General features: G+C 38.6%; 4 protein-coding genes across 12 annotated transcripts in view; 2 read left to right on the top strand and 2 right to left on the bottom strand.

The window, feature by feature from the left end:
- Positions 1-43,475, top strand: part of plppr1 (phospholipid phosphatase related 1) — a 72,218-nt gene extending 28,743 nt beyond the window's left edge. For 4 of the 6 annotated variants that reach the window (XM_086300338.1, XM_086300337.1, XM_086300340.1 and 1 more), the window contains exons 3-8: positions 16,080-16,268; positions 28,924-29,056; positions 31,941-32,191; positions 35,991-36,167; positions 41,357-41,488; positions 42,057-43,475. In XM_086300338.1, coding sequence (XP_086156464.1) covers positions 16,080-16,268; positions 28,924-29,056; positions 31,941-32,191; positions 35,991-36,167; positions 41,357-41,488; positions 42,057-42,089 — 915 coding nt within the window. In that variant the 3' untranslated portion in view covers positions 42,090-43,475. The other 2 variants (XM_086300336.1, XM_086300341.1) reach the window with 2 other exon arrangements.
- A 2,682-nt stretch (positions 43,476-46,157) lies between these two features.
- On the bottom strand, positions 46,158-107,761 carry grin3a (glutamate receptor, ionotropic, N-methyl-D-aspartate 3A). The gene is made up of 10 exons (XM_086300330.1): positions 106,285-107,761; positions 88,889-89,595; positions 70,124-70,793; positions 68,952-69,335; positions 68,255-68,400; positions 63,432-63,547; positions 62,551-62,702; positions 57,315-57,476; positions 56,981-57,051; positions 46,158-48,077 (listed from the first exon to the last, which is right to left on the bottom strand). The coding sequence occupies exons 1-10, from the start codon at positions 107,038-107,040 to the stop codon at positions 47,519-47,521; spliced, it is 3,723 nt and encodes a 1,240-aa protein (XP_086156456.1). The 5' UTR covers positions 107,041-107,761; the 3' UTR covers positions 46,158-47,518.
- Positions 97,375-99,452, top strand: LOC147325706 (uncharacterized). Its single transcript, XM_086302358.1, has 3 exons — positions 97,375-97,404; positions 97,825-97,932; positions 98,496-99,452. Exons 1-3 carry the CDS (start codon positions 97,375-97,377, stop codon positions 98,931-98,933), a joined length of 576 nt encoding a protein of 191 aa, XP_086158484.1. The 3' UTR covers positions 98,934-99,452.
- On the bottom strand, positions 97,405-104,342 carry LOC147325705 (uncharacterized). 4 transcript variants are annotated; one of them, XM_086300331.1, is made up of 13 exons: positions 104,107-104,342; positions 103,229-103,743; positions 102,844-102,928; positions 102,654-102,744; positions 102,425-102,513; positions 102,217-102,344; positions 102,071-102,122; positions 101,134-101,231; positions 100,896-101,032; positions 100,747-100,812; positions 100,513-100,559; positions 100,199-100,347; positions 98,011-99,480 (listed from the first exon to the last, which is right to left on the bottom strand). In XM_086300331.1, the coding sequence occupies exons 2-13, from the start codon at positions 103,395-103,397 to the stop codon at positions 99,158-99,160; spliced, it is 1,434 nt and encodes a 477-aa protein (XP_086156457.1). In that variant the 5' UTR covers positions 103,398-103,743; positions 104,107-104,342; the 3' UTR covers positions 98,011-99,157. The 4 variants fall into 4 exon arrangements, with proteins under 4 accessions (XP_086156461.1, XP_086156457.1, XP_086156459.1 ...); XM_086300334.1 differs by having other exon boundaries at positions 98,015-99,480; positions 103,229-103,266; positions 103,636-104,340; XM_086300335.1 differs by having other exon boundaries at positions 97,405-99,480; positions 102,844-103,266; positions 104,107-104,338.
- Positions 107,762-144,179: the final 36,418 nt, after the last annotated feature.

Here is a 144,179-nt window from a genome sequence, read left to right as displayed (position 1 = left end):
TGTAGTTCACTGCCAGAGGCAGTCTGACAGGGAGGATGTTTATTTGTGGTGATTTGTTTATTTATTCGTGTAACTTGTTGCCTTTATTTCATCTGTTACTTGACGTCAGGATGTTCATTTGTTGCTGCCATTTGTCTCTCTGAGTGTGCGGAGGAAAAATGGGAGATGAAAGGGGTTGCAAAAAAAAAAAAAGATGGGGCATGAGGGAGGAGGAAATGGATAAGATGAAACAAGCAAAAAAGGGGGAAGGAAGTAGAAGGAAAAAGTGAAAAGTTATGAGAAATTAATTAAAGGCTGAGCTGTGGAGACAAGCTGGGAAGAGCGAAGAGAGGACCGATATATCCTGTACCTGCATGGGATTATGTAATGTATAGAGCTGTGGGCTCTCATTAATCTAGCTACAGCTATCTAGCTTTTTCAGGTTTTGCATGGTTGAAGAAAAAGCTGGATGCACTTACTGTTAGCAGCCTGCTAAAGCAGCACAGGTTGCCAGACTATTTGGAAGTAAACCAATCTCTTGAGAAAATGTCTTTCTTTTATCTTCTTTGTTTTCCTTATCTCCTAGAAGCTTTAATTAAAGCTTCTAGTTAGGTATACACAATTTAGACAGCAAACTTCCCAACGTGCAGTCATTACTGCAGGGAGCGGCTTTGTTATTTAGCTCAGAAGAAGTCAGATATTGTGTGAACTAAATTCCAGTGTTTGACGTAATTTGTACTGGAAAATGAAGCTAATGTGAATATGTGTGTGCTGTTATGTCTCACGAGCAGTGAAGGCAAACAGCTGTCTGTCTGAAATGTTCATTAAAATAAGTGGCTCTAATGGTTTTAGGTTTAGAGTATGAATATTATTAGTTGTTTCTAAAAACTGTTAAACTAACAAAACAACTGAAAATGGCCCAGGTGTACTCAATGTGCCCGAGGTGATATTTTTTTTTTGTACAAAAACAGCTGAAATGCACTTCATACTCTAAACCCAGTTCAGCTGTAAAGTTGCTGTAAAATGAAGAGTGAATTCTAATGAGTTTAAAAAGCATTATGTGGTTTGACCGTCTTTATTCTCTAACACAGCCTGGACTCTCTTAGGCTAGCTTTCTTCTTGAAGGACCTTCAAAGCTGTTCTTTGGATGTCCGCTGCCTCTTTGTTCCTTTCTCTGTCAAGCTCATTGCACAATGCTTCAATTTTTAGTTTTAACATTCTTAATAACATCTTGAAAAGTTCCTGAGCACCACTGGCTGAAATTAGACCTAATCATCGCACTATATGACCTGATGCCTTTGATTTTAAGTCTAATTCTTATATATTTCGTCATACCTCAGTCTTTTTCTCCTCTTTTGCTTTCTTAAGAATAGCTGACAGCAACCCTTCAACTGAGACCATTTATGGTGAGGCTTTAGTAAACAGTAGATGAATCAACTGAAGAACCACAAGCATTTCTGTCTGTGAAGGTTCTCAGTCATCCAGGTCATCATAGTTTAAGGAGCTTGCAAAGAAAAGCGTCTGGACTTCTTTAAGTTGCTTGAAGACGTTTCACCTCTCATCCGAGAAGCTTCTTCAGTTCTAAGGGTCAAATGGTGGAGAGTCCCAGATATAAACCCAGTGGGAGTTTCCCCCCAAAGAGGGACAAAGGACCCCCTGATGATCCTCTACCTAATTACATGAGCCAAGGTGTGAAAGCGGGTGTGGGTCCTAATCAGCTAGGGTTTCGGGTGAGCTCATGGTGAAACCTGGCCCCACCTTATCATTAGATTTCCTGAGGTCAGATGGCCCAGGGTGTAAATGGGCGTTAAGGCGTCTGGGAAGGGATCTCAAAACTGGATTATAGATGGCAGACAGTTGGTGTCGTAAACCCCCGCCTCTGTTCAAAGATGGTTACGCACAGTGGACATAGATGGCTTCTTTCACTCCTCTTTTAAACCATCTGTCCTCTCTTTCCAAAATGTGAACATTGGCATCCTCGAAAGAGTGACCTTTGTCCTTTAGATGCAGATGGACTGCTGAGTCTTGTCCTGTGGAGGTGGCTCTTCTATGTTGTGCCATGCGCTTGTGAAGTGGCTGTTTGGTCTCTCTGATATAGAGGTCTGGGCATTCCTCGCTACACTGTACAGCATACACCACATTGTTCAGTTTGTGTTTAGGTCCACTGTGCGTAACCATCTTTGAACAGAGGCGGGGGTTTACGACACCAACTGTCTGCCATCTATAATCCAGTTTTGAGATCCCTTCCCAGACGCCTTAATGCTCATTTACATCCTGGGCCATCTGATCTCAGGAAGTCACATGATAGGGTGGGGCCAGGTTTCACAATGAGCTCACCTGAAACCCTGGCTGATTGTGACCCACACCTGCTTTCACACCTTGGCTCATGTAATTAGGTAGAGGATCATCAGGGGGTCCTTTGTCCCTCTTTGGGGGGAAACTCCCACTGGGTTTAAATCTGGGACTCTCCACCAAATGGACCCTTAGAACTGAAGAAGCTTCTCGGATGAGAGGTGAAACGTCTTCAAACAACTCAAAGAAGTCCAGACACTTTTCTTTCCAAGCTCCTTAGACCAGAAGCATTTCTATTTCTTGGATTTTTTTGCCTGAAGGATATGACTTTTTAAACATTTTTAATCCATTGTATATAATTTTTGGCCTGTCAATTCTTTTTTCCTCTGCTTGTCCAATTTCCTCAGATTCTTTGAAGACACACGGCATATTTAAGTATGATATGCAAAGTTTTCAGCTAATAGCACTTTGGGAATCCCCTTGTTGGTGCAAAAATACAATTTCATGCCTGTCAAATTGTGTTATCTTTAGCATTTTTCACAGAGTCAACTAAAGAAAGAAATGGTGTGTTTTTGCGACAGACTGCTAGTGCCTAAAGATACAATTTAAAATTCCTTCTTTGCTAAGTTCTCACTGTAGTGCAGATAAAACACTGGTTCATCCATTGAGTCAGGTGGCTTGGAATGATTCATAAAATTCAGGAAAATTCATAGGTTAGTATTAAGTGGGTTAATACACAAAAACACTTCTCTGAAAATGGTTGTGTATAAGGTCTGAAGTGAAAAAATCTGACTCCTTTGAAGAAAAATAGAAAGAAGTGAGAGTTGGATCAAGACTTTAGCGCAGTACTGTTTGCTGAAATTGAGCAGGAGCAATTGTTACACCCCCTGCACAAAGATTTAATCATATGTCTTGAAACTCCACGTGGCAAAGACACTCTGCCTAACACATGAATGGACCTGAATCAAAATTTGACTCTGTTATGACTGATCTTTTTTTTAGTTTTTAAAGTTATATAACGCAGACGTTTGGCAGAGCGTTTCTCAGCCAATGAGGTTAATTAGTAACATGATGAGGTATAAAACAGGTGCCCCAGAGAGCCTAAGGCTTTCAGTTAAGATGGGGATGAAATGTGAGAAATAGATCAAACACTTATGGACTGTTGGGAAATAAGTTAATGAAACACAGTCGTAAACATGCTGCTGACTCAACTTTTTTGAAAGGTGTTGCTGACCAAAGTACAGTAGATGAACCTGCATTTTTCCAAAAATCACCGATATGTCTTTGCACTATTAAGAATTAAATAAAGGCATAAAACCATTTGAAAATAACTGCATGCCCATTTTCATTTATACTTTAAGTAGCCAACTTGGAAGCCTGTTTGTAGAAAAAACAAAACAACCAGAAAACAGTAGCTGTCTTCTATGTAACTTACAGACAAGTCTGACAACAGAAGTGTAATATCACGGTCTAAAGCCTGGCAAGTCGGGCTTAGATGCCCATTTCTGTCAGTCTTTTTTTCCAGTCTACTAACACAACATGACAGTGAAATGAAAATCTAGGACTTTGTGTTGGATTTATATAACATTTTCCTGGTTGTTTTCATGATGTGAGGGAGAAGATGAGCAGTGGTACTGACAGTAAAAAGATTTTGGAGTGAAGGGAGAGCAGATAAAAAAAATCCTTTGGGAGGAAAGATTTAATTAATTTTGGATGGCTATTATGATCAAACTGACTTTGTAGGATGTAATTAAAAATACATAACAAAGAGAGACTGAATCAAAACGGTAAAGTGAAGGTGATGGCACTGTTTGTGTTTATCACAATGCCCTGTCCCTTTCACATTAGATGTAGATACTAGACTCATATGAAAATATCGATTAAAGAGGTTATGATGTTTATAAAGCAGATTTACATATTTTATGGGCAAGTTATTTCGACCAAGAGCCAAACGCTTTGAGAAACACCACATTAAGAATAGAGCTTCACCAAAAAACATAAATAAAAAGCCTTCCCTGACACCTCAGTGCTAAAATAGGTGAATTTTACACTCCAGTGGAGAAGGATAATAGAAAGCTGCCGTTAACTTTGTATAACCATTTTATTACAGCCAGACTTCTGTCAGTGTCTCCTCCACATAGCTAATGCAGTATGACGCTGGCTCTGGAGTGAATATAATGCAGCCACAAGTTAATGCTTTATGCAGAGAGATGGACTTTTGACCAGGTGGGAAAGTGTCACAGAAAAACCAGCTTATGAAAGTCACAAAAGTGGAGAGCGGCCTCCAGGAACTAGACTGCACCACAATTTTCTTTTCAGGTGAGTGAGATTTGGTACACTTAAACATCAAAAGGTAATTATAGGTGTGACTCACAACCGTGCAGGCTCTACTATACAGGGAGTGCAGAATTATTAGGCAAATGAGTATTTTGTCCACATCATCCTCTTCATGCATGTTGTCTTACTCCAAGCTGTATAGGCTCGAAAGCCTACTACCAATTAAGCATATTAGGTGATGTGCATCTCTGTAATGAGAAGGGGTGTGGTCTAATGACATCAACACCCTATATCAGGTGTGCATAATTATTAGGCAACGTCCTTTCCTTTGGCAAAATGGGTCAAAAGAAGGACTTGACAGGCTCAGAAAAGTCAAAAATAGTGAGATATCTTGCAGAGGGATGCAGCAGTCTCAAAATTGCAAAGCTTCTGAAGCGTGATCATCGAACAATCAAGCGTTTCATTCAAAATAGTCAACAAGAAGCGTGTGGAAAAACCAAGGTGCAAAATAACTGCCCATGAACTGAGAAAAGTCAAGCGTGCAGCTGCCAAGATGCCACTTGCCACCAGTTTGGCCATATTTCAGAGCTGCAACATCACTGGAGTGCCCAAAAGCACAAGGTGTGCAATACTCAGAGACATGGCCAAGGTAAGAAAGGCTGAAAGACGACCACCACTGAACAAGACACACAAGCTGAAACGTCAAGACTGGGCCAAGAAATATCTCAAGACTGGTTTTTCTAAGGTTTTATGGACTGATGAAATGAGAGTGAGTCTTGATGGGCCAGATGGATGGGCCCGTGGCTGGATTGGTAAAGGGCAGAGAGCTCCGGTCCGACTCAGACGCCAGCAAGGTGGAGGTGGAGTACTGGTTTGGGCTGGTATCATCAAAGATGAGCTTGTTGGGCCTTTTCGGGTTGAGGATGGAGTCAAGCTCAACTCCCAGTCCTACTGCCTGTCACAGGCTGGGTCTCCGACCCAGCACTCGGAGTTCTCTTTGTATTTTTCTCATTTTTTGATATGTTATTAGTTTTTGTGTTATTTCCTATTTTGCCTTTAGTTTGGGCAGTTATTGTGTGGATGCTTTAAGCATCCACACTATTGAGTTCCTGTTTCTCTTTATTCTTTATACTTTATTCTAGTTGCTTCCGTACACTTTTTGGCACTTAACTACTTCCACAATTTTCAGCCGATTTTCACCATTCAAATTTTAAACTATTCTGCTATTTTTGCTAATGCCGGCTATATCTTTTGGTATTTTTAACTATTATACTTTTTAAAATATTCCACTTTTTTCCTTTAATTTGTCCCATTGAAATTAATGGGAAACTTCAGCAATTCTGCTAAATTTTGCTTGTTTTTGAAACTTAACTACTTCCTCAAATTTTCACCTAGAACAACCATTCAAACTTTAAAATGTTCACAAATTATTGGGCTATTCATGTATGATTCAGCTTTTTCAAATCTTTTACCATTTTACTTTTATGCCTCTTAAAGTTTTGAGTTGCACAATTGTGATTTTTCACAAAATACATGCGTTGTTATGGTTGCTATGCTCTTGGCTTCCAGTGTGTCACTGAAGGTTTTGCAATTTTCACTTCATGTCCGAACAACTTCTTGCTACTTGCTCAATTTTCACTCAACTTCCACAAATTATACATCAAAACGTAGGTATTTTTGCTGGCTTTCAGAAAATGTCACTATCATTGTTGTGGGATTTATAGAATTTTGGCAAATCTCCTCAGACCAACACAAGGTCAGAAAACTCTCCATACAAAGTCAATGGAGAGCTTGTTCAAAATCATCGCTGGCTTTCTGTAATGAGAGGCATATTCGAATCGTCATATCTCCTTAACGAAGCAAAGTTAAGACATGAGGCTTGTCCCCGAATATCTTCAGACACCCCTGACGCTCACAATTCAAGAATTTCTTTCTCACCTATTACCGTTCTGAAATGAGTTGGACTTGTTTGAGGGTAGGAAATTCGTCCTTCGCTCAGATTTCTTCAGATTTCAAACTGTGGAAATGAACCACTTTTTTCTCTCGTCATAACTTTTTGTTGGATTTCCACAGAGACCTGAAAATTTCCATGATTGTTCACCAAAGCCTGCTGTCTCTTACGGTGAAAGAATGATATCGATACTCCAAATAGATTTCAAGTCACAAAGCGTTGTTTGAGGGCAAGTCAAGGCAGTTTTTGCTTCGCTCTACTCAGTTATGGTGCATTAGAAGTCAAATATCTTTAATAATTCATATTTTAATGATAAATTGTAAACACTGGAAGATTCCCCCATCTCTTCTGAACAAAACGGTGTAAGAATGACCGCTCTAGCCCCTACGGTTTGGAAATTATGGTCATTTGTTTGAGGGGAGTCCTCACTATGAGAAATAGGCTGCAATAATCCTGTGCCTCTCTGTGCTGCGTGTGTAAAAAGAGGCACATGTTTTGGCGGGAAAAAGTACACAGGCTCTCTGATTGGTGGATTCAAATTCAGCAGCTCCCAGGCTGACCTACAAACTTACTTCTCTCTCCCTGTGCATTTTTTTGCTGATTTTTTCATTTAACAAGTATATTTGAGGGACCCTCAGCATGTTCAGCATTTTTTCAGCTGTCCATTTTGCTTTTCTAATTTTTCTGTTTAACTTATTACTATTGTGCTAAATCATACTGTTTCTGCTATTTTATAAGATTTGTGCTTAATATAGTATTTCTGCTTTTTATAGGATTTGTGCTTAATATAGTATTTCTGCTTTTTATAGAATTTGTGCTTAATATAGTATTTCTGCTTTTTATAGGATTTTTGCTCAAACATAGTATTTCTACTAAATGTAGTGTTTATGCTTAATCATCCTATTTCTGCTTTTTATAGGATTTGTGCTTAATATAGTATTTCTGCTAAATTATAGTATTTCTGCTTTTTATAGTATTTGTGCTAAAACATAGTATTTCTACTAAATGTAGTATTTATGCTTAATCATAGTATTTCTATATATTTCTGCCAGGTCCCCAGGCAGCCAATCCTCTGTGAGGACTGAGAAATTCAAATTTTCAAATCAGGGCCTGCACGGCTTCCCAGCCAATCATATATGTGTCCTGAGGCATTCAAATTTGCATATTGGGGCCTTCATGGCTTCTAAGCCAGCCAATCATATCTGAGGGCTGAGGAATTCAAATCCACAAATCAGGGCCTGCACAGCTTCCCAGCCAGCCAATCATGTATGTGGGCTCCAGGTATTCAAATTTGCATATTGGGGAATTCGTGGCTTCTAAGTCAACAAGTCATCCATGTCATATATCTCTAAAAATTCATATTTTAATGATAAATTGTCAACACTTGAAGATTCCCCCATCTCTTCTGAACAAAACGGTGTAAGAATGACCGCTCTAGCCCCTATGGTTAGGAAATTATGATCATTTGTTTGAGGGGAATCCTCACTATGTGAAATAAACTGAAAGAAGCAGGTCTATGTCTCTGTGCTGCGTGTGTAAAACAGATGCACCTGTTTTGGCGGGAAAACGTAAACAGCCTCTCTGATTGGTGGATTCAAATTCAGCAGCTCCCAGGCTGACCTAGAAACTTAGTCCTCTCTCCCTGTGTGTGTGTGTGTGTGTGTGTGTGTGTGTGTGTGTGTGTGTGTGTGTGTGTGTGTGTGTTTAGTGGGAGAGAGAGGACCCTGCCCTTATTTGACAGCATGTCATTGTAGGATTTAAATTGAACATAGTTAGACTGGTTGACTGGATTAGAGCCTGTGTTTGTGTGTCCCTCTGTGCATTTGTGTTTCAATAAGTTATTACTATTCTGCTAAATCATAGTGTTTCTGGTACTTTTCGGTACTTGTGCTAAATACAGTATTTCTGCTAAATCATAGTATTTCTGGTACTTTTCGGTACTTGTGCTAAATACAGTATTTCTGCTTTTCATAGGATTTATGCCTAATATAGTATTTCTGCTAAATTATAGTATTTCTGCTTTTTATAGGATTTGTGCCTAACATAGTATTTCTGCTAAATTATAGTATTTCTGCTTTTTATACTATTTGTTCTAAATTATAGTATTTCTGCTTTTTATAGGATTTGTGCTTAATATAGTATTTCTGCTAAATTATAGTTTTTCTTCTTTTTATAGTATTTGTGCTAAAACATAGTATTTCTACTAAATGTAGTATTTATGCTTAATAATAGTATTTCTATATATTTCTGCCAGGTCCCCAGGCAGCCAATCCTCTGTGAGGACTGAGACATTCAAATTTTCAAATCAGGTCCTGCACAGTTTCCCAGCCAATCAAATAAGTGTCCTGAGGCATTCAAATTTGCATATTGGGGCCTTCGTGGCTTCTAAGCCAGCCAATCATATCTGAGGGCTGAGGAATTCAAATCCACAAATCAGGGCCTGCACGGCTTCCCAGCCAGCCAATCACATATGTGGTCTCAGGCATTCAAATTTGCATATTGGGGAATTCGTGGCTTCTAAGTCAACAAGTCATCCATGTCATATATCTCTAAAAATTCATATTTTAATATTAAATTGTCAACACTTGAAGATTCCCCCATCTCTTCTGAACAAAACGGTGTAAGAATGACCGTTCTAGCCCCTACGGTTAGGAAATTACGGTCATTTGTTTGAGGGGAGTCGTCACTATGAGAAATAGACTGCAAAAATCCTGTGTCTCTCTGTGCTGCTGCGTGTGTAAACAGATGCACCTGTTTTGGTGGGGAAAAGTGCACAGCCTCTCTGATTGGTGGATTCAAATTCACCAGCTCCCAGGCTGACCTAGAAACTTACTTCTCTCTCCCTGTGTGTGTGTGTGTGTGTGTGTGTGTGTGTGTGTGTGTGTGTGTGTGTGTGTGTGTGTGTGTGTGACAGAGAGAGAGAGAGAGAGAGAGAGAGAGAGAGAGAGAGAAAGGCTTTTAATGGGATGATCTCATTCTAAGATTTAAATTCAATATATTTAGACTGGTTGACTGAATTGGATCTTGTGTGTGGGTCTCTCTGTGCATGTGTGTTTCCTCATGTGTACATATTTGTGATTGTGTGGCTGTAATAAATTTTTTTGCAGATTTTTGTCATTTAACAAGTATATTTGAGGGACCCTCAGCATGTTCAGCATTTTTTCAGCTGTCCATTTTGCTTTTCCAATTTTTCTGTTTAACTTATTACTATTGTGCTAAATCATACTGTTTCTGCTATTTTATAAGATTTGTGCTTAATATACTATTTCTGCTTTTATAGGATTTGTGCTTAATATAGTATTTCTGCTAAATGTAGTATTTATGCTTAATCATACTATTTCTGCTTTTCATAGTATTTGTGCTTAATATAGTATTTCTGCTAAATTTAGTATTTCTGATTAATTATAGTTTTTCTACTAAATCATAGTACAGTATTTCTGCTTTTTATGGGATTTGTGCTAAAACAAAGTATTTCTACTAAATGTAGTATTTGTGCTTAATCATACCATTTCTGCTTTTTATAGGATTTGTGCTTAATATAGTATTTCTGCTAAATTATAGTATTTCTGCCAAATTATAATATTTGTGCTAAAACATAGTCTCAATTTAAAATTACAATATTCATAGTTCATCACAGTGTCTCTGGTAAATCACAATATTTCTGCTCTGTTGTACTATTTTTCTAAATCATAGTGTTTCTGTAATGTTTAAGTATTTTTGGCTAAATATATTCTTTCTGTTATCTTATACTATTTCTCCTAAATTCTTGTATTTTTGAGAAGTTATCATGTTTCTGGTAAGTTACAATATTTCTGCTAAATTCTGCTATGCTATTGTATTTCTGCCAAGTATTATGTTTCCTCTAAGATATTGCAGTTCTGCTAAGTTATTCCATTTTAGCAAACTTCTTTTGCTTCTGCAAAGTTTTTACAATTTCTGCAACTTTTCAGCTTTTTCAGCTACTTTTTGCATACAGCTTCAGCTTTAAGCATCCACACTGCATTTTCGCAGGAAATGCAAATTTTTCTAGTTGGTTATTGTTCTTGGGTTTTTTATGTTTGGGGTTTTGTATTCATTCATCACGTATTAGGTCTGTCTTATTGTGTTGTCATGTTTAGTTTTCAGTGTTTCCTGTTTTATTTTGACAGTGTCGTGTGTTCTTTGGTCATTGTATTTAGTTTCATTCTCTCTTGGTCCTGTCATTAGGGTTATGTTTGTCAGCTGTTTCCCCCCATGTGTCGCCATTTCCCCTGATCACCTCATGTCTGTATTTAAGCCTTTTGTTTTCTGCTTGCCTTTATCGGTTCGTCTGTTTATTTGACCTTAGTCTTAGTTACGGTTTTCGTCTGTTATGTATTATTAGTCTTAGTCATGGTCTTTGCTTGTTATTTTCCACCACAGTCATAGCTTAGGTTTTGGTCTCAGTACCGTTTAGTATTTTGTTTTTTAGTGTCTTGTCAGTTTACTTTGGTTTCCTGGTTTACTCCTGCCGTCATCTAATAAAGGATCACTTTTCTGTTCAAACTTACACTACTCGTCATCATCTGCTTTTGGGTCCTGTTTCCATTCACATCGGCGCACCCCGCCGTGACACTGCCAGTTTCTGGAAGACACCTTCTTCGAGCAGTGGTACAGGAAGAAGTCTGCATCATTCAAGAAAAACATGATTTTCATGCAGGACAATGCTCCATCACACGCGTCCAAGTACTCCACAGCGTGGCTGGTAAGAAAGGGTATAAAAGAAGAAAAACTAATGACATGGCCTCCTTGTTCACCTGATCTGAACCCCATTGAGAACCTGTGGTCCATCATCAAATGTGAGATTTACAAGGAGGGAAAACAGTACACCTCTCTGAACAGTGTCTGGGAGGCTGTGGTTGCTGCTGCACGCAATGTTGATGGTGAACAGATCAAAACACTGACAGAATCCATGGATGGCAGGCTTTTGAGTGTCCTTGCAAAGAAAGGTGGCTATATTGGTCGCTGATTTGTTTTTGTTTTGTTTTTGAATGTCAGAAATGTATATTTGTGAATGTGGAGATGTTATATTGGTTTCACTGGTAAAAATAAATAATTGAAATGGGTATATATTTGTTTTTTGTTAAGTTGCCTAATAATTATGCACAGTAATAGTCACCTGCACACACAGATATCCCCCTAAAATAGCTAAAACTAAAAACAAACTAAAAACTACTTCCAAAAACGTTCAGCTTTGATATTAATGAGTTTTTTGGGTTCATTGAGAACATGGTTGTTGTTCAATAATAAAATTATTCCTCAAAAATACAACTTGCCTAACAATTCTGCACTCCCTGTAGATTGCTGAGAGAGTGGAGTCAGACTGAAGAAGCTGAAATTACATGTTTCTTTTGGACAGTTTTAAAGATTTGAAACAACGTGATGACTCTTGACGTTTGTAATGGCTTATTGATTGTTTATGACCCTCTATGATTTATAGTTTGGAGCGATAGAAGAATAATGTGGGGTAAAGAGGAAATAGGTGTGCTTTGTAAAGATGTAAAATGCTGCTTAATTATTTGTTCCAACAACTGTAATTCTTTTTTTTTTTTTTATGGCGAGCAAATACAAATGTGGTTGTGACTAAGCTTCAAGCAAACTTAAGCCTGTTTTAAATAAATGCAAATAAGTAGAAGGTCACACTGAATGAAATCATGGTAACAGTAATAAATAAATAGCATCCCTCCAATTAATGTGTCCAAGCCCGTTTATATGCAGTGTCCCGTATACCTGAGATTCTTCGGTACGTGATCCCACAGGGTATTACATGGCATTTCTGCGAGCTGAGGAATTTACATATTTTCAGAGGAGACCTGAATAATGTTTTAGCCGATTACCCTGCTGGAGCTTGTTTGCTGAACATCATAAAATCATGAAATGGATCCAGTATCCGTGTCTGTAATTTGGATGCTCTCGAGCAGCTTTAAGATGGAGGATTTCTGCTTCTGATGTGAGCGGCTCTGTTTTGCTTGTTATTGTTAGTTATGAGGTATGACCTGTGACAAGGCTACATATGGTGCGCATCAGAGTGTTATGGTTCACCGTAGCAGTAGATGAGATTGTGTGTGAGCTGCACAAAAATGTTCTCCACAGCAGGGTATCCTGGTAACAACAGCAGAGGGCAAAAAAATAATATAAACTAGCTTGGTGTTATTCAGAGAGTAGGCTTAAAACAGACAAAGTGCACATAAACGCACAGGTGCGCTCACCTGGACGTCTTCACAGAGCCATCTGTCACATGACTGCCCGTGCCAACATTGTCGACACAGCGGCTTTCTTGCCTTCGCTGTCTGGATCCTGCAGGCAAGATTGTCCAGTCTGGTTCACACACTAATGTATTATAGTTCATATAATACATATATATGTCATGTGCTTTCTATTGGAAAAATGATCACTTTTGATGAAATTATTTAATTGAAAAGGACATACTGTTGAATTTCTGTAAAGCAGCAGTTGTATATAGTAATTTATTTTTAAACTCAGGACACAGAAAAGGTGTGCAAACATTGCAATCTCTCACTTTACTCCAGTACTGGGTACCTACCATTCTTCATGGAATAGATTCCATAAGGTGCTGGAAACATGCCTCACAGGTTTCGGTCCTCATTGACGTGATAACATCACACAGTTGCTGCAGATTTGAGGGCTGCACGTTTGTCAGTCTCCCGTTCCACAACATCTGAAAGGTGCTTTATCAGATTGGGATCTGAAGACTATGGAGGTCATTTGAGTACACTGCTATGTAGGGCTGCACGATTTTGCATAAAATGAGAATCACGATTTTTTGGCTTAGAATTGAGATCACGATTCTCTCACGATTTTCTTTTCCAGTATAAATATTTATTGCACTTATTAACTGCACATCAACTTCGTAACAGTTGAGACTGAACATAAAAACAATAAATGTCTCACGTTTTGTTGTTGCCGCAAAATGTTGTACTGCTTGAAATTCCGTCTCCACCGTTGCTCGACACTGCGTGTATAGAGCAGGTAGTGCAACAATAGAAAAATAGTTGCGGGACGGCACTGTGTAGCCTCCGTAATTTCTTTGTGCCTGCGGGAGTTCGATGGGTATAGGGAAGCGCTGTATAAGGTTCACGTTATTGATGTTTGGGTGGTTGACCGGGACAGATTTTCTCCTGTCACTTTCTTGTCATCCCTGACGTGCTCTCCGTTGTTTTTTTCCCTGCTAATTTTAGCATCACACGGCACAGCTTCTGTATCACGTGGTATAAGGCTCCGCCCTTGTCATATGTTGAGCAGGAAGAGTGAGCGCTTGTTTTCATGCAGATTACGTCCCGGATCAAAATGCGGTACAGTCGTCGTCGTCTTTTTTTTTTTTTTTTTTTTTTTTAAATCGTTGTCATTTGGAAATGAGATCGCACATAAGTATGAATCGAGATCGCGATTTTCTGACGATTAATCGTGCAGCCCTACTGCTATGTTCACTAAACTAACCTGAGATGATTTGAGCTTTGGCTCATCAGTCCAGACAACAGTGGTCCAGTCTCCTGTTGTCCATTTTTCCAGAGCCCGTGTGACTTGTAGCCTTGGTCTCCTGTTTTTAGGAAAAATTGAGTGGCAACTGTGTAAGTCTGCTGCTGCTGTAGCATTCAGCCATGCTCTTCTACATATGTTCTAACAATATACACTAACAAGTGTATATTTAACTTACTGTTGCCTTCTTATCAGCTTAAAGCACTCTGACCTCTGACCTCTGGCGCCAACAATTTCCAAAATACTCAAACCAGCCCACTTAGCACCAACACCCATGCCATGTTCAAAGTCACTTAAGTCACCTTTCTTCGCCATTGTGGTGCTCAGTTTGAGCTTCAGCAGATCATCTTGAGAGTTAGATTAATTTTATGCCATGTGGTTGGCTGAGTAAAGACTTGTTAACCAGCGGTTAAACAGGTGATTGGCTGTTGAACTGCTTAACAGATATTTATGGGAAATGTAGCCTTTAGCACAAACAAAAGGATGACTCTATAATGAGGCAGCCAGCTTTCATAGAAACTTTTCTCTTTCTTAAGCTGTCAGTGTCAGTGATGCTGTATTGTCTCATCAACGAGATAATAAACCCTAACACCAAGCTGAACATTGTTGCAACGTTTTGGAGAGATGATTGATAATTAAAGGAACTGTTCAACCCCAAATCAAATATAAATGTTTTTGTCTTGCCTATTTTCAAGATATCTGCTATAGAAATGTCTGTCTTCCCTTGAATGTAGTGAAACAACATGCCATTCGCCTGGTACTCAAATTGCATATGAAAAACTGTTTCACAGAAGTCGGGACCACCTAGTTCCATTATCTGTAAGAGAAGGCAGACATTTCTACCAGAGGTGACTAAATATATGTTTAACTTTGGGTCAGACTGACCTTTTTAATGATAACTATGCCTTCTAAAATGTCCTGCAAACATAAAGACTGTGATTACTGTGACGCTATAGTGTAGAATTGCAGAACTGTGTGAAGGATTACTGACTCTGTGGTCACTTAGCGACACCAAGTGTTGGATGGCAGAATTACAAGCATTTGCCTGTTTTATATGAACCAATCATAATACCAATACTTAAAATAAAAAAAACCCACAAAACTTTCTCTGCGTAACTTTAAACATTTGGAAGGTTTTGAACCAACACAAAGTTTTTGCCAGTCTGTGTAATGTTCTGTTACTTTATCAGTTCTTCTTCTGATCAATAAAACATCTTCTTACTTGCTTATTTGTAGTCATAGGTGAGGCGCAGACCAGTGCCACTGATTTACCGATTTACTAAACAACTCTTTTCATTTAGTATAGTATTTTGTCATTGTTCGACTGATTTTGATGCACTATTCCTTCCGCTTCCCGTGACGTTGTTGTTCATTTTTGATCGCGTCAAAGAATGAAAATGTGTCATCGCTTTCCTTTGATATTTAACCCCAGACGATTTTCTAAATTGACAGTGTTATTGGGACATTAGTGGGTGAGTGACACAAATGCGGCTGCTTTTTCGTAAACAGCTTTAAAAAGCCTTGCGGTGCAGCTTGGTGCAATTTCTATTTCTGTGTTGGTTCATTATCACTGACGAAAGATTCTATATTTATATATATTTATATGTATGAAAAAAAAATTGCCTGCAGAGAAAGACGGTGAAAGGAGGCCAGAGACAAAAGATGATAGTGGGATAAAAGGATGTGGGGGTGAGGGAGGAAGGGAGGTGGTAAGTGATGGTGGTGCCAGTAGTGGTGGTGGTGGAGGGGGCTGTATGTACACGACCAGAGTTAGCATGAGACAGAGGAAAAACAGAGAGAGAGAGAGATGGGATTTTAGAGGATTTAGGTGGTGGTTTTGTATTAAAACCTGTTAGACACATCGTAACCAAGTACAGCGACGTTCAGGAATCAACTCAGATACAATTCGTTGGATGAAATCTACTTTTTTTTAACACCTGGGATCTGAATCAGGACAGCCTTCGGTGAACTGGATACACAACTAACATCTCCCTTCTTTCCCTCTTCCTTCTCTTTTTTTTCTCTTCTTCCTCTCCAACTCCCTCCGAACATGTTCTTCTTCCAGCTCGTCATCATGTCCGGCACGGTCCTGTTGGCCTACTACATGGAGTGCACGGACCTGTTCAGCGTCCACGTGCAGGGTTTCTTCTGTAATGATGCTGACCTGATGAAGCCGTACCCTGGCACGGAGGAGTCCAGCTTCGTCCCTCCTCTCATCCTGTACTGTGTGGTGGCCGCTGCTCCGACGGCTATAGTAAGTAAACAGCAGTGTTTAAAACCAGGTCTTCTCTGTGGATTGCTCGAATTGTTTTACGATTTTCTCGTAAACAGCCGTCGTTAAATCCAGCTTGGGTTCATTTATTCAGGGTCTCCTCATCTTTGACTTTGCTTCGAATCCTTCGCATCCATTTATTTTGAGGAGTGAATAATTTAAAAATGCAATTATCATTACTCTGCTAGGTGTCCTAGTATATGCAGGCTAATTTAAAGTTGTAATTTTGCGTGACATGACCCAGTTTTGTGGCAGCATTTTTAAGTAAAACTGACTTGCAAATAATATACCTATCATTAGATATCATCCATTCAGCCTTCTGTCTGTACGCTACAGCAGCTGCATACCTATCTTTGGTAAAATATGGAAAAATATGCAAGAAAGATTTCACGGCAAGCAGTTTATGCCTGCAGGCCGTACTCTTTCAATATCTTTTTATGGGTCAGCTAATAATATGTATGTCCCTGATTTCCTGTCTGTAGAATCTCTTTGACTTGTTTATCATACTCTACAAAACATCCTGCTAAAGTGAAATGTGAGGCTGTGCTATACAGGGAGAAGTACATGTTGAAATACAACTTCATATCATATCTCATGGAAGGCAAGAATTACATTCACTGACATGACTTTTATTTGTTTGCAGACATTTTAACAAGGACATGTTATGCAAAATCCATTGCCTAGTAATGGCATTATTAGCATATTAGGCTAATTTGTCACAGGATGTAAAGCACACACGTGTAATCAATACCATGAGTCATATTTGGCCATATCTGTTGAGGGTGGCACAGTCCTGATGCACCAAAGCCATGTGTTACTACTCTGGTGTTTAAAAAATTCCAGCTGCAAAGATAAGAAATCATTCTCTGAAAACAGTCATTTCCAAGCTGACTTGTACGCTCATACCGTGCATGCACTGCTGATTTAAATGCCTCAAACAGGAGTTGCGAGTTTCAGCCACCAGGTGTCAGTTTTGCTCCATGCTTATTAATTTCAGCCCGTTCACAACAGGCACCATCTGTCTCTGAGCCCTTGGGTCAGCTCATTATTAAACCCATGTCAAATATTTTATGAACACTACCTGAAGCGTGTTTGCATTTGCTTGTTTGATATTAAAATGTATTTTTTCTCTCCAATGGGTCATATGTGAAGGGAAAAAAAAGCTAGTCTGAGAATACAGAGAACGTTTGGTTTTTGAGTAGCTGCTGTCTGAAGGTCAAATGGCCACGTATATATGTATTTGAAGATGTACTATGGATACACTGATAGCAGCTATTTTACCAGCATTTGTTTGTTGTCAAAATCAAAATATCTCACCAGTGCTGGAGATTGTACAGAACTGAGATTAGGATCAGTGGGTTTGACTGGTTGATGTGCTGCTGTGATTCTGAAGTGTAGTGTAATCACTTATTCTTTCTGTAGGACAATTAATTTTCATTTATCTTTTTTTTTTTTTGTGCCCTGGTTTTCTTGTTCAAAAAGACAGACTTGTTGTAAAGACCATAAACAAGATCGTGGATCATCAGCTTTAATGTCCAATCAGCATCAACTTCCCAGCTTTTTTGCACTTACTTGGTATTATTTTATCTACTGTTCTAATCGAGTTATTGAGTGGTTGAAAAGCTGGCTCACATGCTACATGTTCCATTGATTGTAATCTAAATTTTGCTCCCTAAATGAATATAGAAAACCCTTTTCAGTAGTGTCACATGTCCATTTCCCTCATAACCTTGTTTTTATTTTAACAGGCATCTAATCATGGATGTGATCGTTACACCAGTCGGTTAACACATGCACTACCACCCATTTATTTATGATCAGCTGCCTCCTTTGGTCCCTTGTTTTTATGCGCTTCTACTTTAGGTGTTTGCATAGAGGCTTTGAACACCGACTGTTGTCACAAGCGTGTTTCCTGAAGTAAAATCTGAATTATTGTCACTTTTATTGAGGAAATAAAAGACATCCCATAGCTTGCATTTACCTCCATGTAGGTGTTTGGTCTCTTGATGTGTCAGCAGAACGGAGAGAAACACACCTCTCTGCATTCACACACATATGTGCACATGCAGATTTGACATGCTTTATACAATAACACAAGCTGGTTTAAAATCTGGAAGGGTGCTCTGATTGGCCAGGAAATGTGACAGATGTTATTATTTACACTTCATGGGGTAAGAGTGCATCTGTGTGCAATTTTGACTCACCTTTCTGCAGTGATTACTTCAGTAAGTGGGTGTGCTCACTGACCACTTCATTAGGTACACCTTACTAGTACTGGGTTGGACCTTCTTTTTCCTTTAGGGCTCCCTTAGTTCTTCATGGGATCAATTCAATAGAGTGCTGGAAACACTCACCTGGGATTTTGGTCCATATTGACATGATAGCAGCAGCTGGTTGAAGATTCTCAAGAATCTCAAGTTCCATCACATCCAAAAGGTGCTCTATTGGATTGAGATCGTGTGATAATGGAGCCTTTTTGAGTATAATGAACTCATTGTTGTCTTTAAGAAACCAGTTTGGAATGATCTGGGCTTTGTGAAATGACACAATAACTTGCTGGAAGCAGCCATCAGAAGATGGGTACAGTGTGGTCGTAAAGGGTTAGACATGGTCAGAAATAATATTGAGGTAGCCTATATCATTTAAAGAATGCTCAAAGTGTGCCTAGAAAATATCCCCAAACAATTATTAAGGCCACCAGCAGCCTGAACATTTGGTACAAGGCAGGATACATCCATGTGTTCATGTTGTTTATGCCACATTCAGACCCAACCATCTGAATGTTGCAGCAGAAAGCGAGACTCGTCAAACCATGCAAGGTTTTTTTAACCTTTTATTTTACTGTATTGTACTGTAGCTTCAGCTCTCTGTTCTTAGCTGACAGAAATGACACTCATGCTGGTCTTATGCTGCTGTGGCACAACTGCTTCAAGGTTCTGCGTTTTGTCTGTTTAGAGATGTTCTTTTGCATACATGAATTGTAAAAAGTGCATACTTAAGTTACAATTGCCTCAAGTATGATAGCAGTCTGGTCATTCCCCTTTGGCTTCTGACATCACTGAGGCATTTCCTCCCAGAGAGCTGCCACTCACTGGATATTTTTGTTGTTTGGACCATTCTCTGTAGACACTAGAGATGGCTTGGTGAGGAAATCCCAGTAGATTGGCTGGTCCAAGTACTTCAGAAACCGCTTACAACCAACAACCATGTTCAAAGTCACTTAAATGACCTTTCTTCCCCATTCTGTTGCAAGTCATCTCGACTATGTCTGCATGCCCAAATGCTTTGGCTGCTGTCATGTGATTGGTTAATTAGAATCTTCGATAAGGAGCCACTGAAGAGGTGTACCTTATGAATAGGTCAGTGAGTGCATGTGTGTATACTTGGTCATGGTATGCAGTCAGTAGATAAGTATAATTATTTATTTTGTTGTTATCCTTTGTTTATAAACACCACTCTGTCACTGGAACATTTGTTAGTGGATGATTTTCACATCATACCTGCAGATTAAATCTTTCTTCCTTTCTCCAAGTGTCACTTATTCATTCAACCTTTATCTTGACTTGTAAATTGCACTGAACCCACTTGCAAGCGTTATTTACTATATACAGTAGCTGACTAAAAGGCCAGCAGTTGTTTAACGCATTGTTTGCGTAATTTAATACTCAGTCTTAGTCCCATCCCCTCCTCAGAGAGTGCCGTGTCAGCTGTTAAAGCTTTTTTGTAATCCTGCCACTTCTTTCCACTGTTTTTTTTTTTTTATTCTGCCCCCTTTTTTTGTGACTTTCTCTTTGGAATATGCTCTATATGGCCTTTCTTTTACAAATTGCCTTTAGCCATTGGTACGCCATCCCATACCTTATAATTGTGCCCTTTGAGTGTGCTTTGTCAGGTGCTTGACACTGTGTGTCATTCCATCTCCACGTGTCATAAAACAGAGGGGCATTCAGTCAGAATTAATGATGGCAGGGCTGGGACGTGGGCCAATTAGTACAGAGTCAGTAAATTATGCAGTTTTCCACATGGCCGGACCAATGGGATGCTGTGAAGGTTAGATGGGCTGTGTTCATGCAACAGCCTATAAACCCGTTCAACCATGGCATAAGGCAAAATAGAGCCCGTTTTATCATTTTCAGTGCCAAGATGATAAAATATTGCTTTTGCCAGGTGTACATCCCACAGAAACAAAAGATAATGTTTCCCAAAATGGGCAACATCTGTGCATTTTATCACACACCATTTTAGCTCCTTGTGGCTTATTCCACTTCCTGAATTGTGTGTCTTGGTAGCAATACTGAAAATGATGGGCTCATTAAGAAGAGATTTAAAGCTTAAAGCAGCATTGATTGTTGTTGTTTTTTTTGTTCTGTTTTTCCCTTTTTCCCCTCTTGGCAGAGTAGCAAGACTTAAGCTCGACATCTTTACATATTATCACCCTCTGAAATGAATATGCAAACTGTATCCTATTCACACATCCTCAAAGACACAAAGCAGTATCAGCGTTCATTTGGTGTTTCAGGAGTCATATTCTGTTTTAGTTTTGTTTATTTTCTGCATTGAATCATGAGAGAAGTATTTGTTTCATTAGCTGCTAATTGGTCTAACAGCTCCTCAAAGCTCCTGTAAACAAAGCTGATGAGCTTAAAGACGTGAGTATCTTCTAAAGAGTTGAAGGGAAGTGCACAGTTGGGAAAAGTTATGTCACTGTATCGTTACACAGTTAAGTCAAAACAAGCTCTATTTTGACTTAACAAAGTGTTTATTTTACACTTTGTTCCATTATTACACAAAACTATGTGTCTGGTTTTTTTTTTTGGTTTTTTTTTCTTTCTTTTTCTGCAACCAAACCCGGCAAACTCAGGCCCCTGGAGGTTCTGATCAGTATTCGATATTATGGCATTGCCATATTGCCAAGCATCCACCAGCATTGGTTTAAAATGATGCATTTTGATTCAATTGCATTAATATCTAAGATCTTTAGATTCACAAAAATTCAATCGTATTTTATGATGCTGCCATGTTCCTCCTACTGACAGGCTAAAATGACCCATTTTTAGCATTTAAATACCAATCATCACCCTGATATTTGTATTTTTTTTTTATTTTCTCAATGTTATTTGGTCATCAGTTTGCCAACAATATGAACAGGCCAAATAATACTTTATACAGTTAACAGTCTTTATTGTTCCAGTAGTTGCTAATGAACAATCTCATTAGTTATAGCCGTTGCCCCGTTTTCATTTTCTGTCCTTATTAACTAAAGGAACATGTTTTTCATGTTTCTACCATCGACTCATTGGTTTCAGTTGTAATAAAATTGCTCTTTAATGCATAACCCAAAGACATTTCTATTTCTCAGTAAATACTACACTCGTATTACTAAGTTTTTTTTCTTCTTATGAAAAATGTTGTAATTTAGGTTCAGAGAAAGGCTAGTACTCACATTATAATGTGGAAGCTGGAAAAGGAAAAACTAAGATGCAGATGCATAAAGAAGGATGGTCCTAACACTAAACTTTTAGGAGTGTCATTTATTATGTGTCCCTTTTTTTTCAAACATTTGAGCAGCTTGATATAATTTTTAATGTCACAGATATTTCAGAGACTTCAGATTTTACAAGTTTTGATGTCTCAAAGCTATTGGGATACACAAACTGGAAGTCTGTTCTTTTCTCTCATGTCAGGTCACTTACTGAAAAAAAAAGCCCCCTCAGAAAGGTTTGCATGTTCTTTTTAATGTCTCTTGTTTAACCTTTTCATTTTCTGCTCCAACATCATTGTGTCAGTTGAATGCCAAGTTGTTTCTCAGTTTTCTGGCATGTTACATAGAGATGGCTATTTTCAGTCAGTTTTTACTGACATTTGTATAAAGGAAAGTGGGGGGTTGCATGAGTTGAAATAACACAATCAGTCAGTAGTACCTAACCTTTTCAGCGATGAAACAGACTCTAGTGAGACAAATGCTTCAAGGCAAGTGCTAGCTGCTAGAAAATGTAAATGCCATCATTTAGAAAAAAAACAAAACAGAAACAAAATAAAATTAACTAATCATTTAAAAAACCTGCATGGAAACACACTGATCCTATACTAGTTAAAAAAAGTTATTTGAACCAGTGTTCACCTGTGTGGCAATGGTTAAAGTCACTGTAATAAGTGTAAGTTAATAGGTTATGAGGTCCTTAGAAATCCTTATAAAATACACATAAATGATCTGTTAATAAAACTTTTGTCAGTAATATTTAATTTATCAATTTATCAAATGTCTAATACAGTTCACTGATAGTAGGACCAATAGTCTGTAATAAATACAGGGGTTCAAACCTGCCTGGCCCTACATGAAAAAATAATTGCACACCTAAACACAATAAGTGGATGCCAACCTTGGCAGAAAGAACTGTAATCAAGCGTTTGTGATAACTGGCAATAAGTCTTGATTTGTTTTGCAGAATTCTTTTCATTAAGCCTCATTGGATGGTTTTTGATCATAAAACACTTTGGGAACACCACACTGCACGTAAAACTGTATTATTGGAAAATTGTACATAAACTCATAAATCTCACCAGTGTTATATGGTTCAGCTCATTATAAATACTTTGTTTTATTTAATCTCCAGCAATTCGTCATGTACCTCATTTTAGATATGTGGACTTCACAGTGTCATATATCTCTAAAAAGTTACTTACAGTAATAACATTTTCAGCTGAATTAAACAAAACTATGCGACGCGTTAACATTTAGTCTCTACAGAGGGTTATAAAAACATTAATGAGAAATTAAAGTGGTCTAGTCTAAAAACAGCTGTTGGCCAAGGTGGTTTATAAGAGGAAATGTATCTGTTATGATAATAAGAGAAGTGTGCTTTTTTGCTAATGCAAGCTCTGTTTCCACACAAAGCACATGCTAACAAATCTCACAGTGGTGAAAGCAGGGCCATCAGTCGCACGACTGATGTATTCTGTCAAATCAGAGCGTTGCCTACAACCTGAAAAAAGCTACTGGCCTATAATCTCAAGTCTTTGTTAATGGGACACTAATGCTTTCAAAATACTTGCTCCTTACAGATAACGTGCTCCGTAGACAAGCACAGTTAAGGCTGTTTACGAAGACCCAACTACAGCCACCCAATTCATTTAAAGGATGGGTGCAAGCAGACAGGAACTTGATGGGACACCAGCAGTGTTGGTCAAGTTACTTGAAAAAAGTAATCAGTAACTAATTACTGAATACTTCCCCAAAAAAGTAATCCCGTTACTTTACTGATTACTTATTTTCCAAAGTAATTAATTACTTAGTTACTTAGTTACTTTTTAAAAACACGATTTACAACCTGAATAGGTGATAAAGCGATAGATCTTTCAGCCCAATTCTACTTTTTCTGCATAATCCATCATACAAAATGTAATCAAATGGAAAAGTCTCTTTTTTTAACTTGTTTTATCAGTTTTAATTTTTTAACTTTATGCATCAAGTAAAAATTTAATTATATGCAACATTCTCTGAGTTGAATAAATTAGTTTAACATTTAAACCTATTTTCTGCACATTCCAGCACATAAAATAAAATATTTTTTGTGTTTACACTCAGTCTTTCAAATAGATGCAAGTAAAACACAGCAGAAAATAAATAAAGTCAAAGACTCAGCGGTCCTGTTGCTCTATTTTCACCTGTAAAGCAGGACTACGGTAGGCGGAGGTTTACCCTGGTGCAGGTGTGCCGCGGTCAGTTGAAGAATCCGCGAGTTTCTCTGTGAATTTCCCATTACGTGGTAGCTACTCCGTGCTTGCTCGGAAGTTTAGGGGGTTTTTTTTCGCTGTAAAAAGAAGTTTTCTTCCCACGCACAATGGACACTAATGTTTTTGTCACTTTTTATGGAATCAAACTCAAAGTAAGGTCAGTACTTCCACGCTTTAAACGCTGCATGCTCATACTCTCTCCCGCACTCGATATGTGATCCATTGTTGATCTGCACACAGCTGTTGTCACTAACGGCACACTCGCTTACGTCACTGTCCTCGCAAAAAATCACGGTTTTAGTAACGCAGTAATGCAGCGTTCCTACGGGAAACTAACGGTAATCGAATTACTGTTTTTGCGATAGTAATCCCTTACTTTACTCGTTACTTGAAAAAAGTAATCAGATTACAGTAACGTGTAACGCGTTACTGCCCATCTCTGGACACCAGTGCCTCTAACATTAACATCAACATATACAAAGAGACACTCAGGTGTACAGGAAACCTGGTGCTCAGGATGAACATGTAACTAGAACCTACCTAGAAACAGTGAACGAACAGCAATGCTGCATCACCCTAAAATGCTGTATTTGCCTTTGAAAACAAGGAGAATTCAAAAGTTCCCGATATGACCTATGTTGCACTATGAGGGCAGCCAAGCGGAATTAGAGAGACAAGGTACAGACACGGCTCAGCAGTAACAACTCTGAGAGCATGTGGAAGGAGCACTTTACACTTTGTAGGTAAGCCCAGGTGCACAGCCAATGTCACCGTCTTGCTCCACGATGAGGTACATAAGTTTTCTGCCCATTTTGAGAGTCAGAACGCCACTCTCCCTAAGAGGCCTTCCAAAAACGTTAAGGCTGGCACTCTGATCATTAAAGAGGATGACGCACAAAGTTTTTTCCAGCATGTCAACACCTGTAAAGCAGCCAGACCCAGCAGTATCCCCATCAGAGGATGCAGCTCACAGGAGTCTTTTCTTTCTCTCCCTGCCTGTTGTCCCCTCCTGTTTTAAATCATCAGTCATTGTGTGTGTTCCAAGAAAGAGTAAGGTAATATGCTTAAATGACTGCCACCCTGTTCTCCATCTATCATAGGAAAATCAATTTGAGATGCAGATGAAGTATTTTATTCCTGACATTTTGTCACCCAATCTGGACCTGATACATTTGCCAAGAGGTATAGCTTCACTGATGATGCTTCACCCACAACACGTCATAACACTCTCAGTGATGTGCCAATAAATCGTATATATTTGAGCACAGCATGCATTACCATAATTCCCTAAAGAATCAACACTTAAAGGCCTTGGACTTAACCTCTGCAGGAGGATTGTGAACTTGCTCTCAAACCAACACAAAGTGGTGAGGATTGCCCCTGTGACTATGTCCTGATCTTCCTCCTATCCTCCCAATATTCACATTATCACACAGATCCAGATTAGAAGTTACGATTGCAGATGACACATCAGTGATTGGCTTAATTATCAGCAGCTTCTCAAGCTAAATGTCAAAACAAAGGACTTTAAGAAGAAAGAACATTATCAGCTGCATGTATGTCCTTTGAAGCTTATATACCCATTGACATCACATGGGACCTACTTGCTAAAGGAAAAATACCCATAAAACATAAAATCCTGTAATGTGATTGTAATTTAATTGCTATACCGGTAATTATCTGTGTTTGTTCTGACTGTAATTTCTTTTTGACTGGGGACAAACACATTGACTTTACCTTTAAAACTGCTTTTTTTTTTCTTTTTGAGTCTCAGACAGGTCAAAGAAATTGGTCTGCACCTTTCTTTTGTTATAAATCTTCTGTCTGGGTCTGGAGAAGGTGGTGGTAATAACCCAGCAGATTAGTCACTTTAAGCTTTCATCAGGTCATTCTGTCTTTTGCTGCTACATAATGACATGAGGCATTTCACCTTGTTGGCTGATGGATCATTTCTTTCACTTGGCCATTACAGTTTGACTCTCTCATATGCACACACACACTCACATGCATACTGCTCAAAAAATTAAAGGAACACTTGGGTCAATGTCACTACTGGTAGCATGTGGTAGAGGTTGTCTAGAGACAGTACAGAGGTTGCACAGGTTGTCCAACTCCTCTAGGATGGCACATCAATACAAGCCATTACAAGGTTTACTGTGTCTCTCAACACTCTCAAGAGCATAGAGGAGATTCCAGGAGACGGGCAGTTACTCTAGGAAACCTAGAGCCTTAGAAGGTGCTTAACTCCTGGGCAGGACTGGTATCTACTCCCTTGTGCAATGAGGAACAGGATAAAGATACCAGCTACAAAATGAAATCCAGCAGTCCACTGGTGTGAAAATCTCTGGCCAAACAATCAGAAACAGACTTCACAAGGGTGACTTGAGGGCATAATATCCTTAAGTTGGCCCTGTGCTCACTGCCCAGCACTGTGGAGTCCAATTGGCATTTGCCATAGAATACCAGGTCAACCACCGATGCCCTGTGCTTTCCACAGATGAGAACAGGGGCGACATTATGAAGGCAGTTCCATACCACTGACTGGCCGTCATGCTCGCCTGACCTAAATCCAGCAGAACACCTCGGGGACGTTATGTTTCAGAACATCCCAGTGCTGCCACGTTGCACCTTAGACTCTCCAGGAGCTCAGTCCAGGAGCCCGGTCCAGATCTGGGAGGAGATCCACAAGGACATCATCCATTGTCTCATTGGGAGCATGCCCCAATTAATCAGTTAGCATTGCATTAAAAAGTGCATTAAAAATATATTTAGAAATTTTTTGTAAAACATTGCAATAACAGAATATAAAATAGTATAAAAACATGTAGGCCTAATTGAATTTAACAATGTCTTAATAATACATTGCATCCTTATAATAAGAACCTTATTAAAAAGCATTGCTGCTTTTATTGCTACTTTCCAATTGTAGCATAGGTTTTGGCTCTATTTTTGTTGACTATATATACAAACTTCAGTCATAAATTTTAAACATTGGTTGACTTTTAATTTGTATTATTGGTACTTTAAAAAAGGAGGCTCTTTAAAAATAAATTCAAATTAAGCCAGTTAGGCTTAATAATTAATTATGCCAGCTACCTTTTATTTAATGCAAAATGTATTTTGGTTCACTGCAACTGCTGCTAGTCTGACTGTTACAAGTTGTCTTCCTTTTACAGTTTTTAAAGCTTGCAAAAGCTTGTTTTGGTCACTCTGTCTGCAAAGATAGACATTTTTGGATCATTAGACATCAGGAGATTGATTTTTCTGCCATGATGCATTTGATCCTTGTTTCGCTATGCACTATGCCTCCCATCCTGTGACACAAATGGTTATTTGAAAATATGAATCCACCTTTAGTCATGCTGGCAGTTGCAGACAGGACTGAATCAAGTGCATAGATTTAGAAGGTTCATACTGATTTTTATGTGAGTGCTTTCAGTGCTCATTTATTCCTTTTAAAAAAAATTTTACTTTGTATTTCCTGACATCAAAACACGAGCTGCTCTCGCTGCTAACTGCCACACAGAAAGAGATGGACTGGAGTTGCGTTTACAAGAACATGATGATGAGAAAGCATTCATGAGGGATGGAGGAAAATTCACCTGTCCTAAGGCCCCAAACAAACACACATCAAAGGCCAAAACCACATGGGTGCACACATATGCACTAAGTGTATGCACACACTGTCTCTGATAAACACACACATTTATTTGAAGCAGTCTTTATCACCCAAGGCGACTGGCAACGAGATCCATTTTGTGTGTCCAGCAGCAGTTTTTCCATTAGACCTGATGAAATGTCCAAACTATAATGGACCTGAAGAAAGGCTGCATTAAGGCACAGTGGTTTATGTACACAGGCCAGACTGGATAAAAATGTTTCTCTGCTCCATAACAGGATGCCAAAAGTTAATGTTTCCCCATTTCCTTCTGTGTGTTCGCTGGGTGTGAGTTTTGTTAAAACGTTAAGTGCGGGTTCTGGAGGGTTCTACTTTTTTGATAGTCAGACATTTAATTTCCTGCATTTTAATGCGTCAGTTTTCTGCATTTATTTATAGAGTAAAGGTATTTATTTATGGGTTAAAACACAAATTTTAAGCCCCAGTATAACAGAATATTATGCAGTACAACTTTCAGGCAATCTGTATTGCTTTCAAATATTTATTCTTGTGTAAACAAACCTTTCTCATTTAATATTATCCCTGCTGAGCCAATACAACACATACAGGCATGGTGCACTGCTCTGCTGTATTTTGTGTCTTTTGTTTTGGAAAATGATTCATGTTTGCACATGGCACCCTGTGATGCGTGTTCTATTAAAAAAAAGTTGCACTGGGTTTTTAATAGCTCATATTCATATACTTTATTAAAAAAAAGTTTTTTAAAAAGTAAACGTAATCTAGACTTCCTTGGTTCTCAAATCTTTTTGGGAGGGAAAAATTCCTCCTCTTGCCTTCTGGCTTCTCCATGATTATTAACCTGGCAGCATGTGCACAGCACCAGAGGTGAGGAGTAGATGCTGCATGTTGCTGACTGAGATCACAACACTGTGTTTCTGTGTGTCTGTCTGTGGTTTAATTGTGTTTGCCACAGCATTTGTATTTTTTATTTATTTTTCTAAAATATTAATATTTTTGGAGTGAAAATAGACTGTGCAGAGAAGAAAACATCCAACCCTGTCGGGCAGATATTTGATGTAACATTTTAGCAGGTTTTTCAGAATAAAAGTTTATTTATTTAGGTTGACAAATACAAGTTTAAATATTTAAGGAGGAGACGTCACGTCTGCCCTCTTTGAAATCTCTGCCTTTGTTCTGTGCGCTCCTTTTTGCTTCTTCTGTGTGCATATTCACCTATTCATATTCTCTTTTATTTTTTGTGCCTGTGTGTGTTTGTGTATGTAGATTTTTATCGGAGAGGTGTCCATGTACATGATGAAATCAACGAGGGAAGCTCTGTTGGCCCAGGAGAAAACAATAGTGACAGGAGACTGTTGTTACCTCAACCCCCTCACCCGCCGCATCATACGCTTCATAGGTAAGAACCTTGTATTGCAATGTACTCTAAACTGCCCTAAGGTCACTTGTGCTAATGGTACCAGACAGTGACTGAAAACTCTGAATACACATGAAAAGTACTTTGGGCTTCAGCATGTGTAAGGTCCCACCAGTATTTGCCTGGCGCATCACCTCAGTGCAGCTGCGATGAACTGAAAGACCGGAAAATTATGGATCACTGATCTGATTGAAATAATTTCATTCAGTTCTCCACAAAGACTGTGTGTAGAATAAGGGATCAGATTAGTATTCAAAAGCGCATTAGCATGCAATTCTGTGATCCATCACAATAAGACGCTGCTTGTGACTTCAGCCTTGTTTTGTTTAATTTAATACAAAACTATATGAGCAATGTTTATTAATGTCATAGCTCAATAAAAGTTGCATCTGCAACATCAGCCAAGCCTTAACCACGACACAGCATGCTGTACATTCACAACTAAACTCAATGTCGGTGCTGTCAGTCACCTGTGAGGGGAGCTCCAATGCAGACAGCCATGGATTTAGCAACCCTGATGATTTACACCTTACACCTTGAAAAAACAAACTTTTTTAACAGTTCTGATTTATCCGGTACTTCAGTAAAGAAAGGGGCTCTCAACAAACATGGCCATCAAGGAGCAAAACAACTGTGACATGTGTGTCTGGTACTGACTTTGTTGCTGTAATGTTGTCGAGTCACAGTGATGTAGTGTGTTGAACAGCTGTAGATAAAATGGAAAAACTTTTTTTAAAAATGACATGGTAGCTGAATGATGACTTTTCTTTTTTTACAGTGAAGTTGGATAATGTTTTTGGCTCAAGTATCAAGTAAATATAATTTGAACCAATGCGTTTAAATGATGTTGACTGCTTAAGCATCAGATGTCACATTTTAATTAAATTGAAATATGCTGCTAAATAGGGCTGGGCTATATCATACTGTTCACGGTAATACCGGTGTAATTTTGGGCAACGATAGGAAAATGAAATATCGTGATAGAATATGGGTAAAACGCACATGCGCAGTGCCTATGTTTACATACGCACATGGCGGCGACGCAGAATGAGAAGGGTGAAAGTGGATCGTTAAATGAAACGGATGAACCACAATTGGTTTGTAAAAATGCTGCAACTTCAGTGGTGTGGAACTGGTTTGGCTTTCGTCCGTCAGATACACAACAAAGCACTATTTTTAGTAGAGCATGCTAGCGGGCCGTCGTTATTACCGTGTTGTTTGGAAAATGCGGCACACTTAAAATCAATCCTTTGATTTTTCTGAAAATCGACAGTGCCCCTTATAATCCTGTGTGCCTTATGTATGAGTTCTGGTTGTGTTTACTGACCTCGAAACAATTTTATGTCGTACACGGCGCTGAAAAATCTGTCACATGTTTCAGTAGACTTTGCTAAGCTACGAAGCCGCACCGCTTGATGGATTGTCGGAGCATTACGGCTATGGTAGGCAGGAGGCTCGCGGAGTGATACGTACTGCGCTTCAACATAATATTACCGTATTGTGTGTATAACCTCTTTTTAAGTTTTGTGGATATCATACATGGTTATGCTGAGGATATGTCGGCCAATTTCCACTGGAAATGCCTTTTGCTTAAACTGTCAGCAAGGAATTTGCACTGTTACATTTTTATATAACTTTAAATGCACATAAAAAACAGCTGCTTGTTTAAGTGAAAATACATTGATGGGGTTTTTTGCACTAATAAAGTTGTGGAGTTGTGGAATTTTTAAATGTATATTGTGATAAATATTTTTGGTCATATTGCCCTGCTCTACTGCTAAACTCAGTGAGGCTCAACTGTTATGGGCAAAGATATGTGATATTAGATTTTTTCACCAGAACGCTGCCCAATGCAGACCAGTGACCAAAGGCCAGGCAAACACTGGGATAGAGAAACCTCTCATGTAAAATAATGTTTGTGGAGAAGCCTTTGCTTTTACTGATGTATTTCAAATATTGCTTACATGTTTTTGTATGGTAAGCTAACAGGTGTTATCATGGAAAAGAAAGGAAATTAAATATATTTTAAAAACAAGGACAAGTCCGTGTGTCAATTTTCTATAAAAGCTCTATAAAACCTTTGAATTTTGATTATTTTATAACAACGCTTTACCAGAATTGGGCAGACAGACTCTGTTCCAGTAGAGAGAGTCTGCTGGACTTTCCTGTCATAGTTGAAGAAAAAAAACTTTACAAAACACATTAGAAATGCAATCAGCAATTCACCTGATTTATGTTTTGAGACCTGTTAAATTTGTGAAATTGTCAAGGCATTTCCTGCTCACTTGTTCCCTCCCCTCTCTTCTCTCACTCTAACCCCCTCCTCCCCCCAGTTCCCTCATTGCCCTTCACACAATCATGTCCCCGTGCCCCTCAAAACCTCCCTCTGCGACTCCCTCACCCCACCCGCCTGGATGACAACACAAAGCACATTAATTTCATGGCCAAGCAAGCTAGATAATCAGCAGTCATATTTCACAGCAAAAGGAATGCAGACGTAGACACTGGTCAGTGTTAGTGGGCTGAAAGTGTCAGCGCCATCATTTATATTAAACGCTATCTTATTTTTATGGTCTGTATTTGGCTTGCTGTTGTCCATTTTTCCTCACCTTCCATTTCAACATTAGTTAACTTGCACTTTGTTTTGATTCAGACCACACTGTGACATCTTCAGTGATGTCTGCACACACACACAATAGTCACGATTTAATGTGGTGGAACTGGGAGCTAGATAAACACCCACACTGGAGGGTGATAACTTATATAAACCCTTCTGTGTTTATTTGTGATTGTTTCATTGCTCTGTGTTTGTGGCTTTTCACGTGCTCTTCTCTCCTCTCCCGTCTGTGTGTCTGTGGTGCCGCAGGTGTGTTTGCATTCGGTCTGTTTGCTACAGACATCTTCGTCAATGCAGGCCAGGTGGTGACTGGAGGTCTCTCGCCCTACTTCCTGTCTGTTTGCAAGCCCAACTACACTGGCACCGAGTGTCGCTTTAATCACCAGTTTATCGTCAACGGCAACATCTGCACCGGGAACCACGTGGTGGTGGAGAAGGCTCGGCGGTCGTTCCCATCTAAGGACGCTTCGCTGAGCGTTTACTCTGCCGTTTACCTGACGGTGAGAGGACCGCACCTTATCCTTTATTTCAGAGACAAAAAAAGGCTTGAAAAAACATTTTATAAAACGTATATCTAATGTAATGACACAGTATATGTTTAATTAAACAGCATGCGATATATTTTAAGGCATGAATGTGTGTAACGATATTTGCATTTAGGTGTATATTTCATTTCCTTTCATTCTCCCTTTGTAGCACGTGAACACTCACGTTTGTGTTTGTTTATCCCATTTTAAATTAGAAACCAACCAATAATGTGTAGACAAAAAAAATTCTCCAGGGATTCAACCTGAGCATAGTTAATTAAAAGCAATGTCATGTTCTAGTTTAGAATAGAAGGTAATTGGTTTACTCGTCTGTGGGGAAAAAACCAGACAGAAAATATATAATTTGAGCCGGGCTGCTTAAAGTTGTACTGCACATACCTGTACCGTATGTGGAGTTAAAAACTACTGAGTAAGAAGGAGTATTTGTTATAAACACAGCACCTTCGGTTCTTTGATGGAGGAATTGGCAAGGAGGGACTTCATGCTATTTGAAATTGAGGTGAGGAATATTTCACACTAGCACAGCGACAGTTTAGGCGTTTTTAGAAAATTGGCTGGAGGTCGCATGGAAAATTACTTTTTGAAGCGATAATTGAAGAGCAGCTGTTTGACATCTGAGTGACAGGGTGAGGGCCTCATCTTTGGAAAAAAGAGAGTGGAAGTGCAAATTTTATCAACAGGAGCAGGAGGAATACAAGAACAGATTGTTGTTGATGAAAATTAATTCGATACCTTCGCTACTTGATTGGAATTAGGGCTGCACGATTAATCGTTAGAAAATCGCGATCTCGATTCATACTTATGTGCGATCTCATTTCCAAATGACAACGATTAAAATAAAATTAAATTAAAAAAAGACGACGACGACGACTGTACCGCATTTTGATCCGGGACGTAATCTGCATGAAAACAAGCGCTCACTCTTCCTGCTCAACAAATGACAAGGGCGGAGCCTTATACCACGTAATACAGAAGCTGTGCCGTGTGATGCTAAAATTAGCAGGGAAAAAACAACGGAGAGCACGTCAGGGATGACGAGAAAGTGACAGGAGAAAATCTGTCCCGGTCAACCACCCAAACATCAATAACGTGAACCTTATACAGCGCTTCCCTATACACGTCGAACTCTCGCAGGCACAAAGAAATTACGGAGGCTATCACTTATCACCTGACCAAAGATATGGCTCCCATCAACACTGTGCAATTAGGAAAATGATCAACACCCTAGACAAACGCTACACAGTGCCGTCCCGCAACTATTTTTCTATTGTTGCACTACCTGCTCTATACACGCAGCGTCGAGCAACAGTGGAGACAGAATTTCAAGCAGTACAACATTTTGCGGCAACAACAAAACGTGAGACATTTGTTGTTTTTATGTTTATTTATTGTTTTTATGTTCAGTCTCAACTGTTACGAAGTTGAAGTGCAGTTAATAAGTGCAATAAATATTTATACTGGAAAAGAAAACCGTGAGAGAATCGTGATCTCAATTCTAAGCCAAAAAATCGTGATTCTCATTTTATGCAAAATCGTGCAGCCCTAATTGGAATAGAGGTAGGTGAAAGTTCAAGAGGTGAAAATATATGCAGGTAGACCTTTTTGTTTTTAAATGCTGACAGTCCTCCCGCTTATTAATGGGTTCTCTTGTTAGGTTCAATTTTTTATTCTCTGTGGGGGAAAAAACGATGTCTCTGTTTTGCAGAATCTTGCGCTACTATGATGTAACTTTTTCACAGCCTTCCCTGACTGATTTGCTATACCATGGGGGCTTTGCACTATTTTGAAATGGTAAAATATTTGTCACCAGGATGCAGAGGAGGCTACCCCCCCCCCCCCCCCCCCCCCCTCTGTCCCCTTCTGGCTGCCTCTGCCCCAATTTTATCCCACAACTTAGACATTCACATTACTCACACCCTCATAACACATACATATAGGATCTTGGGGGTGGGCACGATACACGGAGTCCAAGTTACCATCAGGGTGTACGCCTCACCCCTGGCGTCATTGCCCACCTCTCAATTTTAAATACATGTAGACATTGAGGGCTAGCAGGAGGGACCATGCGCTTACCTGCTGCTCTCTGGCAGGTAGCTCCATGCCCTCCTGGGTTTTAATTGCACCTTAGAACACACATGCATCAACACTACAATGAGCGGGTGGAGGGAGGTTTGGAGTCTTCTCTCACCCCCATTCTCTGCGGCCTACTGGAGCGGGGGGGCTAGGAGGAGTGGGCCGTCCGACTGCGGTCTGGGGCCTCCCTGCTGCTGCGGAGTCGGGGCGGTCTGCCTCTCCCCACCACAGGGAAAAGGGTAACACCACCTGGGTCTGGGTGCAGTTCCCCCCTCCAGGGGCAAGGGTACCTAGACCCGGTTAGTAGAGTACGCTTGGGGAGTGTGATCGTGTATACAGCGTCCCTTTATGTCTGTCTCCACGTCGGTTGAGTGTGAAGTACATATGAGAGCATGAGGGTGGGAATGGATGTTTGTGTCTGTGTGTGCCTGTATGTCTGTGTCTATATGTCAGGTTGGGTATCAGACGCCACCTCTCTGGGGACATCTCGGGCCCTCCAAGGTTTGGAGGCCTATCTCCACCCACCACCACTTCCCCTGCCGGTGGCGGACTCCCTCAGGTATCGGTGCGTTGGTGGTTCTTTGTATCTGGGGGTGGGCGTCCGGGTACACACCGGCTCACTCCTTGGCGGCCGCTTATTGGGGCTCGCTCGGGCCACTTTGGAGGTGGGGTGCCCCCGGCCTCTCGGCCTGGGGCTCGGTCACTCAGGCACAGCTGGCTGCCGGCGGAGCTCACGGGCGCGTCACTGCAACTCCCCCTGGCTTCTGCTCCGCGGCTGCTGAATGAGCTGTCATCTGGGACTCTCCTTAGCTCTTACTGGGACAGTGGCGCGGCTGCCCCTCTGTGGGTCTTCCTTGGTCTCTTGTGTTCTGGGGGCCTCTGGATGTCTGGAGTTTTGATCTCCTCCATACCTGCTTGATACCATAGAGGACAGGGCTGTGGCTCCCCACACTCTCTAGCAGATCATTACATGGAGAAACCTTTGGAATGCAAGCATGCTGATCCACACAGGTATGCACACAGGTGCACACATGGGTATTCACAGATGCGGACTACAGCTTTCTTGGCTGCTGCCTCAAAGCACACTGTGCGCTGTCTATCTTGCGTGCTGCACAATATCGTTTATTATTTAGTAACTATTGATATCTATGACTAGCTAGTTTATTGTGATGGTGCTTTTTTTTTTTATTATTATTATGTTGCTCTTTGTTGTTTGCTGTCTCCCCTGTTTTTTTTGTTTTTCTTTCTCTCCATACAGGTGACCCAGGAGTTTTTTTTTTTTTTTTTTTCTCTCTTCCCCCCCTTCTCACCGTCTCTTCTCCCCTTTGGTTTTCTTTCTTCCTCTCCCCCTCTTTCTTTTATTCTTTCCCCCTGTCCTATTAAAAAAAAAAAAAAAAAAAAAAAGGATGACAAAGGATGAACTGAAGCTCCGCCATCACGTGATGTCACATGCTGCTGTTTCTGATGTCACTTCCAAAAAAAAAAAAAAAAAAAAAAAAAAAGAAATGGTAAAATATTTGACTTTATTTTAGTGGGAAAACCTCCAGTTGTTCTGCATGGGATCTCTGTTCCTAATCCACCTAAACAGAAGAGCAGGAGCCTGTTTTTTTTGGTTTTGTTTTCGTTAAAGACATTTGGGACAAAGAACAGTCTAATCTTTCCACCTTTCTCCTTCTAGATGTACATCACCAGTACAATCAAGACCAAGTCCAGCCGCTTGGCCAAACCAGTGCTCTGTTTGGGCACACTCTGCTCCGCCTTCCTCACCGGCCTCAACAGAGTTTCAGAGTATCGAAACCACTGTTCAGATGTAGTGGCTGGATTTATACTGGGATCAGCTATTGCATTGTTTCTGGTGAGGACTACTAAAACTTGCATTAGGTTTGGGAAGGTGGTGGAGAAGGGGTTGGAGAAGAAGAGAGAAAAGAGAAGGTGGATTCTGGTCATGAGCTACTTTCAAATTATAATATTCATTTTGAGCTTCATTTTGGAACAAACCCAAACTGGTAATTGGATGATTAATTCAAGCTGCAGCTTCCCAGAGCCTTTAACGTGGGTTTGTTTTCATTTCAAAGTCAACCATGTGAAAATTTATGCCTTAAAATTCTTATATACAGCAAATATTTTTATGTATATCTTTGATGAAATTCATTTTAGTGACAGTACAAGTGTTGGAGAGGGCACCAAGTATATAAAAAGGTGAAAAAAGAATGAGGTGTGATTTATGTTATGCTCAATAAAGGTTTAGATAAAGGTAATTTAAGCTACATTGATCAAGTTAAGAATACACTGGCTGATTGTGGGGTATTGGAGAAGATGAAAAGAAGAAGGAAGTGAACAACCCAAGATTCAACCTGAAATCTGTAAGCGCAAGGACAAAAAGAGAGAAGAAAAATGAGGTAAACACTACTTTTAATTAATTTTTAGATCGTGGAGGTAACCAGTGATGTGATTAATTCAGATTCCGTACTCCAGAGGTTAGGCATCCTGTTATTTACCTTCGTAAAATAACTGCCGTAGCAGTTGCCGAGGATAAGATGTGCAAAGTGGGCTCATCTTTCCAAGCAAGACAGCAGTTTCACTGGGCTGCTGTCCATAATGTAAAATCAACATCAGTTGTCCTGCGAGATTTAGTCAAACTGCTTGGCTTCTGCTGCAAGTTAATGTGCTTTTTTCAGACTATTCATCATATTTTATGCTGTGATTAAATTCAGGGTAATAGCTGCAACTTAAACTGATCACGTTGTTTTGTGCTGAATGGGAAAGCTCACTCAGGAGAAAGGAAGGTGAAGGGGACCCCCACCCCCTGCCCCCACTATCCAAAAAGATTTATTTAATAACCTCAGAGGCTTCATTACTTCTAATTGCCGCTGAGTTCTGAGTGCCAATGCGGGAGACACATGGAGGAGAGACTCAGATAAGAAGAAGAAGCTAGAGGTTTGTTATTTGTACATTGGTTGATATGAAGGGAAAATCAGTCCTTTTACAGCTGTCATCTGTCTACAGTGATGGTATTAAAGTGCTAATGTTTAATATATGTAATGTTTTAGTAGAGTGTATGCTAAACTAATTAGAACTAAATACCAAGGACAGCAGAGATTAGTGAAAATGCCAGAATCTCGATTTGGTCACGACTCAAAAAGTGAAAAAAAAAAAAAGGTCACAAATTAAGAGTCTGACTCAATATTGCACCAAAGAAAGTTAGTGGCATTGGAATAGTGTGATTTACATGTGCAGGTCAAGCTTGGTCTTGGTTATTCTTTAAATAATTCCTGCTGTGGTGCAAAACAGTCAGGTTCAGTGTGGTCACATCTTTTTCTTGCTGCATAATAATAATAATAAAAATAATGTATACTTTATTGATCCCCGTGGGGAAATTACTCTTGCTGCATTTGACCCATTCACCCAGTGAAGCAGTGGGTAGCCACTCAGCAGGTGCACCGGGGAGCAGTGTGTAGGGACTATAGCCTTGCTCAGGGGTATCTCAGGGTAGCCGTTCAGTGGATTCAAACCCCTGATCTTCCGATCATGGGACCACCACTCTACCTACTGAGCTATCCCCGCCCCTGCCCATGAGGAGGTGGATCCACTGCACCTGTTTCTTTGATAATTGATAGTAGCTTTCAGTGATTAAACTGTTAAAAGTGATATACATTATGCCATTGATCTTCAGGAAAAGATAAAAGGAAATGGGGTTGTCTGTGCAGGTTCTCACCCATCCAGGTCATGGTAGTCTTAAGGGCCTTGAAGTGTAAGTCTAGTTGCCTTTAACTCAAGTGCTTAAAGAAAAGGAAATCTGTCATTACGTCATTGAACATTATTTTCAGTTTATTATCAGCATACCATGAATGAAGGTTGACCATATTCCCCTGTATTTGCCTTATATTTACAATGAAGCTTATCAAACTCGTTTCACATGAGAACTGAGCCAAGTTGATGGACTGCTATCTTGCAGGAAATGAATTGATAAAGAGAAAGCTGAAAGCAGGTATAGTCTAAATCCTGCTGCTATCAGTGCTCACAGAGAGGAGATCTGAATGGACTCACCAAACAGCAAATGCCTTTGGTCTTTCAAGAGATTTGTCCGCTGCCAGCAGATTGAGGGATCATTGTTAAGAACTTGGTTTTAGAATTGGCTCCGGGATGATGTTGGTAACATAAGATATAAAGCTGTCCACTTGATTCAAGGGAAGGCGCATGCTGACTTGCTGAGTCTAATAGAAGCTAAATCCCCTGAAATTTGAAAGTGGTTCCAAACGAATTCACAGCATGTAGAAATGACACCTAAAAGGCATGCATGACTCATATAAGTCGCAACCACTGTAAGAGGTAATATTACAATTCATCTGCTATCAAAGATGAATTGATAAAATAGGGTCTTGAATTATCTGCATAATGGGCAATGTGAAGATAGAAAATAACTTTGTAAGGGTGGAGATGCAAACCGTATCACTTTGCTGCTTCGAAGTACAAGAGTGTGACTGGATTGGGATGGAGATTTATGCTGATACATGAAATTATGTAAAGCATAAGATCATATGGTTACATTCAGTTCAATTCAGTTTTATTTATCTAGATCCCAACAGCAGTCACCTGGAGGCGATTTATATTGTAAGGTAAAGACCTGACAATAATACAGAGAAACCTGAAACAATCAAACAACCCCCTTTGAACGAGCACTTGGCAGCAGTGGGAAGGAAAAACTTCCTTTTAACAGGAAGAAAAGTCCTGCCACAACCGGTTGACGGTGAGGGGACAAAAAACACAATTAAATAACCGTTACTGAACAGTGCATCTCAGGTGATGGTGCAAAGTAATCCAAAGTCATTTCATAACCACCTCAACAAACTACTTTCCACTGGGAGGAAAATAAAATAAATAATACATTGCATTGAGTGCTGAACCACCAACACAGTTTCAAGTTTCTTTTAATCACAAGTCTGGGGAAAAAGCAGCATTTTTCTGTTGCAAAAATCTGAGACCAGGAAAGTTTCTAAATGATTTTTCAATTCAGCGTTTCAGTGGCAATCTTCAGATTCACTTTGTCTTCATCTGAAACAGTAGGCGGCAGTTCACACACGTCTGTTTTTGCATGAATGACAGGACACACAATGGGGAGTGAAAAAGCAGGAGGTGGTTCAGTTTAATAGAAATGTGTTTACAACAGCCACATCAATATGCAATTTAAACTTGTGATAAAAATGTAAAGAATTGTCAAACAGGATAGTTATTTGTAAATTCTGCCCTAGGAGCTATAATTCACTCATTTACTTGGTCTGGGAGCTCTAGAAATTCAATGCCCATGAACAGCCACAAACAAGAAAACCTTGAGCTTCCTCCTGCTTCATTTTCTCCTTTGCTGCTGCCTGAGGGCACGGTTGGTGTCTGGTGGGGTGGGATCTCCCTTAGGCTGCCTTCTTTGAACTAGTCGGAGGAGTTAACAAAGACTGCAACCTTACTGGTGTCTCTACCATTAAAAATTCTGACTAGTGGACAAAATGGAAAAAATACAATTACCTCTAATTTATAAACATATAAATGAAGAAACAGCATCTGTTTTCTGCACCTGTTAGCCCACAAAGATTAGCACCCTGAAGCATTTCTGCTGGCTAGATGAAATGATATCCAGCTTTAAGGGACTCACGCAATGTTTGATTGCTCTTTTATACCCATATAAACGTTATATCACTGCAGTAAAAGTTCTGATGTGGAAAATGTAGCCACGTCACACCAAAAAAAAAAAGAAAAGAAAAGCCCACCAGAGAATTTTTTAAGGTAGCAAAAAACCCTATAACAGCTGGCTCTTGCTGCGGCGTTTAAAGCTGAAAGGGAACAGGATGTTAGTTTTCTGCAACGTTTGTAGGTACATGACACTGTATGGGGGAGGGCACTGTAAGATCAAACCAGCAATCCTGAAAATGAAAATAACAACCAAAAGGGAGACAGCCTGCTCCAGAATGCCCTTTGATCAGCAGACTCACACTGGGCTTCAGACCTCCATTAGCTCTTTTATTTTTAAAAAATCCACCAGATGTGGCCCTGGATTTCTTTTAAAATTTAAAAAAACAAATACTAATTGTCAGATCGGTGGCTAGAGGAACCTGTACCTTAAAACAACATCACAGCTCATGCCTCCAAACAAAATGACCGAGGTCATCCAAGCTCCTTGCGACTGGTCTGTATGAAGCAAGACTGTAACATGAAGATGCATCAAAATTGACTGCATAATATCCCCTTGAACAAAACTAATTTTTTGGGCGCTCATCCAGTAGTTCAGTCCAGCCCTTAAGGATTATAATGACATTCATAAATAGAGAGACGTGTTTTCCTTTCCCTCAAATTCACATGCATTTTTGGGAACAAATGTTATTTGGGAGAGGGGATCGCTCTCTTTTACTTTCTCTCTCTCTCTCTAACACACACACACACACACACACACACACACACACACACACACACACACACACACACACTGCGTAGAGTTTAGTATGGGGGGAACAGTTAATGATGAATAACGGATTTTCAGAAACCTACTATAGAGACTGTCATTCTCCTATCCTCACCTGTACCTTTCCAAATGAGCCATATCAATTCATACAATGACCAAAATCAGCTGAGCTGCCCTTTCCTTGAAATTTGTGAATTAGTGAAATCTCAACAGCTGTTGTTGTGGATTATCATACTATTTATTACATATATTCATAACCCTTTGGATGAATTGTAGACACTTGATCTTCAAGTCAACGTTTCGGTTTGCCCATTTATTTGCAAAACGTATCAGTGATCAACCTCGGCTATACCTCCTTAAATCACCGTAGCAACTTTACTGATGATAGCATTAACCTCAAAGCACCACTGTGCAGCCTCACCAAGATGTGAACACTTCTGTAACATCAAGTTACGCTACAAAGTCTCTTCACTCGTTTTATAGAGTTTAAACAACTTTTTCGGACTTTTTGTGTTTGAGTTTCTAATGTTCGTGTGATTTGCTGTGTCTTTCTGCCTGTCTCACTATTAATGTTAAACTGTCCTCATACCTTACAGGGTATATGTGTGGTGAATAACTTCAAAGGTGTCCACAGTGCAGCGGCAAAACAGAAGACTGAGGAGTACCGCGGTCTGCCTCTGATGACTTTCCCCCGTGTGGAGAGCCCACTGGAGACCCTGAGTGCACAGGTAGCTAAAAACACTTAACCTGGAATCCCATAAACTTTAATCTCTATGATGCACATTATCTTTCTTCATTAATTGGCAGAATTCCCTCAAGGCCTGCAGCTTAAAGCAAATTCCTCCCCTCAGATAAGGAATTCTGTAATTCTGGAACTTGGTGTCACTGTAATTTATTGCCATGTACTTTTTTTTCTACTTTTTCATGGCCTTTTTAGAAGGTCCAAGTGAGGGTGGTGCATAAATCCAAAGATAATTTTCTGTTATCAATAAGTTATTTGGTTAAAAATGTACTCTCCTTCTTTCTCCTTCTTTCTATATCCTTTCTTTCTTTCTTTCTTTCTTTGTTCACTAAGCAATGACACGTGGCAGGCTTGACGTTTGCACTTCACCCCTTTCCTCCTAACCAAATGCACAGAAACTTAACACAGAGCACTCTTGGCACCAGCTGACACGTGATTTCCTCTTCCTTTTCATTTCCACGCTTTCTGTTTCCATCCACTTCATTTCTTTCTTTGTCTTTCTCTACCCCTGTCCCTTTCCCCCCCCCCATACTCCCTCCAACATCCATTTTCAGAACCACTCGGCATCGATGACAGAGGTCACATGACTAAGGGGGCAGCACCGGGTCACGTTTGCGTCTCCACAGCACTTCCAGACACAATGACGAGGACACATGTCACGTGGCTCCGAATGCTTACAAAAACCACTCCTGATATATCTGTTTAAATCACCTGGGGGACAAAATACACCATGTTTGCAGTGGTTTTCATTTAGTTGGGCTATGCTCAGTTCAACCTCCCAAGGCACACAGATCAGGCAACAATATCACAAATCGCAACATAAGCACAGATTGTTTTTCCAGGTTATTTGAGATCATTGAAACATGGGACATTTTTTTCCTCCAAGGTGTGCTGTTTGTAGTTAGAGGACGGTGTTTTGTACATTTTGTATGAGCGAGTGCCGTAGCCTATCCTGACGATGTTAAAACCTGCACACTTCCTGTCAGCTGACTCACTCTGTTTTACATCACATCCTGCCGGGTGAAATGCCTTGTCAATCACCACATGTACCCCACTCGGTTAGAAAAATCTGCTATGGAAAAAAAAATATTGATGTTGTTGTTCTGTGGTGTTTGTCATTTGTACAGAAAAAAGACAGAATCCTTCTTTTTATTATCTCTGTACATTAACTGACCATGTCAGGTCATATTTTTTATGGATTTTTGTTAATATGTATGACTATTATGATCCATTTGGACCTGTTTGCCTGCTGTAAACCTGGATATGTTTTGGTATCAGTTGTTTGGGGAACAACTCCTCTCCCCTTAGGAGGAAATGGCAAGGATGAGTCACTGAAATGCTCAGAAAATGTGTTTTTGCACCTGTAGTGACATGTCATCAGGCTAAATATACAAAAATCTGATTGGCTTAAATGCATGGTATCAGTGTGCTTCACCCCAATTTGCAGATTTACTTTGATGTTAACAGGAAGCTCTCTATGGAGAGATCCAGAGGAGCTAGCCCGTGCCAGATCCGTGTATAGATTATGCTGGTATGGTTTTCCAATTATATTTACTGAAATTCCAATGGAAGACATCCCTAATAAGTACATGGCGAAAAATATAAGAGATTCTTTTCAAGTGAAACTGAGTAATTTACTTGAGGCCTGGTTAGTCCTCCTCACTGAAAACCAGGCTAATGACTCCTGCTTCACTTTTCCTCCTCGAGGTACCCCTCCCTCTCCCCAACCCACCAGTGGATTGTGATGCAATGTTGTGATTCCATTTCCTATTGGAAGATATGCCCAGCATGAAGAGAGAAGTCAAGATGTTTTATAGATATTACTCATTATCATTGTGATTACAATTGTCTTTTACTTTGAGAACAAAAAAAGGCATTTCAGCTGAAATGCTACATATATTTTCTTTCTTCGTTTGTCCAAAAAAATTAAATAGTCAGTAGCAACAGTGTGTCCTCTTGTGTTTCTTTTTATGTACCCAAACGCTTCAATGAGAATGGTAACTTTTCATTTACTTAGAAAATATGTGACCAACGACAAGGACAATCCATCTTGACAGTCAGTACTTGTAAGTTACGTGTGAAACGTGTCTGTCCTTGTGTTTGTCTGAATATCCAGAGATTTGTTTTCATTACTTACCATTTTTCCCCTGATTTGAGCCTTGCAGTGTCACTTCAGCTGCATACAAATCCTACCTCCTTTGCTGTGTCATCTGCATGCTAAAAATGCAGTCACATTATCCTTCCAGTCAACAAGTTTCTGATTATAGGCCAATGGATAAATGTTGATCTGAGCGATCACAGACTGTTGGACCATTCGCTGTGATGTAACGTAATATAATGTATGAAACTGGATGGGTACCCATTAGATTAATTAATTCTCCAATACCTAAACACTGTGCATCATCATTTCTATGAGTGTGTTACATACTCCTGAATGTTAAAAGTTGAGCCAGTGTTAACTCTTGATTTCATTTGAATAGTAAATAGATGGATTTTTATTTGCAAGATGGAAGTGTAATGCAGTTGGTCCTTAATCACTAAATGTCACTGGATTATTACAGGAACAGCCCAAGGACATATTGCATTCCTAGGTTGAAGAAAACCAAAACAGGTTTGTTATTCAAGATGTTTGAGTTACAGGACAATTTCACTGAACAAACCTTCAGTTCAACCAAAATATTGCAACCATATGCAAGAGACTTGCAATCTCATTGCCTTTGAAATGGTTGCTTTCTAGTTAAGCACTAGATCTGCAGCCACTTGCAGTCATTTGCCATCTTCAAGGTGACTTTGGTATGTTAGGATGGCAATAAAACGACAATAAGACAGTCGGTCTACTATCGAAGCTGTCTGTGTTAATACAGTTAATAAACTGTGATAAATTGATGTAAATTGCAAATCTTTTGGTTTCTACATGCACAGAAATTCACATTAACAACTTAAAACCATAGACTTGAAATGTAGAAAATCACACAGGCCTGTAACCAAAATATAACCTGTTGGCAACCCTGTGAGTCAAATAGTCTACTGGAGAGGAGTTGTGCTCATAGACATAGACAGACTGACTAAGATTGATTGATTGATAGGTTGATAAGATTCTGATGAGAAAAAGCCACATATTTCCAGACATATTGAAATATGCTAATATTCACATGTTCACTCAAAGCCTAACATGTTAAACATAAAAGCAGTCAGTTATTCTAAAACAGAGTTGTAAGATTACTGCTTTTAGAGGATATGCATCCCTGGAAACTGAACTGTGAGCTGTTGCAATGATTTGTTTTAGACCATCTGTTTTAACAGAGTGCGGCTACACCAATGACTTCATAGGCATGGTGTCAGTCAGCCTAGAGTTGACTGTGAGTGTATGCTCAGTAAATGTAAACATTAATTAATCTGGCAGTCAGTGTTTGAATCAAGCAGTCAACCCTGAGACCATGACCCTAAATTTCGAGTTTAATAAAGAACGTGTACGAGTACACCTTAAGGGTTGTTTTTGAATGAAAAGTTAAGTAAAACGAATGCCGATGACTGAAATTTGAGTCTGATCCTTCATATTGTTGCTTTGGGGGTGAAGCCAGAAGAAAAACGGGATGTTTAAGTGAACCTGTGTTTACACAGGCACTCAAAAAAACACCATGAATATGGCTTTATTCTTCTTTCATGTTATAACTTGTGACAGGCAGCCCTTCTTTTCCCTCACACCACACCCCTGTCCAGCTGCTACCTGTGCTACCTAGAAAAGTGATTAAAATGAGCATAGTTGTGCTAAAACCAGGTTATTTAGCTTCTCTAGTGATTCATCCTGTTACAGCCGCGTCGACTTCACTGATGTTTATGTCATAGCTAAGCAAGGCGTACACGCACAGAGACACAAAGAAAGCTGACGGCTCAGTCTGTGCACTTGCTCTTTTGCTCTGTCAGGTATTCATTTCAGCTGTGACAGCCTGCGCTTACCCTGCAGACACACTGGCTAAATAGATAGGAGCTGTTTGTGTGTGCGGCGGTATTTTACCATGCCGTGTCTTCGTAAAATGTCATCGTTAGCTGTTCTGAGTATGCCTTCCTGTCCAAATTGCTGTCCCCTAGCAATATGAGTGAAGAATAGCAACAACCAAATGTAGTTTTCAAGGTAGGGAACAAACCTCTGAGTGGTTTGAGTTTTTTAAATATATAGCTGCTGTACGTTTTTATAAAATAATCTATTAAAATGAGCTGGAATAAGTAACTACAGATGAATCTAAATGGTGAAGCTTTTATAAATACAAAAAAAAGTCTGGTTTGCAGTGGCTGTCAGCCATTGTTCTCAAGTGTAAATTCACACTTGTCTCTCTTACTGAAGCTGGGGACTCGTAAGTGCAAGGAAATACCTTAAATCCTCTTAAAATCATTGAGCTTTTGGTCTTCCTTTGAGTCACTTGGCAGTAAATCCACTTTGCTGCCAGATATAAATGAGATTAAGGATTCTAAAAAACCTGTTTGAAATAAGTTGTTTTGCAACGAGCAGCGTCAAGGTTTTGGAGGCATAATAACTTAAAACCAAGGTTGAGGTAGGAGCAAGCCTCAGAGTCTTAGCATGCCACACTCTGCTTTCTAATTTGTACAGGAAATCATTTACAGACCTGTAAAATTGAACATTTTTAAGACACTGGGGGAAAAAAGAAATGCAGCAACTAAGATAAGTGCAAAGAAGATATTTAATAACAGAACATGTCCAAACCCAAATGATGCAAGGAAACAGGGCCCCAGAGAGGGAACTGTTGTGTTGTGTTCATTTTTGAATGCAAATCACATTTAATAACGTGTCAGAGTTAAACTAGTGGTCTGTGTTCATACAGTTACTATTTAACAGCTGGCTTAAATGAGGAACTGAAAAGTATGTATTTTGTGTCACAATGTTACAAGAGCACCAGTATGACCTCAAGAGCCTGGACAGAAAGATTTTGTTTTGGGTCCCTGACCGCGGAAAAAGCTGGAGACTGTTCAATTTAATCCTGTTTTAGGTTTTATGTTGCCAGCTTGCCATTGTTGTGATCTCACTGTGAAATACTTCTATACCCTAACTCAAACTCTGACAAGTTAAGGTGACTTTGTTTATTCAGTGTGCATCAGTGAAGTGCAGGACATTATACAGTGACCCATAAATAAGATTGTGTGTACGCTTATTATAATCCACCATAAAATGTCAACCTGGTGTTCATTACGTATGTAAATGTGTCTTGCGAAAGCTTTATCTTTTTAAAAAAATGATTACATCTAACCACCCGACCGACCCTTTCAAAAGCTTATTAGAGAAAAAATACCCCTAATCAATACAAACATGCTACCAAAAGCAAGAAACATCAATGGTAATAGCTGAAAGATACAAGGTTTCAGCAAGACACACAAACATGAAGACTGAGATGACTGGGTTCAACCTCAGAACAGTTGAGATCCTCAGTGAGTCTTAAAAGACTCAGGTGAATTAGTCTATTAAGCTTAAATACCAAAGAGTCCTCATATCTGTGATCAGGCTTAATGTCATAGCAAGCAAATCTGTACCCTTGGAAAAACGAGGTTTTAGGGGGGGAGGCATGGCAGGGACAAAAGGAAGAAATAAACAGGAAAAAGGTAAAAGAACCAGATAGGCATGAAAAGGAGTTAAAGAATTGTAATATAAGGGAAGTTGAGAGGGGCAAGGAATTGCAAAGCTCTTCAGTGATACAACAGAACAGATTTGGTTCAAGATCCCTGGTTCGCCCTTATCCAGCACCTCTCATCTAATTCAATCTCATGTTCCAGGAGTGAGAAAATGTCCTACTTGGAATTGCAGAGCAGGATCTGATCACTGCCGAACATTTCAGTGCAGTGTTGAGGGGAGCTCCAGAGCCATAAGGAGGATCCTGCTATTGGAAATCGGTGAGGCTTCTAACTTCAGAACTCAGGCAAGGATTTGTTCCGGGACCCAGCTGAGGTTTTGAAAACTAGTCCAGTGTGTTAACCAGGGTTCTCTTTCCTGGACAAATTGGGACTGGCTTCACAGCTCCGGACATGTGTTTTTGTGTTGTTTAATCTGCTGGTGGGTCTGGGTATACTGAACAAACTGGTTAGACTGGTGTGAAGTGGGCTGACTGGGTGCAGTCTGGTTTGCTTGCTGGTTTTCTGATTGGTACTGTTCAAGCTCTCTCTTCCTCCTCATGGCAGACTGCAGCTGCTGCTTGATTACAAGGATTTGACTCTCCAGTTCTGACAGTTCTTGAACCAGCGGGTTCCGTCCCAGACCTGGACCGCAGTCGCCCACTCCCAAAGCACGGCACTGCCCAGAACTGCCCTGCCCTGGCCCCAGTCCTTGGTCCAAACCCCTTCCTAACAGGTCAGAGCGACCATTAGAGGTAATTACTATAGGCAGGGGTTTCTCCAGCAGAGGGAGAGAGTGGGGATGAGGGAGGGGAGAAGGGGGCGGTGGAGGAGGGAGATCCTGGGATGACGGGCATTCCAGGTCGTTTTGCATCTCTTGTGGAAGGATCCTTCGCCTGTTGCAGTAGGACGACTCTGCAGGATTCCAAGGCGCAGACTGGTTGTTTCCCTCATTGCACCTGGAAATAGGAGAAACCTTCATCAGTTCATCTGACTGCATGTTTACTGTACAATATAAAGCGCCTTGAGGCGACTTTTGTTGCCATTTGGCGCTATATAAATAAAACTGAATTGAATTGAAATGTTTCCAGTCTGAATCCAATATAAAATCAAGGCATCAGCTATGGCTAAACCATGAGTTGCCACTGCACACACAATTCTGAACGTGTTATATGACAAACAGCAATTTACACAGAGCTGGACTGAAAGAGTTGAACAATTTCTAGAAGATTGCTTACGGGGGTAAAGACTGGAAATGATTGCTATGGGGGTTACATTGAGTCTTGGAAGAATAGCAGTGTGACTGCTTACTAAGAAATAGTTTTTCGCTTTTCCTTAAATATGTCATTACATGAAAAGGGTGTTCTTTGGGTATTGTCCTGTTTATTGTTTGTTTTGTCTACACAAGCACCACGTTCTTAGGGATGACTTATGGCTCTGCTGGCTGATCAGTAGACAACATTTAAATATCATTTTTGAATCATCATGAAACTTTGGACATTTGTTTAACATAGTTGAATCCTACTGACTGTGGTATTCGAATAAGAGACATTGCTTTTATTCTTGAGATAGCACCTTTCTACTCTACCTGAGCAGTCAAAGCGTTTTACACAACTTGCCTCATCCATTCATAGCACTTTTTTTTTCAATGAATCTTTCTACGTAAGTGCTTTTTATCTAGCATTCAAACACATCGTTCCTCTGAATGCATTGGAGAGCAATTTGCAGTTAGTATCTTGCTCAAGGATCCTCAAGAGTGTGAGTATGGTAATATACTGATGTTTTTTCTAGCAGGCAGACAAAATCTTCTCATTCGGTGCATAAAAGATAATAGTTTTTTTTATTACTTAATTTTTAATAAAGGTTTTACATATTTTTTACAACAGAAAAGGAACACAACAAACAAACAAAAACAACAGTAACAAAACAAGCAGTCGACTGAAAAACACAGTTTTTTTTCCCTACAAAGCAATTCTGGCAGTGAGAACATGACTTTATATTCATGAATTGACAACACATCTACAGATGTAAGAGCAGCCTCGGCGAGGCATACAGAAGTTTATATAGATGTGAGTAGGCACAAACAGGAATTAAAAATAAATAAATCCCATTCTAATTTCAGATAGATTTCAACCACTTGTCCCATGTTGTGGTATAAATATTATCTTGCAACCTTAACAAAAAGGTAAGTTTTTCCATTTTATGAATCTCCTCCACAACGCTCAACCAGTCGTCCAGAACAGGGGGGTCAGTACAGAGCCACTTACGAGTAATTGCTTTTTTCACTGCAGCAGTAGCTGCATTTGAATAAAGCACCAAATCCACACTTTTAAGCTTAAATTTCAAAACTTACATTTAACTACTGATTTTATCTACTGTTCTGATTCTATCTGTTTTGATTTTATATACTGTTTTGTTTGTTTGTTAATTAGTTTGTTTGTTTGCTTGTTTTAATCAATTTTAAATCATGCTTTTTATTTGTTTTTGTTTCTAATGTCTCTGTAAAGCACTTTGAATCACCTTGTTGTTGAATTGTGCTATACAAATAAACTTGCCTTGCCTTGCCTAGCAGTAAGAATCTTCAGGAGATATTTGTTATTGCTTGTTAATTCTTCGGGTAAGTCTCCTAAATAAAATGTTATGAAGGGCCGTTGTTTTGATTTAAAGCCTATAGTCTGTTCTATCTTTGATATAACATCTTCCCAAAATTTAGAAAGTTTTCGACAAGACCAGAATATGTGGGTATGGTTTGCAACAGTTTCCCCACACAAACCAGATAAGCAATGTAAAAGATGCCAAGGGGTTCAGTTCTTTCTGACAAGCTGTTGCCAGTTTCTGATCTCCTATCAGGGCTTGTATTGAAATGACCCCACACATATTCTCAATGTCTTTCCATCGGGCCCCACAAGTATCATCACACCATTGTATAACTATTTTGAGTTGAGCAGCAAGGTAGTAATCTCGGAGACTTGGGAGGGAGAAGCCGCCTTTATCTTTATGAATTAATAATGTGCTATATTTAATTCTAGGTTTTCCGCCCGCTCCAAATAAATCAAGATATTTGTTTGTCTCAGTCATGGAACTGAGATTTGGGGATTTTGATAGGTAGAGACATAAACAGATACAGTAGTCTAGGTAGGACTAAAAGATGATAGATTTTTAAAGCGATTCTGTAGTATTTCAGGTCATTCCAGGTAATGAGGACCAAACCCTCCTCATTTAATTGCTTTTTGCCTCCCTAAGGAAATGCCGGTATATCTATCCTGTTAAGCCCGTGTACATTTCTTGGTAAAATGAAACAAAACAAAACAATTTTTTTAAAGAAAAGCTGTGGGTGGATATTAGCTTGGCTTAAGGCCTTGCCAGTATATAAAGACACCTTGACTAACTAGCAGCCAGATGCTGCAGATCAAATGCACTTGATTATCTGACCAATAGCAAGTGTGACCACCACTAGTTTGGTTCAGTGGAGCATTCAGGCGTGTTGCCACAGTCTTCCCAGGATGGGCGCGACAGCAAATTCACCCCAAGTCATACCTTCAAATGTTCATGTTCATGTACATCTTAATGTCAGTATGACAGTACAATAAGATTAAAAAAACAAGTATCGGACTGGCTGAATGGTTATATTGCCAATTCAGTTTTGTCAGAACTTTGAACCTGGTGTTCAAGTTTGAAAAACCACAGGAATAGCAGCAACTCACCAAATAATATTTGGCAGATGCTTGGATCCAGTCTTATGCACAAGTTTTTTTAATGAATAGGCTATCGCCACATGTAGGTACTGAACACACAAAAAAGAAGACATTGCCAGAGCTCAATATAGAAGTCAAATTCATGTCCAATTAATTTCCTCTGCCACCAGCCCTGATCCCCAAAACCTTTCCTATCCAACCCCAGGTCCACTGTGATCTTTGCGCTAACAAGCACTAGCAGCAGTAATGTGGACTGAAGGTCCAGAGAGACATTACTTTGACACAACACCACGGATTTCATGTTCATTTGCACTTTTAACATGTATTACCTTACAAATCCTCTTCTTTCCTCCCTCCCCCCTTTTGCTGTCCTCCATTCTTAGTAGCACTATGATCCTTAATCATTGTCCAATGTACATCATTCCTCTTGCCTTTTAAAAATCATTTAATATCACGTAACAAGCAACGTAGAAGGATAACAAACAAGAAAATATTAATTCACAATTCAAAGAGGTTTGACTAGCACTTCAAAGCTACACAACCTCTAAAGAACATGTAACTGTAGTTCACCTTGGTGATATGTCAGTTTCTTTGATTGTACTATGAAAATAAACCCATGTTGAAAAAGATTAAAAAGGCATGTAAAAAAACACAGCAAGAACTTAATAGGAAGAAGATAGAAATAAAGGCATTTACACTACATAAATGAGAAGTTGAGAAGATGAGTGTTCTGTTATCACTGGAGAAAATACCACTGTGTCCTTGCTTTTATGCTTCACCAACCATGGAAATGTTTGCTAGAGGCTGAGGTTGCCCTTATCATTTAAACTGATTTTGTAAATTTAGCTATTATTCCATTGTTTAGTTTAGTTAATATATAATAAGCTTCATTTATTTCTTCATTGTCTACTATTGATTTATTAAAGATTATGAGCTGTTTGGTTAAGTTAGAGAATTAAAAGCCAAGGGAAATATTCAGTGTTACAATTTAAAGAAGCACACAATTCTTGTAAAATATGCATTTAACAAAATTATATTTATGATTCAAAATACAAAAAGTCAAGTTAAGAAAACATATTTTGTGTATACAAACTGTAGTCCATAATAAAAATACCTCAGATTGTCTTAACTGTCTGCTCTTTATTACTGAAGATGAAAATACAACTTTAAAGTATATTAGGGACCAATAAAACATATTCCCTCTCAACTCCAATGTTTGCTGTAGGCCTTATTGAACTTGAAGTCTAACAAAAGAACAACATTTCTTTTCTTTTCCTTTCCAAAAAGAAACTTTTTAAAATCTACTGGACCACCTCTGCAAGCTGGAAAAAAAAACTAACATGATTTTATTAAAGCAGTGAAGATGAGATACTCTCATCATACAAAGTAAAGCCTAACAGACGAGCTCTTTGAACCAAAGGAATTTTCACTTGGCGATAAAAAAAGTAACAAGGAGAATTTAATCTGATACTCCAGACATCAAAAGAGACTAAAGCTGACACACAACATGAAAAGAGTTGTTTTTAATTTTATTAAATTCATGTGTGCATCTTTTTGACAGGAGGACACCTGCACTTGTGTCTGCAGTAAAAGATGGAACATTTTGAAGTCCTGAGATAATCATGGAAGTTTCAGCATTTACAAATGTAACCAGTAGGAAGTTCTTCAACTATTCTATAACTATTACATTCTATACAGGTCAAATTTGACTAATTTTAATGTTTGAAATAAGTAAAAAATAAAACAAATTTCATCCTTTAAACCAGTCTTTTTCCAAAGTGACCCAAAATACACAAAAAATTTAATATTTTAATTTTTCATACTGTTTTACAGATGTTAAAAATTTGTGTACACTGCTCAAAAAAGAACACCTTAAAAACAATGAAAATTATGCTGCATATTCTGACATTGACTAATGCATTAACGTTATATTATTGTTGATTTAATATTTAAAATTAGCTTTTTTAAAAATATTATAGCATTAAGCACAGTGTTTAACATGGTTATATGATAAACCCCATAAAAAGTAGATAAAATATATTTGAATCGTCACAACTGTTATCTTTTTATCTTTTGGTAAAACAGGAAATTATGTTACGTGAAAATAGATGTATGTATGCATATCAATTGATATATATTTCCAATTTCGGTTTAAACACTTATTATGAAGGAATTCTGGGCCAGATCAAAATGGAACTGGAGAATACTGTGAAGGCAGGAAATATGACCAGTATGTAAGTTCTGAACGAAGTGAGATATTCACAGGTAGGTCCCCGGTGTGTTTGAGAACATTTAGATTGAAAGAAATAGAGGTATGAGGTCTTTGCACTGTCAGCACTAAAGCATTTGTGGAAAATTAAGGCTTTTAAGCCAAAGGTGAAATAAAAGGAGTCAGTTTATAGACTTGTATACTTTAATGTTAACTGACATATATTATCCTTCTTTTCTGCTTATATTATTGATTATTTATTGTTTGTTTTAAAGCACTTCCACTGCTCTGAAAAGTGTGAGATAAATAAAGATGATTCTTTTTCATTAGTATTCTACAGCATTTCCTCCTTTCGCATTAACTAAAAAGCTGGATTCCTTCATTGTTTATCCATCCATCTAAGCAATTTTCCTTGATTTGGTATTCAGGGTGTTAACTCTGAGAGCAGCCCCTTCATCTTTTATGAATTGGTACAATGATTGAAACAGTGTTCACACCATTTCAATGGAAAATATATGAACACAGACTTTACTTTTTTTGCCCTTGTAGAAATTACCACCATGCAGTGACCCACAAAATATAATGCTTATCAAGGTCAGAAAGAAAAATGTGCAACATAATGTGTGCAACTCACACTGAAGTCATGTCAAAATTCGAATCATTATTTTTCTGCAACATTCGAACGTGTTCTTCACATAGCACACATTTTTATTCATTTTCTCCAGCCTGAGACAACTTTCCACTATAATAATGTACTGGATCTATGCTTTAAAATCAAGATGTATGTATAGAAAGACTGTTGTTTCCATGTGTAGTTATTTAAGTTTGGGAAAGTTGCACACCTTTGGTTTTGGAGTGTTATGTTCCGGTTCAAGTCATTTCCTGTTATATTTTGTAATCATTAGTCTTTGTGTATTCTAATCAGTTTTACTTCCTCCCTTTAGTAGTTTTCCATCCTTGATAATTATAATCTATGACCTGATTAATCTGACCGGCGTTGCTTTCTACATCCATTCCCAAACTACCAATTACTCTTCTGTGTCCAATTACTTAATCACTCACCCCAGTATATATACACCCATTTGTTCTCCCACATTGTCTTGTTACTACTAGTCCAGTTTTCTAGTGATTCTTTTCCTGTACCTTTTTTTCTGGAGTTCCTGGTGTTTTTATTTGTTTCGGCCCACGTTTTTAGTCTCTGGTTTCCTCTTGTATGATATTTTGTCATGTTTTTGCATTTTGCCTGCCCCATGTCTGCATTACTTGTGCTTCAATGCTGTCTTTCTGTGTATTACCACTGGTTGGATTAAAAGGTTAGATTTTTGGTCCTCCTCCAGTGAAATTCTCACAACCCTTCCAACATATATGAAAAGCCAAAAGCAGAAAGATTCAAAGAATGATTAATGATAACTGACATTAAGTGACACATTACATAAAAAAGAAGCTGGGGTAGAGTTTGGTTGCAAAGCAGCTTGAAGTGTGAAGTTAAAATTACCTAAACAGCACGCCCTGCAAGAGATTTGCCAAATGCATATGACTGAACTATTAGCTTGATTTTGTTTCCAGCCTGAACTAAAGATGCCCTCGATTTGAATTATATTCTTTATATGAGAGGCCAAAACAAAACTTGGACACACCAAAACAGCATCCGATAGTATTGAAAATCACAACTTCCAGTACTTGCAGTTATTTTTCTATCTCATGTCAATCAGTGAAGTTTTCTCATCTTACTTCCGCTTATCTGCAGCAGTTCTCGAAGCTAAAAAGATTTTTTTTAAATTGCATTTTATTCACCAGTAACTTTTATTTTCCTAGCCCGTATATCAGTACAGATGTTTCTATCAACAGTCAAAACAAGACACACGCAGCTTGCTATGCTGAGGTCAGAGGGTGTCTTTTATTAAGCAAAATATAGAATCGCTGCATTGGACTACAGCGTAGAACACCAGTCTCAAGTAAATTACTTTAAAACTAGCTTACAGTTTTTTTGTCTCTTATTTTGACCTGTGTCAGCAGGTTTTTAAAAACATGCCACAAATTCCATCTAAGCACATGTCAGCCATGGCATGAATCATATCTACATTTTAAATTTTCCTAAATGAGACAGTGGGATTAGAAAATGAAAACCCTACTCAGATAAAAACAAAATAAAATAAAATAATGCATATTAAATGGAAGGCCACAAAAAAAGAAAACTGTAAATAAAATGATATGAAATACAATGTTAAATAAGTTTACTATTTATTAAAAAAAACCCCAACTAATTTACGTAATTTTAGTATTAGGTATTAAAGAGACGGAACAATTCTCCACTACTGAAACAGAGTATTGTAGCTGAATTGTAACTGATATCATTGGTGTATTCAGAGCGACAGATAATCCTATTTTAGCCTGGCTGTCAGTCATTGCCAGAGCTTCATGACCTTAACACTGTGCTTGATACCAAAGCATGCAATCTTAACTGGCCATCCGAGAATATTTCACGGTATTACAGACACTGCTGCTAATTATCTCACACAGACAGTGTTCTCTGCTGTCTTTGGGTTTTCCTACATCCCAGTTAACACACTTAGGAAATGAAATGTGCTATAGCTTCATCCTAAGTAGTAGTGATTTCCAATTTAATTTCCATCCATGTGTTCCATTTGGTCATCCTGTATAGCGATTTTCAGTACCATACAGTACAGACTAGGACTGATAATGATGCATTTTGGTATCGTTTCGCACAGTTTAATTCTAACTGAAACTGTCTAGAGTATAAAATCCTGCACGGGAAGATCTGATTTCAGTGCTCTGATTGCACAAAAGACACTTTTGACACACAAGTTTTTCGGCAGAGCACTGACAATGAGACGGTAATAATTTCTGACTCTTAGACAGCATGCAGAATAACTTGATTGAATGAGTATAATTATGCAAGAGTAGGCAATCCATCCTCATTACCACAGGCATCCCTCACATGGCCTCGGCTCCATAATTATTAAGTGTATTTAATCCTTACTTTAAGTGCTCCACCTGAGTGTGCTCTCAGTATGGAGTGAGTGGTAGATGTGAATGAACTATACTATAAAATGGAACTTTATTTTGCTTCTAAGGGGAGACCAAGTAAATCCAAATCAAGACAAAGGGTGGTGGTATGATTAGATGCTTGATGGCTAAATGTGAAAAGGGCAGGGCTACGCTATGGCACACAGTATCAAAGTGTATGCAACTAATATGTATTAATATGTGCAATTAAATGTCCCCATGCAAAGGACACTGAAAGTGCCTACATAAAGACGCTTTCATGATTTACTGATTCTCCCTTTCTCACCCACTGTTTTCAACAATACCACGTGACGTCAGCGTGGATTATTTTCTCAATTTCCCTCACTGATAATTGGCTTCCAACAGATTGACCTTTCTATTTAGTTTTTGATTAAAAATGGGTCCCTTAACTTCCATTTGGATATTAATTGATGTCACTTACTGTTCAGCTTATAATTTGGCCAATGCACCATTTAACTTTCAAATATTGGCTTCTTACAGGAACACCTTGTTTGCATTTTTAGTCTCAGTCAATGTGGTGTATTTAAGCATGCATCACATTTAGGAGCATTTTTCATCTTCGTTTGTAATATGTAACTATGTTATTGTGTTTAAAAATCCAAAGTGATGGGAAAATAAGCAGCATTTAATAAACAATTCTTACATCACACCTGCGAAAAACAGCAAAAACAACAAAAAATGGTATAAAGTGTTTAAAATGGATCTGTTGCACCATATATACTGAATTTTTGTAATGTACCGATGAAGATAACAAACAAATGTTCCAAACAATTCATAAATAATTACAACACATATGTGCTCAGATCAGATTCAGATCAGTCACTTAGGGATGGATGTTTCATCAAGTATAGATGATGAAAGACCAAACTGAAATAATACAATGCCCACACTTTAAAGACAATAACAGTACCCCTTTTCAGGCTTTGTAATAGTCGGTAGTTTGTCATCTGTGAAGACTGAGTTGAGGGCCCGGTGTAATCTCTGGAAAACAAGCAACAACATGTGCTTACTGTAAATGATGTGTCTGATTTTTAAGTGTCTGAAAGACTTTACCATAAGCAGCAACAACAAAGCAAGAACAAAAAACAAATGCACAAAATTTGCAAAACCAGAAACTGTAGATAAAAACTATTCATTTTATAAATCTTATTTTTCATAATTGCTTGCACAAACTATTTTTAAATTATAGTGTGACCACAGTCACGGTCACCACATGTGTGTTTGAGTGTGAGTCTGGTCCGTACCTGGCTTGTGTGTAGCCAGTATTTGAAGCGTGGCTCCTTGACCCTTGGGATCACCAGCTTGTACACAATGTGTTCCGCTAAGGTGGTCAGCAAAGATAAAGCCACGCCCACACACAACATCACAAACAGACCAGAAAAATGCTTTATACCCATCTGCAGCGTCTGGAGAGAAAGAAATGAGACAATCAGTATATGATAGAGAAGCTTGAGAAAGTGAAAAGGTGGGAAGGATAAAGGAGGTTATACAGGGAGTGTGTATACAGATATGCATATGGAGAAGCAGATGTTTAAAAACAATCCATGAACAGTCAAGTGAAACAGATTGTTTTCGCAGGATGCTATGCAACGGACTATAAAAGTAAAGGCTTTGGCAATTTACTGGTCTGGAGCATTCAGTTGTTTGTTAACACAATGACACAATCTTCCCATGAGTGGATGCCCCAGCAGAATTACCCAGAGGTCAGACCTTGCAAGCTCAGAGAAACTGCAAAAAACCCAGGAGCAATACCTCAAATGTTACAGCCTCCAGTTAGCACATTAAATATTAAAGTTCATGACAGTATGATTTAAAAAAAAAAAATGAACAAGTGTGTGTTTGGAAGTGTTGCAAGCCTCTTCTCTCTAAAAAGAACATGGTAGCACTGTTTATGTTTGCAAAACTGAATCTGAAGAAACCACAAGACGTCTGGATCAATGTCCTTTGAACAGATGAGACCAAAACAAAGATGTTTGGCAAAAAACAAACAAATCGTATCGGCACAAACACCTCTGTCAAGCACAACACTTTAGTGATGATGATTTGGTGGTTGGTGGTTGGTTTTGCAGCCACAGGACCCCTGCACCAAACTATTCTAGAGCCAAATGCTAGGCAATCTGATGAACTGCTGAAGCTTCACTTCGGCCATGCAACAGGGCAATGATCTCAGTACAATGAAGCATAGAACATTGACAACAGAAAGAATCAAGGTGTTGCAATGACCCTGTATAAGTCACACAACAGTGTGAGGGCATTACAAAGTCATATAGAAAACAAGTACTTTAAGTTATTCCTGCTAAAGATGGTTTTATAAGTAACTGAATCTGTAATTTAGGGTGTACTTAGATTTTGCATAGAGTCCTCTTATTCATATGACAGTAAATGACTTTAAGCTTCATACTTATATCTTGAAATTCTCATTGTCTAATTATTTGAGACACATAATGCAATAAATAATATATTAAATGTATTGCTTACATGTGATTCATATGGATTATTAGCTTATTTTGCTCATAAAAAGAAACTGAGGGCAAAATTAAGGGCGATAGCCTCCAAATATCATTACGAAGTCAGTCACAGGTAAAAATTGCTTGTTTCATTTAAATAAAAACAGAATAATTTTTCAGAGGACTGGAAATCTGAAGTAAGACCACCTTGCATTTACAAACTCAGGGCAAACACGTCATGAAATTAATTTTAAATCTCTTGGAACAAGTTTTCTCATTCTTCTGAAATATAAGAGAATCCCTCTGGGATATCACACTTTCGATCAGATTGTGATTGCCTCCTTCACATCTTAATTTACACTCGTTCTGTTCTAAATGTGTCCATATTATTGTGCGAGTCTGTACATGTAGCCATCTACAAATGTGATATAACACTTTGCTTAACTGACCACTTGTTGCAGTTACTGCAGTTACATATATTCTCATAAGAATCTTTTTAGTGCTGAGTGTGCAATAGCTTTTTGATACCGGGGCAGCTGCAGTGATTACATTATAAAGTCATGTTGGCGAAGAATACATGATGGATTAAATTTATCAATGCATTTTTGTGACTTGGCACGCTAGCAGTAAGGAAATTTTGGACGGTGGAAGATAATGATTCCTGAGAAGTTGTTGAATAAAGAGAATAGTAACCTTTGGCTGTGCTGGCATACATTTTAAACTCTATAGAAATCCATTGGGATAGGGGAAAAACTGCGGTATCCTTCAAAGTCAAGATGAGCTCACTGTATATATGTGACGTTAATCTGATCTAAGGCTACGTTCACACTGCAGGTCTTAATGCTCAATTCCGATTTTGTGATCAAATCCGATTTTTTTTGTCTGGTTGTTCATACTACAAAGGAAATATGACAGCAAACGCTCTCTAGTGTGAACGGTTCACGGCCCTCAAAGCGGCCCGCATGCGCAAAAGAAGACGTCACACACAACGCCTTCTGTTTGCGGAAGCAAAAATGGCGGCTACAGAGCTAGTAGGTGTTGTTGCAGCAGTCTATCAATTCCTGCACAGTCGTAACCGACAGAATTTTGAGAAATAAATTAGAGAGAGAAGGACACTGAGAAATTAAGAGAGCCCGTGCTATAACAATGGCCGCCATGCTTTCTCATTTGTTTTCTCTAGCGCTGATAATTGGTGTCTGTCTTGTGTCAGTGACGTAAAAGACGAATTTAATGCAACATAACCATCAAACAGCAGTCGCTTTCTAAAACATCAGATATGTATCGGATTCAGTACCACATACGAAAGTGACCTAGATCAGATTTGAAAATATCGGATTTGTGCTGTTCACACTGACATACCATGATCGGATATGGGTCGCAAAGGGTCATAAAAGTCGGATTTGATGCGCTTTCCCTGCAGTGTGAACGTAGCCTAATACTCCAGCTTCAGTGAATAAAGAACACGTTTGAGTCTGTGTCTAATAGCACACTCCAACATTCCTCATTAGCAGTGTTGGGGAGTAACGGAATACATGTACCGCTGTTACGTATTTAAAATACAAAATATGAGTAACTGTATTCCGTTACAGTTACCGTTTAAAAAGGTGGTATTTAGAATACAGTTACTTTGTTGAAATAAATGGATTACACGGCGGTACTTTCCTGTTTCATATTGTGGCGGGTCAGGACTGTTTGGGTTTTGTTTGACAGCTACGATCTGTTGTTCCAGGCGGCAGGGTTACGGTTGCCGTGGTTACAGTGTGACGCTCTCTCCCTGCGACTGTGTGTTTCCTGGGTGAGAGAGCGCCTTTTTGTTGTTGTTGTTGTGCTAAGCTAATAGGCAGAGTGTTAGAGACATAGCCCTAAAGGATGTGGCCTCATGGGCAGTGTAGTCCGTGCTGCAGGGAGAATGGACTGCCATACCCGTTATGTGTCTGTGAGCGCGAGGAGGGAGAAAAAGGAGAGTGGAAAAGTACGAGTTGTCATCGAGCAGAAACGGGAGCTGGAAGCATGTAAATATAATAATAACCACTGCAGCCAAGAAGAGAGCCTGACGAGCCCAGTTGTAAGTAAGCTATTAAGACTCGACTGTACACCGTGTTCGTGTTTTCCTCCGAAAACAATAAGTTCCGTTGGAGCAGTCTTTCAACGCCTCTCTCTGTCTCTCGCAAGCAAAGTTGACCCACACAACAAAGTAAATCTATTTTTCGGCTACGAGCCCGAAACGGAACCGATGTATTAGCCAGAGGTCCCTTTACTACGGTTCGGAGTCGCGGACCTTCAGTAATAGTAATAATTCACACAGCAATAGTACATTTATGTAGTTGTAAAAAGCACGATAATATAATAAGTAATCCAAAGTATTCAGAATACGTTACTCTCATTGAGTAACGTAACAGAATACGTTACAAAATACGTTTTGGGGCATGTATTCTGTAATCTGTAATGGAATACATTTTAAAAGTAACCTTCCCAACACTGCTCATTAGAAGGCTCAGCACATGAAAACACATACTATATGCTACAGGTTTTTGGTAACACACGCTTCTAGGCTCATACCACTATATACAACAATCATTTCTAATGGTGCTGTTATATTTCACCATTTGACTGCATAAATTAGCAGAAAAAAATCAATAAAAAAGCACATCACTTTTATCATCTTCACTTCTTTTATCACCATTTATTTCTCGGTAATGCTAAGTTTGGCCCTCCTAATGTTAGGTAATTGAATAATATGCAATTTATTGGTATTGATTTTATTACTTCAAATGGGATCAGATTCTTTGGGGTGACGGAGAGCTGGGTAAATGCCAGAGAGCTTGGCTACTGTACCTCAGTGAAGCCAATCCATCAGATTTTTCATCTTTTCAGAATCCTTAGGCTTACTGCTGGTGGTAGTCACTCATCGGTATAAATAATTGCTACAAAAAAGTGCTGAGCAGGGCTAAAACTGGGCCAAGCTTGTCAGTAACTCATATTGCTTATATGACATGAGGGCCCTGCTGATGTTGCCCGATGTATGCAAGTGAACAACAAAGTTTAGAAATCAGTTTAGGTCATTTTAAGTTAATGATATATACTTGATATTTAAAATCATTACCAATAATATGAGAACCCTAAGTGTGCACATGATCACCGTACTGTGGTTTCTGTGAGACAAAAATTGAAATACACACCCAGATGAAGCTAAATATCAGTTGAGCAGGTTTCTCCTCCGTAGCGTTAGGCAGACTGAGGTATGATGGTGCAAAATGAATTGTACCCGGAGCAATTTAAATGTCTGCAGCTCTAGATAGCATCTATAACACGTCTAACTGCTACACACCGGGAAATGATTCACTTAGGTGACATTGAATCTGTGGCAATGCAACGTGCCACATTGCCACAACTCCTGCTTCTGAGCTCATGAAATGGCAATTTACATTTAAGATTAAGTATTTAGTAGACGCTGTCATTCAAAGGTACAAATCACGAGTGCTTATTTAGGCGACATCCTTGTGATCGACAGACATTATGTTGCCATCCACACAGCAGCTAAGAAAATAAATAAAAAGAACAAAGTACAAAAGGATCAAGCGCAGTATGCTGTGTGCAGTCTGCACTGAGCTATAGGAGCCTCTTTTATAGTGTTTGAAGTCACAGTCGGGGAGAAATATGGCCAGAAATAACTAGTATTGCATTTCTAATAAAACATATATTTCTCATACTATGAGTTACTCGAGAAAATGGCCTCTTTGCATTGACATCATGTAGTATAATTATTGAAGTAGACTTTATGTGTAGTGAACAAAATATGAAAGATTACTTTTCTGAGTAAGTCACTGTGTGGGGTACATAAGACTTTTCAGAGCTTTCAAATAAAGATTCCACATAAATATTTGAGAGCAAAGAAACTTGAGTAAGATAAAAAATGAGACAAATGCGTTATATTATATTGTTCTGATTTTGAAATTGTAGAAATGATCATTTATGATATAATGAAATGATAAATACGCTCTATTTTCCCTACACTGCCTCGCTTTAATCTTACCTCAGTCACAGCGAAACTGCGCTTCCCGCAGGGAACGACCTTGTACCATTTGTCATGCAGCATGTCCATGAAGCCATCTGACTTGTACTGACTAATAAGCTCCGAGATGTTGGAAGTGAGTGGAGAGTTCTGAGGGAGGCCAATGCCATAGCCTGCCATTGGACACACACAAACACACACAGAGACTCTTTAGCGATTATTCTTCTGTCATAACGGCAAAAACACCTTTTTTCATGTCACCTTCATGCTGCTGTTGTATTCTTTCCCTGGTCTACAGCTATGGGAAAAACAAGCTGCTGAGCTGATACACTTGGAGGTCTGGATAATTTAGCTTTTTTACTTTAAAAAGTCATAATTTTTCCAAAGCAAAGCTTGATGATATAATTATATCTCTGAACGTCTTAGCAGGCCAGGAGAGTGTGACAAATTCAGCAACAGCCAATTGCAAAAGTACCTTTCCTTGGTAGGAAGCGTGCTGATTGATGTGTATTGTATCTTGAAGGCTTAAGAGTGCATTAAGTAATTAACAACACCGCTGGAATGTGGGACTACGATGGCTTGTAATGGAAGCAACCGCCACGGGAACATTTTCACAGCGGGAGGAAGAGGCTTTCTAAATGGACCACAGATTAACAGTAGACACTGGAGAGTGTAAGCTTTTGAAAGCCAAAAGATTAACCACTGTGTAAACGTTGAGTGATTGATATTGTTAAATTTAGGCTTGTTCTAAAATTGCTCATGGTCAGTTAGTCTGCAGTGACGCAGAAAGACCTCTTAAAATCAGGTGATGATTAAAACCAGAGCTGGTGGATGCTATTCACATGTCAGAGTAGTGATAGATTTCATCTAAAATGTTCATAATTGATATGCTCGCACATTACCTTCAATTGCAAAAGGTTTTCCTACTGTTAGTGTTTTACAGTCTGCATCTATGGAGACCTCATAGTCCAACAGTGCTTTGTCCATGATGAATGCATCCAATTTCTGAGGGTCAGCCCTGTAAGCAAAACAACATACTGTAAGTACACTGCAGCTGCAAAAAGTACCCTGTGCACATTCATAACACTCCTCCAGCACAGCATAGTGATGAAATCAAACATTTGTGTTCACTCAAATTTTGCCATCATTCCTCAAGCTAAACAGTAAGAGATTATGCATATATTGTGCTGCATAATTTTGCAGACATAATAAGAATTCAAATATAATCGTAATAAATGTAATTTATATTGTGTGGGTCATTTTTAGGCAGTTGAACTTTGTAATACTACATCAAGTAAACAAACTGGCATTTGCAGTGTGATAGATGGATAATTTGCAAGACTCATCGAGTGATTCTCTCAATATCAGGAGACCAACAGCAAATCTTTTACACTATTTTAAGCCGCCTTCTGAATTTGACATGAAAAATTAATCTTCACCACCTCACGAGACAGTAGCTTAAATGAACCTTAGCTCATTGTCTCACTCTTCGTCTGTGACTCTCAGGCTTATTTTCCCTGTGTCTGTCCTCGTGTCACTTCTCTGACTTCACAGGGTGAGTAGAAAGAATGAACTTCACCTTCAGTCATTCTGTTTTAACAGGTCCTACAAACCTTTTTTATGCTCTACCTAACTTCATGTGTAGGGCAGAGCTGAATATATAGGCCCTATGAAAACTGTTTGCATTTTTCGTCTCTGGAAATCAAAACATGCAAAGTTTAATTAACGGTAAAGCACGAAGACTGACTGCAGACATGGTGCTACTTAATGCACAATACAAACTGAAAATGAAACCGAAAACAGCGAATAAAGCATAAAAGCATGCAAGAATGAACTGTTTTTCTTTGAGCTTGTGGGCGTTTTACAAAGCCTTTTAAATGGCAGCACACCCTGAAATTATCACTGAGAATGAAATGTAAGTGATTCAACAAATATTTTTGCCTTGTTTGAACTTCATAATTCTGATGCTGGCCTTGCCTTTACTTTTTCCCCAATCCTTTCATTGGCTACCTTTCAGGAAAATTACTGCCTGCCTACAGATTTTGGCCAATTTATTTGTATTCCTCACAAGTCTGTTATATAGAGGTGAGATATTACATCACAACACTCTGAGAGGCTTTTACAAATCAACTTTAAAATGTCTTTACTGACAGCTAGAGTCTACCGGGATACAAACGCTACAAAGACTTTTTCAAGATATACTGTGTTTTGCTTGTTATCAAGGACAGCGTTTGAAATCTTGCACTATCTTCTCCCTGCAAGCTGCCTGTTCATTATTACCGGCTGAATTATGCTGCAGCTGGCATCCTTGGTCTTTTACCACAGCATGTCATTTATGGTCAAAGCACTATCTTGACATCAGCCATCTAACAAACTAATATGATTAAATCATGATGCATCCCTTTTTACATCATCTATAAATCACATATTTGCATGAAGGGAAAACACCACTGCTGACATCAAAATGTCTGTGGTGTACTTTTATGTAAAGCCAGAGTTTCCATTACTGTGGGGTTATAGGGATAAGTCTTAGCATTATGAAGTACATTCGCAGGTTGAAATTGCTCTCTAATAAATTGTCTTCTCTGTCGTATTAGAGTAGCATTCCCTATATATCCATTAATAGGCCAGCTGTAATGGTACATGACAGCTGTCTGATGGCTTGTAATGCTTCAGCCAGTGAATTTTTTCCAAATGCTCTAATTATAAAGAAGACAGGCTGCAGTCAGTGGTGTTGATAGTTTGTTTCAGTAGCACTGGTGAGACATGGTCATTAAAGTTGAAACATTATTGAAAAAACAAAACAAAAGAATTGCCCTGATAAAAATCAGTGCTTACTGTAATCGGTGCCTAGTGTGTAGGGATGACAACTCCAAGTAGTCATCTAAATTACTGTATTTTCTCAAGCATTTCACAATGTGTGCTACATATACAGCAGCATTTTGTTTATCTGTCTTGTTTTTTGTTAATTATCCATTTGATAAATAAGAGTGTGCCCCAACAGCCTGTGTGGCACACTCTTATTTACCATTCCCATGATCACTGTCAGCGTTATCAGCATTAGGGGTGGGTTTTAATAATCGATTCATCGATTAAAATCGATTCTGGCTTGGATAACGTGATATCGATTCATTAAAATCCTGAATCGATTTTTTTATATAAATGTATTTTGCCAAAAATTCCAGAATCTCAGATGAAACGTCACAAAATTTTGACAACCACCAAACATTTAAAACAGTAAATGAGAGCAGCTACACGGCTTCTGCACAAAGACGTAAACACAAAGCGCCGACCCGCGGATCAGAATCAGTGAGATGTCACCTTTCTCCCCCGACGGCACGGACACGGTCGGGGCTGAAAGCCGACAGCTCGCTGATTCTGATGTTTCGGCGGGTCCGCGCTTTGTGTTTACGCCCTTGAAATCACCTTCATGTGTTTCAGTGTTTTATCTTCAGCTACTTTGACACAAAGGCCTCTGCTGTGATGCTCACACCTTTGATAAAGTCTGGAAAGTGTCAGCTACCTTTTTATAGATACAAAAATATGTAAATGTACTGATCTGAATTATAATATTTCTGACTGTCTGAGGCAAAATTTCCCAGATTCAAATCGAATAGAATCAAATCGAATTGAATCGAATCATGGATTGAATCGATTCAGGACCTTGTGAATCGGAATCGAATCGATTCTAGAAATCAGTGACAATACCCAGCCCTAATCAGCATGTTCTTATAATAAAACCTGGTTTTGATTGTTAATGTTTACCTCCTTGTGAAAATACACTCAATATTCAGCTGTACTGCTTGCTCTTTGTTTGGTACACCTCTAGTACTGGGTTGGGCTCCCTTTTGCCTTTAAAATTGCCTTAATTTTTCATGGCATATATTCAACAAGGTGCTGGAAACATTGCTTAGAGATTCTCCTGGAAGCAGCCATCAGAAGATAGGAGCATGTGGTCAAACAAGCTCACAATATTCAGTTAGGCTGAGTTTTTTTTATTTTGCCCAAAGTGTGCCAAGAGAAAAACAAACAAACAAACAAACAAACAAACCCCCAAAAACAACCATTACATTACACCAGCAGCCCCAACCACTGATACAAGGCAGAGTGGATCTATGCTATTCTTTATGGCAAATTCAGACCCTACCTGATGTTGCAGTAGAAATAGCAACTCATTTGAACCAGGCAATGTTTTTCCAATCATCTATCATCCAATTTTGGTGAGTCTGAGTGAACTGAAGCCTCGGTGTCCTGTTTTTAGCTGACAGGAGTGCTCCCTCCATGCTCTTCTGCATACCATAATTGCAGTAAGTGGGTAATTGAGTTATTGCTCAGTCTTGTCATAGTCTTGTCATATTCCTCTGACATCAGCATGGCATTTTCACTGGATATTTTCTCTTCGTTAGGGGGTTCATCCCTGAGATGATTCTGTGGGAAACTTCCATAAGATAATCAGAAATACTTATACCAGCCCGTCTGGCAACAACAACCCTGCCACATTCAAAGTCACTTAGGATACCTTTCTTCCCCATTCTGATGCTTAGTTTGAACTTTACCAGGCTGACCTGACTATGTCAAAGTGCATTAAACTGCTTACGAAGTGGTCAGCATGGAGTTTAGTCTGTTTGTCAACACTAGCAAGGCATTGGAGGGGGAGGACATTACAACTATAATTTTTTTTTTTTTTTGCTAAACAGCAGTCTGGCATTGAAAAAAAGATACAAATTATTTCTACATAGCACTGTGTACTTTGGAAAGTTGGTCCGTTCTTATTAGGAAGGAAAAAAGAAAAAAAAACATTGCTCACTAGAGCCGACCTCACTCTAATTACCCCTCAAATAAACATTGAAGCTGAAAAGACTACATTCCTCCACCCCACAGGCAGTACATTGAATTAATTATCAAAATATGACAAAAGATATGATCCAAAGTAAAATCCAAGAAAAGCAAGTATACTTACACTTCTATGAAAACTTTAGTGCAATTAGTGCAGTATATATTAGAGATATACTATCAGTCTGTTAGTGCACAAGTGTCTTGCATATGTATATACATAATGCTTAGTCCCTAGTGAAGTAAATCCCAATGCAGAGGATTGCATTGCGGCACATTTGTATACTGTCTTGTTGCCAAGTTGTAATTTTCTAAAGATGACATTTTTGCTTTCCCTCTGATCAGCATTTTACAAGCTCAGTAAAAATAAATCTCGTTTCATCCGTTCAAATTGTGTTCCATGCAGACCTGCTGTCTTTAAAAAAACCAAACAAACCTAAAACTATATTCTGTTATGCACCATGGGTTGCTAGTTGAATGTTGAAAGGGCTGAGGATGACAGCAGTGGCAGGAAAAAGAGGAAGGTAAGATCTGAATGAGAACAGGCAGGCTTGTGGTGGGGAATGACAGCAGCAGGGATGCAATTTTCTTCTCCTTTTTTTTCAAATCTGGCTTTCATTCAGTATGCGCACACTCTTATTTTTTTATTTTTCTATTTTTTATCAAAGATGATGCAGTTTCTTTTTTTCACTTGTGCAACCAAACAGAAGTTGATTTTCAGGGGCAATGACTAGAGAAGTTAGCTAACTGAGCGGATATTAGGAAAGCTGACAGCAGTACCTGGATCAGCAAAGACTGAGCATAAATCAATAAAGATTTGATTATGGTCCTCCAAAAAAATGTATGTCTGCCTGTATGCTATATGTGGCCTGTATGCATCTTATAGCCCTACTTGAGATGATGTATGCCATCTGGCGTTGCCGGGACATTGTATCTTCTCATGTACTCGTGCATCTCGGGGAAACTCTTCTTGACGTAGTCCTCTGCACTGCTTTCTCTCACTGTAGCAAATCTGAATCCCTGAGAGGGATGGTGCAGCTGCAAGAAAGAAGAAATAAAACAAGATACCTTCAGAACTCAAATCAAGAAAGTTTGTTGCTTTACATTTTCTTTGTTTCTTTACACTAATTTGTTTCTTTTTTTTCTTGAACATGCCGACTCTAAACATTCCTGCATTCTTGTAATTCAGTGACTTAATGAGCTGCCGAAAACCAATTAATCACCTTAATTCCCATGCGCCCCTACAAGGGTGTTTAATTAAAGAGTATATTTGCTGAGTAACAATTTTAAGACAATGAAACATCAGTGTAAGTACAAAAGCAAACAAATAACCTCTAGACATTTTAAATATTTGTTTAAATGAAATTCATTTAGAACAAAAACAACTCAGAACCAAAATGTAATTTGTTATTATGATTTAATGATATCAATATAAACACAGGAAGAAGACGTACTCATATCACACTGAATATTTCTCCTTATGTAGTCAGTGTTTCAATAAATCTGTGTGTATATTTTCCTTTGGCTCACCAATATAAAGATATGAGTGGTGACTAAAGACTTTTCTCCTATACTATACTGATTTTTACCTTTGGATCATGGATTCCCGACAACTGTTCATAAGTTTTCTCCCCAACCATTACAGCAGCCAGGTTAGCAGTATAGGTGGACAGACAGAATAGACAGAAGATGGCCCAAAGGTTCATCAGCAGACGCCCAGTCCAGCATTTTGGTGGCTTGATGGCCACTGTTCTTCCAAAGAGAATGGCATAGCACACATTAAGTGCTGAGGAGAAGGAGAACACTCGGTCACGGTTGCGTCCACGTGGCGTCATACCAAATGGACTGTGCCACTCATACAGAGTGAGGAAGATGGCGGTGACATGGAGGGAAACAAAGATGCCGAGCCACATGGACCAGTGTAGAGGCCACATAAAGGCACCGATGGGTGCGGCTGTATCACGAGTACGCACCTGGGCAGGTGGGGATACAGGATTGAAGAAAAAAAAAAGCACTGCATGAGGAATATTGCAAAACTGAAAAGATGTTGTAATTATCAAAAATTACTGTTGTTCTCAATGTTTCATAAATCAGAGGAAATGTGGAGTTTTTGGAAGACATTAATTAGGACTATTATGGAAAGATCCTATCAGCCCCCCTCCCCATCCTCCCTCTCCCTTCACTACAAATAAACTCTATAATAATAAAAACTGATCACAGTGGGATGGTGCAAATTCATTATAGTACCCTTGCCTGAATTGGAGAAAATTGGTTTCACAGTCCAGTGATTGTGAAGCAAATGCTGTTTCTGACGCTGCTGTTTGTAAGAGAGATACTTCTAGTGGAATGGGAAAAAGAAAAAAATACAGATAATAGAAAATACATCCACTGTAAATAAAGCAGAACGTCTACATCTGTAGCAGCATACTAGGAAAAAGTAACAATAGTGATTACCACCATCCCTATGCCTGTCAGCTGTTGAGACTAGCTGCAGTAATTGTAATAATAAGTTCTTTCTGCAAAGCTGTATAACCCCCAGAACAGCCCCGCATATGGGATTGCACTGGAATCCAATAATGTATGGTTGGCAGTGGTAAAACATATTGATACTGACCGTCTGCATACTGAGAGGAGAGAGTTGAGGTCAGGTCAATGACACACATCAAAGAGAGATAGGTTAAAGAGTAACAGAAATTAGGAGAAGAAGTGGAGAGGAAAAGAGGAGGAAAAAAGAAGCCAGAGAGTGAAGAGCAACACTGACCAGAATTCCTAGGCTTGTGGAGAAGAAAGGTGAGGTGAAGTCAATCACCTGGCTCCTAGCTGAATTAATGCTAAAAGATGTCACTGCCAGGTGGGCAGCACCACTGAGAAGATCACCCACCAATCCTGTCCAACGACCATTCTTAAACCCCCCGTATTTCCCATCACCAACAATGTAGAGATCGAAAGTAAAGCCCATGTCCTCCCCCAGCTTCTCCAATAGATCAATGCAGTAGCCATAGCAGCATTTCTTTAGATCTGTGGGAACAGATCCATTGGTTCCTCTGAGGTTCTGGAAAAGTCCTTCCAAAACTGAAGAGTCATTGGTAAGCGGGTCCAGGCACAGCTGCCCGGCAGGACATAACCCATCCGAATCCACTTCACGGGTAAATACAAATGGATGCTCCACCAGTGTCACCACTCGCATGTGCAACCGTGGAGGTCGGCGCCAATCGCCACCTCCTCCAGAACCTGGATGGTTTGGCCAGGCTGCTGGGTCCATCAGAATTCTCCCCCTGCGCCAGCGTCCCAGGCGGGTCCAGGTTGGCTGGCCTAAGGGATCCAGCTGGAGGGACCAGATGTAGTGATGGGCTTCTGAGATGACATTCTGGCTCTGACTGTTGCTGGATATGAAACCGCTCTGGCCCTCAAATGATGTGTTGGCTACAAATCTGAGGAGAATGAAGAGAAAGAGAAAACAAGAAGTGTCAGGGGGAAAAAAAAGGAGTGAGGGATATTGTGAAGAAGCTTGGAAGAGAAAAAAGGCGAGCAGAAGGGTACACACAGTTTTACTGGACACATGCTTAATGTCAAACATCATTAAAATTTTGGGAACATTTTTTAACAATATACTTATTATGTTTGCAAAGAGTGATACCCAGTCAAAAGTCAATCAAAAATCAAACTCTGGGCTCAGTGCATACAGATGTTCAGTATAATAGCACATTTTATCCCCTGTAGACAATATTCTTACAGGAAGTCTCAAGAGAACAGGTTTATTTGATTTGTTTGTCTAAACTGAACACAAGTCTATCTCTTTTGCGCACTAATACTAATGCAGTTAAATGCTAGATCTTAAAGGTTTTGTGCTTCTCTAAAAAAATCAGCCCTCTTAAATGACTTAAATGAATTATATTAAAAAGTCAATATTTTCTGTGCATTCAATTCCATTTGTTGTCTTTTGTGATCAAAGACATTTGAAGTATCAAAAAGAGAGCTATAGGTAAATTTTTTATATACATTTTTTGTGTGTGGGAGCACTGTTTGCAGGTTGGCACTATCTCCTCATGGGAAGAATGTCCTGGTTTTAAATCCACTGGCTGGATGGGGTCTTTCTGTATAGAATTTGCACATTAACAGCATGGTTGTGTGGGTTCTCTGTCTCCAAAATCCAAATACATGGAAGTTAACAGGTATGAATGGTTGTCTGTCTCTGAGTATTAGTTCTACAACAGACTGGTAAACTGTCCACCTCTCGCCCTATGGGAGCTGGGAAAGGCTCCATCCCCACCACAACCCTGAATTGTTTGAGTGGAAGAAAATGGATGGATGGATGAGTTTGAGCATTTTTCCAAACTATTTGGGATTATAACCAATGAAAAGAAAATCAATTCGACCATATGCAATTACGCACTACTTCTGAGTGTGTATATGTGTGTATCACATGTCATTTACATACCTCTTTTCACTCACTATTTGTTTATAAACCATTTTGCGTTTAATCATTAGTTATTAATAATCCCTGGTTCTCTCCCACCGTGTGCCTTCTGTCCTGTCGCTCTCCTTCTTTGTCATTTGATTACTAGGGTTTTCTCTCTGTTATCATATGATCTTCACATTATAAAGCAGCTTGAAAGAACTGTTGTGACAATTTCGCACTAAATTTCTAGGATATAGAAGGTTCAAGAAAACGTAGGTCTTATTAGACTGTAGACAACTGTATGTTCTCAAGATGCTCTGTAAGTATCATTTAGGGCGTCCTTTCAATGTTACATTTTAAAGTTCCATTCACTTCTCTTCACTTTAGTGGGTACAGTTAAATGATGCTAACTGAAACAGATGAAAGATTGTTTGGATTACAAATGAAATTAGTAAAAAAAATAATAAAAATAATTTCACTTGGTGAAAGCAGCTGAAATATTGTGGTAATCTTAAAAAACATTAACAAAAAACCCTCCAAAAGACAAGAAATAATCATCAGTCTGTCTTGTCAACACTACATGCTTTGTTTACTCACTGATCCAATCCAGCCTGATCCTGGAGAGCACAACAACACCGTGCTGACTACTTCTGACTTTGACACACATTAATAGCAGTTGTTTGAACAAATAACCAGTGTTGCATTTTTTTATGATCAGCTCTGCCTGGAGAGGAATCATTTCAGATCAAGTTTATGATGCTACCCTGACAGTATGTTTGATAAATATGAATATGCATGGCATATGCATATGTCTTCTTTATGACTCAGAAAGCTGAAACCCATTTTCTTTTATATCTTAAATACAACAGAGAGACTCAGAGTGCACTGAGCACAGTTCATGTTGCACAATAAAGTAAATTGCAGGATGCACAGCTGTAAAAAAAAGAAGTTTTCTGCTGCCTTGCTTTTTTATTCTTTATCGCCTCTATCCAGACATGTTTGGATCTCTGTTCTTGGGACTTATGGGCTTAAATGTACAATTATGTTTACTCTTGGTTAGTTCATATATCAATTTCCACTTTATTGGTGTAAAAGCAACAACAGAGAGGTGTACTATCTTGGCGGCCTTAGTGGCTGTCTATCTGTGAGTGTGTGTATGTGTGACAGCATAAGACAAACCACGGTCCAGTGATCACGCCATCTCCCTCACTGAGCCATGCTACTGGCTGTCTGAGAGTGTCAGATACCAGAACAGACACACACACTCACACCCACACACAAGAAAGACACGCACTGGATTGGATATGTTTGAATTTAAGAAAACATGCAGGCATCCAGGTAGATGCACAGCTCTTTGATATGCCTTGAGGAGGTAATGATGTACCTGAAGTGACCTTTTTCAAAATATCTCCATCGTGTCACCTTGCTCACTGAAAAATTTCCCGTCCCACCACCTTGTCAACTTCCCTTCATCTTTTACAGGTTTTTAGCCAACCTGACAACTCAAGCAAGCTGTCTGAAGGTCAGTGTTTTCACAGTAGCTTGTAGATGTTAAACTACCTGGGGAGTGTGTCTCTCTCCTGATGGCAGCCAGTGTCATGCTCTCGCAGTTTCCTGACATTGCAGAAAGTGTTCCATGCTAAATGTGAAATGTCACTTTCATACTAAAAGGTCACGTATTATAGAAGGTAATGTGTTTAGGCAAGACATCTGTATTATCTGTATTATTTGAATATGTTTCAAGTTCAAGTCTGAATTTACTGTCAGATTAATATAGGCAAGGTTTTCTCAGGAAAGTAGCTGTGAAAAGGGAAGCACAGTTTTGTAGCAAAAATCAATATAGATGTCCAAGTTAAACTGGTATCCATGTGTTTCATCCACATAAGGACTCAGTTTAAAAAAAGGGTCAGACCGCTGCAACACCAATCACGTAATCAGAACTCCAAGGATAGTTATTACAACTGGGATTGATCCTAAGTGGCTCCACTCATTATGAACTATTGAACTCTTCTAATCAGACAAGCTCAGGATAGTTAAACTGGCACACCCACAGGACTGCTCTGTCTCTGCTGACTTTGGATGTTGGAGCTGCTCAGCCATGAAAACCATGCCATGAAGCTCTTAGGACATAATGTTTGTGCTGATGTTAATACTAGAGGAGGGTTAGAATCTGCAGTTATTGAATCAGCAGAGCTTTGGCAGATTTCACTACATGCCTCAACACTTTGCCACCCTGCTTTTTATCTGGCCTGCCACTTTGTGGCTAAATTGCTGTGGTTCTTAACTGCTTCCACTTTTGCAATTTGCAAACTTACTTGTTGCACTGGTGACAACCTATAACAGTACTGTGCTAGAATTCAGTGAGTTATTTTTTAAAAACCCATTCTCTCACAAATGTTTGTAAAGGCAGACTGGATGACTCAAATGCAGAGTCAAATGCAGGCATCGATTACATTTTAAAAAAAAGGCAAACCAAAGTCCACGAGAGAAAGCAGGGAAACAGAAACATGGGGAACTAAAGAACAGTACACAAAGGAAACAGGATTACAACAAGGCACTTAGGGAGATGCCAAACAGCAGGGAACATAGCTCCAAGTCATCAGAAAAATTAGACAAGGAAGTTTAAAGTAAATACAAAATACACAAGACTAAGTTTATCAAAATGAAACTGGAAAAAAACAGTTTGACTGATTACACTAAGGGGAAGGAAATACATTAAATAATGTGATCCCTAAGAAAACCTAGAATCACATTGATTATTTAAATAAAGAGCACTTTAAATTCCAAAAAACATTTAGAGATGTCAACAACTAACTACCATTTCAACACTATTGTAAACAAACTAACGTAATTAAAATATCACCATTGCCTGTTTGTCTGCCAGTTTACACTACATAATTTTAAGTTTGTTTTCAGTTTGTCCTGCCTGTTCCTACGAAAACAGCTTCAGTTTGAGAAATCATCTCCAAGCATAAATGTAGCTAAAATATTTAAACCAAGCCCCAATATACTTATCTTAAGCTCCATATTTCTCACCACTCAACTTATCATACCAAACAATTATTTGACCTTCAAAACTACTTGCTGACGTGCTGTAGTTCACTACATCCGGAGCTGCTACATTACCTCCTATGCTCGAAATAAAAACTATGGTTGAACTTTTTATTCAACGTGACGTGATTCACTTCCACTTCATGAAAAGATAAAATGATGGTATTTGTAGCCAAAGAATGACGTCTGGGTGAATCATATATTTTCCAGACCAAGACTAACTCAGTGTCAAGGCTGCCTCGTGTTCTCGCCTCATGCATCACCCCAAAAAATAAATAAATAAAAAAGATTTTTAACATGATATAACCACAAGGCTATTGTTGTGTGTACATCACTGACCAAGCAAGTTAAATGAAAAGGAATGGGAGTGCACTTAAATCCATCTTATTCATTACTCTCACAACATTAATCAGCAACAATGAATGTTTTTTTAAGCAAGAAAACATTTTGCTCTTAAAAATAAAATATAGAAAAAAGGAAATGCTGCTGCCTTTGTAGCAGCATAGAAATCTCTGCCAAGAGTATTCCTCCTTGTTAAACCGATCCTCGCCTGAAGCAAACAGAAAGTGTTTCACTGACATTGGTTCAGGGAATACAAGCCTCAGCGGGGACATTTATCATATACCATTTTCTATCTTTATGGTTCATCCAGCTGGCACATGTGGGTACTAACCTTTACTCTGACGGGCATGGATCAGTTTAAAATGATTTCTATCAAGACGGATTGTCTATGGTGGGGAAAAAATAAATAAGATAACCTGTGGAAATTTGTCTCGGCACAATATCTAGTTATAAAGGACTTTTGCTCACTGAACTCTCAGAAGGGTGTATAGTGTATCTCTGTGAAAATGCACATTTATATCTTAGGTTTAGATCTTTATCTTCATTTTTTCCCCACCTTTATCTTCTTAGGCTTTGCTATCCCGTCATGTGTGATTTTAACTTTTGCACACTGACTTTAAACCCCCTGGAAAACCCTCAATCCCAACTAGATGTGATTCGTCATAGGATAAAAGTGAAAAAACAAGTTTTCCTTTTTCAGTGAGCCCTACCTGACATCCAAATTATTTGAATGCCCAAATAAATATATAAAGAGCCACTATATCAGATTGTTTACTCAGTCAACCATCTATGGTAGGGATGTCAAACTCATTTTACACATTGAGCCACATATTCACTACTGTAATCTCAAGTGTGCCAAACCAGTGAAGCTACATGATAAACATGTACAATTACAGAAAAAGTTCTGTAGTTCATTGCCTTGTACTGTAATGATAAAATATCGTTTTTGTTCATTCAAAGAAAATTTCTTTTTTTCTTGTCTTTCTGCGAATCGACTGTAAAATCATAAATGTATAAAATAGTGAAAAAACAGCAACTTTCTGTTATTTAATTGTTTATCTATTACTAATAATAGTAATAGTGTAGTATGAATGAGGGTCATTCTTTATTGACAGGAAAAACTGTAAAACTTGTGAAAAAGCAGTTAAAAGTTCAAAATCTGCAACTCCTTCAGTCTTTGCTGGGGAGATTCTGTCCCCTGGACCTTATGCTTGACATCCCTGGTCCCCTGAATCAGATTTAAACATTGTCTTTGATGACTGATTGTTAAAACATTTTGGAAAAAACCCAAATATGTTTACAATATTTTTGCACAGTTCCCTCAAATGCCAGTATTTTGTTTGAAACTAATCCTATCAACTGGATTTAAGAACAAAAGTATTACAATCAGGATTTCTCCAATTGTTTTGCAACAGCAACAACAGATAAGAAAAGGCTTATTAAACTGTGGTTTCTCAACATGTTTATGTCTATATGTTGCAATACGTATCAAGCGAAACAACATTGAAAATCATAATAACTTAAAAAAAATTGAAGTGAAATAACATTGATTTATGTGCAAGTGTAACAAGCATGTATGCATGGCCTGCAGCTACTTTACTATGCAGCTTACGTTTGACTTGCCCCAGTCAAGCTTTCTACTATACCAGAGAGTGAGGTAATCTTGTTTTATATTTATGGAAATTTGCACTCCTGCAAACCACAGCGAGATTTATTATGCAAGACAGAATTACATTTGTGAAACACATGGTTGGTCCTCATCATTTATTCTCTTGCAATTAACATTAAAATTGACAGACTATTACACTACATATTACTGATAAGCTAAAGGGCAAGTGTTACTTCTTTCTTGCTTATAATATGCACCTCATGTGAGCGTTACTCATCCTTGTTTTCTAAACTATCCATAAATTGGGGACAATCCCAACTTTTTTCCCAGGACATGCATTTTTTTTAATGAAAGTATAATCTGTAGAACCATCAGATATTAAATGGCTTTGGTTTCTAAATGATGGGCAGTTGGAGTAAAGCAGGGGTGTCCAACTCCAGGCCTTGAGGGTCAGTGTGCTGCAGGTTTTAGATGTGTCCTTGATTCAACATAGCTAATTTAAATGGCTGGTGATGAACTAATCATTTGGTTCAGGTGTGTTGACCCAGGGTGATATCTAAAACCTGCAGGACACCAGCCCTTGAGGCCTGAAATTGGACACCCCTGCAGTAAAGGTTTCAATGAAACAATAAGCAAACAAGGTACCGTCCCTACACACAGCTCCCCGGGCGCTGCATTGGTGGCTGCCCACTGCTTCACTGGGTGAATGTGTTAAATGCAGAGGAGTAATTTCCCTATGGGGACTAACACATGCACATTATTATTATATTATAAAAGTGTTTCATCAGGCTCTAGCAGATACAAAATGTAACATATTATGTGCAATAGAAAACATTTGATTTTTACAATTCCTTACATGTAACAGATTTGAGCATTTTTCTAGAAAACTACTTTTTTTTGCCAGCTGATTGTAGTACAGTTTGCAGTACAGTACAGAACACTGACTTCCCGCACAAACACTCCATCGCTTTGTGATGCTATGCAGTATACTCTCTGTTAGGCAATTCATTTCTCATAATACAAAGTGGTCTGCCTTGAAAGAATTTTCCCACAGGACCAAATGAATGAGTCACAAAAAGTCCAGCTTTTAGAGTGCTCGCGCGAATGGAACACAGTGATAAATAGAAAAAAGAAAAGAAAAAAGATCTCGGATGTAAATGTCAGAATGAAGGGTTTATGCACAGCCTGATCCTTTACTGATCTTTCTTGGTTCAAAGCCCGATGAAGAGAGATGGAAATTAAAGCAAAACTGAATATATGAACTGCAGTCAAACAGAATATTCAGCAGTAACTATAAATCATATTTATGATGTAGATGAATTAATTATATAAACTCTCATAATGTAATATTAATCTTTATGTATCTCAAAAGTATGTCAGTCTATTTAGTCTGCATATTATATTCAATATTTTTGAATTTGATACAACTAAATTTGAATTTGAGACAATTAAATTTTACCTGGTAGAAATAAACTGCAAGATTTCCTGAGAACCATTCTCATTTGAAAATGGACTAAATCCAACTTCCATACGATCAGGTATTTTACCCACCAGCCACGCATTACAGCATGACTGGCTGATTAGTTCTCTATCCCTGGAGCAATTTCAGTGAACAGCTGCCTGTCTACAGTTGTGTGAAAAAAATAAGTAAAGCCCATGAAAAACGTTGACTTTTTCAATACATTTAAACAAGCAAACACTCAATCCTCTTTGAAACAGCGCCTGCAGATAAATGTGATATACTCAAATCAGTGATACATAAAATTCTAATTTTCCAGTCCATCCAGCTTCTGAACTGCATATCCAGATCAGGGTCAAGGTGGGGCTTGAGCCTAAAACCCAGCTGACATGGGGCAAGACGATGGGGTGGAGGGTAACCTGATAATCTAAACACACCTATGGCCAATTTAGAATTCGTGTTGGGATGTATTACACATTACCCTTTTACTCGAATGCTCCACATAGAACATATTTTTTTTACACTACCTACTTACATTTGTATGACTCCATAACATGGTGAGAAATGAGTTGTGGGATAATTGTTAGTTAATATTATAGGCTCCAGTCCTGCACACTGACACGAGTTAGTATTCTAGTGTGTCATGAACTGCGGAGTATGCAGATGATATATTGTGGAGTTGGAGGACCCAGATGGAGGCTAACTAGAGTAAACGAACGCGAGCCATTTATTTATATTGGTAGTCATGGTACAAAAACGCAGTCTCTTAGAATTTTTGTTTCTATTTTCAACATGTCAAAAGCAGACTTCAAACTATATACCAGTTTTTAATCCTACAGTACAGTTATGTGGATTTTTTTGATAGATTTGTCCAATCCATAAAATTAGGATTAAGAATTCTAACTAAGCGATTAGTATCTTATTAGGAAGTGACATAGGGAACATGTCCTATTTCAAAAAGTGTGACATCTGGGGTCTGCTGTTCTCTTTGTAGCTAATTAAGCCATCATGGCAGGACCTAAACAGCTGTTTTGGGTTTTGAAAAATGAAACTACAACTTCCATAATCAGCATAAACTGATTGTGGAAGTTTTTAGCTATCAGACAACAAGATAGCAGGATGATACTGATTAATGAGTACCATGTACACAGCTACCTCCTATTACTTTCAATTTATATTCCTCAAATTCCTTCCATTTTATGCAGTATTTACAGCCCCTGTGTAAGTCTCACGTCTGCTCTGCTAGTTTTATTACAGAACCTAGAAGGAAACATCTGGGTAAATATTTTAAAAAGTTATTCGTGATTTGGTCTTGACCTTGTGACCTGTGAAAGTGTGGCTATGATGCTAACTAAGCTGTTTCATTGTTTCACAGATTAGCTAGACCTTGTATTTCTGACTTCCTTTTTAAATGATTTATGTGCCTTTTTAAAGTGTAGCATCACAAAAATCCTTTTTATACAAAACATAGTCATTCCCAGTTTGCATAAATCTGTATTTCATATGTTATTCTGATGTTTTTGTCATTACTTTTCTATACAGTAAGCATATTACTGCCATTCAGCTAGAATAAGGTAAAACTGCTTTTGGAGGCCCTTATTTGCTATGAATTTTAGATTTTTCCCATCATGCTAAAAATATCTATGCACCACACATGCCCTGGGTTAGCATAAAGCTGGTTATTTCGATAGTGTCCCAGCCGCAAGTCCCATGACACTACAGATGTCTGGTGGCAAACACCTCTATATGTCACCTGCTTTCTCCCATTGAGAGAGGTTGATGGCATTCCCAGCAACACTGCTGCAACCAGGTCCATAATAATCATGAAACAGATGCCCTGAAGAGTTCAGTGTTCAACTGAGAACAGCTACAATCTTTCCGTTGCTCATCTGTCACATGGTCTTTGGCTTCAACACTGCTGAGGTGACAACTGCTCCCTTAAGGTCAATTCATCCACCAAGCACCTGTTATTCAGACAACAAAATTCTCACTGAATCTGAAATGTATGAAATGAGTGAAAATGACCACAATCTTCACTCTAAAAAGCCGCTGGGTATGAATGGTGTAAACCATGGGGGAAATATGTTCCCGCAGATTTGTAATAGACATTTGGAGAAATAACTAGAAAGTAAAAGTAAATACACTTTAATTATTTTGAAAATGGAGAGATATTTGTTTGACTAGCTGCTCGCTGTAAGAAAAGGGTCAAAAAGAGACATTACTGTGTATTTAGGAGGCTGAATGTAAAGAGATGCAGCACTTGTGCATTGTTCTTGTAGATTACTAAAGATCTAAGAAACATTTAAATATCCCATTAGATACTACATTGCTATCAGCTCAATTTTAGTAATGTAATGCAGTTAAAGAACTACAAAACAGATTCTTTCTTTTTGTTTTGTTTGTTTGTTTTTGTGGATTCCAGTATCTACTTAACTTAGTGATTAGCTGCAATTATGTCATTTTACTCTCATAGTTGAAGTCATAGCTTAATGGATTGATTCCCAGTCAGTGTTGGGAAGGTTACTTTTAAAATGTATTCCACTACAGATTACAGAATACATGCCCCAAAATGTATTTTGTAACGTGTTACGTTACTCAATGAGAGTAACGTATTCTGAATACTTTGGATTACTTAATATATTATCAGCAGTTTTACAACTACGTGAATGTACTTTTGCTGTGTGATTTATTACTATTACTGAAGGATACCCACCATACCAATACCAACCAGATTTTTAAATCTTAATATAAAATGAGTAACAGTTGGGTGGACATTAGGTAAGGCTGCACTTTTTGCAGCGATCTCCTAAAACTATTCCGTGCAAAACAGGTCCACGGTACCGTAGTAAAGGAACCTCTGGCTAATACGTCAGTTCCGTGTCGGGCTCGTAGCCGAAAACTAGCTTTACTTTGTTGTCTGGGTCAACTTTGCTAGCGAGAGACAGAGAGAGGTGTTGAAAGGCTGCTCCAACAGAACTTATTGTTTCGGAGGAAAACAGTGTACAGTCGAGTCTTAATAGCTCACTTACAACTGGGCTACGCTGCCCATGAGGCTACATTCTTTAGGGCTATGCCTGTAACACTCTGCCTATTGCCTTCATATTAAATACATTTTTGAACACTAATTTTAAAAAATATATTTCTTCAGGTCATTATGCGGGCCGCAAGTAGAGGTGACATGGGCCGCAAGATTGAGACACAGGTATTAGAGCCTCTTAATGCGTGTTTTGTTTGGGTTTCCACCAGCGTGGATTTACCAAAAATAGAGAGGGCATAGCCTAACATATGAAACAGGAATTGACCGCCGTGTAATCCCTTTATTTCAACAAAGTAACTGTATTCTGAATACCACCTTTTAAAACGGTAACTGTAACGGAATACAGTTACTCATTTTTTGTATTTTAAATACGTAACACTGGAACATGTATTCTGTTACTCCCCAGCACTGTTCCCAGTTGGGTATCGATGGTCCTGTGGGTGTATATGGAGATTTGCAAAGTACCTCTATCTTTCAGAAGACAAAAAATGAGATTGAGATGTATTAGATGATGCGCCAAGCACTGCATCAATTTCAATTATGTCCCGTACACATAAGGAATTGTCAGCACTCACAGCTCGCCATAAAGTGACGTGAGGATGCTAACAGAAATGTCAGCATGGATTGCTAAAAGTGATGAATCTCTGGTATAAATAATATGCTTCTGCAGTTTCAGCTCACAGTAATCTTAATGTTAACCTTTAACCTATTTAGCAACGAAAAATAGATATAGATATAGTTGAAACCCAGGTCAAGAAAGTTCTAACAGTAAGAGAGGAAATATGAAGATGCATTTTTCCAACATTTACTCATACTCCAGTGGATGCATCGAGGGCAACTCAGCATAAGGACGCCAAGGATACTTTGGCATGCAGACCGGAGGAGTCAGGGATCGACGCACTGACCTTCTGACTGATAGACGACCCACACAACCACCTGTGCCACAGCTGCTCTGTGCTAACCTTCTGCTAGCATTTACACAGCATCTGTACAAACTCAGCAGTAACCTGAGACCCTTATTTCAGTAACAGTGAGACCAATGTCACAAGACTGGTCAATTGTAACTAGCAACGGCTGATCAAGACTGCAGGAAAAACTGATGGATTTCTCCTAAATATAAGACATTCAGGAAAAACAACTAAACTCGAGTGTGATGGTGAGAAAGAACATCTTTATGCAATCAATAAACATTTAAGCTTTGGATATAACTATTCATGTGGAGTAATTTTCTTAGCATCTAACCAAATCAAAACTAAGCAGAAGGAGCAGACTTCATGTGGGAAACAGCCTGATTACAGTTGCGGCCACTAACGCCTCCAGAAGTGTCAAAACTCTGGAAAGACAGGTGGACTCAGGTGTCTCATTAGAAGCACAAAGAGCTTGTTAATGAGTCCTTTTGTCATTCTGTGTATGCAGATTCATTTTGCTTTGACCACCAATTTATTACCGGAATGACACTCGTTATTTTTATTATTATTGCTTTTTTCTCTCTTTTAAAACTTGCATCATATATGCTGAACACGTTATTGAAGGTTTACTTGAGCCCATCTGATATTTTCTTAGGGTATAAAAAAGAAGCGGCAACTAAGTAAGCTGCAAAGAACACAAAAAATACAAGACTCTCTCTGACATCTGCTGAGGTGGCCAGCCTATAGCCCAGCCTTAAAGCTTAAAGATGTCCCCTGCACCCTCCTAGCATGATCAGAGGTACAAACACTGCAGAGATCTAAGAGTGCTGGAAAATATGAAGACCACAAGCAGGCTAAAGTACACTCATAAACTTGTAAAACATATGATCTGCTCCATTTTACGCTATCGTTTGTTTCGTGGTGTCACAAAATGATTTTTTTCATTGTTCTGATGGTCACTGTAGTGGCTATATTAATTTCTTAAAGTTCTCTCTTTCTCTTATATTTAATATAACCACACTACGGATGGGCAAGCGCCTGTTTTTATGCGTTTTGGTTAGCAACAACGACGGTAACACCATGGCGTGTCCACTTGTTTATGTTCCACATAAATCTTTCACAATAAAGCTCAAGATCCTGTTGAAACATTTCAAAATAAACTTAATCACGTGAAAGAGCAGATTATTTATGGATGAGAAGTAAAAAAGAGCTGCCAGGTGCTAAAAAATAAACCTTAGACTCAAACGTTAGAACAGGCTTTTCCCCACAGCACACTGTGTAATAAATACTCACAAAGAAAACGGCGGCCATTACAACTTATGTCTAAAAATATATATTTTCATGCATCGGTTAAAACACTCGACTCCAGCTACATGACGCACAGCTGGAAACACTTCCCGCAAGTCAAGCTGCCCGAGATTCACAGAATTTACAGAAAATGTTACATTTTTGTGATTTATAACGTTATCGGGACGATAGAATTCTTATATCGGGATATTTTGGTCATATCGCACAGCCCTAGTTGGACTTCACTGAATGATCAGTCTAACGACAACAGGAAACCAAGCCCCTTATCTAAAGAGAACATTTGCTTTCCCCTGGTGAGAGGAATCCTATTCATGTTTATTAGGGATAGCTCAGTAGGTAGAGTGGTGGCCCCATGATCAGAAGGTCGGGGGTTCGATTCCCCTGAACAGCTACCCTGAGGTACCCCTGAGCAAGGTACCGTCCCTACACACTGCTCCCCGGGCCCCCAATGGCTGCCCACTGCTTCACTGAGTGAATGGGTTAAATGCAGAGAGGGATTTTCCCCACGGGGACCAATAAAGTACACACTTTCTTTCTTATAGTTTGTTTTGAGCATGGCTTTGCTATATGTATTTTGATAGACACACAAAAAACCCAAAACTGGACAGGTTTTGTTTTTAAGGTTTGGAGTGAGTTTGCCTCTGTGTGTATATAAATTCTACCCTGAAAACTCTTATCGAAAACAAATATATTTTGATTAGTTCAGTATCTGATGTTCTTCAGCTTGTGAAAATACAGCTACTACATATAGTCTAATATAGATCTGTGTTCTCAATACTAGTTTAGTATGTTTTTTTCATATGCAGATTTCTGTAAGTGGTCATACAAGGGGCAGTAGGAAGAGTGGGTCATCTACTAACAGGAAGGTCAATGGTTCAAGCCTCAGCTACTCCAGCAGGCACTACCTTGGGTTAGCCTCTGTTGTTTAAATGGGCTATAGGCGAGAAAAAAAAAAACATAACAAAAATGTACATAATATAACATAGTGCATGTTTCAGATATATTCTTTTAACTTTCAAGAAAAAATTATGTTTAACTCAATTCAGTGGGCTGCATACAGAGTTAACTCTGATTGGTCAATTAGATTATAAAATGCTATGCAAGTACTAGTCTGTTTACCATATACAAAGATGTAATGACATTTACACACATCTGCACAGGGATTCAGGGGACCAACACCCTTAAGATTGCTGATTGGCTGCTCTAACCTCTTTGTGCCTTCTAGGTTTCTCATCTATTATTTCCAGCTACCACAGCCAGTGTTGTTTTTAAAAAAAGAAAAAAAAAGATTAGATGGGTCAGTTTATCTGACCACTAAAGCACTCTGCCTCCACAATAAGATTACAAATGATTTCAAAAAGAAAAGAAACGTGAAACTAATGCAATTGTTAGACTCCACACAGTAATATGTTTCATAGTGTGGAAAAAAAATGTAATGGTAACAGATGATGATGACCCTGACTCAATATAAGTCCACTCTCCGTATCTTTTAATCCCTTTAGCATGAATGTGATCAGACAGCCCAAACAGTCTCAGAGCTTTAGAAATACTGAAACGAACGATTTGGGGAGAAAAACTTTTTTTTTCATCTTTGCAGGTTGCTTACAAACATTCATCTTTGCTCTTTTTCTCTTTTTTCTCTAGCCTCTCCATATAAGTCTTTCCAATACTTTCAGATTCTCCCGAGGCAGGTGTGCGACTGACTTTTCCAAATCACTCATGTGTGAAACAGCTTGAATTAGAACCACTATCACATACAAAGGAAACTAAACCTCATCAAGTAGTTTCTCCCTGTTTTCATGGGGTCAAAGACTGCACGAGGACTCTCACTGGGCAAAAGGTCCTATTTGGCAAGTGTTTCTGCAATATGTAAAACACTGACAAATGAATCAACACCCTTTTTTAAATAAAGTAAAGCAATGGAAGGACCTTCAGGACCTCTGAGCTCACCATGTTTAATAATTACCTTCACTGGATATTCATTCTGCTGATTCGAGTGTTTTGAGGAGAATCTTAGCAGGAAAGGTCAAACAGTACTTGTAATGCAGCGGTGGGTGATCACACATCCACTGTCACTTACATCTCTAGAGTGGAGCAGCTGCAGATTACAGTGCTGTTAAATGCAATTCATTACACATTAGCATTTTACCACAGTGCTGCAGTTATTGACTGTACTACAGTGTGCATCCCCATAAACTACATGCTGTGCAAATGCAAGACGGTGTAGGTGTGTATGAATTATTTGTAACTGCTCGAGTAAACATTTGAAAGATATGAAAGAAGTAGAGTAATGTATACACTGTACATTTGGATATTATTGATTAATTGTTGGGTGGAGAGAACCCAGATTTGGTACTGTGTAAGTCTTACTGTTTAAAATGTATATTTAATTTAATGAAGCCTAAGCTCCACCAAATTGGTGCATTAATTAATAACAGAAAGAAGAGCCCTGAAACACTAACATATTTACTGTAATACAAAGAATGCAAAATATTCTGCTGAATATATAATATAACCTATTTTGCACAATATGGTCTAAAATATGTATAACCACTCCTTTATACGTAACTCTATTGCTATCTAGTAAGAGGAAGGACACATTGTTTACATATTTGAAAAAAGTGCAAATAGTACCATACCTACCATACCTATTTAACAGAATGAGTGAGTCAGCAGAGTTGTACCTGCATGATTAAGATTTAAGGCATGTAAACTGTATCTTGTAGTTTAATCCATTGATGACTGCTGTTAATATATGAGACAAAGATAAGAAAAACACACCCCTACCTTGCAACAGATGAGCAAAATAGCATCATGATGGGAAAGCTAGCTGGAGGAGGGGATGTGAGTGTTGAAAGTGTTGAACAAAGACTAGACTAGGACTAGTAGTGATATTACACTGTGAAAAGGAAACAAAACTAACTAAAAATGTCTGGGAGTATGGGCCATATGGATAGATGATCATCTTTTGTTTAAAAAGTTGGGCACTAAAACTTCCAACTTGCCCTGCTAGCAAACTGGCTTACAAAACTTTTGATGAGATCTCAGACGTACTAAAGAGGCTTTTAAATCTAACACCTCTGGCGATAGCTGAATGGTTCAGGTTTTACAAAAGGAATGAGTCAAATATTGAATTCATATTGGAGTATATGGCAGAGCTTCATAGATTAGGAGAGCATTGCCATGTCGGGGAGTACGCACTAAGGAACAGGCTTGTGTGTGGACTGAGCAATGAGGCCAATCTGAAATGGCTTTTGACAGAATATAGACTAACATTGACTTGCAATTTGGAAATTTCCATATTTATGGAAAACACAGCACACATAAAGTAGTACACAAAACTCAGACTTGATTAAGAAGTGTTAAAATGTTGCACCATCCTGCAGATTTCTGGTTTAAGGATAAAAGTTGCAGGATGGGCAATAAAAGAAGGTACATAGAGAAAATATGTAAATTAAAGACAGACAAAGAAAACAAGAACCAAGGACAAGAAGGTACAGAGGTAACATGAGAGACTCAAATGAGGATGATTTGTCAGTGACAGAAGTTATATGGCTGACACCTAATGTTTACAGAGTGCCATGAAAGATGAAACTAGCCAGTGGGTCAGTGCTCACATCCAGGAAAATGTTCCTAAACTCAACCTGAAATATACAAATGTGGGATTGATAACTTACACAGGAGCGAGAATCACAATACTGCAAAAGCTGAAGTTAAAGGTGAAATATGGGCACATATATGTCTCTTTGGCATGAGATAAAGGCCATGCACCAAACAGAATTGAAGTTGTGTCAGAAATACTATATAGAGATTCAGTGTTGAGGGAGGGGATTGACTGAGCTTGAAGAGAGCGCAAGACCGAGGTTTCACAGGCAAGTCATGTTGTATACGGCTTAAAATCTAAGCAGTGTTTCAGTATTCGGTACACCAAGGAATATTAGCTGTAAAGAACTTATGTGACTGGGCAATGCTAACAGTATCTTTTGGAAAAAAGACAACAAGCAAAGAACTTATTTGTCACTGAATCCCATAATACATATAGACCAATATCCAATCCCACGCAAAGATGACACTTGTGATTCTTTAGCACAGTGAGAGTTTTTAAGAGATTACCTTGCTTGGGCCCTATCTATATCTATAAAGGAAAATATAACAACCATCATACTCACAAGAGTCTATATGAATACAGTAAATTGATCTTTGGCATCGCCACTGCTCCAGTAATTTGGCAAACTGCCCCGAGCCAGCGGCTGCAAGCTATATCAGTCACTCAGTCATACTGAGAGAGCATAATCATTACTGTTCCAGATGATACCATGCATTTTGCAAGCATAGTTGCTGTTCTGACAAATTAGTGGAGCACTAGCTGTCAATCATGGACTCCATAAGAACTCAGCAATCCTGAATGACTAAGTTTACTTAACTGGATTATCACAAAAGTTCTATCAACCTCTCAAGTGTGTTATATTCACTGAATGTGGTGCTGCAGTGGTAACCCAAATGGAAGCAGATCAGTGTATGTGCATATTTTGTCTTCTGTGTCACATTTAATATGTTTGGCTGGTACTGGGTAACTTTTAATTTTTGCCAATGAATTCATTTTTTGCATGTTTGAAAAAGGCAAGAGACAATGTTTTTGGTTTACTAGTGCTATGGGCAGAATACCTTTGTATGTTGGTAAGATAGTAAAGTGGTACCTGGGTGATTTTACATGAACATTGAACTGACACACATCATTTTTTTCTGTTATTGCAAGGGAAGAAACATATAAAAAACATCTATACAGAAATCCATCAAGTTAAGCTGCTGAAATAATCATTTTGTGGGGCATAATTATCACAATGTTTTTTAGGTTTGTCTGGTTTGCAAACTGCATGTATATAGTAAGCCTTACACTGATCCACTATGCTATGGTGGCAATCTGTTTCCCACTATCCTCTAACCATTTTCAAAATTTCCTTTATTACAGAACACAACATGTGTCCTCACAGCCTACACACTGAAAGTGGCAAGTTCTGATCCAGATTTGGATGCAGTACGGCTGGCGTGCTAGGTTCTTTCAAATGACTATAAGACCTACAAAGACCTGATCTTACACAGCCAGACATTTCTCCACAGAGCTGTGTCATTATGATGAATGCTTGCTTCCCCATGTGCAAATGTTCCAACGAAACGTGCTCTCACCCACTTTTTAGAAGACTCACCCCCACCATCATTTTATAAATGTTGCACAACCAAAAATGTTTGTGATCGGCCTAAGCAAATATAAAAAAACAAAACAAAACTGACTGTTCTTCCCCCCGATACAGTAGCAGAATAATAACTGCACCCTATGGAAGTGAGTCGTGCTTATAGAATACCTTATTAGAGTTTGAGGACATTGCATGAAACTTTGTATCTGTATATTCCCTACCTTGCCAAGTATTCCCCCGAGCTCCCATTGCTCTGTTGTTTATCCATACAATTGGTAGTCCCTGGTATGAGTGCCAAGGCAGGATTATCCTGGGCAGCACTGCCCACGGCACGCGCCCCGAGTTCTAATGAGTCATGGACATAGTGATCCAGAGAAGGGGATCCCATGACCCCATGGGCCAGTAACCCCAGGGGTAACCCTTCTGTTCTCAGCTCAGCCACATTCTGGCTGTCCCCCAAGACCCAGTGAAACTCTGGAAGCGTCATCCGCGTGACCAGCGTCCACAAACGTCGCACCTCGCGAATGTCGCACCCAAATGTCACCAATCCTGTTGTAGATGAGTGTTCTCTAAGGGCCCCCAGCTGTCGCAGGAGAGTTTGCTGCTGGTCTGATTTAGAAGAAGTGGATGATGAAGAAGAGGCAGCAGAGGAAAAATAGGGTAAGGTTGCAATACCTGATGCCACCGCCGAGGTTGATAGTGCAGATGAAGATACTGAAGAGGTTAAGGCAATAGTTGTCAGGTTGACAAGAGTGCCCAGGTGAAAGCGGGTGTTGTTCTTGATGAGGAAAAGGAAGTCACTAATATTCCATTCCTGGCAGAGCAGAATGCTGATGTCCCACCAGCCATTCATCATCAGCAGGGTATAGAGCAGCTGGGATTGTGGAGCCTCCACAGTTCGCATCGCCATTTGGAAATGTAGAGGATTCTGTGAAAAGTTGGTAAAAGGAGGACAGGTGTAATGGGAGTTGAATTGGCAAATGGAGTGGAAGGTAAAAAAAATAGTTGTAGGGGAAAAGTTGAAGTAACAGAAAAAAAACGGGAAAATGTGATTTTGAAAAGTGGAGGAGTGCATTTAAAAAGGAACGAGGTGAATAGGTGTGACAGGAGGAGAAGATTTAAGGGATTAAAATAAATGGATGAAAAAATGGCAAAGGCAGTGGAATTAAATAATACGAGATAGAGAGGAGGGACAGTTAAACATAAACAGAAGGAAATAAAGGAGGAAATAAAAATGTTGTGATCAGAGGACAAAGTGTCGATGGGAATCAGTTGGATTTTATACATGGGAGACAGATAGCAAGAGAGACACAGCATCAGATGATTGGTTTTGGAATTGATGATATTGTGAGAAAAAGCAACATGAGGATAGCGGAGAAATGATGTTGGTGAAAAAGAAAGGAATAGGATGGGCATAAGGAAGTGAAATAAAACAGAAGAGCAGAAGAAGAAACAGGAGAAAGAGAAGGGTTCATAAATCCAAATGTAGTTACTTTTTGTCTTCAGTTAACATAGTTTGCTGTGTATAATGGATAACCTCCACTTACCTGTTTCTATAAATATAACTAATCACATTTTTTAACTGTGTAGTCACTTTGCAGTTCTGAATTGCAGTTCATTTCAAAAGAGCCTTTCCCCTACTCAGCACCACAACATTTAATTTAGTTTACACCTTTGTTGAATTTATGTGATTCATAATTTCAGCAGTTGATTAATGACCTAGACAGATCAATTAGTACATGGTGGCTGATTACCACTAGGACCTCATCTGATACAATAGAATTGTGCAGTCTCATAGTGTTGTTGTTGTGAGGAAAACCTTTCACCAATTTTAGCATCTTTCTAGAAAGAAAGTAAATTGAGAAGCATGAAATAGATTTATTCCAAAATGTACCGCCTAACTGGCTTTAAGTTTTAAATCTGCTGGACCACCTGCAGAGGTAAAAACAATTTAGCGCTTTATGCAAGTAATGCAGCATTGCATGTATTACATCATTGGCGACACATTTCGTATTACTCTTCTTCTAATCGACATTTTTCATTCTAAATAGTACATTTAAGATTCATTTGCTGCCTTTTAGGTCAGAGCTGGTTTAACTGTTTTGATACACTTGACATGTTTGAATTTGGTTCCTTTGTTCTGTTATTCTGTAATCAGCTAACAAATCCTTGCCAGTGTGGAAAACTTATTTCCAACCGTAGCAGTGCTACAAACAAAACTGCTGATTTTTTGGAACTTTGCCCCTAACATTAAATTAAGTAACAAACACTGGCTGATAAACAGTCCCCAGCCCCCTGTTATTTACATTGACTTGCCACTTTATTATGTACCCCTGTTCAACTGCTCATTAAACACAGATATCTAATCAGCCAGTCATGTGGCAGCAACTCAATGCATTTGGGCCTGTAGACATGGTCAAGTCAACCTGCTAAAGTTCAAAACAAGCATCAGAATAAGGAAAAAATGTGATTTAAGTGACTTTGACAGTGGGATAGTTTTTGGTGCCAGACAGCCTGGTCTGAGTGTCTCAGAAACTGCTAATCTACTGAAATTTCCCCTCTAAATCATCACTAGGGTTGACAGAGAATGACCCAAAAAAGAGAAACTATTCAATTCAATAAGTGGAAGTTCTTAAAATAAAAATGCCATATGTCAGATGAGAATGACCATGTCCTTAGAGCCACAAGGAAAGAAACTGTAACTCCAATAACTATGCATTGCAACCATGGTATGCCGAATATCATCTCTTGATGCAAACATGTTGCACCTTGAAGATGACAGGCTATATCAGCAGACGACCACACCTGGTACACCTGCTGTCACCTAAGAACAGGAAGCAGAGGCTAAGATTAACACAGACTCGCTGGTCTGATGAGTTTCAAAATCTGGTGTAAACAACAAGAAAAACAAGGATCCATCCTGCCTTCTACCAACACTTAGTGGTAGTTATGGTGTAATGGAGTGGAGAATATTTTCTTGGCACAAAAATGATCCAGTTTGAGCAGAGCTCCTTTGGGATGTGGTGGAACAGGAAATTCACATCATAGATTTGATGCCCACAAATTTGCAGCACCTGTGTGATACCATCATACCAATTTAGACCAAAACCTGAGAGGAATTTTTTAGATATGAAAAATTAAGGTACTTCCAAAGAGAGAAGGGCTGTATCCAATGAAGTGTCCAGTGAGTTTCAGTTGCCACTATTCCAACACGCTAAAACCATGATTGCTCAAAATGTCAAACTTTATGAGCTCATGTTAGTTTGTAACCAACTATGAAACAGCAGTGCCGGTCTTTATATTGAATCCAGTCTTCTCTGCACATCTTGCACATCTCTTTGATTTGAGATATCATGCCAAATCAAGTGAAATGCCTATAACTCTTGAACTTAAAGTTTTATCAGTAGTCTGGCTAGTCTTTACACCCATGCCAAATTTAAGGTTTGCCAAAGTACAATAACAAGTATTGCTTGATGCAAATTTCTGCTACTCGAATTCAATAAAGGCTAAAGAAGACAGTCCCATTCTTAACAGTTAACTCTTTAATGCTGTCATACATGCACTTTCCAATCCAATCCAACCCACTTTCATCGCAGCACCACCATCAGGTCTCTTACAGGACTATTATTATGTAAAACTTCCGTCTGTGCTTTTAGCTGACTCCTGAAAGCAAGTCGCAGCTTATGGCAGTAACACCGCAATTTCACCAGAATCTGCAAATTTACAGTTCATATTTCTAATTCTAGTTTCAGTTTTATTTAATTTTATGTTCATGAAAGGTTATAAAAGTCTTTTTTATTCGTACGCTGATGTATTCAAATTATGAATGAAAGACCATGTTGGTTTTAATAGCAGTTGAAATATTTTCTTCAAGAGTCTCAGAATAGAAACACGATAAAAAGAGAGTCAATATTGAACTCAGCAGGTGTCTGAACACATTACTGTCAGAGATTAAATAATCAAATTCACTATTTAGGTTAATAATTGATGTTGGGTTTCAAGTTGTTCTACACTGGTTGGTTCCAGAAGACACACCTTGTTAACAAAACACTCAGTTCCATAGTGTTGAGCTATAGTATGAAGCTCTTTCATTGGCATAGTTATTTCCTGTTTGGTGGTAATGAATTTGCTCATTTGTTTGCAATAATCAGTTAAATGCAGACTACACACATAGATCAGAGCAGATACATTTGAAAGGTGACACTCATCCCTGTAATACTTGAAATAACATTAAATAGGTCAGAGGGCTGCATGAGCTGCATGAGCTGCCAGATCTGCGTCAGTATACCTCGGCATACTGTACCCAGTATACAATATGGCACTTAATCAGTCGCACACTTGTTTGCTTGCCTGAACCCACAACACCAAACACAGAATTAAAGTTGTTTAAGGGACCTGAGTGAACCACTTTAATTGCTTTACAACTTTTACACAAGCTTTGCACAAAAAAGTTCATTAGATTAATCTGTTGTTTAATTTGATTTATCCTGTTAATCACTCTGTCTAATAGACATGCAAATAAGATATTTATTAATCAGCTTATTGCATACACGTGGATAGATTGTTGCTGGAACAAAAGCACCTACAAAAGCAATTGCAAATGTTTTATTTCAGATTTAAAAGTCCTCTATCAGGGAGGAAAATGGTAATGCAGTCCACAGGGCATCAGAGTCTCGCCTGCTCTCATTCTCCAGGAGGATTGGATGGATTATTTTCAACTGCGGCACTTCTGCACTGTGATCTCCATAAATCTGTAACCCTCTCTTTGTTCTTCATGTAAATAAACAGGAAAAAAAAAATTGTACTGAGTGTGGCTCCTTGCTCCCCTACATAAATACAGAGATCTGCTGCTTTCAGTGTGCTGTGAAATCCCGGCTCTGTTGTCACTGTGCTCTTTTTTTTTTTAAATCCCTCCTTGCTTCAAAAAATGATTTTCCCCTGTGATTTCCACATCTAAAACACATTAGCTGCAACTTGTTGTGCTAAGAAACTTGCAGAGTTTGCTGTATGGTAAAAAAAAAAAAAAGGTATGGACTGACAGACTCATGAACCAGTGGACAAATCCAGTAATGACTTAGTTATTGTTCTTAATACAATGAATCATCTAATCAAAGAAAAATCAATAACCATCTACCATTTGTTATTGTAATACAATCGTTAGTTAACCAATTTAGTTAAATGAATGCATTGCAGAACAACTGAATTGTTATGGAAGACCTATTATGCTCAGTACCAGTTTCATATTTTTTATTTTTGTATTCCACTAGAAAAGCTGTGGAGGATCCACAGTTCAAAATAATCCTTATCTATCTGCACCCTCAGTTCATCCTCTGTCTCCCTTCAAGGCCAGTCTCGCCTTGAAGCCAAGTCTCTTCTGATTGGATGGCCCTCGCAAACAGGTTTGAACAGTGCGTGGGAGATACTGCACTGATCACAGCTAGAGCTGTGTGGCTAAGATGATCGCGTTAATGATACCCACTCTCTTGACATCATGATGGAAACTAAGGATTAAGAGCAGTCTAAAGCTCAAACCTTTGGATCCAAAGGCATTCTTGCACATATATTAAACTTAGTACTTAACATGGGCCTATTATACTTTTTTATACCACATATACTGTTAGATTGCTGGATGTTTTAAAGATTGCAAGTCGACTGCTCAAACTGAATGACCATTTGCATGACACTATGTGGAAAGGCTGCTCAGTATAGACAGAATTTATTGCATGTTTTCTGTAGGTCTGATTACATTGGAGCAGTATACCTAATAAAGTGTTTATATGGTATATATTGCACATACATCATGATATTGGCGCATACCTGTAGCAATGTTGATTTTTCGCATACAGTTAGTGCTGACACATAACTGGAATAAGTAGCAATGTGAAGATGCTCTGTCTTTCTGTATATATGTGCGTATGTAGCTATCTTTCCACAGTCTCTGGGTCAGCATGGGATATATTTCCACTTTAAAACTAAGTCCTCCTATCTGAGATGACTGGTCTTTCCCAGAGAGCTTCCTTTTGCCAAGAGTTCCTCAGTTCTTTGGCTTTTATATGCTAAATTCTCATCCCTTTCCTGCTATCAAAACCACTCACCACAACTCCCAGCCCAGTTCCTTTACTCTGAGGTCACTTTATCCTTTGCTCCATAATCTCCATATTCTCATGCAGCTTCATCATTCTGACACTTACATAACATACTGTGGGCAGATCACGTTATCAAAAGTTTTTTTTTTTTTTGATGATTCATTGTATTACACAAATGTTCAGCTGTGAACCTTGTCTTTAAACTTTGACTTTAAACATTCCAGGATAAAATAAAAACTCAAGGTCAAACAAAGTGAGGAAATAAACACTAATGAGATCATCTCAAGACATCCAAAAAGTTTTTGCACTTTTCACACTCAAAAAATGTTTTAGAGAAATTGCTGTCAGCCTGCAGTTGGGATTTGCCAGTGAAACTAGATTGAGTCAGAAGGGAGTTAAGCCATTTCTCTAAAAGTCTCACACAAGCACTGCACACACTATTTCCTAGTCAGTTTTTTTGCACATGTTCATCCTTCCATTCAACAGTCTTCCCATCTACTCCTCTATCAATCAATCATCCTTAACTTTTGGTTTGTCAGTTGTATCCATTACTGTTATTTCACTTCTAGGAATCAGTTTTGACTTTAAACACCTGCTGTGCATAGAGCAGGAAATTAGATATTATCCTAGAAACACACACACATTCTTACGCACACATATACACCAACACATAAACAGACACAAACTGTCTGACAAAGCCACACACACACATTACTATACCCTAGTAGGTGGCAAGTATCCCAGAACCCTTCAGTCCAGCTAATGGGTTTGGATGTGTGCATGAAAAAAACACATTCTTTGTCCCTCCTTTGGATGTTTGTGTGTAGACTATTACAAATACAGAAACACATGCAGATTGTTGGCTTTCTCTCACTGATGTGCAATATCTCTTCTTTGTAGCATCACCCAATTAAAGAGGTTTACAGTGTATTACACCAAATCATTTTTGGGAATGTGCGTGTGCCTATTCCTTCTTGTGCTCGATAGCACAAACAAATAAGGGGGCAAACTCACAGCAGGTGTTTTTTCCACAGAATTATTACTGATGCCCCTCCACGCTAATGAATATAGTATTTACATTACTAACTAGTTTCCCCTTTGCTCTCATTTTAGCTGCAAACTCCACCAGCAAGCTTCGCACTGGTGCGTTGTGCAAGAGTTTATTTTTCAACGATCTCCAACGTAAGAACTGCTGCTGCTTTTGCCTTAACTGTTAAAAATTGACATAAATCAGAATAAAAATCCATATCATTTTATACTGGTTTCAGGGTATTGTTTTATTTTCCAAAAGCCCTGACAAGAATCTATAGTGTTTATATAGATATATACAGTGCTCATATATTGAGCACTTTTGACTCATATACGTAAGTCTGAGTAAATAAAGAATTACAATTACAAAAGAATCCATGTTTGTGCCAAAAAAAATGTTTACTTGTACTGAAGGATTAAAGTGCCTTATTATTTATAATAATAATAAGGAGTGTATATTGGTATATGGAAAAAAAATCAGAACACCACTGCAAACTTTAGTTTATATAGTGATGTAATGGTTTCCTGCCAAGTCTGGACTCCATATGGTATACACAAGGAACTGTACTCAAGGTATTTCCAGTGGTACAATGTAAAAAAATGAAGCAAAGTTTTAGCCTCACTGTAAAACCACCGAAATACACTCAAAATCTCCTCCATGGTACGGTGTACATTTTAGGACATCGTCAGGTATCAGACAAAAAATTGTCAGGTGTCAGTTGTCAAAAAAAAAAAAAAAGTCAGGTATCAGACAAAAAATTGTCAGGTGTCAGTTGTCAAAAAAAAAATTGTCAGGTATCAGACAAAAAATTGTCAGGTGTCAGTTGTCAAAAAAAAATTGTCAGGTATCAGAAAAAAAATTGTCAGGTGTCAGAAAAAAAATTGTCAGGTGTCAGTTGTCAAAAAAAAAATTGTCAGGTATCAGACAAAAAATTGTCAGGTGTCAGTTGTCAAAAAAAAATTGTCAGGTATCAGAAAAAAAATTGTCAGGTATCAGAAAAAAAATTGTCAGGTGTCAGAAAAAAAATTGTCAGGTGTCAGTTGTCAAAAAAAAAAAAGTCAGGTATCAGAAAAAAAATTGTCAGGTGTCAGAAAAAAAATTGTCAGGTGTCAGTTGTCAAAAAAAAAAAAGTCAGGTATCAGAAAAAAAATTGTCAGGTGTCAGTTGTCAAAAAAAAAAAAGTCAGGTATCAGAAAAAAAATTGTCAGGTGTCAGAAAAAAAAATGTCAGGTATCAGAAAAAAAATTGTCAGGTGTCAGAAAAAAAATTGTCAGGTGTCAGTTGTCAAAAAAAAAAAAGTCAGGTATCAGAAAAAAAATTGTCAGGTGTCAGAAAAAAAATTGTCAGGTGTCAGAAAAAAAAATGTCAGGTATCAGAAAAAAAATTGTCAGGTGTCAGACAAAAAAGTTGTCAGGTGTCAGAAAAAAATTGTCAGGTGTCAGACAAAAAAGTTGTCAGGTGTCAGAAAAAAAATTGTCAGGTGTCAGTTGTCAAAAAAAAAATTGTCAGGTATCAGAACACAAGGTACCAGAGAGAAAATCTTCCTGCAGGTGGCACTGTTGTCATGTCCCACCCGAATTGATTTCCAAATATGTCATCAACGTGCGTACCGTGGGAGAGCGTAAGGTCATTGACCTCACCGGAGTTTTACCGTGGTTCAGGCTCCTAACGACACAAGGTAAGTTTAACTTTTTCTCCCTTTTGTTCATATTTTTGCCACAGTTGTGTTATATTAAGTTGCAGTTATGTTGTGAAAGTTACATATCAGAGACGGAAAGCCAGTTTTGTACGAAACCAAATCAGTACTATTTTTGTCTGGCTAATTCATTCTAGCTAGCGACAGTGGTGAAACGTGATTCAAATTTAAACTGTTCAGTAATTGTTTTGTATACATTTCAGCAAATGGACAAGCTGAAAGCTTACGAGCAGTTGCATTTGAATACTAATCCTATTTGAAGTAATACATTTCCAGTGGTAGACATGTTAGATTGTCACACCTGGCTATGCATTGTTTTATTAATATTATATATTGTCTTGATAGCTTGAAGGGGATGATGCCGGTTTCATATCACTGGACTTATCCATGGCAGTAGAGTACATCCATGCACAGAGAATCATTCACCAGGATATAAAGCCAGCAAATGTCATGGTAAGCCATATTGTATTTTTCTTTTTCTCCACTTTGTTTTTGAAGATCAAAATAAAAATAGTATATTATTTATTTAACTTTATTCTCTTCAGTCTATTAAACACTACATTTGAACAATGAGAAACTTTTCTGGCATATTCATATAAAGGATTTTTTTTTTAAAGTAAGAAGCCTTACATTGTTTCTTTAATAGTCCAATTTTTCTTTAATATGTTGGTTCTTGCACACCTACAAAATTCCCAAACATGTTGTAAGTTTAGGCTTTACAAACTGAAAGTTTCTATTATTTTATTAGTCTGTACCACTTGCTTAAGTGGAATGGGGATTAAAAAATGCACAGGACTATAAAACCGGGTTGGATCATTAACCAATCTGTTAATTTTAATGTTGGGTATAATAAACAATCTCAGAATAAATCTGCAGTGATTGGGTGATCTGGGTGCTAAAAGCTTTGAGGGTTTTTTTTTTCCCCAATTATGAGCTGTGGTCTTTGGAATGACATTTTTGATAACATTTGTGAAATTTTAGACAACCTGGTAAGTTCTCATATGTATACCTTATAGGTTCACCACCCTTCTAAGAAGGCAGTCCTGACAGACTGGGGCATGGCAAACATAAGAGACACTGTGATGCTTCGTCAAGGGAGTAAGTTCACTGCCCAGGCTACTGGTCCAGCTGGTGGCACATATCTTTACATGGCCCCTGAATGCATACTGATGTTTGAAGAGGCCTCGTTCCAGACAGACATGTGGTCCCTCGGAGCCACATATCTGGAGATCCTGACGGGTTCCGCTCCGTGGATGGTTAAAAAACAAAGAGAACTGGCTGCACTAATGGCCACCAAAACCCCACCACATGCCCTATCACATCTCAGTGACAAAAACAGTTTTCTTGGTGGTTTGGTGAGCTATGACCCAGACTCAAGGCCTTCCGCATCTGATGTTGTTAAGTTTCTCAAGTCAGGCCTTGATCTTACGAGCCGATATGGCTACAAGTGGTAATGTTGCTACAGTCTGCAGTTCAAAAGTCTTTCAATGTGAATTATGTTCTACATTATTGTTAACAAAAGTTGTGGTAAATGAAACACTGAATCATTATGAAAGATGGCACCTTGTCAATTGTATTTCAACATTTTATTGTACATTTTGTTGGTCAGACAGTTTTCAAATTACCTGTTGATTTTAAACAAGGATAAATAAATGTTAACAAACACTGTTGTATGATTTTATTGGTCATTGGAAATGTTTACTGGTGCACCTTCCATCCTCTCTCTCTTCAGAAAGATGTATATGTCATTTGCCTCGGCAAACGTAGAAAGTGTAGGAACTGCATTTCTGTTCATGGCAGTTGTGAGCTCTTGGACTAGCATGAGGTATGCAGCAAGGCAACCATCAGGTGTGCAGGGAAACTGGCTGTTTTCTAAAATGTTCTGGCACATGTCTCTGAATTCCTGGTTTGCTACCAGTGAAGGCTCTTCCCTCTCACAGATTAATTGCTTGGCATAGTCTAAAAAGTCTGGGTCAACAATGTGCAGCACATTGCCATATCCTGCGAATGAAAGACAATATTGAAAAGATGTTCACTTTGAATGTTAAAAATAAATGAATAATGACAAAGCTGTTCTAGAACCTGTATAAGAAGCAGTCAGTGTTTACAGATGTTATTACAGAAACTTAAAGATGGAAATATCACTCAAACATTTAGATAAATTTTTAGTTAAAGGTGTCAATATGAAGCCATTTTAGTATTGACAGTAGAAATTCAGAAATCTCTTATTGTACTACAAGTAGGCTTCTTCGGAAGACACAAAAGAGAAAGCACATTATAACAGTTTTACGCTCATTACACTGGCTTCCAGTATATTTTAGAAAATTCATTTTAAAATTTTAGTAATGACTTTCAATGCTCCGAATCGTGAAGCTCCTGCCTTAATTTCTGATCTTATAGAACCCCACGCTCCCTCTCCCAGCCTGTGATCATCTAATCAATGGCTGTTAGTAGTCCCACCAGAAGACCAGAGGCAAGAGATCTTCCAAAGCGGTGGCTCCCAGGTCATGGAATGCTCTGCCTCCATCATTACGTTTCCTTGATTGCATTTATTCTGTATGTTCGATTGTGCTGTTTTATGTTTATCTGTTTTATATTATTGTGAAGCCACTTTGTGGTTTTTATCCTGTGAAGAGTGCTATATCAAAGTAAAAGTAAACTAATGAAAGTTAAAAAACAAACAAAAAAATAAAACCCCACAGGCTTTCAAATGACATACCAGGAGGTGGTGAGGTAAACAGAAGGTCGGGTTTCCCAAATGGACCAGGTGCATTGCGTTGCTTGCGGATGTCATGGGTGTTCCAAACTGTTTGCTCCGTTTTTAAGTCTCTTTGAAGCAGTGGCAAGTGTGAGTACTGCAAGCAGTTGCTATGAAAAAGGAGAATTAAAAAATTAATATGTTCATCTGCTTCTTTGAGGTAGAATAAGTAAAAGCTAAATTTTAATCAGTACTCAAAAAACAAAGGCATTCCTAGACCACATACTTTCATACTGCTGCTTGATTATTTTTCATGTCTAAAAATATTGACTTACATGTGCACAGGATTGTCCAGTTCAAGGATCCCAGACTCCATCATGGCCTACGCATGTTGTTTTGAAAAAGACATAAGTTGTGAAGGTGAGAATTTCATTAGTGAAAAGGTACAGATGTACATAAACACAGATTCTGGCCTTGTGTTTTCAGATAAACTAATCCATCGTATGTTTAACGAAATTTGGATGGCTACTCTTTGTTAATAGGTTTTACAGGTGAAAGATTTGCTTTACCTCAAATGTTGTCAGCCATTTCTTAATCCATGTCCGCTTTAAAATACTGTTGAAACATTCAGCTCTCTAAACAACAGAAACATGACATTATCAGTTTTGTTGTCAGGTTGTTACTTTAGAAATAGTCATTTACCAGCTTAAAGACATACCTGGTTGTGCACTGATGTCCCCATTCTGAAGCACCTCCATGCCTGATTCCCAAGATCTCGCATGTGAAATGCCATCTGCATTTGACCCACAACAAGGTTCTCCTTTCCTCTGTCCCCCCGAATCATTTGAGGACAGCCTAAAGACACAAACTGAAGATAATTAGTGAATGATGAAAAAATAAATTTATTAACAAAATGTAATCTTTTTTAACCCCCCATTTTTTAGTATATTGCATACCACCCTGTTCTTGAACAGCCTCAAAGAAGTATCTGGCCACAAAGTTTTGCTTGCGGTTGGATGTGCCCACCTTTAGCCATAGAACCTTCCTGGAAAATCTGAAAAGAAAGAAACAGAAAAGTGGCCACTTGTACATATGATTTAATCATGTTTTGGCACTATGTTTGGTTTTTGTTACATTCCCCAAGAGTATGCTGGTTTTCCATTGTATTATGTCTAGGCGTTGTTTCTGGTTCCTCCGACCATTTTGACTGCCATAGTTGTGTAGGCTTACATGCCTTTGGAATTGAATGTGACTCTTGACTGTGTTCAGACTGACGCGAGGGGAGAGCTGCCTTTTGTTTTGTAATCCCTTGTATTCTCCTGTTTATGTGTTGGTTAGGTAGGTTATCGTAAATTGTACATTTTATTTTCTTTGGAGTTAAATTCTGTTTACTTTATATCAGGGATGTTTTGTTTGTTGTGTTGGTCTTGGCCCTCCCTGAAATTAACTGCCAGTCTGAAATGGAACTTTAAGACTAGCAGGAAATAAGCCTTTTAAAAACCGCCATCTTGAATCCTCCTTCACTATTCATACTTTATCTTGGTCCCTTAGACCAGGCTTGGCCAAATCCAGACCTCGAGGGCCAGTGTCCTGCATGTTTTAGATATCACCCTGGGTAAACACACTTGAATAAAATGATTAGTTCATTACCAGGCCTCTGGAGAACTACAAAACATGTTGTGAGGGTAATTTAGCCATTTGAATCAGCTGTGGATCAAGGACACATCTAAAACCTGCAGGACACCGGCCCTCGAGGCCTGGACTTGCCCATCCCTGCCCTAGACTACTCAGGAGAGATAACACCTCAGTTTACCGCACATCCTTATCTTGAAGCAACTTTGTACTATCACTGAATATAATAAATTAAGTAGCGAATGCCATATTCAAACCTACCCATCAATCCCCAAATGTATCCACATTCCAAAGAACTTCAGTTTATCATTGCCTATATGAAACAACAAATAATAATTACAATTTGTTTCAACAGAAGTACCATCAAAACATGTTTGGAAGGTTAATTGAAAAGATAAAATAAATACCATCAATGTGCCGTGTGTCATTTGGACCACGGCTGATGTAATTCCGACGGGGAATTTTCTTCTTTCCAGGAGATCTCCTCTGAAGACCACTTGCATCCATATACCTCATTATATTAGCAACATCGTCTCTACAGTAACAATAGATTTTACTCTGAGCTCAACAGTAAAACAAGAGAACACTTGATCATATACACACTATTTAACCAACCTGTAACAAGGCCGCACTCCTCTGACATCCCTTACCCGCTTTACCATTGCCCTGATTCCTTGTTCAGGAGACCACTGTTTCATCTCACTCTAAAAAACAAACAAACAGACAATTGAATGTTTGTTTTTTTTAAATCACTACAGAAAATAACATTTATTGTTTCTACAATAGCTCATGACACAGACTTCAGGAAAATATATATTTTTTGCACTGATGTTTTAACGCTTACCTCCACAGCTTTGTGGATTTCAGTAAAAGGTCGTTGGGGGCATCTTCGCTTCAACCCTAGAAGTTTTAAAACTCGTCTCAGATGCCTCTCACTGTTAAAAGACAACACAGACTTACATTATATTAAATGCAAACTGCATGTTTTGTCATTTTAGAGAGTTGTCACGGAAACTGTTGAAATGCAGACTTACCTTATTTTATGCCCATATGAATTCAGTGCACAGCTGATTTCCTTTTGTTTTAAGCCTTTGTTGAACAATGTTATTATCATCATATCTTGAAAGGTTAAGTGTAACAACAACAGTCTAATTGATCACCCACCTCTTACACTGAACATAAGTAATTAACCAGTAAAGTACTAAATCTTTTTATGTGGCAATTACACTAAAAGCATCGTCTATTCAGTGCCCACAAATAAAACATGTGTAGCAAAAAATACACTTCTTTGATATGAAAGAGGTGAACAGTAGTTAATAAATAAGTTGTACTTTAGTCATTTATTTTTAATGCTCTTTTTTTAATAAAAAAAAAAAAGTATTTTTGGTACAGTCATGGGAACCAGCCAGAGTCGGATACTCCTTTCATCATCGTCAGATGACATATTGCAGCAAAGTCTAAAAACAACAACAGAAAAAAACATATCGGGATCAAAAAATATCCCGACAGTAGCAATATAGAAAAGAGAAATAAAGAAAAAGAGCGACAGAAAGGATGCAGGCTGCTCGTGAGCTTTCAGCTTGTCCATTTGCTGAAATGTATACAAAACAATTACTGAACAGTTTAATTGGACTATTAAAGAAACAATGTAAGGCTTCTTACTTTAAAAAAAAAAATCCTTTATATGAATATGCCAGAAAAGTTTCTCATTGTTCAAATGTAGTGTTTAATAGACTGAAGAGAATAAAGTTAAATAAATAATATACTATTTTTATTTTGATCTTCAAAAACAAAGTGGAGAAAAAGAAAAATACAATATGGCTTACCATGACATTTGCTGGCTTTATATCCTGGTGAATGATTCTCTGTGCATGGATGTACTCTACTGCCATGGATAAGTCCAGTGATATGAAACCGGCATCATCCCCTTCAAGCTATCAAGACAATATATAATATTAATAAAACAATGCATAGCCAGGTGTGACAATCTAACATGTCTACCACTGGAAATGTATTACTTCAAATAGGATTAGTATTCAAATGCAACTGCTCGTAAGCTTTCAGCTTGTCCATTTGCTGAAATGTATACAAAACAATTACTGAACAGTTTAAATTTGAATCACGTTTCACCACTGTCGCTAGCTAGAATGAATTAGCCAGACAAAAATAGTACTGATTTGGTTTCGTACAAAACTGGCTTTCCGTCTCTGATATGTAACTTTCACAACATAACTGCAACTTAATATAACACAACTGTGGCAAAAATATGAACAAAAGGGAGAAAAAGTTAAACTTACCTTGTGTCGTTAGGAGCCTGAACCACGGTAAAACTCCGGTGAGGTCAATGACCTTACGCTCTCCCACGGTCACACGTTGATGACATATTTGGAAATCAATTCGGGTGGGACATGACAACAGCGCCACCTGCAGGAAGATTTTCTCTCTGGTACCTTGTGTTCTGACACCTGACAACTTTTTTTCTGACACCTGACAATTTTTTTTCTGACACCTGACAACTTTTTTTCTGACACCTGACAATTTTTTTTCTGACACCTGACAACTTTTTTTCTGACACCTGACAATTTTTTTTCTGATACCTGACTTTTTTTTTTTTGACAACTGACACCTGACAATTTTTTTTCTGACACCTGACAATTTTTTGTCTGATACCTGACTTTTTTTTTTTTGACAACTGACACCTGACAATTTTTTTTCTGATACCTGACTTTTTTTTTTTTTGACAACTGACACCTGACAATTTTTTTTCTGACACCTGACAACTTTTTTTCTGACACCTGACAACTTTTTTTCTGACACCTGACAATTTTTTTTCTGACACCTGACAACTTTTTTTCTGACACCTGACAACTTTTTTTCTGACACCTGACAACTTTTTTTCTGACACCTGACAATTTTTTTTCTGATACCTGACTTTTTTTTTTTTGACAACTGACACCTGACAATTTTTTTTCTGACACCTGACAATTTTTTGTCTGATACCTGACTTTTTTTTTTTTGACAACTGACACCTGACAATTTTTTTTCTGATACCTGACTTTTTTTTTTTTTGACAACTGACACCTGACAATTTTTTTTCTGACACCTGACAACTTTTTTTCTGACACCTGACAATTTTTTTTCTGACACCTGACAACTTTTTTTCTGACACCTGACAACTTTTTTTCCTGACACCTGACAATTTTTTTTCTGATACCTGACTTTTTTTTTTTTGACAACTGACACCTGACAATTTTTTTTCTGACACCTGACAATTTTTTGTCTGATACCTGACTTTTTTTTTTTTGACAACTGACACCTGACAATTTTTTTTCTGACACCTGACAATTTTTTTTCTGATACCTGACAATTTTTTTTTTGACAACTGACACCTGACAATTTTTTGTCTGATACCTGACGATGTCCTAAAATGTACACCGTACCATGGTTTATTATGTGGATTCACCTTTTGAACTGGTCCGATGAGAGGAGTGTTATGCAGCTTAAAACGGTTCTGCATGAATGGGTTTTTCTTGTATGCTACAGTTTTCTGACACTAATCTCATTATTAGATATGGGCCTGCTAAATATTAGTAGCTGGGTGGCTAAAGAGCAACCTTTTACTTCTTTGTTAAAAGGAAAGGTGTTAGGTCATAAATGTACATGCCAACACAGTGATTTAACTAAAGAGTGTTGTCCGCCTTTACCTCCGTTGTCCAGCAAATGAGATGTCAAAATATAGCATCACACTGACTTATGACTAAGAGTTTTGACTGCAATATACTGCCATAACCTCCTTCACCACAGTGCAGACATAGTGGGATTCTGAATATCAACAAAGTATTTGTTTATGTATCTATACCGCGGGGCATGTGCTGCTAGGTGCACACTGTTGTTGACTGCACACTGTCAATCAAACCATTTTTAAACATTTTATTCTGCAGAAGAGAAGCACTGCTCTTTTTTCTGCTGAAACACCCTTTAAATTCAGTAGATTTCAGAACCATGGACAGAGCGGCTTTTCCCCATGCTCCTTTTGTCTTTGACTGTTTAATGAAACTTTTTTTTTCAGAGTTATGAAAGCCAGCTTGTGCCATTTCACCTTAAATTGTGCCATTTAAGTTTGATTGACTGGGTAAACGCTGAACAAGAACGGGAAGATCTGTGCTCTTGTTGAAGGGACATCAACAATCAGCCACTGAAGGAGGCGTTTCTAGCTCTAGTCCCTGGCTTAAATGATGGCCACTGATGGCTCGCGGTGCACTGTAGTCTGTATCCACACGTATTTAAATTAGTTAAATAAATTACATGCATTCGGTGCATGGTGTACACGCAGTTTAAAGAGGTTGTCAGACTGCGATGTAAAGTTTCTTGCGTTATATTACTATAACACGTCACACCAGCACATTGCAGTTGTATGCCGAAGTGAAGCAATCAACAGTTAACAGTTCAAATTTAGCTAGGAAATAACTTTTTACCTTACTGTGGCGCGAGAACTCCCTCTGCACAACGCTGACTACAGGTACCTGAAGCGCGAGTGAGACGAATTCCAACTTGACGAACTCGTCCCTGTTCCGTGGAAAGGCGATCATGGCAGAAACCCCCTGCACAACCACGGTGTGACATACACTCTCCACGAAGGACAGCGGGTCCTCGTTTTCGGGGTTGCCCGTAGAGGAAAAGGAGAACGCGGGCAGTTCTCCGAGTGTGGATCCAACAGCCATGACAATCTCCAAGGATAAATTGTAGGGTAGCAACCCAGCCCGGTTCAGAGCCTCGACGGCGAGCAGAACCGAGTCTCGGGGTGCGAACACGCGATTTTCCGCCGAGGTGTTCTCCTCCCGTTGGCGTGCCTGGCTTTTACTTCTGTTTGCGCCCCGCTGACTGTTAACGGACGCTCTAGTCCTAAGGCTTCCATACCCAGGCGCACTGGCACTTGTTTTAAACGGTCTTTCCAACTCCAACTGCTGCTCTTCTGTCAACTCTCTTTCGTTTCCCCAGTCCTCAGAGCCGCTGACAGCCATAGCAGAGAGCAAGCGAGGCTGAACGTGCAGAGCTCCTATCCGAACCGTGTGGCCGATTCGTTTGAGCACTTGGCACGGTTGCGGGTGCGAGTGAGCGCAAATCGGAAGAAAGATGAGAGCGCACAACACTAAACATATTAGTGGCAAGACCCTGGTGCCTGGTCGCGCTGCCGGGCCACTCATCATCACCATCCCCACCGACTTCATCATCCCCGCTCCACAGCTCCTCCGGATGCCCGGTCCAACCACACAGCGGCTGAACACCGGGACCGCTCCGTTGGTCTGCGTCTTGGCCCCCTGCCTGTGGCCCCGGTGTGCCGCACAGACCAGCGGTAGCCCCCGCAACAGGACCGGTTCCAGCTGGTGGTAAAGTTGTGCGTTTTCCCTCGGACACAGACAACAGGCTGCTGAGGCGCGAGATTAGGCACGAGCCGCGCACAAGCAAAAAATGATCCCCAAAAGTGCTGTTTTTCATCTCAAAAGATTTTCATCATTCAAGCCTCGGATTACTAAACATGTCGTGGAAACAAACGGCAACATTTCCACATATTCCACAGGCAGAAAAGAAAATGCAGCAGAGTGTGTAGGCAAGCCCTGCCTAGGTCGAAAAAGGTTAATGCGCATCAAACACATTCCAAAGCAGTGGAATCCACCTCTGGAAAAGTCTGATAGCTTAATGGAGTCAAAGGAAAATCATCCCATTATCATCCACAAGGCAGGGGCAAAGGCAGCTGTTTTTTTTTAAACGTTTCCCCCCTTTTAAAAAAACACCCAGAAAAACAAAAGACACCCAAGTAGAAGCTTTCCAGAGCGCACGCGCTGCTTGGCTCGAGTCAGCCTCTGTGCTGGTGAGACCACTGGCACCAGAGCGTGGTCTTTCTGCGCACATTCCAAGGAGATTTAACCCCATGTTTACTTTACAACCACCAGCCACCCCTCACTTTTCACAGTGTCAGTGCGAAAGAAATGCGGACATGGTCATGGGCATGGTACTGGTGTCATTTATTCATAATCCCGACATGTCAAAAATAAATAAATACAGCACATTGATTATGTGTCACGTGGGAAGATTTGTGAGATTTTACTGGAGACAAAACCAGACAGCTACCTGTTTTATGTATGAGGACACCCAATCATACATTGTTTAACGGATGTGTTTCTTTGGTAACTCACATGTCAGAGGTCACCCGGGACCCAATCAGCAGACCGAGTTTAAACAGGATCCAGATTAACGATTGGTTAATGGTCTGATGGTCTGATCTAGATTAATGATTGGCTAATGATCACTTTTGAAATAGGAGGCACGCCCACTGAGATAGTGGAAGATAGATGACCCTGATCGATCCAATATGGGCTGACCTTACAGGAAAGGACTGAAACAGGGAGAGAGTCGGGGAAGAGAAATTTTGACAGGAGAGGAGCGGGAGGTGGTGACTAATGGTAGGTAGGAGGAGAGAGAAGCAGAGGTTATGGTGAGGGGGGAAAAGGCTTAGGAGGGAACCGTGGATAAGAGATGAAAAGTGAGGAGAGGAGAATGGTAAGTGGGGAAGAAGAGCAGAGGAGTGAGAGAGGAGAAGAACAGGTAAATGGAAATAGAATGTGAGGTGATATAAGATGGTGCTTCAGTTGCTGCGTCTTTAAAGAATCAAGGCTATTGAAGAAGATGAAAAAACAGATGGAGGGAAAACAGAAAGAAAATTACATCAAGAGACATATTCAAGGTGAGAATTAAGCCTGTCTTGCACTGCGTGTTGAAGTGGGATACCAGGCCACCATATGCTGCATAGCTCTTTTCAAAAGGGCTTCACAGTGTTCATTCTTATTCCAGGTCTTGATGAAAAAATAGGTCAATCACATAAATATTGAAGATTACCTCCACATGCCATTTAAATTTGGCTTAGTGGTGGAAATTCCCACTTGTATATAAATACTGAAAATATGTTTTCAGCACTTTCATATTGTAGCCTGGTATCCTCACCTGACTCGAGGAAATGCCTCATTTTTTGAGACAGTATGATCATTCTGTTTGGAAGGAATATTTCCAAAGTATTAAATAACTGCCACACATCAAAAGACTATTGTGTGGTCCACTAGTGATCAGGGTTGGCCTGGTCATATGCAAACAACAACACACTTTGCTTAGTCTCCAGAGGCCCACACTTTCACAGTGCCCTATTACTTTTAATTGTATTTTTTAAAATTTCATACTTTTAGTAATCCAATCTGAGAGATAATAGAAAATGTGGTCAAGTCACAGACAGGATAGAAACGATAACTTTTATTTAAAATAACCATTTTTGTAACCCAAACTTTGCTTTCATCCAAGAATGGTCCATTTGCAGTATCCACTGCCTTTTATACATTTACACTGTAGCTGTCAGTTTGATGAGATAATGTGGCGACATGCTTCCTGAAGATCCTCCCACAGTGTTAATTGTTTTAATGGGCACTTATATACCCTTTAATCAAACTGTTCTCACAACAACTTAAATACCCCGAGGTCTGATTTCTGTGCCACTATACACAGAAAACCAGATGACAAATTCTTTGCTAAATAAGTCTTGCATAGTTTCAAGCTGTACTTTAGATCATTGTTATAGGAGGAAATTTGCTTCAGTAATGCAACAGCCACAGGGTGTGGATTGGCATTTTGAAATGGAATAGTAGCTTTCCTCAAGATCATGCTTTATTATAATGCTTTTGTGTATTATGCTGTTTTTTTGTGATTAAGATATTTTCATTCAACTGTATTTTTAACATGTTTGTAAAGCACTTTTGAAAAACTGTTTTGAAAAGTGCTATATAAAAAAAATTCTTACTTTACTACTGCCTACTGAAGATCAAAAATGAAAGTGTTACATTACAATAAATGTTGCACTCAATTAGTCATATTGAGCATGACTTTTATTATTATACTATCATTTATATTAAAGTTACCTGACACCAGACCAAAACGTAACCTAAAACACGCGAAATGGTAAAATTGCTTCCAATACACTCTTTTGACTTTGCTCTTTTGTTCCACTTTGGCTTTCTTTATAACATCCCATTTCTGTCTTTTTATTTGTACCTACCAGCCACCTGTCTGTCTTTCTGCTTGCAAACACATCTGATTTCATATGCCTCTCCTCTCGTCTAGTTGGTACACCTTAAAGCCTGCCCTCTCTTTTGTCCCTGTCTGAATATCCGTCTGACCCCCTGCCTGGTTGAATATTCATCCGTGTTCCTCTGTTCGCTTTGCTTGTCTGCTTTTGTGACCATTTCCTTCACCTGTCCTGCTGTTCTGCCCACCTGTCTGTCTTCTTTCTCTGTCAGCATCACTGCGCAACCGTCGGCCCGTCTATCGCTCTGCCAACCTGTCCATCTGCCTTCCTATGACTATCAGCCAAAGCAGTGCTGCAAACTTCACTGACCCCTTCACCTGCCAGCCAAATTCACCTATAGTTTATTTCTCTCTCTCACACAAACAGACATTGATTACACCTCACATGGGAAGATTTGTGAGCTTTTATTGGAGACAAAACCTGACAGCCACCTGTTTTTTGTCTAAGGACACACACACAGCTTGCACCAGCCTCGATGCACACAGGCAAAATTCTTTCATTTATACATGTTCATTGATTTATAAGAACAATGACATCTGCATTCTCACTTTTACAAAGTAAAGAAATGACATTTAAAGAACGGAATAGCTTACAATCAAAACCATTTCGGTTCCAATGCATTCTCATCCCAGGGTGCCTATTATTGCCATTTTCAGTAGCTGCTGGCATCACAGCAAATCATATTACTGTCTGCTTTAGCGCCCCGCCTTAATGTCTATTCTATGGTCAGATGTCTTAAAGTTACTGAAGGGAAAAAATACAAAAAAGTAACTTTTAATTGTTAAAATACTCTGTTATAAGGATGTCTGACAGTTTACTTATTTTTTTGTTAAAACTGGACTTCGTTACTGATGCATCAAAATCTGTGTTCAAGTGAAGTGTTTTTAGCATTGTCTGTAGGGGGGCATAAAATAATAATTTGCCTTTGAGTTTAATACACAAATAGCTGCTTTACCTGGGTACAGAAGCCAAGATTCAGTCGAGACAGGAAGTGCCTCTTTTTAATTATTTAATCCCCTCATCAGTCTGCTGTTGCAGCTCAAAACTTGCCATAACCTTTAAACTGACTTTTTGTGTATTTCAAATACTCCCATTTTTCATAGGAATGAAATTTTGTCTGTCTTATTGTTGCACACACACGCACGTACGAACACAGTCAAACAAAGCATTTGGAGTTACAAAGCTAAACTTTTGGTGTTTGCTAAATTATTCATGATATGTAGACATGCATGTATGTTAAATTAGCCCAGACTGTAAATATCCAGACTATTTTTCCACAGATATCCTGTTTTGGTTTTTTTTGTTTGTTCTCAAATATACTCAAACATCAAATTTAGATTCATCTTTCCAAACCACATTTTTGAAATAATATTTTTCTGACTGTTGTCGGTTTTCTTTTGCTCAACTTCATTGTTTCCTTAAGTTTAAAATATATATATGTTATTTTTTCCTCGGTTAGTCTCAGATTTGGCATTTTATCTGAAACACTGCTTAGAAAGCAGGCATCCAAGATTCAGCTCTCCACTGTTGATGTAGGAACTGGTGTTTAATATTTTACTCACTTTCACCATATATTTAATTTTAAGTGCACTGGTCTATATAGACCAGGGGTACCAAACATAAGTCCTGGGGACTTTGAAGAATATTAGAAGAAGAGCTGAAGAACTGCACATATTTTGAACTTTTAACTGTATTTTCATACGTTTTACAGCTTTTCTATTCATAAAGCCCTCCCCCATTGCCATTCACACAACACCAAAGTAGATAAGTAAAAGATTAAATGTATGTATTGTAGATTTTTTTAATTTTATTTCTTTACAGTGGGTCCACAGTAAACCAAATGTAAATGAACCAAAAACTTTATGCTTTACTGTATAAATACAGGACAGTCTGGGCAATGAGGTACCTTTTTCTGTAATTTTATACATTTATTATATCAAAAAACTGATAGGTACTGTTGAAATTGCAATTCTTTTTCTTATATTAACACATCTTAACCCTCCTGCCATCCTTTAAAAAACTCACACCCATCACCCTAGGGACCATTCTCAGCCACGCCATAAAAAGACCATATATCCATATTTTATTCCACTTTAAATTAGCCAACCTTGTAAAACTACTTCTCCCTGAAATATTCATGTAAAGTTTTAATTATATTTTCGTTGTTTTAACCCTTCAAATCCCAGTGTTATTACATGAGCGCCCTGTGTTATAAGCCCCAAAAACCAAAAAACGAAACTAAATATTTCCACAAAAAACCAGTTGAAGTAATATGTGATTGTCATTATAAGTAGGCCTTTAGATGGACCAAAGATTGGCACCAACATACATTTTGACCTGCCATTATTCTTTTTGCATTTTTTTTGCAATTTAAAAATTAAAACTTCAAGGCCCTGAGTCTTCATTGACATCCAAGAAAAGAAGAAAAAATAAAATCATATGATGATAATTTGGGGTTGAAAAATAGCGTTTATAATGGAAGTCAATGGGCAGAAAATGGTCCCCAGGGTGATGGGTGTGGGGATTTCTGCTGCTCAGCCATTTTAGGCTGATTTAAGGAATTCACACTGGAATATTAACATTGACAGGTAAAAACTATCCTGTGGCAAGTTTGGTTATATTCCACTGAACACAGTGGAAATGGCAGCCATTTAACACATAGCAGTGGCACAAAAAGGTCCCAAGAAGGCAGGAAGGTTAAGGACTCATTATAATTTAAATATTTTTCACTGGTCTTTCACTCTTCAGATCAAACTGGGTTGTATGTGGCCCACAATGTAAAATGAGTTTGACATCCCTGCTTTGACGTTGCCCTAGACTATTCTGTTGTGATGTTTAACATAAAGAGAAAAAACGTGTGGGCTTCACACTGTAAGGACACACCTTGGAACAACAATGCTGAGGTCTTTAACCAACAGACATAACTAAGTCTTTGCATTTTCCCTTTTGATGTTCTTTTAGACCTCAGCTGCACAGGCCTTTAGGTCATTCTTTATTGTGGGATATCGCTGCCTGTCCTGCATGGTTGGTGTTCAGACTGTGGGAATGCATGTTGCACTGAGACTAAGGTGACAGATTCTAATCATCAACAGTGGTTGCCACTTGGGTCATCGTCCTGCTGAATGATAAAATGCCAGTGAGTTTGGAAGCACTTGTGGTATCTGTAGATAGTGTGCCAGTTTTACTGGCAGATGGTACACCTCCAAGCAATAAATGCTTGATTTTCCATCAGTCCACAAGATTACTTTTTTCTAGCTCTTCTCTGTGTGCCTATTTAAAAATGTAACCGTTTTTTGGTTGTTTTTTTCAGTCTCTCATACACCTGCGATGGTTTCTGAGAGCTTCACTCCAGTTATATGAACACTCAGTATTTAGCAGCCAAGTCTGTTCTTTCAGTATTGATGTAAAAATAAAGACTTGGCACTTTAATGTTGTATTCAACATTTCATTTCAAATTCAATATACTGATGGACGGAGCCTAACAACAACATTTTTGCAATTTTTAAAAAACTTATGATATTGATATTAACTTTTTATTCAGTTTTCGTATCTTTAATGCTTCACTCATGACCACCATGCGCAGAATAAAAAGAACAAATAAATACTCAAGTAATTAATCAGTTCTTCACAGCATGACTTACATTTTGAAGCACTTCCCTGCCAAGGTCAAGCATTCACACATGAAAAATAATTCTACTTAAAGCCATATTATATTTCATAGTTATACATTTTTAAGCAACTCATGTTAGGTATTCAAACAGCAGCACCTCCAATGAATCGCATTTTCCCCCTTCTTTCACTCACAGGAACTCAAACTCAATGACACAGTTTCAGATGGGTTTTATAAAGTCTTGATACTGGATAGTACCAATGCTTTTTAATGCCACCTCATTATTTTCCATACTTTTTCATTTTTATTTCATTCATATCTTGTTTTTCTAACTTCTTTGCATTTAACTATGCAACTATTCTTGATAAATAAACTACTTTTTATTAATAAGACTAATTTTGAGGTGAGTATTGTAAAATAATGGGATGATGAAGTGAGTGAGATTTATAACTGATTATGTTTAAATGTACCACAAGTGCTTTATATTTGAAATGTGAGTTTGTTTATATTAAATATAATTTACATCCATTTCGGTATTACAACTTATTTTGCCAACTGTTGTAATTACCCTACATGCTACACTTTTGGTATTGTGGTTGATTTGAAGACAGCTGTACACTTCTGGGTTCTGCCTGACCCCCTCTGTGCAAAAGTCGTGTTTAATGCTTACAGAATAATGACATCCTCATACAATGAACAGAAACACACATGACAAGATGGACAACAAGAAAATGTATAAGAAACAATATTGAACCACCAACAGTAGAAAAAATGCACTGAAAGCTGAGGTTAGTGAGTGGGCAGCTTTAGTTTTTTGAGAAAACATTTTTGATGCTTTCCAATCAATGTTAAACTGCAACTGGCCTTTGCTTTGAAGCTCCATTTTATCTCAGAGACAGACAGTCTCTGTCAGTTCCCCTTTGGACCATCGCCCCAGATTTCAAAACCGAGATTCGGCAGAGGAGAACAATACTTCTGTTTTCTGTTGGCTACCCCAAGGACCGCATGGTTGGGGAGGACTGTTGTGTTATTTTCTCTGCCCTGTCTTTGTTTTGATTCTTTCCCTCAAATTTTGTTTATCTTTTCTCTTTTCCTAATTCTCCTATTTTTAGATCATTTAAGCACACATTTAAATACATACAGTTTAAATGAATTCTGCATAAGACTCAACTTTTTCAGAACTAAGGTTGCAGTAGGAAAAAGTTTGAGGGATATTAGATTAGTAGACGGTGGTTTAAAGCTCTTTGATTTGACGAAGATAAGGAGCACTTAAAATATTTCTGACTGGTGCAGAGGCAAATTGGTGAACTGGGGTGAGAAGAAAAATAAGTCTAGTGATTGATTTTCATTTCTTCCATTTGCACTGCAGGCATGTTGAAGCTGAGTCAAAAGGTTTCCTCTTAAAGTAGAATCATCTCAAGGCAGGGCATTTCACTTTGCCCCATTCCATTTCCTGCGCTTGGTTCAGGGGGAAGCTGGGAACAAACAGCACCCTGAGAGTCAGCTGTTAATTTAGTGCAACAAATTCAAAGTGTATGTGCAAAACAACCAAAACCACAGCCTATCAATTTGTATTGTTTGTGCTGAGATTGTAAATTAATTGTAAAACGATTAAACTTGTGTTTGTGTTTGCAGAAAAGAAAATTGGGTGTCAGTTTCACCATTACACCACAATATGTGATGCAATATACTTGTCATGCTTTTTTTTTTCTTGTATTACAAATATTTTGAAAAATGTGGTTCAACATGCTCATGTGAATGATAATTTGTGCTCCAGTTTACTTCACATTCATACAACAAAATTCAGTTGGGCATCTCTGACAGGTGCCAGTTGCTACTCCCGCCTCGGTCAGCATCTTTGTTCCAAACCACAAGTGGCTTGAATTGAATGAATGAGATCTAGAGAAAAATGATCAAATTTATATTGAATTTACAAACTGTGAGCAGAAGTGGATGAAAATTTGAGCTCATCCAGCCAAACGATGGTTGAGCCTATTCCATGGTGCGGTGTCCGTCCGTCTGTCCATACTGCGCATGAATTGCTGCTCCTGATCACATTTTAGTGAAACATGACTAATGACTAATATCCTGAATATAACTATTCAGTTTAGTTATAAACTATTATAATGATAAACTATTATAAGTTTATCATTATAATTTTGTATGTCAAACATTACATACGTCCGTACTACGCTACTACGTCAGTGAGATTCATTTCTAGCTTTTAAGACAAAAGAATGTCACTAAGGAAAAATAACTTATAATATAACTTTTAGAAAAATCCTCCACAGAACGGGGGTGGCTCTGCATGATTTATAGCAGTCAACTATTCAGCTTGACTTTCAAGTACATCCACAGGCCTTATAAAATGTAAAAAAAAAAATGGCCAAAATATTCCTTTCCTCCTGTGGGCGAGGTGTGACAGCTCTGAAGGTGTAAATGTTGCAGGGTCTCAGCTGGAGACAGTCCATCCACCCCTGGTCCTTGGCTAGAGGTTAAGGCCTCACTTCAGGACAGCTAAAGGCTTAAAGCTCTTTGCTTTTTCTTACACAGGCCTTTTGGACACATGAGGCTTAGTGCATCAGGCACTTTAAAGACTTTAAAGTGAAGGTATAAACAATTTGAATTTCTTCACAGAGGAAGGTTTTGCATCCTTTGTTTTATCTAATGTGTAACATGTGATATGAGATTGTTTTTCTGCTTATGAATTTTTTTAAAAATAAGACTCATCAGTATATTATATGAGGTGTAATCAAAACTTTCTGGGAATGGCTAAAAAAGCTAAAAAACAAACAAACAAACAAAAAAAACATGAAAAAACACGTACCCTGATTTGTATTGGCTTATGCTTGATCCTCTTGTTGTGCACCACTGAGTCATTTTCTCTTCTGTAGATGGTTCTGGAGAAGTCCCATTATGTGCATTTGTACTTGTGCCTCCATGATGTGCGCTGAATCTCCTCCAGTGTGTCACAACAGCAACCTTTCAATCTGATGTTTATTTTTGGGGAATAGATGAAGTCATAGGAAGGCAAATCTGGTGAATGAGGCAGGTGGTAAGTTTAGACTGTGTTAGTGTATGTGTTTTTAGTCATGCATGATGACACGCTGACATGAATCACAGTTCCAGTCATTTAGGACACAACAGACACTTTAGGATGTTACAGATGAAGTACATGTTGACAGTCTCACCCCGGGGGACTAATTCAAAGTGCACATTCTGTGAATGCTGAAAAAAAAATATTAGCATGCTTCTGGTCTCACGCCTCACCCGATGGTGGGTTTGGAGCCTGGATTCTTTAACTGACAACTGCTGAAAACGACTCTACTTGACACCCAGAAAAATTGTGATTTTTCCTCTCTGTGCAAAAACAGGATTTCCAGGATGTGATCTAAAAGTAGGAGCTGCATTGAAAGTGGTCTGGAAGTGAACAAGATGATGACCTTAAAGAGGAGGTTGACCACATTTAAATCAGCTTAGTTTTTCCAACATTTCTGACATGTAAATGACATGTCAGAAATGTCACATACAGTCATAGCTGTATCGTGGTTAGAGGTAATATGAGCAGCTTAGACAATAAAAACCAAAGGAGAAAATAACTTCTGAATACATATTTCCTACAGCTGATAGTTGTCAGTAGATAAAATCCTTCTCCTCGTCTCACTGGTCGTGAGAATTTGAGCAATATGTATTTAACCAGTAATTTCTATATTTCTCCCTTTTGGTTTGTACCTCATTTTTAACACTAAGATAGAGCCGCTTATCTATGCCATTTAAATTTTTTTAATGGTATCAGCATCAACAGGGATAGAAAAGAAGGGAGAAAAGAGTGTCACCACAGAAAGAAATGACTGTACCATTTTCTGTCCTTTAGGTGTCCTTCTGTCAAGGTAAATCTGCCGTTTTAGATCTGCAGTCTCATCTCAAATGCCACATTGTGATCCATACTGCGTTTGGTAATTGCTTCTGCAAACATCAGCAATACTTAATCAATACCTCTCATTCATCTCAGTGAGATGCTTATTACACCAGCTCATGTGCATGTTTTCATTTTCCTGGTAGAGGACCCTGGCAAACAAAGGAATGCTACTACTGACACAGACTAGAAGTCATCATCCCTGTCACACTAATCTCACACTGATGTTAGCTTCGTGCTAACTGCAAAGATGCCACTGCCCATTATGGAAGAACACTTCATACTATTAAATAGCCAGGAGTGACATTAGAACTTCTATGGCAGTAATTATGGTAAGAGAACATTTGGGTTATGCCTGTCTCAGAAATGATGTCAAGCTCATCTTTGCACAGTGTGTTCTTTTTCTTCTTCTACAGCACTTGCAATTTTATTGTGAGGGACCCTTTAGCTTTGACCATACATCTGAAAGAAACAAACTCTAACAAAACCAGGTTCAGGGAAGGCAGTCCTCTTGCCTTAATCAGCTGAGATCAGGGGAGAGCAGGGTGAAAAGATGAGGACAATAAATGTTCAGCAGCCAGCAAAATGTGCAGCTTTGTAGCCAGAGACACACGAAGATACAGGCAGATACACCACAAAGACACACACACACACACACACACACACACACACACACACACACACACACACACACACACACACACACACACACACACACACACACACACACACACACACATTTTCATATCTTAGTCAGGACATCAAATTGGCCTAATGTTTTCGTTAGCCGCTTACCCTAACCCTAACCCTCAAAAATGAATGCCAAACCCTAAACCTTCAGTCTAAACCTAATCATAACCTAATTGTAGCCCTGATACTAAAACCGAATTCCAATTTTTGGTCCTTGCAAAGATGTGTAAACATACACACACACACACTTCAAAGGCCTCTGCCTCTAGCAGCATAACTCGGTATCACCTGATATGAACTATTATCACAATAGAAAGTTCTTCAGTCTGATCTTAAAAGTCTCTCTTTCTCCAAAGACAAGGGGCTGTTTTCACAGCTAAACGCTAAAGACTCTGCTTTTCGTTTAATTTTGTCAACTCCACAAGCCACCAGTAAGCCTGCCCCATGAGAGTGAAGTGGCCCACTGGGATAATATTGTATTATAAGGTCTTTCAGATATGATGGAGCTTGGTCATTAGGGGTTTATGTTAGCAGTAGGGTTTGAAATTTTGTTCTCAATTTTGCAGGGAACAAATAAAGAAAAGCTAATATATGAGAAATATGACCTCCCCTTCTATTTATTGTATTTTCATTACACTTTTTGCAGTTTTCATGGATCTCCTGATATTATGAAATTACAATAACCCAGCCTATATGTGCTAAATCCATGGATTTATATAATTTTGAAAATACTGCACAACCAGAACGCACACCCAGAGATGTATTTTATTCGTGAGCTAAAAGGGCATGTTTTAGTCAAATAAACAGTATAAAAGTTACTGTGCAAATTAAGTGCATAGAGGAAAATTGGGATGATGCCTATCGGCCATGGTGAACCCCTGAGATTATGTTGTCTGTGTAAATTGATGGATTGCTTGTCTTGACAGAGCGGTGTACCAGTTAGATGGGATATGAGCCACCACAGAAATATGTTCAAGCATTTTGCAGCATTTATTATCAAGTGCTTTTCAAATGAAATTAAACTATTGATTGGATGACTGCAGTTGTGATTTTGTGATTATTCACACCTTTGTGTACCAAGAGTAGAACAAGCTGCAGAATAAACAGGTTAGATACTAAAGGGATATGTAGATAATATTTATGAAGGATTATGTGAAAGTAGACAGGAAAGCTGAAAGCTAAATGTTTTCCACTGTTCTGTATCCTTAACAACTGAAATTCCTTTGATAAGTGGGAAGGTCAGGTCAGTAGACAGACAGGTTGAGTCTGTCTGAAAAGAACTGTCAAAAAAAAAAATACTTGATAGGTTTGGTAGATTATGGCAAGAAGATATATGGGCAGAGTGAGGGATCATAGCCTAGAGACATGCAGGTTTCACTCCATCCATAGTGCTCATACGGGATCTGTGAAGGGATGACAGGATTTAATTTCTAGAAGGTTTAATCTTGAGTGTGATACTTGCAGCAAGGTTTCTTCATTTTAGCCGTACAAATGCTTGATCATTATTGCTCAAACACGGATGTGGGCTAAGCCACTGGTGCACCTCATGGATATCAGTTCAGTTCAGTTCATTTTTATTTCAAACATTTCAAACATGTGCCTTCACAATCATTACAAAATATCATTCCATTATTTGTTTGAAAAGGAGTAGGCTGAAATATTTACTTATTTGTCCCTACCCCCTCAAGTTTGATATAGATTAAAATATCATTATGAAACCATGCTGTTTTAATAATAAAGTTCCTACATATTAAAAAAAACAAACCAAATTGCCACATGTTTAAAGAAAACCGTCAGCCAGATATTCTCAACGAATAATATGAATTCACAAGAAGAGTGACCTCCTCTACATGGCTTTCAAGTTTTTCAAGGGTTTGAGGTTGGGACTTTGAAAAGGCCATTCCAGAAACTTAATGTTCGCCTCCTTTATCCATTACAAATACATGTTTTGATGTTTGTTTGGGATCACTGTCCTGTTAAAACACCCAAGTGTGTTGAAATTGCGACCATTTAGCTGCTAACTGGAGGTGAAGTTTAAGAATTTGGAGGTGCTCCTCCTACTTCCTTACTCAAACAACTTTATGCAGTTTACTAGAACCACTGGCAGCCAAACAACCCTAGTGCATGATGCTATCACCAGCATGCTAGACAGTATTTTACTTATATCTTGGGACCTCAGTTAAGATTTTGCAGTCTGTCCCTGACCAGCAGTCTCGGTACATTATGTCCAAGTGCACTATATATGCAAAAGAGCAGTTTCTGCTTTTTAATGACTCCAGCACACAATACTTTCAGCGTTTTCTGTTTATAATGACAGAATGTTTATCCATACAGATTGTCTTTGACAATAAGCAATATCCCATCTGTTAAAAACTAACACAGCTGTCTGAGCCTGTGAACCCACACCAGAGAATGAGTGAAATCACACCACTAGCATTAGAGACTTCAGAGAAGGCGTGCAACATAAGCTGTACCAGGGATAATGGTGGTGTTTTGCTGTATTATTTGCATCAGTATGTAAAACCAAATCTCAGAGACTAAAAAGGAACACCAAAGAGATGCAAAACACTCATGCCTATAGGCCTCAGAATATGTGTATTATATGAACTCCCAAATTTTACCATATCTTCCTAATGTGTTTTTTTAAGCAGCCAAAACTTTGCATTGCCAGGATTTATTTTGCATGCTATTCACAGGAGAACAACTGGACCTTTGCCTTTGAATCAAAGGGAAGCAAAGTCAATTTTCTACCCCAATTTCTCATCATTACATAAAGTAATTTCCACTAAAAATAGATGCAAATCTAAGTGAGCACAGAATTACACACACACAAAGATGTGCAGTGGCAAACACACATTACAGATTCAATCCCAATCAATAGATTTCAATGATCATAGCATTGTTCTGTCTCACTTCTACTGTGCTATTGTGCTTTCTCAGCTATTAACTGTCTAAACTATCAACTATCTGTGTGAATGACTCCAAATGTAGCCAGTCAGTCAGACTTGTTTTCTTTTCTTTTTCCCCGCATGCTCAGGAAACAGTCAGATGATGAGGTAAACAACAGAGGGGCACTTTTCGATGATAAGATACATGAAAGCTGTATAAGCTTCCTTTGAGGCAACTAAATTACTTAAATTTGAAATTATTTATATCAATAAGGCAAAAGCAAGTGTAACACATCGTGTGAATATGATGTAAGAAAAACCTGCATACTACTATTGCACTTCAGACACTGCAAGTATTTCATGATGTTTTATATCATATTTATTTATTTAGACCTTTGATGTTCTCTTTTCTATCGAAGCTGTGTGGTGTTATCATGCCGTGATCATGGCAAGTGATTTAAAAAGTTCTTCAAACAGTAAATAAATCATTCCACGGAAAGGTTAGTCATTTACCAATGGGCAGTTTGTTTCAGGATTGACTGCCCCAAATTCAAGCTAAAACACAACACAGTTCACAGCAGACTGTTTGATGCAAGACTTCTCCAAAACCCTACAATTTCATCAAAGGATTTTGCAACTGTTGATTTTTAAAATGGTTGTTTTTTTGTTTTTTTTTTAATGAAATTAAACTGCACACAAGGCTGTCGAAGAAAAGGTTAGATTAAAACAGCACATGATTAAAAAAATTTCAAATCATCTAAAAACTGAAGGTTCTTTGCAGGGAAGGAGAAGGAAAACATTTCTGCAAAGCACTGTTGGAGACTCATGGACAGTTATTCAAGCAATAAGAGTTGTTTCTTTTTACTCCTTACCCTTCACATTTCATCCCTTCATAGTATGGTCCGGGTCAATTTTGATGCATCGCACAAAACCACATTCGGTCTTAACTAACACTTGAAAACGTGGGATTTATCATATAACTATGTAATAAGCAGTGGAAAGAGTCTTCACTTCTATATCATTATAAAATATTTATAGTTATCATCTGTAATTATCCAGATCAATTCAACATAAATTAACAGATTATGTTATGTTCACAACAGATGAACAAGGTTGGCGCTGATCCCAGCTGTCATAGGTGAGACTTTGGGAGAACTTGTGAACTCCACACTGAAAAGCCAGGCCAGGTGGTGGAATCAAACCCAGGACGTTCTAGTTGTGAGGCAATGAGTGCTAACCACCACACCACTGTGCTTCTTTGTTAATTTTTGTGTAGTTAAAAAAATATTAATTTTTAGATCATTTATCGACAACATTTGTGCTTGAAGGTGAAGGTGTTCTGTCAGTGTCAAGGCACCCTCCCTCAAGGGACTCTCTGTCCTCTGTATTTCCTCTGTTCTTTATGTGCACCATGTTTGATCCCTTTTATGGTGCTTTCAAACAGAAGGCAGCACACACTGCACTGACAGCTAGGTTGAGATAATTTGTGTTGTGCTTTATCTTTACTGTGCCATTTTTTTGTGTTCCTGCTCCCTGTTGTTCTTCTTTTCTATTGGCCATGTTGTACCCCTCACAGCATTACACGAGTGAATACTTTTCCTACATATCAATACTAGGTTGCACTGGATCTAGCAAACACAGGAAAATGAGACTTTTGTTATATGGCTTATGTGAACGCCATGTGTGTTATGATTTTGCTTCATATTGTGAACATGTTCATCAAGTGATGACCACAAGGTTAAACAGGGGTATTTGTCAGCCTGATGTAAACAGCTGGGATCAGAATTAACAACTCCAAATCTGAAGCTATAGTTCTAATCTGGAAAAGGCTTGAGTGTCGACTCTGAGGTAGGGACAAATTACTTCTCCAAGTTGCAAAGTTTAAGTATCACGTGTTTTTGCTAAGAAGAGACTAAATGAATGGAGCAGGAGAATGACAGATTGGTGCAGAACCTGTGCAGGTTCGTTGTGGTAAAGTGAGAACTGAGCAGGACAGAGAAGTTGCTGATTTACAGGTGAATTTTTGTTCATAGCCTTCCTTTCATAGCTCTGCATAGTGACCAAAAAATTGAGGTAGCTGATAGGCAGCAAGAATTAGCTCTCCCTGAAGGTTGAGGAGGGTAAACCTTTGCGAGGGACTCCAAGTATAACCGCTGACTACCTATCTAAAAGAGCCACTTAAGGGGGTTCTTGGCATCTGACTACCATGCGTCTAAGTGTTTTGGGCATACCCAACTGGAAGGAGGCCAGGGAAAACTCACAACATGCTTGTGAGACTGTCATTCATGTGGCTTGAGAAAGCTTCATTGTCACCCCGATGATGGTTGGGTGAACGGAGGTCCTGGCATCCCTGTGATCTGCAAAAAAATGGATGGGTGGATAGTTAACCTCAGATGTCCTCATCATGTTAGTCAAGAATGTTTTTAACTAGATAAACATTGAGCACAATAAAAAAAAATAAAAAATACACTCAACAAAAATATAAACGCAACACCTTTGTTACTGCTCCCATTCCCCATGGGATGGACGTAGAGACCTAAAATTCATTCCAGATACACAATATAACCATCCCTCCCAAACAGTGGTCACAAATCAGTCCAAATGTGTGGTAGTGGGCACATCTGCTATATTGAGATAATCCATCCCACCTCACAGGTGTGCCACATCAGGATGCTGATCTGACATCATGAGTAGTGCACAGGTGTACCTCAGACTGCCCACAACAAAAGGCCACCCTGGAATGTGCAGTTTTTTGCACTATTGGGGGTCTGGGGACCCAGAACCGGTCAGTATCTGGTGTGACCACCATTTGCCTCATGCAGTGCAACACATCGTCGCATGGAGTCTATCAGATTGTCAATTGTGGCCTGTGGAATGTTGGTCCACTCCACTTCAATGGCTGTGCGAGGTTGTTGGATATTCGTGGGAACTGGTACACGCTGTCGTATACGCCGGTCAAGCACATCCCGAACATGCTCAATGGGTGACATGTCCGGTGAGTATGCTGGCCATGCAAGAACTGGGACATTCTCAGCTGCCATCTGCCCTGAACAATGTGAACCATGATTCATCCGTGAAGCGCACACCTCTCCAACGTGCCAGACGCCATCGAATGTGAGCATTTGCCCACACAAGTCTGTTACGGCGACGAGCTGGAGTCAGGTCAAGACGGGCATGCAGTTGAGCGTCCCTGAGACGGTTTCTGACAGTTTGTGCAGAAATTGTTTGGTTGTGCAAACCAATTGTTCCAGCAGCTGTCTGGGTGGCTGGTCTCAGACGATCTTGGAGGTGAACCTGCTGGATGTGGAGGTCCTGGGCTGGTGTGGTTACACGAGGTCTGCGGTTGTGAGGCCGGTTGGATGTGCTGCCATATTCTCTGAAACGCCTGTGGAGACGGCTTATGGTTGAGAAATGAACATTCAATGCACGGGCGACAGATCTGGTTGACATTCCTGCTGTCAGCATGCCAATTGCACGCTCCCTCATTGCTTGTGGCATCTGTGGCATTTTGCTGTGAGACAAAACTGCACATTCCAGGGTGGCCTTTTGTTGTGGGCAGTCTGAGGTACACCTGTGCACCTGTGCACTACTCATGATGTCAGATCAGCATCCTGATGTGGCACACCTGTGAGGTGGGATGGATTATCTCAATATGGCAGATGTGCCCACTACCACACATTTGGACTGATTTGTGACCACTGTTTGGGAGGGATGGTTATATTGTGTATCTGGAATGAATTTTAGGTCTCTACGTCCATCCCATGGGGAATGGGAGCAGTAACAAAGGTGTTGCGTTTATATTTTTGTTGAGTGTATATATATATATATATATATATATATATATATATATATATATATATATGCACATTTGGAAAAAAAAATACCAGAAAGATAAGATCTGAGTTCTAACTAATGTTATGCATACTATAATAGATGGGAATTCCAGGTGAACAGTATGTTCCGTTATGAGGAGAATCCCCATGCTGTCAGAAGAATTCTCATCCAACACAGTGGAGAATTATTCTATGAGTAATAGCTTTTGGCAGGAATGACTTCCTAGTGTTCTTATCAGAGAAGAGCAGAAGTCTCTTACTGAAAGTGCTTGGCTGTTTGACCAATAGGTCGTGGAGGAGATGTGCGATGGTCTAATATAATTATACAATAATGAATTATAACAGGGAGACGCAAGTACTTATCATAGCAAACCTGCTCATGTTAAGATGACAAGTTAATGATTGAATAAATTAAGGTACAAAATACAGCATAACCTTTCAACTTTTGTTCAGGCTACCAAAATCTAACTAGGTGTGAGGTGCTTGTGGGTGAGACCTTATTTTTTCTCATTTTATCCAAATGAAATCCATTTCACCAGGAGGTGCTGACATCTGAGTGTAAAACTTAAATTAGAATCACTAACAGCACTGCTTTAATGTTCTGTTCAACTTGAGCAGAAAGTCAAGTGGCATTTGAAGGTGACTGAGCCTTTCAAATGTCAGCCAGCAGGTGAGACACAGAGGAGCTTGTTGGGTTGCTTTGCATATATCCTACATTACCTCTTACCCAAATATGCACTTAAATAAATGAAGCTTTGCAAAGAAAGTACAAAGGAAATACTGAACAGTCAACACACCGTCAGATCATCCCACAATGTTGTCAGCATACTTAAGGGTCCTTCTGAGAGAAGATATGACAATGTTTAAAGTTGTGACTGAATACACAGTGAATGTAGGTTTTAAACCCATTATTCAAGCCACCTGGTGCTCCGTCTAAGTAAACTGCCATCAACAACATTTTGACTCGACTTGAACAGCAGTCTTGTCATCACATCAAACAATTAATTTTACTGCTGTTGGTTTGTCCTCCAATTTAATTTTTCTTTTGATAATTCACAATTTTAATGTGTGATTGAAATGTCAAAGCAAGGCACCGAGAGGCACCCTTAGATGTGCCAGTGGTTTTTTTGGGGTTTTTTTTGTTAACATGATTTCTGCTGTAATACAAAAAAGCAGGACTCATCAGATGGATTGCTTCTTTGGTAAGCAATTAAGTTGATTTTTTAGTTCAATTCAAGTAATCAATAGTTGGCAACGAAATTCAACTGTTATATTCATAAGAAACAAACATTCCTTCTGAAAGGCTCAGACAGTTCTTTTAAGATGAGTAGTTTAGTGAAACCCTTAAGGGTAGGAATAATTTGAACATATGCCAAAAGTCTGGATAATAAACGTGTATACTACAGTGTAGTGAAATATTTTATTACGAACAAAAAGGTATTCCTAAGTGTGTGTTAAGGCTATTTTAATAGGTGAAAACATGAAAAGGATCCAAAACTCAGAGGTGTCACTGAGCCATAAGGTATAAGCTAGAATGATCGTAAAGTGCCTAAAGATGTGACTTTTACTAATTTATAATTCACTTACCAGAATTTCATTAGCTTGTAAACACATATCTAATTAGCCAATTGGCTGGCACCAATTCAGTGTAGTGAAGCATGTAGGCATGGTCAGGATGAACTGCTGACATTAAGACTGAGCCTCAGAATGGGGACGAAAAGTGACTCAAGTGAATATGACGTGATTGTTCCTGCCAGAGTATTTTAGAAACTGCTGAATTGTCCCAAAAACATGGAAAATATTCAGTGGACAGTAGTCCACTGGGCAAAAATGTCTCGTTTATGCCTGATATGTCCCAGAAAAAAGGTCTGGGGAGGTAATAATCCAGGTGGAAAAAAAAATAGTTAAAGCAGTTTTCAAATCATAATATTTTATTAAAAAGCTTTACTCAAAGACACTATGACACCACATCAGTTAAAGCCTCAACATGAGCCGTGATACATTACTGAAGTTCATTACAGCTGGCCCACACTTACAGACATAGCAGCTGTTCACCAGTTTTGTACTGCAGGTTGGAGTCAGCTGTACACTGGCTCCTTATGAGAAATGGGTGGCAGCTGAATCAGTCAAAGAACAAAGACACACCGCTGTAACAATAACAGTGGCCAGACTGCTTCAAGCTCATAGGAAGGAGGAACAGCAGACAACAGAAAATGTGTGACATTTGTATGGTGGGGTCAGAATTTCGTGTAAACAAAAAATAAACTTGTATCCATCCTGTCTTGTATCACTGGTTTATGCTGCTGGTGTAGGATCATTTCTTGGTCTGTTAGTACCAGGTGAGCACCACAGCCTACCTGAGGATTGTTGCTGTCCGTTATTTTATGATCACACTTTGCCTATTTTCTGGTGGTTGCTTCCAGCAGAATAATCCCTCATGTCAAAAAGCTCAAATGATCTCAAACTTGTTTCTTGTAGATGACAAAGTTCACTGTATTCAAATTACCAGCTCTTAGTTGAACAGAGGATCTTGCGGAACAGGAGGATTTCATCATGTATGTGCAGTTGACAAATCTGCAGCAGCTGCTGTCATGTCAATATGATAACAGCACCAAAATCTAAGCAACATCTCCAGCACTTGTTGAATCTGTGCCATGAAGAATTAAAGCAGTTCTTGAGGCGAAATTAGATCCAACCCTGTACAATCAAGAGGTTTCTTGAGATGACCCTGACAAAACTGTGAAGCAGTGCAAAATTGCCCTTCAAGTCAAATATCACTCTGACACTCCATTAATCTTAATTCATTTGCAGTCTTTATTTGGGGGGATTTTCTAATTAATGTTGTGAAAGCTTGAATAAAAAGACTCAAAAAGTGATTTTAGTTAGACACTAAATTGCACTTCATGAGATTTCAGGGCTTACATCTTCTGTGGTGACACCTTGCCTGTCTCTTGTTCCAGTGTAACACTCACCCTTCTTCAGTCTAACTCTCCTCCTTCCCCTCAGCCATTGAAGATGTTTCCAGATCATGTCATCGCCCATCTGTCTACCAGTTACACTTGGTGACTTTTCTGCCCTTACCAGACATCTGGTCCTTCTAGTGGCCCCTCATTACACTACTATTAGTCCAGCAGACTCAATCTGCTTAGTAACTTTTGTCATTAGCCAGACTGTCAGTCTGGCTTTATTGCCATTGTTGCCAGCTCTGTGATTAAGAAGGTTTACCAGGGCATGCCCATGCACTCACATTTAAAACTTTCAAAATCATTGGGCTTTAAGATTATTATTACTTTTGTCTCGTTACTCTTGCCATTATGAATTAGATGATAAAAGCGACAGATAACAGTTATCCATGTTTGAAGAAACACTTTTGAGAAATTTGTTTTGTTGCTTTCTGGAAACTCATTTATAGGCTAGAACCAAAAGATAGTTGCATTAAAATCATTCTCCCATACCTTAAGCAGCTGTCTGTGTCAACCAATAAGGACTTATGCACATTATAATAGCTGCTATTTACCTATAAAATCAAAAGAAAAACTAAATAGAACAGAGTTTTTATTTATTTTGTTGAACACACAACTGCACACCATAACACTCAGTAAACTGCACATAACTCTGTGGAAGTGTTTAGATGCTTCAAACTTCTGTCTATAAGGCAGCCTATTCTTTCAGGCCGTGTCCATCGATGTTTTATTGATTTATATGTTTTGTATTTTGCCAGCAGATGTCTTCTGTTCTTGGCAGTCCTTTGGCACATAGCAATGAACTTTTATGTGTTGTGCCAAAGGGGTGTGACTATTCTAATCATTTATAATCTTTTATAATTTGCATATTTTTTACAGAATAAATGACTGACATGGATTCTGTAGTGAAAGAGGATAAATCATTATGAAGAGGGTTTCTTTTAACAACAGCATCATATTTGGACCGTATTTAACATGGTTTATAAACAAGAAAGAGCTCTATCATCAGTTAGGACTGTTTATAGCACCCACAATACAACTACTACTAAAAATAACGATAATGCTGGTAGCACATTCCATGACAGCTTGTTAATATTGTAGTTATAGTGGGGTAATACTAGAAGGCAATGCTATGGAAATCAAGCAAGTCAATGTCACTTACTTACAAAGTTATGCAAATACATAGCTCATACCACCAATATTTGACAATAATTACACCTGAATAATATTGCACAGAAGATCATGTAATTGGGTAAGAATTTGCCTGAAACTAGAGGCAATGATGTGGAAACAAAGGCATAACTATGAGGAAAAATAATTAGGAATACTTTGGTAGCATTACAATAATCTGCTAATAATATAGTTGTATCTGTATACATTCATAAACTAACGAACATATTAAACAACAGCCCTGATTCCTGGTTATTACATATGAACTCCCCCAAACAAATTTGTGGATAATAAGCCCCAATATTAAAAATGTGATTAACATTGTTACTTATGAACAAAGAATGCAGGTAAATCTGTAAAATACCTATGGTGTGGAAATAGTTTGCCAATATATTAAAACATTACACAATATTTTCTTTTTATTTTGAGGTAATATCCATTTTAAAGTGGTTGATTGATTAATGGTGGTTAATTAATATAAAAAAAATGTACAGATATTACAAATTTTTTGCTATCACCAAAATATTACTGTACTAACTGGATTAGCTTCACTATTACAACTTTATTACCAAGGTGTAAAAGAAAGTGCTACAAATAAATACCAGCAATAATAATAATAATAACAACAGTACCTTTGAACTTCAAGTTGACTAAAAAGTTCACCTTCTGTGTAGTCAGGGTAATATTGATGGTGCCTTCATCCCAGTTTGACATGCAATAAACATAATACTGGGCGGATATTAGCTTCCACTGATCGCCAGACCACAGGACATAAGTCAGTCAACTTATCTTCAACTGTAAATCACTAGGTGAGCAGAAGCAGACACGTTATAGATGGTATTTCATGTCTGCTGAAGACATAAAAACAGACAAGAGGCACTTGAACTGTCTAATGTCAGTCCATAATAATGATATACTGCACCTAATGCAGCCAGTTATGCAAAAAAGGAAATTGATAAATTAGAAGAAACTGTAATGTCAATTTGTCCTCACACAGTCTAAGCAATTAGCAGTAACAGTTTCAACAAAATTGTTTTCCCCCTTTCCCCCTATTCATATGTAAAGTTATGCAATAGAGAGCTCCGAAGTCTAATCAGGTCATCCACTCTGTTAGGGGAACATGTGGTGTCAGAGGGAATACTGCATCATCTCTGCTCTTTAAACATTATGTAAAATGTTAATTTTTCCCTTTTTTTAAATACTGCAAAGATGTAGTTTAACTAACTTAACTTAACCTTGACTTGCATGAATTACAGATTTACTCAAATGCATTTACGCTGATATGTATTTAAGATGCATTCAGTGCTCTTGCATCTCTGAGAAGTGGTTTCTGAATGAAAATAGAAATAGTCTGAAAACACAGTGCCACTAAGCAGGTCAGAGTGTGGCGACGTTAACTGAAAAAAAAAAAAAACCCTCAGTATCAGCCTGCATCCGAGAGAAATCAGCAAAATAATCCAATAATATTTTGGACCCTCTTTTTTTCAAAAGGCACCCGAGTCAGCATTTAGTTTCATTTCTCCAACTTTTCTGTTTTCCCTGTTTTGTAGAGGCAGAGGATTACTGGCTCTGCAGGGGGCCTCTCTCGCAGAGAAATGATCTGCTACTCTCTTACTGCTGCTTTTTTGAATCCCTGTTCTTGGCTGTCACTCTGGCTGTCTGTCTCTGCTCTTCTCTGAAATTTATACTGCTATTTCTCTTTTACTACCCATTACTGTATTCCCTCTCCACACCATAACCTCCCTTTTTTCATATTTGGACCATTTACACCTCCCGACTCTTTTTTTTTTTTTTGTCTCATGAGTGTCCTTTGCTTTTAAGTTTTCCTTCCATCCTTCTATCCAACTATCCATCCATCCATTCATACATACATACATACATAAAAATGATAAAGAAGAAGGTTCATTTCCTGTCTCCACTCTGTCACTCTCTGATTGCCTAATGTGTCTGTTTGAGTAAAAGGCTTCTTACAGACTTACAGAGACTTAATGAGTCTGTAATTAACCACCAACCATGAATTCTGCCTTCTGTGTCAGTGAATGTTTGTATCTCTGTAAAATGCATTTAAACTGCTCATAGTTTTTCATCCATGTCTCTGCAGTTTCTTCTACGTGATCACACTGTAGCACGTATGTGTGCAATCCAACAATAAACAGCACAGATATTTGTAGATGTTTACTTGGCACAGTTTTCTCAGATTTTCTGTATGATAGGATTATGTCCTGCTGTGTCAGTGTAGAAGTTCAGAATATATTAATATGTGCACTGTTTCTTTCTTCCTTAAATGTATGTATTTCCCTCTTTTCCTCTTCCAGTTCCTCTGTCACACTCGCTCTTCAAATCTGTTGCTTTGAAAGCCTGTTGATCCATAACATAAAAGACAACCCTCAGAGAGCTCAGGCACTAATGAAAAAAACGTTGATAAGCTCCCAGCTCTTTTTTACTCAGTGGAGCTGTATTCTGCTCTCAGCTCTGAGCTAAATGAACCTTGGTGGATCCTTTATGTTGCATCAGTTGAGTTATAGTTTATATTTTTAAATACAGAGGCCTTGGAATTAGGTCCCTATCTCTCTTTCTAATTCATAGTCAGCTGTAATTTCTTGCTTTGTGTGGTGAACCTTCTTTGTGTTAGTATGAAAACAGTTTCAAGTTATCGCCTTTACAGTAACTTATATTCAATTGGATACTTATTTCAGCATTAAAATATTTGGGTGGGGGGTGGGGATTGTCTCAGTGGAAAGAAAAATGTAAAACTTTCCATCTTATTCCTTCATGCTGTTGTGTTTTTTTATTTAAAGAAATGCATTCCACAACTCAAATTTTAAGATATATGCTGTTAAATGTCTAATTTTATACCATATTTTGCCATTGTTTTTGTTGATCTAAGTGATAGTTTTAAATTTTTTGCATGTAAAAAGCTGTACTTTTACTCACTGTTACTTATGTTGGATGTTTAACTTTTTACAGTGGAATAATATTTATTTGAAATAGTTGCAAATATTAGCCTCTGCTGAATATGAAACATCTAAAAATGGAAAATCTCACAACGCACAAAGTGTGTGAGATAAAATTTGTACCAGTCTTCAGTGATAGGTTGTGATCAGATCACAACTACATGGAGGCCAGTAGAGAACTTGTGTGATCTGAAACTGCACTGCAAATGCAATTTGAAATGATTTGTGATGACATTTGTAGCGCATTGCATCCTGTACATCAATGTATTTAATATACTCGGAAGAAAGTCTAGTTCACTTATAAAAATCATATCCTGATCCTTGATCAGGAACGCCCTGGCGTATCACATTTTAAAGCAAGGGATACCCCCCTGGCATCTCTTTCTGATGCAGTGTGTCCCTCTTTAGCATTTTCCAATACGCAGGTTTCTGCCAGCATATTTCAAAGTCACACAGTCATCAAGATAAGACTGATATCCATTTTCAATTTTAACACTATTTGTTTGTTTTTTATTTAAGCACACAGACAGGTTCCATCGAGTGTGGTATCTCAATTTTTTTATTCCATGCAGCCAAGCACTCTATGTTGTCATTGTTCAAATTATTGAAATAATGTTGTTGTATTATGGTCAGCAATTCAATTCAAGGTCAGTTCCTTTAATCGAAACCTTTCTTCCACTAACTCCCAAGCTTTCCTTTTTTGTACAGTCCTCACCTGCAGAAATTAAATGCAAAACTGAAAGTTTATTGAAAGGAAAGGTAACTTGCAACATACATAACACAACAGAACTCCATGTGTAAATGTTCAGTATAAAACTTTAATTCTGTGTCAAGCAGTCTTCTTTCCTTGGATAACAACACTGTTAGCCTTTGCAGTAATTTCCATAGCTTAGTACTGCAAAATCAACAGTAAAAAACTAAAGGATGTTAGCAGTTTAGTACTGTAATTTGCATGTATTTGTGGGAAAATTCCATGAGATTACATTATTTTTACGGTAACTCACCGTACTCATGGAAACAGCTGTAAAAAACAGCAAATGTAACAATTGGTGATGTTACTGAGATTATACTATTACACCATCCGGATTTCTGTTGTTTTCTACTGTAGATCTAAGAGTAATTACTTAAATCCTCATTCAGAGTGTATTACTATAAAATGTGATTCACTGTGAAAGTAGTATAACATATAAACTACAATATACAGCATCATTTTTAACTTAAGGAGTAAGTTGCAGCCACACTAAAATTTAATTCCTTGAGCTGAATGGAACCTCATATATTAATAAATGTATTTGTTTAGTCAAACAATGTGAAACATTAGTAATACTATTAATTAATAGTATACTTGTAAGGTTAGTATTGTGATAGAGTCGAGTATATTTTAATTATACTCTTGTAGACATTATGACATTGTGCTAGTACAATTATGGTGAACAAAAAGTACATCTAAAAGTTAATTTCAAGAATACTGTTATGTACTAAAACGGGAGCCAATATAGTCCCAAGAAGCATTTTTAGTATACGTACTAGGTAAGGTATACTTGGGAAATATAATTGAAGTATACTTATTTTTTGTATGGCCAGCAACAAATACTAATGGCTACATTTAGAGTAATGTTTAAAAATGACTTAATTTAGCAGGGTGTTCCTTTTTTTCTCTTCTTATTCTTTCTGGACCTTCATTTGTTTTGTATAAGGTGGTACTTTTTAAGACACCTCTGCCTAACTACAGTGACCTAACCTAATAATATGCTCTGGTCGTCATTTTACACAAGTTAAGGTGTCACATCCATGAAACCTACACCACTAACCAGCATCAGTTCTACAACTTCACTCTCAAAATTAATAAATCCTGGGACAAGCAGAAACTGTATATTTAGCGGTGCATTTTGTTGCAGGCCAGACTGCTATGAAATGCACTCATAAAGAAATAATTCCTTTGTAGCACCACTTGGTCTTGGTTCAGAAGAGATGTCCTGATATATGTGATAATGTAACACATTATCACAGTTTAGCGCGTTGGGTTGTGTTTTTAAAGCGATTGTTACGTTTTTAAAGCTTTTTAATGCGACAGGTGCGATAGCCGACACCACACCTTCACCTGACGTACAACGTGACGTATGGCGCACACGTCGGGTATTCACTTTCTAAACAACAATGGGGATAGAAAATATTGCTCGAGGTGGTTAATGCTCCTTTCGCTGGTTGCCAACCACCATTAGATAACAACAAGAAGAAAATATTGATCTGCTTCTCTTAGTTTTGCACGTTTAAGCCGCAATTCAGACTCAAACAAAGCTGCAAAGCAGGAGAACAACATGGCCATCAACTATTCTGTGCCACAGATCCAGTTCGCTGCAGCACAGAGTGATGATGAGATCGTTAACATGTGCAAAAGTAGTCAGAGGTAACTGGATGTTCAATCGGGTTAAATGCAAGGTTGATTGGATTATATCTGAAGATCATATGCTATTCGTGATAACTCTGCTAGACTCCAAATTGCTCGTCCATGCGGGAGTATCTCAAAATTAAATGAAACCACTTAACACTTCTTCCCTAAAATGGACTGACATGGGACACATTAAAGTTGGATCGGAACCAGCTAATCAGTCTGAAGGTAAGTGTTTTTTTCACTTATTCGAGAGAAGTCCGAAATGCGTTCTTATTACTGTTTGTTTTGACTTTTAAGCTACGCTACCAGGATATTTTCATTCAAATGCTAAGACAACATGTCAATAGCTATGAATGTGGAGACTCAAAAGACTAGTTAGGTAATAGTTGCCGATGGATTTATGAGACTTAAAAGAAACTTGGACGTTTGCAACAGGTGAATCGGTGAACCACCGAGGTTGCACCCAAATGCTTAAAGCTGTTAGCTGGTCAGTGTTTTCAGGTGTGCTTGTACTACCTGTACTGTGCGGAGTGCTGACTAAGTCATGCTAAACACATTAAAGCGTTGAGCTCAAATATCTTTCCATTTTTGTGCACTGTTCTCTTGTCGGCACACATTTTCTGTTTATTGAAGCCTTTTGTGAATAATTTTGATCATGTAAAAACTGGGAATTGGTCCCTATTCACAATACTCTTATTTTTTGCATATGTCATTCAGGAAAGCTAATTGGTCACTGAAGTCTTTGCAACTGTGTATTTCTAAATTTTGTGGCTTCATTGCAAGTAAATTTATATTGTTCAGTTTGCATGTTAAAAGCCTGCCAAGCACCCCAAGGCTGATTGTGCTTGGTAAGAAGTCATTTATGAAATCGAGCTAATTAGACCATATTAAAATTTCTGTTTGGCACAGGAGCTTTTCGTGGACACAGGTATCCAGTCTCTGTTTTGTTAGCTCAAATTTCCTTTATAAACCAAGGTTGTTGGACATGTGTCTCAGTGACTCCAGCAAAGTAACAATATCAAATTTCACATAACATATTACTGATCAACATAGTAGTCTAGCTACACCAACAGCAAAAATACTGAAGTCAATACTGTAAAGTTTAACAGCAGCACAAACTATAAACTCCAAAATAACCATACAGTTGATTCATCTCCGGTAATTTAACTGGGCTGACTCTTTGTTAGGTGTGTTTAATAACCCTTTAAGACCTACCATAGAACCAAGTCCGCCAGAGCTTATATTATATTTTTACATGGTGTGGTGCCATTTTTGGGAGCATTTCAAGTTGCTATACATCAATACAACAATTATAGCCCAGATTTTAATGACATGTATTCATTAAGTACATAGTAATTACATAAATTGCAAAAAAGTGCAATAAACTACAAAAAAAGAGAAAATCGTTTTTGCTTTTTTAACATATATTTCTAGTTTGAGAAATTTAAGAGGCTTATCCCTCAAAACTGTAAATACAAAAAAGTTGCATAAAATAGTTTCCTACCACAGGAAATTTATTTTGAGTGTCTTCATAGTTTTATTTTTGAAATACACCAATTTTTATATACTGCAGGAAAAACGAAAATAAATATTATACTGCAAATTTGCAAAAAAGCAGCATATGCATCAAAATACACTATTTCCAGCAGTGCAATATGAGTCCTAAGCATCCCAGAAAAGACACAGAAAGTCATAAAGTCAAATATAACTTTTAAAAACACCAGTATAGGCCCATGAGGCCCTGATGGTAAAAAAAAACTACATTTCCGCGAAAATGACGTCACTTCCGGTTTCGGGCAGGTAATGGCGGACATGCAAAAGTTCGCGCTGACGTCTATTCCAACGTAGGAAGTGTTCTGAACAGCTGATCGGATCGGCAATGCGTGTTTCTGGAATATTATGTTTTTGTTGCTGCAAGTGCTTTTTATGCAGTTTGCAAAGCTATATGTGGAAGGAAACTGTGACCTAGGACAAGCTGATGGCATAAGATGTAAGTACAACTCCTCCGGTTTCATATGCAAAAAAAATTATTCCGCTAGCTTACGCGGTTGCAGAACTACCGGGATTTAAAAATAGTTACGCAAAACAGAGCGTGCCCGCTCCGACCGGCTCTAAAGGGTTAATGGGCAGAATAATTCCCAATTATGTACAATTATAATATGTACTTATGGACTTATGTACATAAGACCATTAATAATTAACTGTACATAGCTATTTGCTTTATGACTATCTAGACAGTGTGCAGAAGTGAAGTATTGAAATTATTTTATGTTGCATAATGACAACATGTTGCCCCTATACATTTAAGGACAAAGTTCAATGACGGCCACCTGCTGGATGGTGAGTGCAGAGGGGCGTGTAATTGTTGAGCTGGACAAAGAGAACACCTTTGCTGATGCAATGTCAGTCTTCTTTGGTAATTCTATGTATTGAACCTGGAATACCAGAAGTCAGCGTGTGCGAGGTTTTTTGTAAGGATAAACCCTGAAGAGGGAACAAAATGTACCTCCAAGGTTGGGACAAGCAGAAAGACTGGGACCACTGTGAAGCGAAAGGTTGTTCACGTTAACCCTCGTGTCACAACTTTCCTCCAGCGGCTTACTGAATTTGAGTGGAGAACTTCAAATTATGTAACTGTTTTTGCCATTTTAGTGAATTTCTTGTATAATTTAAGTGACCAATGTGTTGTTACCCATGTCTCCACAGATGATCCCTGGCCCATGCTTTCTGGACATTTACACAAGACGAACAACAATGAAGACAAGCTCTCTTGCCATCTTGCAAGACGCTGTCTCTGTCCAATAGGTTTTTTGAGTGCAACAGTTTTGATTTTTTTTTCCTTCTTTTACCCGTTTGTTAAAAATTATTTCAGCTACTTACACTTTAATTTTCACATGTATTGGCTCACCCTACAAATCAATGAACTCAGTCCACAAAGCAAGATCAGGGTTCAGTGCAGGTCACTCAAGTTCCTTCACACCACACACGCTCATCCATGTCCTTGTGGACCCTGTTTTGTGCAATGATTTGGTGGTGTGAACCAGTATTTTGGACAAAGTGTATATAAAGGCAGAAGTGTGGGGCTTGATATTATATTCATTACAATTCAGTTTATTTGTATGGTGCCAACAAAATGAATGCCAAGGCACTTCACACTGTAGGTTTAAGACCCTACAAAATATAACTAAGAAAACCCAACACTTGAGCATATGTTGTCTGCCATGATATGGATATGACATAATATCGTTATTATTTGTACAACCATCTGAGAAAATAATGTATTACATGGTTTAGTAAAAACAAGTGCTTCCTCAATGAAAATATGTTTTCAGTTCTTTTCAGTTTTTGATTTTGGAAATGTGTATTTCAGCAGGGAAAAATCAGAATTGAAATAAAGTGGTGTAAAGCACATGAATTATATTTTGTGTGTGTGTGTCTATCTATCCATCCATCCAATTTTTTTGGAACCCTCCAGTCTCTTACAGTATGTTACTGTTAACTGAAATTACGGTAAATTACGACCTGTTAAACAGTAAATGACAGCAGAGATGAATATTTTTGGTACTGATGATGCGTGATAATGGTAAGTTACTGGTTAATATATTGCAGTTTATTACCTTGCAGCGGGCTTACAGTGACATACCGTGAATAAACGGTAGTATACCAATTTCTTAATCACAGTATGATGTTACTTTGTTGACGTAATTTACGACATAATGACATAACGGTGTCTCACTGGCGTCACTGTCGCCAGTGAGATACCGTAAAAAAGGCTACAGTGCGTTACCATAATTTGTCCAAGAGTATTATACCACACCAGCATAAAACGGTATCATCCTGCAGAACGGTAAGCTACCGTAACACGGCGTCACGGTATGACGCTGGCAACAGTGACGCCAGTATGTTACCGTAAAGTGGCGATGAAAAGTCTAACAGTGAAAGAGAAAAAGGCAAAAATGAGAGAAAATCAAAGTGAACAGATAAGATAAAGAAACAGAGACATCTAAGACAGAAAAAAAGCAAGGACAGAAAGGTGAATTATATTATTATGAGTGTGCATAGCTTTAGAGAAACAAAGAGAGAGAGAGAAGTGGGGATTCGTTGCTTGCCTTCTGGATACATGTCCAGCCAGTAGGATTTGGCTGCAGCCTCTCATTCAATGCAAATGGGGTTTCCACCATTCTGCTTGTTAGTGCACTGCTACATTATTTCTGAGTCTGGGGCACCCTGATAACACTCCACTCGTCTTCTGCCTATGCATTGTTTTCATCTTTTCATTCCATGATATGTGTGCTGCTATGTCAGGTCTTTTACTTCTTTTACTTTTTCTATCATGTGTGTACTATCCATTTATATGTCAAACTTGCTTATTTATTCACCAGCTCACCTTAATCAAAGTAGGAATATTACCTATTCCCTGTTCAGATCCTGGCTTCTTTGTGTGGATCGATTTTTAACATGAAATGACCCTGAAGGACTTCAACCCCAACAAGGCTGAAAATCTTACTATTGCTGGTTACAGCAAGATAGAAATTGCTAAAGCCTATGAATGAAATGTATCTTTGACATTATGTTTGTCAAATAAATAAATACAGATGGTAACATGAAAAGAATTGCTTTCTTTTGATTTTTAATAAAAGTGTGAAAGTTTTTGAGTTATAAGGAAAATTACAGCGCTTAGGGCAGTGGTTCCCAAAGTGGGGGGACGCAGAACCATTGACAGGGCTCCCATACAAACGCAAAGCAGAGGATGAAGCATAGCCAAATATGCTCCCAAACCAATTTCCTTCCAAGCCAAAGACTAGAAAATATGATGAAGCATTTGCTTTCTCTCTCAATCGCTTTGACAGGTGGAGGTGTGCAGGCTCTGTTCCTACTGTTCAACAATACAACAGTTCCTAAATGTGCTCATTACCTGCCAGTATTTAAGGGATATTCTCAACCAGATTGTTGTCATGAGCTGTGTTGTAATCAGGTTCCCTCATGCTTGTGAAAACTGCTTGTGTATTCTTTGTGCCAACTTTACTTTTCTCTTCCTTGCAGTTACCTGAAGACTTCTTGTTTTTCTTGTGTTCTTCAAGTAAAGGAATTATCGTTAAGATGAGTCTCAATCACCCAATCACACACAATGATACAATGTGTGTGTGAAATGCACTATACACAGGTACACACCCACACAGGTCTTTATCACCAGGTTCCACATTTATTTACAATTTTCTCCGGTTATGACTGAACACAGTCTGACAGCTGTCGGTCCCAGCTGATTTCCCTCCCTCTCCGCTCCTCTCCGTCTCACTATAAAAAGGGAAGGAAACCATTATCAGTCCAAATCGCCATCAGCTGTTCTCACCGGCATCTCCAGCACCGCCCCGTTGAGCCCACTGCACCACTCCTCCCCTGCAGACGCGCCCGGGACCACACCTCTGCCACAGTGTGTGAGTTGTTTTCTCTACCTCAGTCTAACATTCACATGCTCACACTGATGGATGCATTTGGTTCACTTTTTTGCCCAAGGATCCATCCGCATGCAGGCTGGATTAGCTACTGACTTTTCATTTGGCAGATGACCCTCCTGATCCACAGTTGGCCTACTTTCCAAGGGAAAGTCTTTCTCAACTTCCAAAACTCACCTGTTTGTCCACCCTCCACATTTACTATTGGACAACCTCCCACCACCGCCTCTGCTTGGAATCGAGGAAGGAGTCTAAGATCAATTCAAACCTTCATTAACTCTCCGGCTCCAAGTCAACGTCTCTAACAGACACTGGCTCCTGAGCTGTGGACCCACTCACTCCTGTGAACTCCTGCATGACATTACACCTTTTGCTGATTCTCAGATGACTGTGACATTAAACCTTGTTAAACTAAGTACTGTATGTGAGTCCACAACAACTTAACCTCAACACTAGTTAGCACAATATGGGACACATTAAAATTGTAAATACAACTGCCTTTCTTTGCCTGGGTCACCTTTACAAAAGAGCTACTTAATCTCAAGAGTTTCACTTACTGGGTAAATTAAGGTGACCATTAACACAGAATTTTGATGCAATTAGGAAATCAGGTTTTAAATTGGTGGTGCATTGGCAACAGCAAATATCCCTTTACAGCTGATTAAACTATGCATCAGTTACACAGGGCCTCCTTAGGCAGGACAGACACATAAGCACACTTGTTTTTACAAACCCTGCAAAATACAAACACGCTCCCAGAGTGTTCAATCTGTCTTTTTCAGCTCCAATCTCCCTGACAGAATGAAGTGAGGCTGAGTAGTTAAGAGGGTTCTCTATCTTAAGAGTTAGAAAGCAAAGAGAAATCTACAGAAGGGTGAGGAATTGCAAGAAACAACCCAGTGTAGAACGCGTGCTAAAACTGAATGTGCTACAAAAATGCAGTGGGTCAGAAAATAAAATTTACATTTAAAAAACCATGTGTGCGCACACCTGCAGAAAATGTTTTCTTTAGAAACCAAGATCCATAAGACCCTCCGTTCCACCCTCTACATGCACATATTTAACCATAGTGATCAATGCAAAGCACCTCATCAATGCAGATGCCTAGAAATCAGCCTGGTGATCAATGGTTCTTCCAATCGTGTTGTCTTATGGCAGTACCAGTAGATCCATCATGCAGCATTATGCATGATTGTCTCTTCGTTTACAATTACCAGACTCATTGATCCAAAATTTGCCAAAAACTTGGTCTGCATCATGATCAGGGTATTCAGTGTAATGACTGTAAAAGAGCTGTCACTGGCTTTTTTTTTTTCCAGAATGCAAATTTGCACAGTACATGTGAGGAGGTGACCAAAAGAAGGCAGAGTGGCTGCTGCAAGAACTGCTGTGCCTTCAACATGCTTTGTGTGCTTGTGTTTTCTGCGGTGATGTGATGTTTCCTGAAGTGCTGTGCACATGTTGAAACAGTGCTAAATTGCACCTTTTGTTTGGTATATTTTGGATGTATCACACAACTTTTTTCCACAGTTCTTTAATGTTCTTTCAGGGAATCTTTAATTTAATTAAAATTTAATTTAATAACTCAGACTCTCCAGGCTGGAGAAACTGATCAGGAGGGCTAGCTCTGTGGTCGGCATGAAACTGGACACTCTGGTGACAGTGGCAGAGAAAAGGACACTAAAGAAACTGATGGACATTATGGACAATGCCAGGCATCCTCTGCACACGGCCATTAACAACCAGAAGAGTCTGTTCAGTGACAGGTTGCTTCTCCCAAAGACAAGAACTAACAGACTTAAAAACTCCTTTGTCCCACACGCCATCAGACTGTTTAACTCCTCTCTGGAGGGGAGAGGGAGGGGAAACAGGAGGACAAAGGAGGGGGGAACAACTAAGCTGTAGTGCCTCTTCACCTCACTGTGCAATACCTTTTGTGCAATACTTTTGTAAATAGTCAACAGTGCAATAGACTCAATACTTGAAATGTGCAATTCACTTGTATTTTTATTTTTTATTCCTAATTATTCTATTTATCCCCTTCGTATATTTTATTTATATTGTCTCTGTATTTATATATATGTGTGTGTAATATTCTGTAACTCTGTAACTTCTGTCGGTGCTGTGCTTTTTTGGAAATCGAATTTCCCAGAGGAACCCACCCGAGGGATTAATAAAGTTCTATCTAATCTATCTAATCTAATCTAATCTGGTAGGGTGAGGTGATGAGGTGTAAAGGACTGAACAGGCTATATTTACAAACTAGACTTTTGTGAATCTTCCCATCTGCCACAGCCTGCATTTTAACTGCTGTAGTGCGCTTCAAAACTGACCACAAGTGTCAGCGGCACACAGTGTGACCCTCTCCTCTCTGCTCCAGGGGTGAGTCAGCGCTGATGAAATATTGAGTGGATTTGAGTTGAGGCTTGACTTGGCTGATATTATTTTACAGTTGAAAGATTCTAGAAGTTATGCCTCACCAGCACAAATACGACTGTTAGTTTTAGTGTTGATGTGGATTTGGAAGTAATTTGCAAGACAAAGTGAAATTAAATGCGAATGTAATTCATAGACAAAATTCACCACCCCACTGTGTTGCCAGTGACCCCGTAGTTACAAGACATTTGTATGAGTTGGTTGCAGTTTCAGTACGGGAGTGCACGTTCTCCTGTCAAGTTTGTTTGTATAGATTCCTGATTCTCATTTGAATAGTAAGTAGTTTATGTCTCTTTAAAGCCTTGTTTAATGCATATGCAATGGTTGGAACACTTAGTGTTTGGTCACCACGTACTGCTAGATCAGCTTCAGTACACCTTGACATTGATTCTGCAGGTCTCTGTAACGTTCATGGAATAAAAGCCACCATTCTGTCACAAGATTGTCACTCATTTGGTGTTTAGAGGTGATGGAGAGTGCTGTCTAATGCATCAGTCCAAAAGCTCCTACAGTTTCCATGTTCAATAGGCAATATGATGATATGCAAAACAAAAATGAAAACACTCCAGATAAAAATATTTCGTTATTGCATAAAGATGATGGTACTGATTTGTGGAGCTTAGGGAATGGCAGCATGATCAAGCCTAAAGACATCTTTATAATAAGAAAAGCTTGTTCTGAAGAGAAAAGAAGTGGCTATTCTTAATATTAAATATGAAAAGACGCATTAACATTTTGACTTCTTGACTTTTTACAAAATTAGCTCTCCAGGTTGTAATGAAAATGTGTTTGCAGTGATTTGTATTAAGTTAATTATGTTCATAGATTGAGATGATTTTGCCCTCTGCAATCAAGTTGCAATATATATATTCTTCATCCACAGTGCCATTAGATTTAGCATTTGTTCTGTTGTGTGTAATATTTTCTTTTAATTAGAATTCTTTTTGTAAAGTTCTTGCTGTGTTACGACTTTTAATGCTGTCACTAATTATTTCTTTGTTTATTTATAACCCTGTTTTAATGTGCAATTTGAGTAAGACCGGGTTTTCCAGTTCACTGAAAAAATCCATTCTCCAGATTGAATTGGTCAGTGGTCCTGTAGGGCCACCACCCCATATACAAGACACAGGAACTCATTTGCCATGCAAAAAGCAAAAGGGCTTAGAAAAGTCTCCTTTCTTTACAAACACATCCAATCTCCATTGCCTCATCAGTAGTGTGAGAGAGGCAAATTAAAACTCTCAGAGGTTACTTAAGATTTTAATTGAATTTGTAAATCATAATTAATAGTTTCTTTTTCAGCATGCACACAGGAGTGCACCCACGTTACCAGTTTCAGCTTGTTTTTCACAAGTGCACAGTGATTTCTTGGTGAATGATGACCTTTTTCAGAAATATTTTGCTATCAGCTTCTAGTCATCCAGCTGTTTTTTTTTTATGTCAAGCTACGTAGAGTAAATGGAGGCCAAATGGAGTTGTGCTCTAAACAGAAACAACCTAGCAATTGAGAGCTCAGGAATAGCCATGATAATGTACCCAGTGGCAGACAGAGATCGGCAGTAACTAGAGATGGCACGATAGCACTTTTTTATGTCCAATACCGATACCGATATCATAAATTTGGATATCTGCCGATACCGATATGAATCCGATATAGTGTTTTTTAATCAATAAAACTGTTTTTTTAATATCTTGCTGCATTTTGTATAAGTTCATACTCAAGTTTAAAAAACAACAACACTAAAGCTATTCTGTTATACCTGTATGCAAAAAAAATATTTCATAGTTCAGCAATACTGATCAATCTAATAAACTTAAACCTACACCATCCTCCCTATTCTGGTATTTTAAAGAGTACTTAGCGTAAATATTAAGCAACCTAACTAATAGGGTTGCAAACTCCCAGCAACAAGAACAACAACAAAAAAAAATAGGGAACC

Source organism: Aulonocara sp. 'chitande type north' Nkhata Bay, linkage group LG7 (genome assembly GCF_057382095.1).
Source record: "Aulonocara sp. 'chitande type north' Nkhata Bay isolate Kocher_YH1m ecotype deep benthic linkage group LG7, A_spYH_male_GT1.1, whole genome shotgun sequence".
Classification (NCBI taxonomy): domain Eukaryota; kingdom Metazoa; phylum Chordata; class Actinopteri; order Cichliformes; family Cichlidae; genus Aulonocara; species Aulonocara sp. 'chitande type north' Nkhata Bay.
The sequence above is the reverse complement of the archived record's forward strand: the minus strand, read 5'-3'. Positions and strand labels throughout refer to the sequence as shown.

What these genes read in the sequence shown, in the direction of transcription:
- grin3a (XM_086300330.1), bottom strand. Translation starts at nt 107,040, where the DNA reads ATGATGAAGTCGGTGGGGATGGTGATGATGAGTGGCCCGGCAGCGCGA. An exon ending in CCACAAGCCTAGGAATTCTG is followed by an intron (nt 69,336 to 70,123) that starts GTCAGTGTTGCT and finishes CCACCTGCCCAG; the next exon opens with GTGCGTACTCGTGATACAGC. An exon ending in AAAACCTTTTGCAATTGAAG is followed by an intron (nt 62,703 to 63,431) that starts GTAATGTGCGAG and finishes GTCCAATGGCAG; the next exon opens with GCTATGGCATTGGCCTCCCT.
- LOC147325705 (XM_086300333.1), bottom strand. Translation starts at nt 103,397, where the DNA reads ATGGACAAGCTGAAAGCTCACGAGCAGCCTGCATCCTTTCTGTCGCTC. An exon ending in GGAGTGCGGCCTTGTTACAG is followed by an intron (nt 102,345 to 102,424) that starts GTTGGTTAAATA and finishes TTGTTACTGTAG; the next exon opens with AGACGATGTTGCTAATATAA. An exon ending in CTGGACAATCCTGTGCACAT is followed by an intron (nt 100,348 to 100,512) that starts GTAAGTCAATAT and finishes CCTTTTTCATAG; the next exon opens with CAACTGCTTGCAGTACTCAC.
- LOC147325706 (XM_086302358.1), top strand. Translation starts at nt 97,375, where the DNA reads ATGTCATCAACGTGCGTACCGTGGGAGAGC. An exon ending in CGTGCGTACCGTGGGAGAGC is followed by an intron (nt 97,405 to 97,824) that starts GTAAGGTCATTG and finishes TTGTCTTGATAG; the next exon opens with CTTGAAGGGGATGATGCCGG. An exon ending in TAAAGCCAGCAAATGTCATG is followed by an intron (nt 97,933 to 98,495) that starts GTAAGCCATATT and finishes TATACCTTATAG; the next exon opens with GTTCACCACCCTTCTAAGAA.